Raw genomic sequence first — 144179 nt, forward strand, 5'->3', positions numbered from 1 at the left:
AGCAACTTATGAAATGGGATGTCCATGTTCAGATGGTTAGGTGTCCACTTGTGACCATGTGTACGTATGAAAGCAGACTGGTACAATGGCTAATGTTGCTAAGACATAAAATGTGCTTACTTACTTTGCAGATACTTTGCACACACACACACTTATACTGCAGTCTTGGAGAGGGGACATCAGAATGGGTCGGAAGTGGGTAGGTGAGGTCATGGCTCTGATTGAGCTGAGCTGGTAGGGAAAGCTCCGGCTGCAGGCTCAGATGTTTTCCAATCGATCACGGCGACCTTGTCTGCCCTGTAGGTGTCATTTCAGCTTGGCGGCATAGAGACTTCAGAGTGCTTCAGTAAGTGATGAGCGCCAGTCTGGCACCAGCGCTGCAGTGTCATCACACCCACAGATGAAAAGCAATAGAGGAGCCCTCTGCCATCATCCTGCCAGCATCCTTCTGCATTTCGCTCTTCTTATGGAGGTCAAATGGAGGTGAGCAATGCAATCCGGAAGGCAGACCTCGCTCTGAGAACTGATAAGAGAGCCAGTGAAGCAGATCTACAAGCACAGTCCAAGTTGTTTTGAGATTTTTTCTGTTATCTTACAAGAGATATGGGCAAATCTACACAGGCACAAATATAATTCCATACTACCAATACAAGATAGAGTATGTGTGCAAGCCATGAGTCAGTGACTGAGTCAGAGCCATGAGTCAGTGACAGTTCAAGTACCATTCATACCTACAAGGCCTTTTTCTGCACAGCTTGGGGACTACCATGAGGCACATGTTTTTATCTGGGATAGAGGAAACCCTAACTTACTGAGAAACACATTAAAAAGAATGCTAATAAAGAATAATTATCAAATAAATACAGTAAAGATTAAAGGTATTAAAGACTAAATTTTCCATAAATAATAAAGGTTTGGGAAATGCTCTGCTGATATTTGCAAATTCAGACAGTCTGATATTATTCTTTAGTATTCTGAATTTGCAAACATCAGCAGAACATTTCCATAAATAATAAAGGTTTGGGAAATGCTCTGCTGATATTTGCAAATTCATAATACTAAAGAATAATATCAGACTTTGTTATTGTAAAGGAGTAAAAGGAGTAAAGAGCTCAAATTCTACGTAGATTGGCCTCAGTACTTAGGGACTCTTAAATAAATATACTAACCATTAGACAATATAAAATGATTTACTTTGTGTGAGATGTGTGTAGTAGGCAGGTTCACTTTTAAGACATACTGTAGGAGAAGGTACAAAAGGTGCACATGAGGATGAACCTCAATTTTCTTTTGTGTACAATTAGCGCCCTCTGGTGGATTGTGGAAGAGGTTGTGTTAGATTCTATTAGGGGTTCTTTCTTAGGCTCCTAAAGAGTTTTCTTCTTGTCTTGATTTATCTCTGGGCATATGAGTTAATCATAATGAACATTGTTAAAGAAAAAACACTGCACAAGTTGAAGTCACTGCTGAACAATTCAGCTCAATATTTTATGGATCTCCATGAATAGTGGGTGCATCTCCCACAATCACCCGACAATGTGATGTACCCATCTAGGGAAATATAACCTAGCTAGAGCTACTCAGACTGCATTTTGTCAAATGTATATAAATATACATTTGAGTATACAAATATACTTTAATAACTACAGTATTGGCAAGCTAGTGACTATGTGCTAATCTCATTTAAAATATGTAAGGCTACTTACTTATAAATTCATTTATTAAAAACCCTACAAATGTCTGTTTTTTTTAATCAACCTATGGCATAATGTACTTACAACAGTATTCACTCACTGCAAATAACACTGTTATCTATTAACAATTAATAATAACTAATAATAATAATATTTTTTTGAGGGGAAATTACGTCCACGTTTAACGAGTAAATTACAACAAGACATTTACGTCTATATATATATATAACGGTCAAAACGTACGTAAAACTACAAAAACTACAAAACCTGACACAAAAACTACAATTCCTATCAGGCTCCGCGTCATATCCGCGGCGCCGGAGCCGTGTTTACTTCCGGATTTCCTGTATATGGCAGAGCTCGGTAGCGGCGGCAGCAGCAGCTCTGACTGCAACCTTAAAAAGGACCTTTAAACCAGCAAAAACACGGCGTTCACGACCTTTGCCGCTCCTCGGGGATGATTTCTGAATGACCGAAGAGCAGCTCTGCGCTCGGACGACGGCTCGGGGTCGCTTCTGAAGAGGGAAAGTGGGGCAAAAAAACACAAATCCTCCCGCTTTACCCTGCTGGCGGAAAAACGGCAAAGTCAATGCGGCGGTGGAGGACTCAGCTGCAGCTCCGTCTCCTCTCACTCTCCGCTGGACTCGTTTAACTTTAACAGCGAGGAAAACGGACCCTCGGTAGCCCTCGGTAGCCTTTGGAAGCCCTTGGAGATCACCGGAGACCTTTTCGGCCCGAGACGGAGGCAGACAGCTGGCCTGGGCTGAGATAAGATAAAAGAAGGGGGGGAAGGCCAGCTCTCCGTTGGGTTTCACCCCTTTTTCAGTCTTTCTGCCAGTATGGATTGGCTTATGGGGTGAGTTTGGGCATTGTCGTTTAAGTGACGTCTTCAGAAATGTCAGACCGCGGCTGTTAATACATGCCATGGGCTGGAAGTGCTCTTTTGGTGCCTTATACTCCAGCGCAAGTTCGTAAGAGACCTCCTTCTGCTTATCTGCTGGTGTGGTTGTGCTTAAACTCCAGTAGAAGAGAAGCAGTCTGTGCTGGTTCTTGTTTTTGGCTTTCTGAAAATGTTGGCTGCGATGCAGAACCGAGTTACAGCGTCCCACATTGGCGAGGCTGCCTTTGCTATTTATAGTAGAGATCTCTGGGATCTTTCTCTAGGTGTGTGTGCGCTTGCTTGCTTGCTTGCTTGCTTGCTTGCTTGCTTTCACTCTCCCCACATGGACCTGTGTGTGTGTGTGTGTGTGTGTGTGGGGTGAAGGCTGCTCTGCTGGGTAAAGCTTTTTGTCCTGAATTTGCAAAGTGAGTTGGTTTGAGTGTGTGGTGCAAGCACCTGCTGTCTTCTCCACCTTGCTGTTACAATAGCTGGCAAAGTTGGGACACACACTCACACACACACACACACACACATGCACACAAAAGCCTAATTCTGGCCCATTTAGGCTATGAGAGGAGAACTTTGTTGCTGGACTTGGTGAACGTGATGCAATCTGATAGCATGTGAGCTTGGGAAATCTCTTGAAAGCAGGAATGGTGCAGGCGGAGTGAATGTAATGGAGCTTAGGCCGTGTGTCAACCCCGGTCTCTGACCTCAAAGCTCCTCGCATCTCGCTTCTCAGTCCAGGGAACGTTTTATAGGACGTGTGTCTTTAGATATAGTATGTTTTGACTGGTTATTTACAAGCTGATGAGGCACACAAGGCCTTTCTCTGGTCAGGTAGGAATTGTAAGGGTGTATTATTGGAAAGCAATGGGAATCTATTTTTTTATGGGATCTCTGAGAGACAGTGTATGTATATACGTCACTGTACTGTCCAGGGAAGTGAGGGTTTGATGAGGGCTATGAGGATTTGATTGCACTTGGTGACAAGAACGTTGGTGTGGTCAGGATGTTGGATGGTCAGCAGTCCACCTCATCCCTGGCTCCCAAAAGAATTGGCGAATACAGTTCCACTGCTTTACAGCTCAATGCTGGAGGCTTTATTCCTGGCATTAGGTGCCAATAGGTCCATAGGTTCATTTATCTGCTCCGGAGAGTACTATTCTATTGGGAGTATTTCTCTGCATGACTAGACAAGCTGTGTGTGCATTTGCACGTGTCACCAATCGTAAAAGTGGCTGAATGCATTTATTAGAAGGGACGTCCACAAACATTTGGACATAGTGTGTGTGTGTGTTCATTCTGCACCGTGCACAGTGGTGGAGCCCGGGCTGCTCTGGTCACGTCTAAGAGCCAGCGTCCACTCTGAGTCACCTGCAGACTCACCAGGACTCACCTCTGATGCAAACAAGCTGCCCAGGGGAGCAGCTGTAGGCCTGTTCAGCATGCTCTCTGCTGTTTGTGTTTAGGTGTGTATAGGCAAAGAAGTGCTGATTATATGGTGGCTAGGAAGGGTAGGTTCACCTGATAGACAGAAATTCTGCAGCAGGATCTGCTCTTCTCTTCATCAGACTGCATTCACAACATCATTTAGAAATAATGGGTGGGATGCTCAGAGATCTTTTTGGAACCCATGATGATCTGAAGGAAGGACCCAGGAGGCAGGTGTGGATCAACGCAGAGCTGCTGTTTTCTCAGGCTCTGCGTCGTGGGTTCTCCAGATCTCCAGTCTCTCTGACAACCCACTGAAAGAAAGGCACATACAGGAGTACGCCACAGTTAACCACACGCAGCTGCAGGCCATTATCGATTATCCGCTCGTTCGCCCAGAGCGCTTCTCCGTCCTCTGATGCTCGACCATGCCACCCGCTGCCTTGTCTTGGCCTTTCAAGGTGTCACTCTTTCACACCAATGCTTTCTTATGTCAGAACAGCCATATGTACTCAATCTGTAACCCCTAAACCTTGGGTACAGTAATACTGACGTTTTCTTGGACGCCCCTGACACACACAAGCCCTTTTCAGTCAAAACCCTACCCATTATCCTTTTACTGGTATTGCTCAGCCTTTACGTCGCTCACAAAATCTGACCGTGAGCCATATTTTGTGGGATGCACATGCTCACACTTGCCATGGAAGTCTTGGTAAACAGGACATCCTTCACACTGAGGATGTCAGACACCTCCTTCTTTACTGAATTGAGTGCAAAAATGTACTCCCACACTTTTCTTTTTTTTTTTTTTTTTTTTTCTTTTCTTTTCACTGAAAAAAACTGAAACTAAAAACAAACCGGTCACAAATGTTTTGATAAGCCACCCATGTTGCTTCATGTTTATCCTTATTTTTAGAGAATCACATGTACAATACATGCTCCTGTTGTGTTTTCAGAATAATCATACAAAATGTAGCCAAATCTGTGCAGAAATGTCCCACTTTGCTGGACGTAATCTAGACGTATCCCTGTGTCACAGTGATGTATCTGCTTGTATTCACCTTTTCTTTTTGCCTTTACTAAATGAAATTCATGCTTGATTAGATCAGAACATTTTCCCTTCTTTTCCCTTAAGTCTTGAGTTGATTTGGCCGGTATGCTTCAGGTCTTGGTCCACCTGCACTGTGCCGTGCCGCCCAATGATTTCTGAAGTATTTGGTTGAATTAGAATTTTAATTATGTAGGCCTAATTCACTTCCAGATTCATGCGGCAGGTCACTTAATTCCATCTTGAGCTTTGGGAGGCCTACTTTGAATCAGGGCTATCCAAAAGGACGCTGGAGGTGACTGAAGCTCCTTTCACTCACACACTCTTGAACTGGGTGTTTAAACAAGAAGTGTGAAAACAAACCGGGGTGGAATCCCAATAAAGTCAACCCATTCAACGAAAATGCAAAAGACACAGTACAGTACACGGTACAGTACTTGAAGTACTGGGAGACCGGGGAAATTTCTTTTGAGTTTTGAGATTATGTCCGTGTAAGATCTCTCGCACTGTTTCAGGGGGTGGTCTGAGACGCATTTGAGCCATGTTTTGTAGCAGTGTAAACACATCCGTCTCTCCAAAACCCCTCCTGGTACAACCGAAGCAGTAATAACTGCCTAGCAACAATCAAACATGCATATTCCGTCCTGCACAGCGATCTGATTTTACTCAGACCAACCGGAGACGCATTTGACTAGTGTGCGTAAATGCATGTGGCCAAAATCTTATCAGGATGCTGTCCAGATACTGGCTACCTCCAGTGACTACATTTAGTCATATATGCCATGCTATAACACTACCTTCACCATGTTTGACAGAAATTTCATGGTGTCCCAGTACTTCAAGTACTCTACCGTGTCATTTGTGGTTTCGTTGAATGGGTTGACTTTATTGGGATTCCACCCCGGTTTGTTTTCACACTTATTGTTTAAACACCCAGTTCAAGAGTGTGTGGGTGAAAGGAGCTTCAGTCACCTCCAGTGTTCCTTTGGATAGCCCTGATTCAAAGTAGGCCTCCCAGTCAGTGGTTCCCAGTTTAGGCTATGCTTACATTACAGGTTTAAAGTGGGACCAGTACAGTTTGTATTAATGTAAACACACAAACTTGACTTTTTTAATGTTCACAATTGGACCTCCAAACTGGTGTGTTATTGCAATGACTGGTAGTTTGTTGAAATTCTATTTTATTTTATTTTTATATATAGTTCCATTTCTTTGTTTTCCACCTGGTGCACATGATCATATCACTGTAACTATCATTCAGTGTTATGATATGATGTTCTAGCAGTGGTTCACCTGATGATAAAATGTGCACATGCGGGTCCCTTCAGGGCAAAAGTAAGACTGATGGGGATCACTTGTGTGCAAATATGTGAAACATCAGGGCAGAAAGAGAGAGAGATCAGACCTGAGCTTAAACCAAATTACACACAAGCGTTCTTGTTAAGACTAGAGCTTGAATTGCTGCTATCATGGATGGGGTGTTTGCTATAGTTGAGGGAGATGGAGAGAGACATGGGTCTCTATATGGGGTGTGTGTGTGTGTGTGTGTGTGTGTGTGTGTGTGTGTGTGTGTGTTCATTCAGGGCAAGTCCATGACCTCGTTCTGCTCTGATGAGAGACTGTTTTTACAGTGAGGTCTGCCAGCTTGACAGCTTTGACCAGTAATGCTAAAATAAAGAGCTTTGGCTTGACCATGTGTAACATTAGGAGAGAGATAGAGAGGGGGCGAGAAAGAAGGCCAAAGTAGCCAACTTAATCGCCGGGTCTTGGGGTCTTCCACACACTTGCTTTTTTTTTTTGGTCCTAAACTCACTTATAACATTGTACATATGACTTCAGCTGTGGCTTCAGCTGTTTGGGGCAGTGGTGGCTCAGCGGTTACAGCGCCGGGCTATCGATAACAGGGTTGTGGGTTCGATAAGCTCGGCAAGCTGCCACTGTTGGGCCCTTGAGCAAGGCCCTTTACCCTCTCTGCTCCCTGGGCGCTGGAGTTGGCTGCCCAGCGCTCTGGGTGGGTGTGTGTGTGTGTGTACTCATTGCCCCTAGTTCACGTGTGTGTGTGTGTGTGTGTGTGTGTGTGTATGTCTATGTGTTCACGACCACAGATGGGTTAAATGCGGAGGACATGTTTCGCTGTACAGTGACCAATACGTGCACCTTTACCTTTTATCTTTACCTTTTGCCTTACTGTAATACTTACTGCCCATTTATAGGAGGTGAAGGAACAGGTGGAGTGTTGTCACTGTTCGGTCAGCCTGCTGTGTGTTCAGTGTTGCATCAGCAGTGCAGAGAGCCATTACAAAACTGGCTAAAGGTCATGACTGGATAAAGAGATGCAGCAGGTAATCAGAACTTATAACCTTGGCTTTGTCGGAGGCACAGAAGTATGTTCTAGGACAGTCATTATTGATTTTTATATTAGTTATGGTTTATTGATCAATCTGTTAATTAGAGCTTAATGCAGTTTGACTTAACTGAACCATAACAATCCAAGAAAAGCTTTTCAGCAGTTCCAAAGTACTTTTACAACCTTTTAAAAAGACTTCTTTTTAAATTCAGCCCGTGTCTATATGAGATTCCTGGGACCTCACACTAACATAACTCTGCTCTCCATTCACACACCAGGGTAATGTTGCTGCAGATGTGTGGCCACTGTGTTGCTCTCTGGCTCTCGTGGATTAGTGTTTACAATACGTAAGGGTTTTATCCACACTCTCTATTTACAAGCTGCTCAGTGTGTGTTTTCACTGCGGTTCTGCGTGAGTTTCAATTTATGTAAAATTTATACATCTTTATATCGCAGAAAAACTAAATATTTCAGTGTCCGTTCCACACCCTCCCCTCCCCAATATTGTGCAATATCTTTCAAGGTTAGCGTGATAAATGTGCATGATGTCACCAACTTATCAGCTAATAAATCAGTGGCCAACAATTTTTCAATTTTTCAGCATTTTTTTTTTTTTTTTGTTTAGTCAATTATTGATTGCACCCCTTTGTGTTTAGTTGGGTTGTCTGATCACTTTTGAGCCACCAGAAGGGGGGTGTGGGGTATGTATGTGCGTTAAGCTGAATGTCTGATGTTATTGGATTGTTTTTGGACCTAAATATCAAAGATAAATAAATAAATGTAGAAAAAATGCATATGAATTAGGGCTGCCACTAGCGATCTTTCAGTTAAGCTAACAATTACATAGCTAACAGTCCATCAGTCGACTATTTGGTTATCTAAACAATAGATTTTTTTCTTCACAAACGTTTTACTTATTAGCTGCAAAACTGCAGGTTTAAAGAAGAGCTCATAATAGTTAGCAGTGCAGTGGGGTATTTATACCCCTTATCAAAGTATATATGATCTCTTGTATTTATACCATTACCAAAACAAAGAAATGTGCTTAAAAATGGCTGAATAGAGTAATTACATCTGGCTTGTATCCAGTCAAGCCCAAAGTGCACACACTGGCACCACCACTCAACAGAAAAGCCCAAAGTGTAGCCTTAACAATGTCTCACTGGAAATTCTAAGGTATTGGGCAGATGCTTACTTTAATAACAGGTCCATTTGGCAACAAATTTACAAAGCCTCCCTACCAGTGCTTAATAAAGGCTGGTTCGTACCTACTGCAGATGTGAGGCAAAGCGGTTGTGCACGAGGGCACATTCTCCGCTCAACAAACTGAAACAACGTGGTTCGTCCACCTGTAGATGCCTGCGTGTGCTGTAGTATTCCTCAAAATTAGTCGTAATGGGGAAAAGCATTTGTTATTAGAACTGAAGTCATGAAAAATTCTAATGTTGAAATGATCGCTTCAAATATTGATGTCAGTACATTTTCAGCACCAGCGTCATCAACTACGCCATCTAATGGTGGCAGCCCTAATTTGAATGGGGGTGTCTTTCACGCTGTGGACATTTGGAGAATTTACAATATGCATTCTAATACAGCTCACAGACTAATCACTGATGATTCATTGAAGATGCATTTGAATATTTTTTTTCATTCAGTCATTGGCTGAAAGTGGTCTGGCACAGTTTCAAGATTCCTCTCCCTCGTCTTCTTTACCGCAGTGGTTAAGGCCCAGTTCCCGAAGAGACCTGTCGGAGCGCATCACTGTCTGTTAATCCAGAGCAGTTATCTGGCTGAGCAAGTTCTGTTAAAGATGTAGACGACGTTTGGGATTAGGCATGCCTAACAGGGCAGTTTTGATTTGAACACCAGATAAAACCATCACGCAAGCTGGGTTGGGGCTTGCTTTGTCATTTGAAGCATAATATAAGGGTTAAGACATGTCTTTTTACCTGTCTTTGCTTGTACATGTATCTGATGCACTGGTTAAACGTCAGTGGGCCTCATTTAGCAAGATTTTTAAAAGGGTTTTCTTACATTTGTTCTCAGACTAAAAAGTCTGGGTTAGATTTATGATGTGTGTTAATGCTCTTTTAATAAGGGTGATCTCTATGTTCGGTCATTATTTTTGCTTATAGCCCTCTTTGACCTTAAGCTATGGTGCAGAAGTCTTCAGTATTGCTCTTTGGTGGTTGGTTATCTGGAAAAATAAAGTGGTTCTCTTATGTAGGGATGTAGAGATCCAAAAGATCAGGGCCAATCCAGAAATATGTTCACGGATTGGGTACTGGCTATTTTAATCCCTATCCAGTTCTCAGTCCTTTTCGACTCGTGTTTAGAGCGCCATCTGGAGCAGTGAGGGTGTTCTCAGAAGGTAGATGAGAGTTTATGGAGTCTACAGTGTGGAGCTATTTTGCAGACTCTAATTTCGCATAATATCTGAACCTTTATAAAACTATAGGTGATATGTTCTGTTTTATAGGCGGGAGAACAGTTTGCCTTGTTTTTAAACCAGCACGGAAGAGCACATTCAGAACCGAGTGGAGGCTAATGCTAATGCTAGCACACACACTCGCTATAGAAACCCAAAGCATAGAAGTATAAACCATCAGTATTCGATAAACAACAGCAGAAATCAGTCCAGAGTGTGTATCACTAAACACACACACAGGAAGTGACTTGATTGCAGTGTTTTAAAGAAGCTGGGAGCTGATTGGTCAGGAAGAAGAGTCAGACTGGATCAATAAATCAGTCAGTCCAGAATGTCTCATTATAGAAACTGCTACTGAAAATGCAGGGATTTTACTGAATGTGTTAATTAGCAGCACATCCTATCTTCTCTGTGTGGCTGTGTTATTGGTTATTGGTGGTTGGTGTGGCGCAACAGATAGCACCACGTGGGAGACTGGGGTTCGATTCCCTGTCTGAGTGACTATGCTGTGCTACACTAATAGAGTCCTTGGGCAAGACTCCTAACACTACATTGGCCTGCCTATGTAATACAAGTAATCTTGTAAGTCGCTCTGGATAAGAGCATCAGCTAAATGCCATAAATGTAAATGTTATTCATACAGACACACAGAGGCACTTATGAATTTTTAAATGAACTGCTAACTCATACTGGTTAATACAGTAGTATGGTGTCCAATGTTTGATATGGCAGAGAGTCTCCAGTATGGCCTCACCGATACTACTTTGTCCTGTCCGATAGCAGATTTTCAGGTATCTGCTAATATAGAGTGCTGATACCAGCACTCTGAATACTGGATAGCTGATATTTATAGTGTTTCACTTTATATCGGCTGTACGTTTTTATATTTTTAAGATAAGCTTGATGGAACAGTGTTTACTTGCGGAGTTTCAGAGCTGGAAAATAGAAAAAAACATTGCACAATTCATAAATCTGTGCAAGTAGAGAGGCGTAATCTTGCTAAGCTTGATCGAACAGCTTGTAATTGTACAATAAAAAAGGAGGCAGTTTAAATGTATTTTTAATTGTAATGACTATTTATGACAGTCTTTTACTGGTTGTTTAAACATGAAAAAAAAAAAATAAATAAATAAATGTATGTATGTGTGTTTATATGTATTTTGGATGGATCCAAGTGGGGCGTTTAAAGTCATTTGGCATTCATGTTTTAACAGAAGCTCAAGTGAACTACTTGCTGAAGTGCTCGGCTGCTGTTGAGTCTTTTTGAGAGGTGTGGGGGAAGCTGAGGTGTGTGTGTGTGTGTGTGTGTGTGTGTGTGTGTGTGTGTGTGTGTGTGTGTGTGTGTGTGTGTGTTCTGTTCACACACCACGATGATGTTAGGATGGAAATAAAAAAATGTCGACCTTTTTTCACTTCCTCTCACTTCCGGACTCATATCAGCCAGCATCTCTTTTTAGACCGTGGAGGGAGGAAAGAACAAGGTTGTGGTGAATCCCCTACCCCAGGCGACCACAGCAAGCATTCTGTATCCAGCTCACCCCAGAGCCGTGCTCTGCCTGTTTGACCCGGGATGTGGTGACACATGAACATCCTCTGGTGGGTGTGAATGCTGTCTGTTTTTTTTTGTTTTTTTTTCCTTTACCTAAAATTAACGCTCGTGTGAGAAAGCCTGTGCGTTTGCTAGCGATTGTAGAGAGGACACTCACACTTTTCCAGTGTGAGTGGGTTCGTACTGCAGTCCAGTAGGGCCAGAGTAGGCAACTCCTGTGTGTGGGTGCGGGGGTCGTGATGGCGTCAGCAGTGCACCCTGAGAGTGTAATTATAAAACTGGCTCATAACTATTTGCTACTGTGAGAAGAGTTGAATGTATTTGCTGTGTGAGAGTTCTTTGTAATGAGCTCCCGTGAGGTTATCAGTCACTGTCTGTGTTAGAGGGTTAGCATTGTTGGCTTCAGGTGACCAGTAATACATGTGTTTCTCTGAAGGTGGATTTGCTTAATCAAAGTCAGTATCTACTTAATTTGTACAGATTTACAGTATTTACTCTCCAGTCCAGGAGGTGCTTCGCCAATTCTGTATCTTGCTACACCCCCTTTGTATGGTTAAATAAATAAATAAATAATTACAAAAACGTGACAGAATCTGGTAAGCACCCTGCGTCATCCAGTACTTTTATTGTGTCTTAAAAAAAGAAATTGGGGCGGAGCACCGGGTGTTTTATGGAGAAAAGGGGGTGGAGCACTGGGCCGTTGAGATGGGCGAGTAGAGCACTGGGACGTAGTGGAGCACTGGGGCAAAGAAGAGGGGCATTGTTGAGGAAAGGGGGTGGAACACTTGGGTGTTGAGGAGATGGGAGTGGTGGAGTATTGGGGTGTTGAGGAGATGGGTGAATGGGGTATTGGGGTGTTGAAGAGATGGGCGAGTGGAGTATTGGGGTGTTGGAGATGGGCGTGGTAGAGTATTGGGGTGTTGAGGAGATGGGCGAGTGGGGTATTGGGGTGTTGAGGAGATGGGCGAGTGGGGTATTGGGGCGTTGAAGAGATGGGCGAGTGGAGTATTGGGGTGTTGAGGAGATGGGCGAATGGGGTATTGGGGTGTTGAGGAGATGGGCGAATGGGGTATTGGGGCGTTGAAGAGATGGGCGAGTGGAGTATTGGGGTGTTGGAGATGGGCGTGGTAGAGTATTGGGGTGTTGAGGAGATGGGCGAGTGGGGTATTGGGGCGTTGAAGAGATGGGCGAGTGGAGTATTGGGGTGTTGAGGAGATGGGTGAATGGGGTATTGGGGCGTTGAAGAGATGGGTGTGGTGGAGGAAAGGGAGTGGAGCACTGGGGTGTTAAGGAGATGGCATGGTGGAGTATTGGGGTGTTGAGGAGATGGGTGAATGGGGTATTGGGGCATTGAAGAGATGGGCGAGTGGAGTATTGGGGTGTTGGAGATGGCGTGGTGGAGTATTGGGGTGTTGAGGAGATGGGCGAGTGGAGTATTGGGCTGTTGAGGAGATGGGCGTGGTAGAGTATTGGGGTGTTGAGGAGATGGGCGAGTGGAGTATTGGGCTGTTGAGGAGATGGGCGAGTGGGGTATTGGGGTGTTGGAGATGGGCGTGGTAGAGTATTGGGCTGTTGAGGAGATGGGCGAGTGGGGTATTGGGCTGTTGAGGAGATGGGCGAGTGGAGTATTGGGCTGTTGAGGAGATGGGCGAGTGGGGTATTGGGGCGTTGAAGAGATGGGCGAGTGGAGTATTGGGCTGTTGAGGAGATGGGCGAGTGGAGTATTGGGGTGTTGAGGAGATATAGGAGATGTAATATAATATATAATATAGTAATAGTAATAATATAATATAAACAAACTGCAGTCCGGAGCACTGTCATAGGACGTACTGCTCTTCACATAGCCAGAACTTGAAGTGATGGTGGTGCTCTGATGAGGGAATTCAGATTGGATTGTTAAAGCTGATTAATAGAGAAATAATCTATCGATGATCTAATTAGAAATGGTCATTAGTTGCAGCTCTGTCCATTTCGAAAGTAGCTGGACAACCCAGAGCTTGAGTCAGGCCTTTATCTAGCCTGTTCTCTTGCTTTTTTATCTCTCTCGCTTGCTTTTATTCTCCCCCCCAGCTCCTTGCTCCATGAGCGTGACGTCTGGTTGCTGATCTGAGCCCAGGGCCTTCGTTTGGGAACATGTGTCCACTGTGCCTGGACGAGCCGCTCTCCGCTCTGGGTTTCTCCCTCCCTGCCACTATGACTTTTTATAGAGCATAGCCTCAGCTGAAGGGAGCGTGTGTGTGTGTGTGTGTGTGTGTGTGTGTGTGTGTGTGTGTGTGTGTGTGTGTGTGTGTGTGTGTGTGTGTGTGTGTGTGTGTGTGCGCGTGTGGGGGGGGTGCTGATGAAAAAGGAGCATAATGAGGAAATGTGAACCATCAGGCTTCTGTTTGAGGACTTCTCCTCTCCAGATTTCTACATGCGGAGTCTTTAGGATTTACTATGGCCGAATGCTAACTGCCAGTGCTGCTACACTTGCTCTTAGTTGAGAGATGCAATGAGTTAAAGCCGAGCAGAGAGGGGAAACGTGCATGGATAGGCCTGCATTTGCCCTTGTAAGAGCAGCAATGGGCTTTAATTGGATTATTGTGTGTTATATCAGGCAGGCAGATCACAGGCTTCCCCTAAAGCCCACAGATCAGAAAAGAGCTATATGCGTACATGCATATACGTGTGCATACATTCATGAATACACTGGAGTGGTCACTCGATTTTACTTGACTTGTGTAATAAATAGATTAGGATGTACACTGGTGCCACTGCAACAGCTCTGACCCGACGAGGCAATGACTCCACAAGAGCTCTGAGGGCATCCTGTGGTTCTCTGAGGGCACCTAGACGTTAGCAGCAGATCCTTTAACTTCTCAGGTGGGCCTTCATGTATCGCATCAGTGAGTCTTCGGTGTACCCAGAGCACTTAAGGTTGATACTGCCCACTGCATACCGGGAACACCCCATCTGACCGGCCTGCCTGTTTGTCTTGTCAAAGCGGCTCAGATTCTTATGCTTGCCCACATCCCCTTGAAAAACTGACCGTTCACTTGCTGCCCCATTTATCCCACCTCTTGTTAGATGCCACTGTAGATGAAGATACGTGATGACTTTAATGAGTGGATTCTTCAGGCATGCTCTGCAGCCCACCTCAGCTCTTGAGGCCAGACCCTGCTAGCTGCATTACACAAAAAGAAAGAAGGAGCCTAAAATAGCTCTTCGAGCGAGACCATAGATCACTTTTGGTTCCATAAAGAAACCACGTTTGTAGAGATGTGAGAGTGAAGATCATTTTAAATTGGCCAGGAATCTTTACGCCAACTGAAGGTTCTAGATCATCATCCAGTCTCTTCTGACGACTCTGGCAGGTCAGGTCACCACAGCTGGTCCCTCTGTTTGACCAGACTTTACATTCAGACACTAGATTTACACTTTCAAAAGATCAAAGAGCTCGTTTGGCACCTTCTTCCCGGTCATTAATCCCCTCCATAGTAACACGTGCCCACGGACATGCTGTCCACGTCGCGGGTCAAATGAACTTGCTGTGGCTCTTTGCAGCAGAAGCTGAGGGGAAGTGTCAGCAGCTGTGTTTAACCTCAGGCAGCCTATCTTGAGCAGCAACAGGCCAGAGAAGAAAAAAAAAACCACGAAAGGTGGGGTAGCAGTCACAGTCTGAAGGAGAACCACGTCACCTGCCTTTGTATTTATCATGTTTGACATTTTGAGTGACGCCTCTGTTGGGTAGGAATCTGAAGTATGAGTAGAACTTGTCTCTTCGGTTTAGCTGTGCAGGGAAAGTAGGACATGCTGGCAGACAGTGTGATTTCAGATAAGCTAGTCCTTCTCTCCGTTACTCCGACAAGACAATCGAATTAAGGTTGTTGAAGCGAGTTTTGGAAAAAGGTTCTGTCCTCCTGCCTGAGCGTCTACAGAACTGGGCCGAGGCTGGTTCGGCTGGTTGCAGAATCCATGCACGAGTCAAATAGTTGTCTATCACATTTATAAAGTGTTTACTAATTGATTTCTATGGCTGTTGATGTGTTTAATGGCTATTGCCAGTGTGGTTGCTATGGTACTTACGGTGGTTGGCAAGGTGTCGTTACTCAATTAATATACCATAACCTGTAAAGTGCATTTTATAGGCTGTTGCTACTTGGTCACTAAAGTGAAGATAAATGGTTTCTATCCTATTCCTGATGGTTGCTAGGTTGTTGTCGGTGTCCCGGGTATGAACCAGGGTGTTGGCTCAGTGGGTGCTATGGTATTGCCAAGATGTTTCTAGGTGGTTGCTAATGTGTTTGATGATTGTTGCCAGGGTGGTTGCTATGGTACTTAAGGTGATTGGCAAGATGTTCCAGGGGGTTGCTGTGATGACATTTCAGGTTGTTGCCAAGTGCCCCAGATGGTTGCAAAGGTGTTTCATGGGCCTTGCTAGGGTGGTTGCTGTGGTGCTTGCTATGGTATTTTACATGGCTGCAGAATTGGCCCAGGTGGTTGGAAAGGCTGGCTTTCTGGTGGTTGCTATGGTACTTCAGGTGGTTGGTAAGGTTTTCCAGGTGGTTGCTATGGCAGTTGCTGTGGTTGCAAAAGTGCTTGCTGTGGTATTCCATGTAATCGATTGGATGTAACTAGTGTATTTATATCACCCTGACCTAAAGAAGCAGTACTGGTACCGGCCTTGAGCTGTCACAGATTTGGCTGGTCCTCTTCGAGCTTTATCCAGGTGCACTTCACAGCCCTGTTATGTAACTGCTGACCTCAGAGAGACCTTGGCCAGTGAGCGCGCCCAGAAAAGTAGGTCTCAGAATCCCACTGGCTGGCAGCAGAGTCATCTTATGAACAAGGTCTTCTCATGTAGGGACTCTTCAGCTCCCATCAGTGTGTCAGGAAGCTGCTTTAAAAGCTCAGATCGAGTCCTTGGTAGGCCTCAGACAGGACGGTCCTGTCCAGTGTCTCGCGTCTCTTCACCCTTGCGTTTTACTGCACTGGTCAACGGTGCAACATTCCTCAGTGTGTTTTCCGGCTTATGTAAACCAGTGTGTGCATATTGAACTGTGTGGTGTTGGCTTGTGGAGATGGAGGCCTCTTTTGATTGTGCTTGGTCATCTGTATGTTGCATAAGGCAGGGCCAGCTGTGGAATGCACTTTGCTTAATGTGAGGGTAATCCTGTGGTGTGGCTGCTGTGGACCGGGATAGAGGGATGAGACACTTCCCTTTTCATCTTCAGGGTCTCCCTTTTAAAGTTCATGCTGGGATTTTTAATTATTTATTTATTTATTTATTTTAAATAATAAAATGTTTAGAGCTAGTTTATGCTCATACTTGTCCCTCACACTTTACCCCCCTCCTTTCCTTAGGGATGCATAGTAAGGACAAAATACTGCTATTACAATCTATGCACCAGTGTGGGAATATCTGCCAGTCTGGCAATTTAAAAATTGGGAACAGATTTATCAGCATTGCCTAAACACTTGTCTCATCCAAATCCATCATATGTTTTTTTTGATTAGGGAGGTACACTCTGGCTTTTTCCAACTCTGAAGTTTGAGAATTGAGCAACCATAACGAATGAACGTTATCAGGGTTTCCTCACATCCTGGAGTATTTGAAAAACCTGGAAATTCCAGTGCTGGAAATATTAGTGAGATCCTGGAAAAGCTTAGCTATTGAGCCACAGGGATTGCGTCTTTTAGTCACTGATGCCCTATTTATTGTAGAAGTATGTTAATACTGCACTCATACTGCAGTCATGTGGTTTGATATGCAACTAGATTCCATGTAATTTGCTGGTGTACAATTTACGTCTTACTGGCTGTACATGCATAAAGTACTTGGTGTTGAATAGTACGTCCAGTAAAACCAACTGTTATTGGGCAGTCTGAAATGCACTGTGTGTGTGTGTGTGTGTGTGTGTGTGTGTGTGTGTGTGTGTGTGTGTGTGTGTGTGTGTGTGTGTGTGTGTGTGTGTGTGTGTGTGTGTGTGTGTGTGTGCGCTGTCATATACAGACATCGTGGCAGAGAACTTCTGGAGAGGAGAATTGCCACTTGAGAATGTCTTCCGTGTTTGTCAAACTAGAGGGCGCTCCTGAGCGAGTCCTAAGTTTGCAATGTTTCTAAATGATCATCTTCATACAGAAAATTGCCCTAATTTCCTCAACATAGAACAGCATCAAGTATTTTAACACTGCAGACATATTTTTGTATTGTAATAATGTACATGTTAATCTTGTGAAGGTAGTCTCATTAAACATTAACGCAGGATTAGCTGGCTAGGACGTTGGGAACTGCCGGCCATAGTTGCCACCAAACAAAGCTGCTGTTTAGTTTCTGGCCACAACTCCAGCGGCAGCTTCCCATACCTGTCAGCACTCGGCGTCTGTGATGCCCAAAACCTGGTGCTGAAGAAAATTGGAAACATACAGTAAATAAAAGAAATAAATATAATTTTTTTTTAAAAGCTAATTATTATAATATATATATATTTTACTTAAAGTACTTTTCAAAACTAAAGGAAGGTTCTGGGCACTGAGTTTTTAGACATTTCGCTCTGGTCACCACAATTTATTAAGAACTTGCTCACAAGCTCCCTCTGGTGTTTTACAGTCATTTTTTATAAAACGGGAAATAGGAAGTGGCCAGTCTCTCCATAAACCAGCTCTGGTCCAACCCTACCAACTTAATAAAAATATGTATGTGATTTTGGTGGCCTTTATTAATTTACTTGTTAATTTATTTACATATTTTATGCAATAACTCTTATTTATGATTACTTTTGCTTATTTAAATATCATAGTTTTTCAACCTGATGATGAACAACAAGCTATACACTTTGCAGCCCTGTCCATCACTTTCTTCAAATGTATGTGTCCCATTCAGTTGTCCATCTGAGGTTCTGCAGTGTGGGGATATTTTCATCAGATCATAATAAAACAGAAGTATAACAGGCTTATTGAACTGTAACGCATCTGCACTTTCACATCCTCATTGAACAGATGGTTCCAGGAATCGAAGATGATGTTCAGAAGACCTCGGGTCTGTGATGTACTTGCTGTAGGACTGCCCAGCTTGCTGACCAGTAGCAAGTCCTGCTAGAGAACGCCCAAGGGCTCGGTCTGATCGAACAGCCAAAAGAGGCTGGGTCAATGCAACATGACAATGATCCGAAACAGAACTCCATCAATAAGCCCCACGGGCCAAGTCCAATTTCTGACCTCAGTCACGTTAAAGTGTTGCCAGAGTCCTTTTTTTTAACTGCTGTGTAGGACTGAAACGGCTACCGCAGGGGTGTCGAATTTTAGCCGCAAAGGCTTGGTGTGGCTGCAGGTTTTCGTTCTGAACAACCAGCAGCACACCTGATTCCACCCGCTTAATCAGCTGGTGAGTCCTCCAACAACAGATCACATGTGCTTCTGCTCGGCTGGAGTGAAACCCTGCAGCCACGCAGGCCCTTTGCAGATATGATTGGACGCTCATGAGCTACTAATTTGGTTGGGGCTATTGACCATAATTACTCCTTTTAAGCATAATTCATTACAAAATTATGCTTATGAGGTGTTGTCTAGTAGCCCCTTCGGTGGCCTCCGATCCAATCAGACACACTCAGTAAAGATAAAGCAATAAAAAAAGTTTATTATGACAAAAAATAATGTTATTTAGCGCATTGCCCCGATTGAATTCTTTTTTTTTTTTTTGGTATTTACTTCATTCGTTTACAATGGGAGACTCTAAGCTAACATTGCTAAATGCAGGGTTCATATTCACTTGATTATTTATTTATTTATGTATGTATGTATTTTTTTAAGATGAACTTTTCCTTTAAATTTAGTCTAATCACATTTCCAAGTTCCAACAGTTCCAAACTCGCACATTTTTATTTTTATTTTTTCCTTTCAACACATGCCCTAAAATCCTGTCCAAGCTCGCAGAGGGACACAGCTGCCCTGCTCTTTTCAGGTTTGGCTTGTTTGGGATTACGTGCACCCTGCCTCAGGCTTTTGTTTTCTGCTCTGGTCTTTTTTTTTCCTCTTTGAGTTTGTGCTGAAAGACGATTGGCTGTAATCAGGCAGGACTGTTTTACAACAAGTAAGGCACAGCCACTGCCCCGAGCAGTCGGGGGGCTTTCAGGATGGTGCAGGTTCTCAGTCTGCTGATTGACTTGGACATTCTAATGAACTGTGGAAGGAGGGGCTGTGAGGAGGAGCAGCGCTGATGAAAGTGACATTCGTTTGTCACTTAGTTGAGGGATGGAGGATAGGGTAATTGTACTGGTAGCCGTTATAATCTCATGGCTGATATTGTGATGAGGGTGCAGCATATTAAAACACTGATGAATTAGTAATGTACTTCAATACTTCAGAAAAAAGTAATAAGAATCCAATTGGTGTTCTTAAAAAAAAAACAAAGAAAATAAAATTCTTAGTTTTTCTTAAGAATATGATGATAAATTAGTAGTTTTTAATCATAGATTTTACTTTAAGATTGAAATTATTATTAAAAAGATTTTAAACATTTTTCAGATTTTTTTCAGTTTTTCATATTCTTCCGATTTTTTTTTTCTTCATATAAATTTCCCCTTAAGAGTTCCTAATAATATTCTTATGAGCTATGAATATGTCATAGTCTTAAGATAAAAATGACTGTTTTTAATCATAGTTTTTACTGATGTGGTGTTTTTATCTTAATATAAATTATTCTTCAAAAACAGAATGTAAAGAATGTAATTTTTATTTTAATATATATATATATATATATATATATATATATTTTTTTTTTACATCTTTTTATGATATAATCTTCATTTTATCTAAAGACTGAAATTATTCTTCAAAAATCTTCTAAAAAAATTCTAAGAGCAGTTGTTCTTAAAAAAAAAAAGAAATTCATGGGCCTCATATTTGTTCTCATATATTTTCCAATAACCTTTTTTTTTTGTTTAAATTTGTTTTCCTCAAGAATTCCAAATATCATTCTTATAACCTTCATAGTTTTTATCTTAAGATTCTTCTTCAGTTTGTCCAGTGCTTTGTCCTAGAGTACACCTGCCCTGCACGTTTTGCGTGTTCTTTACTCTTACACATTCAGAACAAATCACCAGTGGCTTGTTAATTAGCCTGCTGTGTTGGGTCACCTGTGCTGGGAATAGGGAGCATAAAAAATCCTCTGTTCCCCAGTAAAAAGGCTTCTGAAGAACAGTACGGTTCTATAGAATAATAATACACTTCTGCTTCACTAAACTAGTGGTTGTCAATCTAGTCCTCAGGGACTTCTAGAAGGTTTTTCCTCCAGCCCAACTTGCAAGTTTGCCACATGTAGGGATGGAGCAGGAATATGGATCTTCTCTGACCAGTCTGAGAACCCCTGTCCTAAGGAACCTATTCTTAAATGGGTGCATTAGAGCAAATATTTATAAATGAAGTACAAGAAAGAACTTCCAACAGTTCTTCAGCAGTAACTTCAGTTTAACACTCACTCTGAACTTCTGGTGCAATGTCGGACACTGATACTGTAGTCCCAGAAGCTTCAGCCTGATCTTCTGTTCCGTCTCCGATGTTCTCCGTCAGAAGTTCTGCCTCCACTCTCTGGAGTGTCAGCATTATATTCATCTTCCCTCTTTCTATCAGAGTACAGGTCAAAGTGAATTGAAGGGCCCGGTTTGACAAACCACTGACTCTGCAGGTGTTGGCTAGGCCATGAAAGTCGTGGGAATGCATTGTGGGAAGTGTAGTCAAATGAGGAGAGCTTGGTTCACCTTAGTTAGAAGTGAGTGAGTGAGTGAGTGATCCACTATAATGTTCAAAAATGCAGTTTTTAGCCTTTGTCACATTTCAAGCACATATAGAACTTCTAGGAAAGTAACATTTGTAGTTAAGCAACTTATGTGAACCTGTGTGAAATTTACCGTTTTCTATGTTTCTCAGGTTAGCCTTGAAAACCCCTAATGAAGACCTTCCATAATATATAGGCATGCTTTTTTCCGTAGTTTGCATGATTTTGCTGATCATGGCACACTCTCTAACCTACAAGTGCCTTTTTCTATGGCAAATATTGAAAATCACATTGTTCATACAACCATGCCGGTGTTATGTGCTGTCGCCATTGGCCAGCAGAGGGAGCTAGAGCTTTAAATGAAGTCCAGCACTTTTTTCGAACCAGTATCTCATGTTTTGCCTTGATCCTTTCATCAGTATTTGCACAGAATTAATTAACGCTGAATTGAAGCTTTGCTACAGGATCAAATTCAGCTTACGTATGGAGCAAAAGCCCTGCAGAAGCAGCCCTTTTATACTCTAACCTACATTCAGAATCCAGTCGCCACAATATTTCGCTGTGAATAATGTAACAGAGCCAACAGTGTGAACTTATCCAGCCCTATCCATCAGCCCCCCAGTCACCCTCTGGCTAATGACCTCACTAATGACCACTTACTCATATCTTCAATCTTAGCTGCCTGGCTGCGCTCTCCCATTCCCTCCCCTCCTGATTTGGGAGTGGGTGCGCCTGCCTCTTTGGGTGGTGTAGGAGACAGGAAGTGGGTGAGACTGGGAGGAAGGCGTGGGCAGAGGCTCACAGGAGGGTTCTGCTCCTTCTGTGCTTATGGATTGAAGGTCAAGAGTTGCTGTAGTAGTTGTAGGCCAGATTTTAATGATGTGTTGAGGGACCAATGAAACTAAATGATTCTAATAGGTAGTCAGTCATTTATTTATATATATGTATATATAAGTTTCATAGAAAGTCTGTCTATGAACATAATTTTAGACCCTGTCAAATGTAGTTAATAATAATTTGATAAAACGTTAAAACACCTCACCCACATTGATCACTAACTAAAATTAGGGATGCACCGATCTGATACCAGGGTCGTATATTGGTCCTATTACTAACAAAATTTAATTCCTGCACCGCCGATATTCTGGGCTTCATAATTAACCTACACACATGATACACATATGTTTACATCAATCTTGCTTCCTTAAGTCTGTCCCAACAGTGGTATCAGATCGGTATCAGGCCATGCACAAAGTTTGCGTATCGGTATCGAAACAGAAAGATTTGGATCGGTGCATCCCTACTTGTGTTCAGTTAGAATCAGGTGCAGCACTTCAGCTGAACATGATTAGAACATCATTAGAGAGGGTTCTGGAGGAGGAGTCGGCCTTATATAAACCTCAGATATTTCATATGATTTGCTCTTGAATGCTGAAGTGAGTGGAATCACCATGCCTAGATCCAGCGAGCTCTGAGGCCTTCAGAAAGAAGGTTGTAGATGCAAATGAGTCTGGGAAGGGGTTTAAGAAGACCTCAGGCTAATTAGAAATCAGTCATTCCACTGTCCGTAAACTGTTCAAAACAACGGCCAGCGTGGCCAGTTCAGGCCGCCCTAGCAAGTTCTAGCAGACTGCAGGCGTCTGTTTCGCATCTCTCCTGGTTCTAATAACTACTCACCACCATAGAAGGAAAGTGTTGAATGCTTAGAATTCCTAATTTCCCAGATAGCAACCAGTGGCTGCTCCACAAACAAACAAGAAAAGCTTCAGATAGCGCCACAGAACGACTCCCTCCTCTCCCTTTGCAGTTGCATCTTGGGAGAATGCTGTAAAAGTGGAATCTGCTAGGCTCTGCTCACCCTGGACGCAGCGAGGCCCTCCCGTGCTCCAGTGGCTGAGCACATCATAACCTAAGCTTAGCTATGCCACGGGCAGTCTCTGTGTGGTGTGCGTGCCCTGTAGCGCGCAATTAGCATGCAGTGATGCACTGACCTTGGCCATGATGTCATCACAAGGGTATATGAGGTTGTGTTCTAGTGTACCATCTGTCAGAGGTGTGTGTGTGTGTGTATGTATTTTTTTTTTTTTTATTAGTATTCTATTTAAATGAACTACCGAGATTTGGAAATTCTCATTTAATAAAATAGGCACTAGGCATGCACCCATATCCCATATGGGGATTGTGGGCTGATGCCAAAATTCCAATATTACCAAGTGGCTGCTCCTTCCTTTGACTGTAACCGGATAAAGGGTTGAAAAGTAGTACCATGTGGTTCCTGTGTAATAGCCTACAGTTGACGTTAGCAGCTGTAGCTGTGTTCACACTGTGGCTATTGTGAAGAAGCCATAGCAGCACTCCATGTTCGCATCCAGCTCCAAACCAGAACTGTAACACACAACAGTTTGGTTGATTTGGTTGCCCATTCATAACTCCTATTACGACTCTTACGGAGGTGGAGGTGTTAATCTGGACTCAGCGTCTAAATTTGAAGACCTGGGTTCTACAGCATTGCTCAAAGATCTCTTTATTGCCTAGAGTATAGTTTCCATTTGTTCCACTTGTTGGGTTCTTCAGCCTCCCAAGTCCCAAGACTACATTATTGATCCTGTAACCTCAGTGAAGCAATCCCTGAAAGGCTCTACATCCTACTCCACCTTTACATTAAAGACTGTTGCTTTTAGGCCTAGGCTGTTCTTCACTCTGTAGGACCTCAAACATGTCAAGCTCTTGGCTCGAGGAAAAAAATAAAAACAACTGTCTGACCATGCTTGGTCTGCATTGACCCGTTGTATATGTGTATATGTAAATGTAGCTTATCTGATTTCCATTATTTATTCCAGTGCGGAACTACAGAAGTCCCAAGTCTGCATTAAGGCTAAGGAAGTCATTGATTGATTGCCTGACAGTTAACTGGAGGCCTGAAGCACAAGACATGATGATTGTTCTTCTTGTTGTACCTCAAACATGTTCATTTCTGCAGTAGTTCTGGGCCCTTGTTGTGCTCTGGGAGCTTTCCTCTCCTCCCCAGTGGGCGTCCGGGTGCTAAAATTTGCTGTATTTGGCTTTATACCACAGCCTGGTTTGGGTGGAGCTGCATGGAAGGCCACCCCTTCTAAACCAAACCTCAGCGTCTCTGTTCATGAACAAAGTCTCCAGTGTGTGAGTGTGTGTTTGTGTGTGTGTGTGTGCTGAGGGATGGTCTTCTCTGGGTTTGGGAACAAAACTCTCAGTATGTACAAATGACCAACACACACACACACACACACAGTTTGAAGTGTCACAAATAAAGTCCTGTAGAGGAGTCTTTTACTGCCTGTGTGTGAAAGCAAAGGCAGGATAATTAGTTTTGCAGTGTAAGCACAGTCAGGGCAGTGAGGGGTTAAGGCACGTCCAGTTCTATTCTTAGCCTCTGCTCTGTCTGCCCGCTTCGATTTGGCTGAGGCCTACAGAGCAGGAGCCTTATAGCTGAGCTGCGGCCCACCGTGAACATAAGAGCAAAACGTACACTGTTTTGGGGGGATTTTTTTGTTTTTGAGAAACCATGAGGAGCAAACAGGGTGAAAATTCTGATTGTTCGAACCTCCAGAGTTTGTCCGTGGGCTTTTTAAGACAGCGCAGTGAAGTGGAGAGGATATTGAGTAATTAGCTTAATTGGATTGTTTTGTTTGGTTGAGTAAGAGTTATGTGAGTGTGTGTGTGTAGCACAGAATTAGAGTGGCATCCAAAGAGAACCATGCTATTGTGCCCTGCGTACTCTCTCTCGACTCTCGTTAATAGTTAGATTATTAATAATTATTGCTATAATAGCACAATGATCTGTCGGACTACTGGCTGGCTGGCCTCTACAGATGACGAGGATGCCTCCTTCTCATTGCTGGCTGCATACTTCTTGCTGTTTTGATGTTTTTAAGACCACTGCCGTCATTTTGCTCGGCTGGCGCGATTTATCCATAATTCTGGATTATTTAATCCAAGCCTTCTCCTCTGGAATGAGGTTTCCAAGGACTGGCTTGTACTCTCTACTTAGGTGAGGTTCTTGAGTTTGTGCTGTGGGGATGTAGATGGATGGGATTCAGCTTTGTCGTTGCTTTAGTGTGAGAGTGTGTGCACTCTTAAAAACAGTTAAGGTGCTTCTGATGGTTCTTTATGATGGTCCTGATGGTGTGTTTAGCTGACGCTCTTATCCAGAGTGATTTACAAGGTTACTCGTATTACAGAGGTGGGCTAAGGTAGTGTTAAAGGTCATACCCGGGACCTCTTATTGGTGTAGCGCAGCATAGTCACCCAGCCCGGCAATCGAACCCCAGTGGTAGCTCACTGGCAGGTAGGGGTGCTATCTGTTGTGCCACACCAACACATTCTTATACACTCCTATAACTGTTGTGTAAGAGTCAATATATTGCCCTAATACTGTGATTTAGTGTCGTACCGATACTGGAACCGACTGGGAGAAAACCAAGACTCACAGGGGGGTGATTGATGATCATCATCACAATAATCATGGTGTAGTAGAACTTAATATAGTCACAGTAGTGATGGTAAGAGTAATGAGTAATGATAGTTAATGGTGGTAATATTAGTAGTGGCCATTTAGATGTTAGGCAGGTAGCAGTGGCAGGAGGGTGTGCAGCTGGTCTGGCACGGGTGGTGGGGGAGCCTGGTGGTCGGGCTGGTGGGTGGAAGCTGGTTTAAAGGCCAGTCATAAATAGTTATTTCAATTAAACAGATATTTAATTATATATATATATATATATATATATATATATATATATATATATATATATATATACATACACAACTTGTTTAAAGTTAAGAACCTTTTTATATACAGACGTGTACCTAAATGTATATTATTGCTACAAAACTTTTTTTTTGTATCTGAACTGGCTTTTTTTTTTTTTTACTTTTATTTTTCCACCCCTCTGAGACAAAAATTTGGTTGAGCTGAGCAAGATTATGCCTCACTACTTGCACATGTTTCTGCGTTGTGGCAATTTTTATTTTTTCAGAGCTCTAAACTTTTCAAATGTGCAGTTACTCAACCAGTAAATGCTGTTCTTTCAAACTTTTTTTTAATTTTATTTGGGAAAACATGTAAAACCTATAAAAAAATGGATCACTATAAAAATCAAGATTAAGCTCCATCCATCGAGTATTTAAGTCATAGTTGGTATCGGTACTCTGTATCGGCGGGTACTTGAAGATCTGGTATTGATATCGGAAAGGAAAAAGTGGTATCGGTGCATCCTTAATTGTGATACTATAATCAAGAGACTATGTTTAATAAATATAATTTTAGGAAATACTAGAAAAACACCTTGTCCTCCAGCGATCTTTACTGTAAACTATTCATTAGAAGTCAATACAGTATCGTAAAAGGTAATATCACGATAATCTCAGCATATGGAAGTTTCTTCCACCCCTATTTTAATACCCTGAAAGCCTGCGGTGTTGGTTGACTCTCGGCCTCCCGTGAAGGTATCGAGCTGCTGCCGGGCTGTTGATAATCCATGCAGGTACCAGACTGTTACGTAACCTGTTGATTAGATCTTTCAGCCTCTCTAATTGAGTGTCAACGGACCGTAGGCACATAAAACTTTATAGGGTCATTGTTTGTGGTGAGTTCCTGCCCAATGTTTGCAGGAGTCATAAAGTTCCTCACTTGACTAGGCCATCAGGTCTGTAGGGCATGGGTGATGAGACGGGTTCCAGTGAGACTGAGTGTTTTGCTATCGGTTACATTAAGTAGACTAAGTAGCGACTGTGGAAGAAGAAACGCTCCTGCAGGAAAGGTGATGTGGTTTTTGCATCCTGTACAGGACGATACGGCGATAAGTGTGCACTGACTTTCCATGAGCTCAACACGCTCCTTTTTTAGGTACTCTTTCAGGTGCACTGGGTGACGTGTGTGCATGGAATGAGGGTTGATTGCTCATTTTTTGCTTTACTGGTAAATTCCTTTGCTGTACTGGTAACTTTTGTTGCTTCTTGTTGCTAAATGGCATTGGTTGTATTGTCTTATTGGTCTTAATTTGTTACATTTTGAGAGATGAGGTTATATAACTACACGCATCTGAAGAAAAATAATTCAAAGTAAAAATGTAATTAATAGAAATGCAGTTTGCAGACACCCCCGCTTAAAAATGCACCCAGTGACTGTAGACTGCAGCCGCCGGGGTTCCGTTCCGTTCCCTTCCGTTCCGTTCTTGTCTGCCATGTTGTCAAATTTGCAACCATAGTCTGCGCTCTAGAGACCCGAGGCGGAGCTAGACACACTTACTCATTTGGTAGGCCCACCCCCTTTCTCCCAAATACAAGCGTCTCAGACCACCTTTGTTGTGTTTACAGTATTTAGTATTTATATTCCACTGGATGCCCAGATTTACAGTTTCCATCAAATTACAGAACCTGACCTCAGCTCTGTTTGCCTCTGAGCTTAACCGAAGCTCCTGTGCTCTTGTTTAACCCTCCAGCTGTGGCAAGAGAGTCTGCACGCAGAAAATTAATGTTGTAAGCGGTATTTGGACATTTGCTAGACCAGCAAATAGTCCCGCACGACTATACTAATCCCAGCTGGCTAACTAACAGCTGATTAAATCACATTGGCCATTTTACACTATCATCATACTTACCATCATACTTACATCATACTTAACTTCTGTCTGATAATTTGACCACATAATACTAATCATTAGTAATATGATTAACTAGCTAGTTGCCTGAGAGCTTGACTATACCTTAGCTATTCCGTGTAACGAGCAAAACGGTCCTGCAGACTGTGGCTGGCAGAGGGTCTGTTGACGCCAAGGCTGTCGATCACCTCATTCCTGAGCTGCACATACTGCACCCAGCCTGCAGAGGCACTAGACCTCGACCTGTTGGCTTCACATTTGATGCACATTACGCTGTCACTGGGTGAAGCGCATCAGCTGCAGATGATCCGAACATGCTTTGAGGGGATTCTGGAGTCTGGTGTCTGTCTTATTTAAACCCTCAGACCTTTCGTTTGGTTTGCTCTTGATTGTTGAAGTGAGTGGTGAAGATCACCATGGCCAGATCCAAAGAGCTCTTTGAGGCTTTCGGAAAGAAGCTCATAGATACAGAAGAGTCTGGGAATTGTGTGGTGGATGCCTTCAGTCTCTACAGAAAGCAGACCAGCATTAGCTAAAAAAACAAGGTTTGTGTTTTGATGGCCAAGAATATAAGGGGGGAGAAAGTGGTAGTAGATCAAGACTCTTCTAGAGTACCACCCACACGCAGCTTTGGTTTGCAGAAGCCGTAAATTAGGCTTGAAGACAATGGAAGTGTCCACGCTTTTGAAAATACTGCTGTATCGTTTAAAGCCTAAAGCTAAAGTCTGTTGTTTTGGTCGTAATAAATATGCGTATGGTGACACAGGTGCAGCACACAGACTCAGTCTCCTTCGCTTCAGCCATTCTTTGCTGTTCTCAGGAAGTCAAAAGCCCTCGCTTAAGCTCTAATATTTGAGGAAGGTGCACTGGCAGCTTCCCATCAAGCGCCTCAGAGCCTCGGCAGGTCCTTATCGACACTGCACATAAACACAGGAAAACTGATTGCGTGTATGAAAACGTCTCGGCGAAGGAAGTGGCTCTGAGTAGCACACAATACAGAGCGAATTCTTTTCCTCGTCTTTTTTTTTTTTTTTAACCCTCCTTGAGGGTCAGGAAATGGTGAAAGTGCTGAACTACAAGGGGCAGAACTTTAACCCATAAAATATAAAATTCCCACCAAAGGGTGGTCATGATGGACGGGGGTTATAAGACGTCTTGGCATTAGTGGTCCGTATTGAATGTTGTTTGAGGGAAATGAGCCTTTTTTGGAGCTTCATGGTCTGTGGTTGATTGTACGGAGATTAACAGCAGTGATTATTTAGTAGAGCTGTAGACAAAGCATGCTTGCAGAGGAAATGCCTGTGAGTTGTTTGGCATGTAAATAATAGGCTTTCTTGAGGAGTGGGAAAGGGGTGCACTGGTCACCCGTGCCTTATTTAATCATTTATTTATTTATTCAACATAGTTTTCTTAGTCTTGACCGGTTCCCACCTGCTAGCCTGGTCCTCCTCTGTTGCACGATGCCATCAAGCTGGGAGGGTGACGACAAACCTTCTGTCTATGAGTCATGTGACGTTCCACCTCATCTTTCTGCAGTGGTTAGCATCACGTGGAGTAATGAGGGGTTAGATAAGGGATGAATGAGGATTAAACGTTCAGTCACCTGAAGGTTCAGCCAGTATTCGAGAGTTCTCCTGCTAAGGGTTGAGTTCACAGGCCCAGAATGTCCTGCTGGGCAGCTTAATGGCTGACAGATGACCAACTGAAAGGCTTTCTGAGCATCTTGTGAGTGTGGTTTGTCTCTACCTCTGGCTTGAACGGTGGTGAAACGTGGTTCGCGTAGACTCCTGCAGTATCCTGTTCATCACATTGCATAGCCTGAGTAGCTACTTGAGGAGAAGGAGAGCTATTGCAGGTATTGCAGCAGGATTAACAGAATTGTAAATGAGCCCGAGTTGAGCCTTGGTGCGAGGAACCCCAGACGTCGCATGGAGGCTTCGCTTGCGGTGTTGCTCACCACAAAGCATGTGATTGGTTGGTAGTACTTTTCAGAGTCCAGTCCTTAATGACCTTTAAAATGTTCTAGCGCCACCTGCTGTCCTGGAGTGCTTGCATATGGGGAAGGTGTAAGCTCATGAACGTGGGATCAGCTTTGCACATCCTTTTAGAGCTTAATTTAATTCAAAGTATACAGAGGCCTTTAGACCGAAGCAGGGAATATATATATTATTTTATATTTATTTATTTTTTACAAGTTTACAAGTTTTGCAAAGAATGGTCACTAACTGTGTGAAGTTTGTAGAACATGTCAATGCGGGTCCATTGTTACTTAAGGAAAGATCTCACTCCCTAACTCGAGGAGTAGAGTAACTTGCACTACTAATCTGTGAGGACCAGGCCTCCTGAAGACCCTCTTATCAGAGAGTTCAGGCAGAAGAGTGACTTATCTGGTCACCCCAGGATGAGTTTAGTGCCCTCTCCCTTGGAACTGTGTGGCATCAAGGAACACTTGGTCATGAATTGTCAGTCTGTGTATGTGTATGTGTGTGTGTGTGTGGGTGAGTGTATGGGTGTGTGGTGCATGAGTGCATTTGTTTGTTTCTATCGAAGCGTTTTGGGAAAAGCACATCTTTGAGACTTGGAGGTATACACTGAGAGTGCAAAGATGGCAGAGGCTGAAGGAGATGCAGCGCTTGAAGAGAGCAGTCTGGAGCCGCCTCGAGGACTACTCAGCACTCTGTTTCACAGGTACTCCGCTGTGCCCCCGACCTAACTGGTGTGAATTACACGGTTTGTGCTCAGTACAAAGCTTGGGGGGACATGGGGTGAAGGTTTTGTGGAAAACAATAGTTTTTATTTGAATTTTTAGTTTTTTTTAAAAGCTTCTCAGTATAACTTTTCTAGCACTTGTTTCCATCAGCGTTCTCAAATGTCTGCCAGAGGTATTTAATGCACTGTTTATCATAGGCCAACACTTTCCTAATAAATATGACTGGAAGTCCTTTGTCACAGAAAGTTTCACAGATTTTTCCAAACATCTGCAGATTTCAATTCTTTAACAAAGAGCAGTTTGGTATGAAATGCTTTGTTCTAGAGAAACTTGCCGAGTCAGGATTTGGTCACAGTGGCTGGGACTGGAACAAGAAAAGCACCTCTAAAAGCACGCAGTTATTACAACAAATCTTCATTTTTATTTATTTATTCATTTATTTCTGTGCTTACTTTCGGTCTTTGATGTGCTAGTAAAAGGCATGCAGGATAGGAATGTACTTGCAGGGAAACTAAGGGCGTTTTCACGCCTACAGTTTTGTGTTTGCTCTGGTCCAAATCAGTTAACTGGCTTTAAAAGTGGAGCGTTTCCCTTGGTTTGGTTTGGTTTGGTTTCACATACAGGGGGAGAACATTCTCTCAGTTTATTGGTCAGACCAGTCCAGTCTGGGGAACCTTCTGGAAGAAGGTTCTGTGTTCTGGAGTAGTGCGTATTTCTTCAGTTTAACATGGAGCAGCGGCAGAGATGGCAGATGTTTTAGCTCTTAAACTTGTGATGTAACCCTGGTAGTTGGATCGGGACGAGGCAAGGCGAGATCACGTTCTCACCACAAACGCACCGCTCCACGGTTGAGCGTGGTTTCAGGCATTCGGGTGTTAAACTTTCTTGCTTCGAAGTTTCAAAGCACAGAAGTGTTGGCGTACTTGTAGCTAGAGCTGGGCGATATGACGATATTTTATCGCATTATCATGATAACAATATGCTTTCCGAAGCCTATCAAGGCTACTGTCAGTGCTTCATACACACTGATCAGCTGCACGTTTCATTACCAACAATGTAGCTAGAATGGTTTAATAGGATGAAGGGCAGCAGTTGTTCATTAAAAATGACTGTACTCTGTATTTTAATAGTACTTTTTAAGAGTATGTTGCTGCTGATGTATTTAGTCTGTGATTTACATGTATAGTGATAAATATTGTGTATCCTGGAAAAAAATGTCTTTGAAAATTGTGATGGTCTTTTTACCATATCGGCCAAGTATGAATTTTCCAGATTAAGTTTAAAAAAAAAAATGTATTTACCACCCTGTTATATTCCTTTTTTGGGGGGAGGGGAGGGTGTGTTATAGGAAACGGCTCAGATTGACTGGTTTACGTCACTGTAGCGGCTCTCTTTAGCCACTTTGCGTAGCCTAGCATGGCTTAGCTTTGTTTTCTGCTCATACTGATGTTGGAACTATTTGTAGTTAGCCCTGAGTAACCGGATAGAGTTGCTGTCCTCTCTGGGTCCTCTCTCTTGGTGTCATCTCAGTCTCCTGTCAGTGTGTGGTAAGGATGCGCCTATGCCACTTTTTTCAATTTGAGACTACCAGATACTACCAGAATTTCAATTATCTTATATTTCAATTATATTAGTTATGGAGTACCCATACCGATACTGTGACTTAAATCTTTGACAGATGCTACCATTAAGTTTCTTGCTTCAAAGTTTTAAAGCACCTGTGTTGGCGTACTTGTAGCTTGAGCTGGGCGATATGGCGATACTTTATTGCATCGTGATATAAATGTTATTTATTATATAAATATATTAAAAAGTGTGTGTGTGTGTGTGTGTGTGTGTGTGTGTGTATATATGTGTCGATACCAACTCTGACTTAAATCCTTGATAGATGGCTATAAATCCTGATCTTTATAGTCTCCTACTCTTTATAGGATGTACTTCTTTCCCCCAATAAGATCTAATAAACTGGAAAGAACAGCATTTACATATTGGCAGCGATACCAATACGACATCAGTGCAATACTATCTGAAGAGATTATAGTAACTACTATAGTAGTTGATCTTGGCCCATAACAGTGCTTTTCATTTCTTCTTTTAAATGTGATGTGGGTTGTCATTTCGAAAGCTTCCCATATCTTCACATATTTCTAGTCTAATGTGAAGATCTCGTCCCGTACCGAAATTTTATTTTTGCTCCCAATCTACATATGTTGTTTCTATTGGTGTGGCTTACACGTAACTCTAATGACTCTTAGTCTGTTTAGGAGTCAGGATATTTCTGGACAGAATGAGGTGCCAGACAGGCTATAACTATTAGGAGACAGAGAAAACATACCCTGCCCTTGGTTCTGTTCCAGTTGTCGTCACTGCTTTCGTGGCTTCGCTCCCTGTTTTCTTCTACCTGTATACTGCAGTGAAAGGGGCTTCTGTTCTGCCTACGTCTGTTCACCTGCCCCTTCTCTTGCCCCCCTGAACAAACATAGGCCTGTAAAGCCTTTCTGACGAGTGCCGGACCCCTTTTCAACACAAGCTCGCGCGCACACACATCCCCTCACACACGCTTTCCTTGTAGAAACATCACATTTTCCAAACTCCAAACTAAGTTTTGTTTCGGGCTGACCTACAGGGACTTATGCAATGTTGGGCAATGGCCTGGCTCCCATGTCGGGTACATGGGACAGACCGGTCAGAGTCTTGATCTGAGGTCACCATGATGATGGCAGTTTTATGGACCAGCTGTGCAGAACATGATGATGATGATGATGATGATGATTCAGACGCCTTTGCCATTGGCTGCTTTTCTGATGATGAATTGAACCAGATGGCTACGGTCAGCCTGATGCTACATCGAGTTCTGTCAGCTGAGATGACTCAAATAGCTGGACTATGCATTTCCTTATTGTGTGACCCCTTGCTTAACCTACAGTTTCTATTTAAAACCTGCAAATATTGAAGCGGCTTAGTCAGCCCCCACACTACTGCATTAGGGGTATTTATAGCAGGTGGGTATTTGCAGCCTATAGTCTGAGGGGGAAAAAATAGCTCTGGTGCGTAGCCACACAGCAGGACCTGAGAGGGCTGTATATTCAGACCACATTCTGGAACGGATTTGGGGTCCTGTTTTCAAATAGAGGACTTTCGTCTGGGCCTGTGGAAGGAGGGTTTAGGGGATAGGGTGTGACTGGCTGAAAGCTATAGTGCTTTGTTTACTTTTTTTAAACTCTAAATCCTTCAACTTTTTGACCTGAGGTTTCAAAATTAGAAATAAATTATTATTAATAAACAGCTTAGGAAAACCAGTTAATTATCTGGTTCCAGTGGGACCTGTTGAGGGGTGGAATATTGGGCAGCAAGTGAACTGTCAGTTCTTGAAGTCGGGGTGTTGAAAGCAAAAAAAAAAAAAAAATGGGCGTATGGAGTGTAAAGCTCTCAACCACTTTGAAGGCCAGATGGTCAGAGCATCTCCAAAATGGGCAGGTTTTGTTTCCAGTGTGCAGTGGTCTGTACCTACCAAACGTGTTCCAAGGAGGGGCATCTACTGATCCAGCGACTCTGTAATGGACACCCAAGGCTTATTGACGTGATTCTGATGAAGTCCCACCTCATAACTCGCAGGACTTAGTAAGGATCTGCTGCTTACATCTTGGTGTCAGACACCACATGGCACCCTTCAGAGATGGCTTGGCTGGTCAGAGCCGTTTTGGTGGTACTAAGGGGACCTACACCATCTCAGGCAGGTGGTTGAAATGTTCTGGCTGATTGTTGTAGCTTTGATTTGGTCGACATTTTGATGAACACGTCTATAAATCCAAAGACCCACTCAAAATCCAACTGTAAATAACCCAACCATCTCCCAACCATCTCCCAAACCCAAATATAGTTTCTAGTCTTGTTACTACATACAGACAGCAAACTGTGCTGCCACCCAAACAGGCCGTCATGTAGGTCAGTGAATGAGGCACATCATTCTTATGTTTATGTGGCGTAACGAATCATCGTCCAGCGTCTCTTAGCATCGCACAGGCAGGCCTTCTAACAAATCTTCCATTGTGAGAATTAATGATTTTAAGAATTTTAATGTTAACGAGTCAGGCAGTCTCTAACAAATGCTCCTCTGTCTGAGTCGGGTCGGAAATTTAGTTCCTCGGGGCAGAAGCCTTCAGCGTCGTGTCTGAACATGCCTCCTTAGCACTGCTGGGGCATTCCTTTCTGTTGTACAGCCTTTATTACATTGTCAAAACATGTCGGCACAGTCAAAACACATCGGGCTGTAGGGCAGCTGGAGGTATGGATTGTGCAGTTAAGGAAATGGGCATTGAACACTTCGCTTATTGGACGATTGACCTCGTGATGGAGAGACAACCGTTTCCTGGAGGACGCGTTCGGCAGTTTCGCTTTAAACATAGGAGTTAATAATCCACCAACATAAACTGTCATAAATAGACATTTTCCAGTAAGTTATAAACGGGAATCGTTCTGGGATGTCCTGAACAGCTGACAGCTTTGTTGTGGAAGGATTTAAGAGGAAGAAAGGAAGGACATTTCACTCTGCTTCTCTTAATTGATTCTCTGTAAATCTACCTGCCTAGTTTTTGTGTTTTTGTTAAATGCTCAAGGAAATTGGGACCTCAGATTTTTACTGTAGTTCTGTAATAATTGATTGATACACGTATGAAAAAACATGGCAATTCATATGACCGCATGGGAATCCTGCACAGAGGTGGCTGGAGTGGCCAACAATCATACTACATTTAAGGTTATGGCCATGTTCACTGAAAAACAGTGAAAATTAGTTTTAGAAAGTAATGTAATTAACTTTAATTTTTTCAGCTGTCATTATCATTGCCGGGTGTCAATGACAGTTAAAAAAAAAAAAAAAAAAAAAAAAAAATCAAGAATTAAGAAAAAAGTTCCCTGTTCATTTTTTGTTTCCAATGGTTACAAAATAACAAATTACCTTTCTTGACTTACTTGATTATTTTTTTTTTTATAATTTTATAGGAGCTGATGTTTTAAAATATGGGTTGTGGACATGGCTAAAATAAGTTTACAATGTTTAAAACATTTTTTTAAAATGGGTGCATTTATTTTTTATTTATTTTTTTATTTTTATTTTTTTTTGGTGGCTGCACTAAATAAGCTTTTTATTTATTTATTTGAAGTATTTCTTAAAAGTGTATAACCTGTGGACATAATTCCTCCAGCTTGATCGATCAGAAATATATGCTACATCAATTTCCTCAAGTACAAACTTGAATAAAAGTGAAGAAATGAACGTTTAAAACTCAGAACAGGTTCCGAAAAGTCCAAAAGCATTAAAGTGTGGTTTAATTAGGTGCGATTGTTGCAGTTTCACCTCATTTTGTCTCTTTTTGTAATATTTTGTAATAAACAATGCCCAGTGCAGCCCGCAGTAAAGCGTGCAGGCACCGTGTGAGGAGCGCGCTGACGCAGAGCCTCCGCGTCTCCCTGCGCCGCTTGTTTTGGCACCCTGCACCTCTTAACCCCGCCCACCTTTTGCTCCGATTGGCTGGAAGTTGAGCAGGCTGACCAATCCGCGCGCGCCTCTGACGAAATGTAACGCGAGTGTGAAAATCAGCGCTGCTTCAGTCCGAGTCGCGCGACACGACCGCAGATCTGAGGAGGTCGCGAGAGTTTTCAGTAAAGAAGCGCAGGAGTGTGAGTGTGTGTGTGTGTGTGAGGGAGAGAGAGAGAGAGAGCCATGGTGGGGGATCACACCATGCCCGGAGACAGCACCCTCAACCAGCGGACTGCCAAAAACGGATTAAGTTGTAAAATGGTTCTTCAAGCAGTTGGCAAAGTGCTCAGGTAAAGACCGCGTGCGTGTGCGCCCCCGGGTGCGTGCGTGCGCGCCCCCGGGTGCGTGCGTGCGCGCTCGCGCCTATTACTATTACTATTCAGGATAGTTGCTGTGCTGTATGTGTGTCTACTCTCTGTCTGTCTGTCAGTCTAGCTGGTGGAGTGTGCACAGGGCTGCCTGTGCAGACCTGGCTGCTGGAGCCTAAGAGCCTGCTGTAAGGCCATGGTGTTCGTTCAGCGCACTGTTCACTCCATTACAAGTAAAACGTGGCAACCAGCCCTAATTGGAGCAGCAAGGGTATCTGATCCATCAGCCATCACCTCGTCCTGTAGAACTGCAGGGGACGTCATCTTTCTTTTGTGTGCATCAATCAGCCTCAGCCCTTTCTGAGATGGTTCATCACAGGCATGTGCTGATTGGGGCTTTTAGTAGTTTTGCAGACTGTGTGGGTTCTGCCACAAGCTTGGGATAGCCTCCTGCTATCGTCTCCACTCCCATAAGGCATGACTGGCTCTTAGCTCAGCGAAGCTGTGGTGTTGTCTAAACCTCAGCTCTGAACTGGGCCAGTGGCCTCCAACTGGGTTGCTATGGCTTTCGGGTTGGACATGTGACTGGTTTCAGGATCAGCAGTCTGCGAGTTAATCAGCACGTTTTATGATGCTGAACTTTCCAAGCGTGCTTTACCGGACGTGATCAACCTCTTCCTTATTGATCTTCGACAGATTAGAGCGCAGGAGCCCAAACCTACGCTCTGAACTTCAACAGCTGTACCATAGAAGAGGCACCTGTGGTCCCTTAAAGAAGCGTGTGTGTAATGGAGATGTTGAATGTGAACTTTTTTACATTAAGTTGAAGGTTCTTAAGACCTTTTTAGAAGAGGTTCATCACACTCGCACATTACAGCCAACAGTGGTTCTTCCATGGCATCACTCAAAGGGTGTAGCGTAGTGTCCGCCCTGAGAGCTCCAGGATCGATTCCATCATGTTATCGTATCGGTGGCCTACTAATTTGAATGAAGGCTGATGGTCGTGTTTACATGCCGTACAGATCTGATCATGGGTCATCTTCGGTCTCTGGACTTGGCCTCAGATCAGATGTGCGGCAGTACCTCCTTGTTTCAGCATATCCCTGCTTACTTGGAATTACCCCTGGGATTTCACTGGAACGTCCCGGCATCAGGACTTGCGCTGTCTTGCATTGTTGCTGCACCTTTGGTGTTTCGCATCTGGTGTCATGTTGTTGTTACGCTGTTGTTACAACTGAGGGAAGATTGCTCATATCTGTGCCAGGTTGCCATCAACAGCTAATGCCTGATTATAATGAGCGGTCAGTTGTTAATGCGGTAGTACAAGTAGGAGTACGTAATTACCGCTGCTGCTGAGGATTAAGGTGATCTATTATTTATACATGGGTGTACTTAAGTGAGTAAGTGTGTGTGGAAGTAGGGTTGCATAGCAGCATGGTTGTAAGGGGGTAATTGCATTGAATGCACACACATATGAATAGACATTTAGGAACTCCACTGAATTCCACTGTACTGGACCAGAAACCTCAGAAGCCCACCCTGTTTGTTCTATAAGCTGAAGCAATGTAAAATATTCAATATCATTTATCGTTCAGAAGTATGCAAGGTGCAAATGAACATATCTTTGCAGTCATGCAAAAAACACTGAAGTGTGAAATTTATTGTTTTTTTTTTCTATCCCCATTCATATAAACTCACCCCGATCACTAGCAGTGCCCCCAACACTCGGTAAAGACTAGCACGTCCCCTCCGATACATGTCAGCCACTGCCTGACCGCTAACAGACGCCTGTGCTGACCGACCTCACACTAGGAGTGATGTGGGGAGAAGGTAGCATCAGCCCACCCCTGAGAGACCAAATTGTGCTCTCTCTGAGTCCGGCTGCGGATGGCAAAGCAGCATGACCCGGGATACAAACCAGCGATCTTCAGATTATAGTGGTAGTGCCTTAGCTCGGTAGCCGGAATTAGTTAATTAAGTAATTAATTACATTTGGAGCATTTTGATTGGACAAATACGTGCACCTTTACCTTTTTACCCTTATCATAAAATTTACACAATGTAATGAACAGTGTGTACAAGTCAGTGTTTAGGCCTATCATTGGTCAATACTGCAGTTTGTCGAGCAATTCTGTACTCTTGCTTTTATTGCTTTCAGTACTTTATTTAAATGCCTACGAAGTTTTATTGTGGAGAAAGTTATTATATGTATATATTATACAGTAAGCATTTGAGTATTTTCAGAGCTAGGTTAAGGTTGAGTCTAGTCTAAAACAAGTTCCAACATTGATTCACCACTGATACTGCCATCAGCGTCCAGGAAATTAGTTTTTTAATTATATGTAATATTAAATTTGATTTATTTATGTATTTATTTGGTTCTTTTTGGGTCATATTATTGTTTAAAATTGTGCGTTAAAATACTGTAATAGTGTTGATATTGAAATCCAGATTCTGGTTTTGTGTCAGCCCTAAAATACGCTGCATGTCTTGTCCCTGTGGAGAAGTGCTGCCAGTACAGTAGGACTCTCTAAAGGAAGAACTGTGTTCTCTGGAATGATGGTGCTCCATGAGTTGGGGGTGAGGTAGAATGGTGGACATCCTGACCTCACTAATGCTCTTGTCACGAAATACCAGGACAGTAGAGACGGTTACTCCAGCAATCTCCTTGAATTTGGAAAAAATTATGTGAATGAGCTGGTGTCCCAATACTTTTGTCCATACAACATCTGAATATAACATGTACACCAATCGGACGTAACTTTAAAAGCCGCTTAATTGTATATAGGCATGGACTCAGTAGCTCTTCAGAGGGTACTGCCCACTGCATACCGGGAACACCCCACAAGACTTAAAAGACCTGATGTTTTGGAGATGTTCTGATTCAGTCGTCTAGCCAACGTAATGTGGCAATCGCTGGCCCGGATTTGTCCTGCTTTCAACACATTAGCTTCAAGAACTGACTGTTCTCTTGCTGGCTAATATGTAGATCCCACCCATTGACCTGTCCCACTGTAACCACATAATCAGTGTTGTTCACCGAAGGTTATTGGTTAGTCTGTGTGAATACAGGATATGGGCTCCTGATTTTAGTATATGATCATGTAATGACTAGTGGATACCATGGTATTGGCTACGGTCATATGGTGCAGTTGTCTTCTTAAAGGCTGCATCTACTGCTGCTTCTTGAGTGTACCATCACACACTGTGTCTTCAGGCTTCAGTGACCTTGGTTGCAAATTGTTTTCAGTAGCCAATGGCCCTTATGCTCTTCTCCTCAGGTGGCAGCAATCCAAATATGTGCCTTTATCAGCTTTTAGTTAGCAAGATCACGGTCATGTGTTTTTTTTTTTTTTCAGTCCTGTGTAGCTTTCTGGGCTTGTGGTAAAATAAAATACCGGGGACAGTTTTACAACTACAGAAAATAGTGAGTAGTGTAGCATGTCTCTGCAATATCCCAGACATTTTGTTAAAAGTATTGTGACTTTTGGGTCATGCTTCTCATTTTTACCGTCCAAATAACGCACTGGCTTTCCTGTAGGCGAAGCCTTCCCACACTCTGTGGCTTTTCAGAGAAAGGACTGATTTGGTGCTTCTATAATGGGATTTTAAATGGTGGTTACAAGGCCCTGAAGCACTGCGAGGCTGGTCATGGCAGCCAGACTGGAGTCTGCCTCACTAAACGACGGCCTTTTTCTGCAACCGTGAAGTTCTTTCTTCTCCAGCATAGGGTTTGGTGACCGAGTTGACTCTTTCGCTCCTTTTCGGTTCATTTCAGTGAGTAATCCAGTTAAATCGTGCTTACGTCGGACCTTTCTCTCATGCTGGTTTTCTGAGGGTGTTCTCTCATAGTTGACATTTTTGTCCGTTGTCTTTGTTTTGAAACGGGAAGGGCAGTCGGTGCGTGGGACGCTCGTCTTTCAGGATTGTTGAAATAGTTAACATTTCTAGCAAGGGTAAAGATTCGCTTTACTGAACTTTTAGCGTTCTTTATGAATACTGCATATGATTCAGCATATGTACCCTTACTGGCTCGTCCACCATCTTGCACATCATCATCTGTGCACGTTTAATTGCTTAAGGTTGTTCTAAGGTTACATGATGCATCAATAAAGTCAGGAATGCGTTTTATCATGCCTCTTGTCTTTTAAAGCAAGAAAATGCGTCAGCAAAGCCAAAGGAATGTTTCTGAGCATGTCTGGCCTAAGCTGCCAGTGGTGTGAGGGGAGTCTTGAGTATTTGCCAAAGAACAAACTCTGAGATGATGGGATTAGACTTTAAAAACATCACTTGGACGGTCGGAGCTGGTTCTGCAAAGGAGTAAAAGGTAAAAGTGCAGCAGTTTAAGAAAAATGTAACGTTTACCAAGGTCTCAAGCTATGGCTTGTACACAGTCATTGTTAGGAAAGACCAGGTGATGGAAATTTCAAAGATGTGTAAATACCCTGATTACTTTCTTATCATTATCCCAACAATCAGCAGCCATGAGCCCCACTAAGCAGCTGCCTAGCATAAAAGTCTGATCATAAAAGTAACTGATGACTACAAAAAAGGAAACGGCTATTAGAAGATGGCGTAAAGTTTTAGCCATTAGCTGGTTCATCAGTTTGTGACGTAATTAAGACATCGCAGTTAACAGGAACGGTGGAGGTCTAGTTGAGCTTCGGAAGCCGAAGAATTCATCTAGAGGGAAATACTTGTAAAGTTGTTAGAGAGGCAAATCAAAAACTCTGACTGTTAAACCAAAGTTACACTACGCAATTTTTACCGCGATTTTAGCCCAGATTGTCAGTCCGGGTGGTTGGCACTAGTGGATAGATTTTTATATATATATATATATTTTTGGTCACTTGGAGTAGACCACTAGAGAGAATTGAGTAGTGTGTGGCGCAGACTGAGTGTGTTTCAGACTCCGACACTGGTCAGCGACGCGATCTGAATGCTTCCCGTCAAATAGCCAATGAAAACTGCACATGGAAAGTGAAGTTTTCAGGCAGTCATTAGGTATCAGTTTTATTTTAACTTCACAGTCCACCTCAAATGATCTACTAGCATCAGAATGTAGCTGCTGCACATCCCAGAAATGTAAATTGTGAAAAGATTCGTATACGTCGCCTTTAGTATGTGCTGTGCTACTCCACTCCATTTCCCTCTGCAGTCAGTGTCATCCCACCCACCACCTCACCAAAAGGCGTTTTCATCTTTCTGTCATTTTGGGTCTGTGCGAATGGTGGTGCGGGTCTACGTCTCTGAGGTGACTCAAGGCACGTGCCTTTTTAGGGTGTTGCGTTTAGTTGAAGGTTGTTGTGTACAATCCCTAGTCAGTTAATGTGTGATTGGCATTTTTTTTGCATTTGCCGTAAAAGAAAATGAGCCAAACGAAGTCGGGAAGTGGGAGTTACTTGGTCTTCTTATGAACTGCTATGGCTTTAAAAGGCGTGTACTGTACCCAAGGTTTTAGCTGAGTCCTGGACTATTAGCTGGCCATCAAAATTGCTTACAGGCTATAATTACTACGGACTGGCCATGCAGGGTACCTAAAAGTTATGGGCCCTTAGGGTCTTAGGGTCCATATGACCCTGAAAAATCATCTAAGAACATGCCATGGCCTCTTTCAGAAGTTGCTCACACTTCTGCATAGATGACCATCGCAACCACCATCCTATCATAGTTTCATAGATCATGTGATCAGGGTGCTCTGTCCGATGTACATACTCATCTCTCGGTTGCAGCTACAGGGCCTCTGCATGGAGACCAGAATAGCTCAATGCATTCCCACCACCTTCTTTCATTCATCTGTCATTTAGCATGTCCTCTTCACTTCTCTCCAAGGCCAGCAGCACAGAGACGTGTTTTTTTTGTTTTTGTTTTTTTTCCTCCGCCTCTCCTGCCGGCTGACGCATGCACAGACAATGGCTCTATGAAGGACTCGAAGGCTGCCTGTGTATCTTGATTGTATTAGACTTTGGTCCAGGAAAGGGAAATGGTACTATTAAGTAGAAACTTCAGAGCCGCGTTTTTACTTTCCCGAAACTCATTCCACTCCTGACTGCGGGTTTATTTTGAGGAAAAGAAAACTTCCCTGGTGCCAGGAGTCATCCTGTTAGCTGCCCTCCACCCACTCTCTGAATGATTAGCCATAAATGGAGCTGAATGTAGCCAGGTCAGGCAGCAAAAGCAGCCCGGCATGAGCTGAGGCCACAGGCATTTGAAGCTGCGGTTAGATGGGCTTGCGAATTGCTTTGCTGGAGCTGCTGATCAGGGTGAATAGAACCATATGAACAGAATAGACACTACGGCCTTTTGCTCTGGTAGTTGAAGAGCTGGATGGGTTGTAGTCCGTCATGGATGGCTTTGGAGAAACTTTTCGGTTAATGCCTGTGAATGGAATTGGTTACGGCATGTCTTTTATCTTAATTGTGGATTTCAGCGTTGTTCCTTTTTCTGAATGGATGTGGAAGTTTCAAAACGTACAGTCCATATATGAAAACTGAGAAGCAGGAACGGCCCATTGTAAAGTCACGGTTTTTGTGATGTCCTGAAAACCAAGTCATTCGTACAGACTACTGCAGATTAGACCCGTCCATTTCCACTAAAATTAAGGAGCGTTTTAGCCTGGACTCCTTTTTTTGAATGAGGCACAATACAGGGAAGTCTATCGGAATGGAGGTCACTATATTTATATATAATATATAATCTAATCTAGCTATCTATCCATCTCAATCAGTCTAGACAGCAGCCTGTTTTAGCCCGTTGACACCTGGAATTAACATCTGGAGGGTATCTGGATCTACTTTGACCAGATTCTTTCTACACTTGTCATTAAAATGCATCCCCAGTGTGATCAGATGACATCCGATTTTACTTTCCCTGTAAAAAAGCACACCACCACGTGCCACCACATCATTCTCGCTTTACTTACTGTAAACAAACACCAGTTTCTCATCACCTGGTCTTTCATGTGGACAAGTGCAATCTGAGCACGATCCGATGACCAGAAACGCATGTTTCCCTTTGATTCTGAGGGATGAAGAGATCTTCCAAGACACTCTAGCTCTTGAGTTATGAACCACGTCACTGGATCTGTACCTAGTTCACATTCACGAGCCTCAATGCTTGACTTGTTATTGGTGTTCCCTTTGACAATTTTAGCATATTGGTACTCACCGTAAAGCATCTCAGGTGGACCTCTGGATTAGGGTTCAATTCTGCTACTGGAGAACCAGGTCCAGCACGTTTCCTGGTCATGGTCATTTTCCAGGTCAAACACACCTGATTCGGCTCTCTTTAAGTAATTACCATATTTGTCAGGGTGTCTTTAAGAAGAGAGTTTCCAATCTGTTTTGGACATTGACCCTCTAGGAGCGGAATTGAGGAACTCCAAATCTGCTCTAGATGTTCAGTTAGGAACCAAGTCAGTATATTGGTGTCTAATATTTGTAGGTCTGAATTACATCAGTTACATTGACTGATTTGATTAGTTGCATTCGAGCTGTGGTAGACACACTACACTTAACCTCCAGGAGTAGACCTGAGGAACTCTAGATCTGCTCTACATGTTGAGTAATGAACCAGGTGACTGGACGCCACTGAGGGCCTAATTGTTACTACTTCTGAATTAGAGCTGGGCAATATGACCATATTTTATCATATCGTGGATATAATAATGTTATCATAATATGCTTTTCTAAGCATATCAAGGATATCGTTAGTGCTTAATAAACACTCATCAACTGCATGATTTGTTACCGACAGTGTAATTAGACTGGTTTAATTAGATGATGAGCAGCAGATGTTGAGTAAAAATCACTGTACTCAGTACGGGAGAGTATCTGAATAGTAGTTTTTAACAGTCTGTTGCTACTGATGTATGTAGTCTATGATTACGTGCATCGTAAAAAATGTCTTCGTGATGTAGTATTTTTACCAGATCGCCCAGCCCTATTCTGAATCACACTGGTTACATCAGACCTTCATGTCACAATACGTCTCAGTTCTTAACCCTTAATGTAACTCTTCCCTCGAGACCTGTAGGTTGCCATGATCCAACCTGCAGGCTGTACAAGACCGTTCCTGAGTACTGATTATTCCTTCTTCTGAATCACATCCTTTACCTCAGGCCTGCTGAATTCCCTGCTGTTCACATCGGCATTGGGTATTTCTGAACTTGTCTTCCTTTTTGTCTGCTTTTTTAGCTTGTGTATGAAAGGCAACACACAGGACTGAACGTGCCTGAGAAAGCTTTCCTTAATCGCAGAGGAATGCAAGCGACTTTGCGCAGTGGTGTATGTGAATGCCAGTAAGGGCGAGGCCCCATAGGAGTACATTTTAAAAGACTACATTTCATGTTTTCCTAGTTTGGACATAATTCATATCAAGTGCAGTAGATGGGCACACAAGCAAAGCTACGCTATATGGACAAAAGTACTGGGACACCTGCTCGTTCATTGCTTTGTCGGAAATCAAGGGTATCAGCAGTTTATCCTGCTTTTGTTGAAGTAGCTGTCTCTGCTGTTCGGGGAAGGCTACCTGCTAGATTTTGGAGCACTGCTGTGAGGATTTGATTGTGTTCAGCAACTAATGAGAACTTTAGTGAGGTCAGGAGGTTGGATAATCACCACCACCCTATCTCATCCTTAACTGCTGAACTCAACCTAATATTATCTGATGAAGCAGAAACAGCTCAATGCTGGGGGGGGGGGGCTTTATACCCCTCTAGACCATGCCTGGCATTAAACATGGTGCCAATGGGTTCATGTTTTATTTGTTCCCAGATGGTCCACAAACATTTGGACATATCATATGTATCAGACCTGGGATCACTTTGTTGCTTGATGGCTTCATTGAGCAGTACAGTAGTAATATGCCTGGTATTGTTGTTGCTGTGTTAAGTAACCGGTATTGTGGAGAACGTCTGTCTCAGCATCTTCAACATGAGTTGGGAGCTAGAACAAGGTGTTCTTGCTTCTTGGTATCTGCAGTGCTACGGTTTGTGCAATGGTGTTCCAGTTTTCTGGATCAGGTTGTGCAATTTGTTTTTCTCCAAGTTGCAGCACCCAGCCGAGGAGGTCCTCTCTCTTTTAGAATTCTTTCGATGGTTTCCTAGCAGGCTTGTGCTTGGCATCATGCTGCATTCTTCCCTTCGGGTGTCCTACCAGCTGCACCCACAGCTGTCACCTGCCTCTTCCGCACGAACACCAGGAATTTCTAGCACGTTTTGTTTTCTTCAGAACCGGCATCCCCTTCAAGACCTGATATCATCAGTGTACAGTTTGCTTTTGTTATGCATTGTTCAGAATTGTTCAGAACAATGGATCAAAGGCCTGGCCTTCAGCATTCCTTCAGAAGTCCAGCCAGCTTCTGGTTCTGATTGTTGCGCTGTTAAAGGAGACAACGCTAAGCCTGGAAAAACATGCTAGTAGCCTATGGGCTATCTCTTTAAGGCAGGGATCAGTGGCCTCCTCTTGGCTGGAGTAACCACTGTTTTCCAGGAATCGGGAGTCGTTTGTCTGAATGAGAAGAAAAAGGGGAGAAACAAGCCAAAGAACCACTGGGGGGGGGGGGCTTTGTAGGCCGGCTTTCTGGCCTAGCTTCCTCTGTTCAAATACAAAGACACATGTCCAGTAAATTAAAGCCAGCTTCTGCTGCTCCTCACTGCTGCCCTTAAACAACCTAATATTCCTTTTTCCTTTTTTTCTATCTTTATTAACTGAATTGAAAGGAGGCTGAGATAACAAAATTGCAGCCAAGTTGTAGCCTAGCCAGCAGGTATTGATTCATAACAGGGTGGTAAATTCCACTGTAATTACAAACCATCCATTTATAGTGATATAGGTTGAGCGTGGTCGAGTCTAATGACATGCTAAAAGCTTGTAGGTAGAGTTATAATAAATAACCCATGGAATTTTTGTGATTATTACATTATAGGCTAGATTACACAACGATCAGTAATAACATTAATACTGCCTGCCTAATATTGAGTAGGCCCCCTTAAGCCACCACCATTCGAGCCATTCTGGCCATTCGAGGCACAGACTCCAAGTCTTCTGAAGGTGTCCTGTGGTATCTGACACTAAGACAATAAGCAGCAGAGCCTTTGAGTCCTGCAAGTTGTGAGGTGGGGCCTTTAGGGTGCCTATGGCCCTGTCGCTGGTTCACAGGTTGTCCTTTCGTTGAGCACCTTTGATAGGTACTGACCACTGCAGACCAGTAAAACACTACAAGACCTGCCTGATGTTTTGGAGATGGTCCGACCTGCTGTTGTGTTGCCTTACCACCACAATGTGGTCCTTCCGTACAAGGTGCTTCAGATGGTTCTCAGAACGATGCCATAGAAGAGCCACTTTTGGGTCCTTAAAGAACCATGTAAGAACCATTTAAAGATCTAAATAACCTACCCTCGATGTAAAGAAAGTTCTTCAAGATTCTTCACACTCTCGCTTACAAACATGGTGCTTCATGGACCTAAATGTGGTTCTTCTGTGGCATATCTAGGACATATCTAAATCACCTTTATTTTTTAAAGAGTGTGGTAGTATTAGGTTCTGCAGATGGTGTTTGGGTTACTTGTTGATGGCAGTCTTCAGGTAGTGGTCAGGGGGGTGGGAAAGAGACTCCGGGCTGCTGTGTATTTAGCCCTCCTGGCCCCCTGGCAGAGCATACTCCTCAGCTTCAGTGCAACAAGGCCAGGCTCTGTGTGCAGAGCACCAGCAGCCCAGGGCCTCTGTTGAGAGACAACATGGGAACAGCTGTTTAAGGAGCGGGGCCAGACTGCCTACACACACACACACACACACACACACACACACACACACACACACATATGCGCTTTCAAAGCTTTATACAGTAGTGCTGCTGTTATAGGCTGGGCAATAGCAAAATAAGAAGCCAACAACTTGGGCAATGTGGCATGAAATCAAGTTTTTCTCTTTTCAGTGAAAAGGGCAATTGACTCCGAAGTGGTCTTTAGTGCGAAGGATGCAGAGAAGTGCTTCTCAACAGATGCAGAACTGATATCCCATCAGACACATGTGTTTCTCATGTTTCCCTCTTCAGAAATTGGTTTTATTGGTCTTCTGCTATCCTGCTTCGTTACAGTCAAGCCGCAGTAATGAGGAAACGACGTGGCCACGTGCAGCGATTTGAGGAAATGTAGTGGTGTCAAAACAACAAATTGACTGGAAATGACAACAAACCATAAGGGCTTTGTGAGGGCCTCAGTTGGAGGTACTCGACAACGTCACCTGCACTGGTGGTAAACAATATTGAATGGTTTAGGCTCATATTTATATAAGCCAGCATCACAAAACCCTCATAAATCAAATTTGAGTTTTTATCATTTTACTTATCCACTTGTCACGACTGACCCTGCCAAATGTATAATTGTGTCACAGGGTTGTGGGTTTGACACTCAATTCTGCTAAGCTTCTACTGTTGAGACCTTGAGCAAGGCCCTTAACCTCTCTGCTCATAAAGTCAGCGTTGGCTCAGGGGGCGGTTAATGTCACAAGGTTGTGGGTTCAGTGCCCATTCTACTAAGCAGTCACTGTTGAGACATTGAACAAGGCCTTCTCTACTCCAGGGGTGCTGTAGCATGACTGACCCTGTACCCTGATCCTGCACTCTGACTCATCGCTGGTATATGCAATAAGAAAAAATGTACTGTATAAGTAGAAAGGACTGATATTATTATTATTATTATTATTATTATTATTTATATAGCTTAGAAATCCTTGGTCATAGCACAGTGTCAGACTTGCAAAAAACCCTAGAGTGAAGAGGGCTAAATGTCTTGCTCAAGACCCCCCAACAGTGGCAGCTTATCAGACAGGGGTATTAAACCCACAACCTTGCGATCAGTAGCCTAGTGCTTTAACCAGTGAACCTAACAGTAATCAGAGTGCAGGGTCAGCAGACCAGAGCAGGGTTAATTGCATTGCTCAAGTGCCCAACAGTGGCAGCTTAGCAGACATGGGTATCAAACTCACAACCCTGTGTACAAAAATCCAGCTCTCCAACCACCAAGCCACTACATCCCCCTAAATGTATGTAATCCATGCCATTTATGCTCTCTAACACCATTACGTTTATCATACACATTTGTGCTACTGCTTACATTTCAGCAGCTGTTACTGTCTTTGCTATATATCACAAAATATACCTTGACAGATGCGCAGTTAAATACTCCTCAGGCAGACTGTATAGCGCACCCCTGAATGAGCACCATATGTCTGGAATGAGGGAATGAGGTCAGTGTTGAATGTACCTTTCTTCTCCCCAATTAGCCACAGTCTGCTTGGCAATGTCTGTGTGCAATTTCACTGTGACGCACAGAAGCCCTCCCTTCCCTCCACCCAGGGCTAAAGTAGAGTGTTTGATGTTTGACCCTGGGTGTGGTGGTGGTGGGGAGTGAAAGTTGGGATGGGGGTCTGCTGGTAACATAAACTCTTCAGCACTAAAAATAGCTGAGGCAGGAAGAACCTGCATGTCTGTGGCCCCACTGTCTAATTACAGGCCAAGGTTAAGTGTGGAAGCGGGGGAGGATTCAAAAAATGGCTTCTGCATACTGCTGGGGATGACAGTTGGCTAGGGCAGCCTCGGTTCTGCGCTTCGGCACATGGCACTAGGTTCTTACTCTAGACGTTACTCAAATGTTTAACATTTAGCACTGAATGAAAGTTACCTTATATGAATGGTACTTCATATTACCGAACCTTTGTACATACAGTAATGTGAAAAAATGAGTACACCCCTTAAAAACTCATAGTTAAACATATGGGTATATTTAACAATATTAAGAGAAAAATCAAACTTATCCGGTCTCTTTCTGGTGGTAGATGTTGTACTTTGACACAAGCCGTGGCAAGAGCTACCTATAGGTCCTGTGATGACATGACATTTTATGGCTACTGGAGCCTTTTCTTTTTATGCATCCTGTGGTCTGCTCTTGGCTGAACTTGCTAGGACAGCCTGTCCCGGCCATGTCCCTTTCCAGACTCCAATGCATGTACAACCTTCTTTCTGAAGGCCGTTGGAGAGCTCTTTAGATCTGGCCATGGTGATCCCACTCTAATAGCTATAGTATTTATTATATTATAGAATACTTTCCTAGATCTCTCAGTACTGTTCAAATGAAGATCGGCTGTTTATACAAGTTTAAAATATATATATATATATATATGTAGCACCACTCTGGGCTTTCCGATTTTAACGTATCCAACCTCAGAAAAGCTAAATGTCATGCCACGTGTTGCGTATCGAGAAAGTAAGTTGCTGTATTTCCAGGTTATCTGTTGGCTTCTATTCAATTTCCAGGGAATTTCCTGTGCTGGTAAATTGTCATGTTAACAGGATTTACTCACATTCACACTTAAGCCTTCCACATTGATTTACTGTAAAGTTCCCAAGCAAGTTCCCTGAGGGTCATTATTCACTACCTGGTTATTGTCCATGCAGAGGTTTTCATTATGAGCCACAGGACTGGGGGCCCTCCAGTACTGTACTGTTTTTCCTGCTGTAACAAACACTAGGCAGTTAGTTGGAGCAAAGAGAACACCAAAATATGGAAAGAGGTTCTCAAGGACTAGGCTTGGAAGTCAGTGTGCTTGTGGGCTTGGTATGTGGGATGCGTAAACTTGGAACAGTCACCCTCTCCATACCAATCCATGTTACAGATTTAGGATCAACCTTGATTAGGTTGAAGAAAACTTGCTGTTGAAACAATTGCTGACCCATATATCCCTGTTGTGCCCTTTATAGGAAGTCCAAGGGGAAGCCAAATGGAAAAAAGCCGCCCACAGAGGAGAAGAAGCAGTACCTGGAGGCAGACTACACCAAAGTGAGGGTCGTCGACTTTGACCTTAAGGAGCTGGTCGTGTTGCCACCAGAAATCGACCTGAACGAATGGCTCGCCAGCAACAGTACGTCATTTTCATTCAGCATCAATGGCTTACAGCATGGGCTTGGAAATCACTTGAACATGATGCCACTTTTAGGACGTACAGTACCTTTCTGATGCCTGTTGGGTCAGTTAAGCTTTTAGACCCTATAGGTATCTTTTTCTTTTTTTTTTTTCTTTTTTCTTACTCCAATCACTACATTATCAAAACGAACATCATCTTCATAGGCTAAAATAGAACCCTGTGGGACTCCGCAAGAAATTCTAAAGCAAATGGTTACCAAATAATTCACAGTACATTATACAGAGTGATAAACCTAGGGTTCAAAGGGATTTATGAGCCATGTTTTCAGACCTGCAGCCATGGGAAAGCTTCCTGGCCTCCTCATGTTATGTCTAGCATTAGCAGATCTTTCGAAAATACTCTGCAGTTGTTTGACTTCTGTCCATCACAGGAAGCACGCTGCACGTTCCTTTATAGTTACATAACTGCAAGATCGTCTGAAGTTCGATTAACATTCCACAACCCAAAGATCATAGACCATTGTTTGCATTTCCCTCAGTTTTTAATCTTTGGGTAGAGCTCTCAGAAAAGAAGCCATAGAACAACATAAAACTTGGGCTCAATTTAGTGTTTTTCCAAGATGAAATCGATGGTTACGCAAACACTTTACAGTGGGCCTCTGTATCAAAGCCTTTTACGGTTAATGGAGGCTGTTCCTCCATGCTTATTAAGTGTAACTGCGGTTTAGAGGGCTTTTTTCTGCCCACGACTGGTGGTTATTTGGACATTTAATCAGACTGTAGCTTAATGAGAAGTGATGTGGCTGAGGTACTTTTCAGTCCTTTATTTGGATAATCACAGTAAGATATTAGTATAACGGTACTTATCTGATTATGGTGTTAAGTTACTCTTCATTGATCAGCTTGCAGGGAAAATTGACCAATTTGCTGCTTGACTTGCTGCCCAATCTGGGAGCAGCACAGCATTCCCATCATAGCAGCCTCAAGCAAGGGTACAACCAGTAGTGACCAGTCTGCATAGGGATTTGAACCCATGACCTTCTGGGAGAAACCCAGTACAATAGTTGTGTCCATGTTCCTCAGCCTTGCCCACCAGCCTCAGTCCATTAAGCCCCCTTAGGCTGAAGAACCGCAAGGAAGCAGCTGCACCCACTATACTAGGAAAATACTAGGACCTTACATTCGTCTTCTCTTTGTCCCCACAGCCACGACATTCTTCAATCTCATCAACCTGCAGTACAGCACGGTGTCAGAGTTCTGCACGGGCGATACGTGTCCCCTCATGTCGGCCTGCAACACGTAAGTCCTGCTCCTGCTCTTTTATGGATTATTAATGCTTTGCTTTGCCTTTCATTATTCATCCTGCAGCCTGGGGTAGAGATGTGGCCCAGGCAACTCAACACCCCCTTCCTCTGACAGGTGACCCTTAGGAGTCATTACCTGGGCCTGAGGTCAAGGCCTAGCAGCATGCCTTGCTTCAGGGAGATGGAGTGAGAAGTGTCGTGTTTTGGCCTTGCTGACGGGAGATGAGACAGGGGAGATTAAAGTGCCCCAGGCACAAAGGGCACCCGTGTGTGGATGTCCTTGCATTTAGCACTTTGTGGGGACCTAATGTATTTGAGATTGTAGTTTTGTACAAATTGGGACTAGACCTGTGCAGACATTCAGTAGTAAGGTTGAACTGTAATATTCAACAACATAAAATATTATCAGGTGTGTTATGGGGTTCACAGCTCATGGTCATAATACGGTCTTGTAATACGGTCTCTTCACATTTGGATGTGTTTGCAGTTTGAGTACCAAGGGTGATGCTCTCTTACAAATGACATGCATGCATATATAGGGGTGTAACGGAACATGCAAGTCACGATTTGGCTCGCACCATGATTTGTACCTCATGTTTAGGTATGAGTTCAGTACAATGGGGGGATAAAAGCGACCAAACCACCAAAGGCGGAAGACCTTGTCTGATCCAACTGGGTTTAAGGAGTTAATGAGTTTAACTGCAACCAGAACCGAGAGATAAAGAATAGAGAAAGGAATGAAAAATGAATGAGATGTTCTCTTGAAGCAAAAAAACAACCATTACCATAGCAACACTCCTAAATCTAGTACTGTTCCCACAACACCATGCAAATCCTTGCATCCTTTACTTACTAACAGCTGTTGGAAACATGTGTTCTTGCATCCAGAGCGGAGAAACCAGGAGAACTTCTTTATTCGTCTGAGCTTAGTCAGTCAGCACTCCGCTCACGTTCAGTTCTGCAGGCGGTCTTTCCCAAGTCCTTAGCATTGTGTTAATGTACTGTTAATGTACGTTTTCCTCTCAGGGAGGGGAGGCCAGGTGTGTAGTCATTAAAAAGATGCTTAACCTTCTGACACTATAAGGATCTGAGCAGTTGTGACAGGCTGGGCCTAAAGCTTAGAGTTCGATCGGAACTCGCGCTTCTAAAATGCGGTTCTGCATTACGTTCATCAAACTTCGTTCGCGGCTTCCCGCAAACTGTTTATTTAGTGCTTGTAAAAAAATTAGATACAGGTAAACACGAATACAGTGAAAAGAGACGAGTTTCTCATTTTGAAGAAAGTAGTTGAGAACTTGGGAGCGAGCTTGAAGAGCAAAGCTCGGTTCCAGGTTTCTCCTGGACGCCCCCAGCCGGTGCGTGGATGTTTGTTTGTTTGATACCTGATTAAACATCATTAAGCACTGATTTATCAAACCAGGTTTTTAATAAATCATACTAGATTCACATGAGGAGAGCTCTGTAGATGTCCTAATGAGCACAGTGATGTAAAATCACTACTTTCAGTATGAATGTTATTAGTATTTATCCTAATATTAGTGATTTACTATGCTGGCACATAGCTATTATGGTCTCTTGGCTCGTCTTCACAAGACATTTCTGGTTCGTTTGTGAAATGCAGCCAAAGATTACTTTTTGTTGCCAAGATGAAGGTTAAAGTTTTAGGTTTTAGGGCTTGATTTAGCGTTATTCCACTATAATATTACGTAAATGGGTGGAATGATAGACTAATGTGAGTTTGTATTAAAGATGAATTTTTAACATTCAACATCTTGAATATCTTCTCATTTAAAAAAAAAAAGGCCGGAAGACCATATAGTCTGCAATGGAAGATAACTAGGGTGGAAACTTCCACATGTACTTATTCAACACCCAATGCACTCTGTGTCCTCGGTCCACTTTAAGTTTTCATTCTCAGTTTCAATATTAGCGAAATCAGGATGTGTGCATAGAAGACCGTTTGTTTGTAAAGGCAACGCCCAAAGTCCTGCAGCTGCCGCCAGTGCTGCAAGTGGGTCACCTGCCAGGAGATCAAGCGACGGCGAGAAGGCAGAAAGACAGTGGCCAAGTTTTTGGGTTCTCTGGTCCATGAAGGCCCTAGCCAAACAGATCATAAATCTACTGATCTCTATAAGCAGATGGTCACCTTCTCGTTTTAGTTAATGATACACCAGCATGTGTTGAGGGGCTATTATGGGGATTATATGCTTATCAGATGATCATGGGTTCTAATATCTGCTGATAAACGTTAAGGAAATGAATCCGTATTCAGTGGAACGGGATTTTGTTTCTTGGAATACTAATCCCATCCCCGCCTTCTTTTGTTTCTCAGAACGTACTACTGGTATGATGAGAAGGGAAAGAAGACTAAATGCACAGCGCCGCAGTACATAGACTTCGTCATGAGTTCAGTCCAGAAACTCGTCACTGATGAGGACATCTTCCCCACTAAATATGGTGAGTAATGAACCTCTCCTGACACCTAGTGGTGCAACAGAGGCACTGTCATATTTCTGATTGAGTAAACGTGCCTTCAGTACCTAACTTCACCCTACAAAGAGGGTTCTTTGAGCAATGCCATAGAAGAACCACTTTTGGTTCCCTAAAGAATCATCTCTGTTAATAGAGATGAGTAAACCTTTAAATAGCAAAAGTATCTTTACATCAAATGAAGGTTCTTTAAGAACCTTGTACAGGTTTTTTTTTTTTTTTTGAGTGTAAAATTATGTGTACTTTGCTGAATTTAAAAACCTAATATATGTCTAGATTTATTACATATAAATCTAATATTAAATATATTTATTTTATATTAGTAATTGAAACTCGTAGGCCTTTCCACCTCCCTTTTTTTTTGTCCCAATACTTTTGTCCATTTAGTGTGTCAATATTCTCGCACACCTTGTTTTTCTCTTTTGGACATAATTTGAATCTTATATTGTGTCAGCATTTTATGATGAATGGATTTATATATATATTAACATCTGAGCTTGTCGACAACAACTTTCTTTATATCCCACTCTCCCCCTGCAGGGAAAGTGTTCCCCAATGCTTGGTTCTTCTATGGCACCACTCAAAGAACCTTGTACAGGTTTCTTTTTTTGAGAGTGTTAAATTTTGTGTACTTTGCTGAATTTAAAAAACTAATTTAGATTTAAATTAGATTAGATTTGTACCACTCATATGGGGCAGGGGATCTGTACCACTCATATGGGACATAGACTATTATACAAATATTTGTGAACACCCTTTCTAATAAATGCGTTACGCCATTTTAAGTTGCACCCATTACTGACACAGCTGTGCGAATGCACACACAGATGCATCTTGTATAGACCCTGTAAAGAAATACTGCTAATAGAATAGGACTCTCTGGAGCAGATAAACATGAGCCTGTTGTTTTGTATAAGCCTGTAGGCGTAGACTGTAGGGTTTTAAAGCCCCCCACAGCGTTGAGTTGTAAAGCAGCAGAACTGTGTTCTCTGGAATGGTAGATGGTGCTCCATCCGATACTTTTGGGATGAGCTGGGGAATTAGGGATGAGATGGAGTGTTGATCATCCAACATACTGACCTCACTAATGCTCTTGTCGCAGAAAGCAATCAGATCCTCACAGCAGTGTTCAAGAAACTAGTAGAAAGCCTTTCTTGAACAGTACAACAAAAGCAGGATGAGCAAAAAGCCCAATGAATGACCAGGTGTCCCAATACTTTTGCCCATTTAGTGTGTCAATATACTTGCACATCTTGTTTTTCTCTTTATATATATATATATATATATATATATATATATATATATATATATATATATAATATACAAAACCAGCCTGTTTAAATCAGAAGAATAAATACAAATTTAAAAAGCTTTTAAAATGTGTATATCATCTGAGCTTGTCGACAACAACTTTCTTCATATCCCACTCTCTCCCCCTGCAGGGAAAGAGTTCCCCAATGCCTTCGATTCACTGGTGAAGAAGATCTGCAGATACCTATTCCACGTGCTGGCCCACATCTACTGGTCTCACTACAAGGAGACGGTGGCGATGGACCTGCACGGACACTTAAACACCCTCTACACACATTTCATCGTTTTTATAAGGGAATTCAATCTGATGGACCCCAAGGAGACTTCCATAATGGATGACCTGACGGAAGCTCTGTGCACCCCCCTGCCCCCAACTCCACAGAACCACGTCACAGAGAGATGAGGCACACACCCCTCTCTGGTCCTGCCTAGCTGGGGTCCCACGCCCTCCTCAACCCCAGGGAGGAGAAAAGGACTACAGCAGCCCCCGCCCCCCCCTGCTGGCGCTGGAACTCGCAGGCCCTTCCACCTCCTGCTTTCTCTGTTTTTGGTTTTTGTTTTGTTTTGTTTTTTAGGACCCAGTCAGTCAGGAGTGGTCAGCCAGGCCTGCAGGGGGCAGCACATGCTGAAATATCCCCCTGAGGCTGTCCTGTCTGTGAGCCTAGCCTCCCTTTAACCAGGAAAAGAAAACTGTTTCTTGTTTTTTTTTTTTTTTTAAGTTTCTTTAGTTTCTTTTAGTTTGGTTTCCTCAGCCCCTGTCCCGTCCCGCCCCGCACTAATGAGTTTGGGTTCTGAGTATGGGACACTTGCTGGTTTACTTGGTCTCTCCTTTCGTCCATAGTGACATTAGCTCTTCCCCTTTTGGTGTGTTAAGATAGCAGCACTATTGTTACTTTTCTGTCGTGGTTTAATACAGGTGGACTGTAGGGCCAAGTCGTCGACCCAGTGTCTCTTTTAGTCTCCTTAATACGGGGGGGTCTTTTTTGTTTAGTTTGCTTTTTTTTTTTTGTTTTGTTTTTGGTCGTCGTCCCCATTTGTACACCCCTCACCCTGACCCCTCTCCACCAACTGCTCTCATATCCAGAATCTCTGTATCTGACAAAATTACCATAACCCCCCCCCCCCTTTAAGCGCAACCATATTAGGTAATCTAGAAATCCGGAGAGACTTTACCGCTCTTCAGTGGTCATATGGTCAGATTTGACCCCATCCTGCACTGGAGCCTCCCGAAGGCACTCATGTTGGATCTGTCTAGGGAACCATGTTGGGAAAAAAAACGAAAGGCCGCACTTCATGGCGTGTTTCCTTTCACACGCAGCACGACGACAAAGACAACACTTATTTTGTCTGCTTTACGTTTGAATGCTGTTCTTTTGGGCAGGAAAAGAATAAGCCCAGGCTACTAGAATAAGCCCCTTTTTTTTTTTTTTTTGTATAGTATAGGTCCAGTCAAGGTACATCCCAGGTTTAGTGGGAATAAACAAAAATAAATGAATAAAATAAATAAATAAATAAATAAAAGAAGGCTAAGGGAATAATGATAATAATAATAATCGGTCTGGGATCAGAGGCACAGACATGCAATCATGTCCAAATCGATGTGTCGTCTTGGCTCGCTTCGCAAGGACACTTTCTAAATTTGAGCAGTGGAAAAGAATGTAAATCTAGTCTTTATGTATTTAACTGTTTAAGGCTATTATCCAGAGCGAGTGAGTGTGAGAGAGAAAGCGAGAAAAAAAAGAGAGAGAGCGCGACAGAGACAGACAGAGAGAGAGAGAGAGAGAGCGCGAGAGAGGAAAAAAGTGTAAGTAAGCATGAAAGAGAAAGAAAGATATATTTTAAAGTCCTCCCTTCATCACTGTTCAGAGAGTTCTCTTCGGCTAAGGGTTCTCTCGTTAGAGGGTTGGATGTTTTTTCATTTTAATTTATTTATCTTTTTGTTCCATTTGGTTTAGTTTTGGCATATTTTGTTTGGGTTTTTTTTTTCAGGGCTCCTCAGTTCTGGCTTTCATTTTATGTATTTTAATAATACTTAAGTTAAAAGCGATTTAATATTTTAAGCTCTGCAAATTATAACCTAATAAAATATTTTAAATGTCACTGAGTCCTGGGCTTTTTGCATTATTGGATATTTATATAGAGTAACTTGCCGTTGAGAGAGTCGCTGTGGGTTTAATCACTGGCTTTATTACAAGAAGCTGCTGGAAGCTGGATTGTAGTTTGTGGAGTAACTGTTCTGGCACTGACATGGAACTCCAGTTTACCCAGATCCTCCTTTCAGTTCTTTTTAACCCCCTATTATAAACTTCTATTACCACAGAATAGCTCCACCAGTTTGTACAGAAGTCCCTGTAGTTACTGGGTAATACACCTAATAAGCGTTAAGGGGCTTAATCTCTGTTTTAGAGAAGGCCTGAAAGAATTAAAGTTCAAGTAAGCAATAAATATTTGTGTTTTTATATTATTTTATCTAAAAAAAAAAAAAAAAAAAATATATATATATATTTATAAGGTAGGACAACTCGACAGGACACTGGCAAAACACCGGTCAACTGCATCTAGACCTTTATCAGTTTTGTACATGGTGTTATTTATTTATGTGTATTTTGTTGCCATTGTTTGTGTGTGTGTGTGTGTGTGTGTGTGTGTGTGTGTGTGTTCAGGTGTTATTTTAATTTTCTTAGCAACATTAGCCAGTCCTGCTAGCTGACTAGGCAAGTTTGCAACAGGAAACATTAAAGAAAGGCACAGGAGACTTCCTGAGGAAGGGAAACTAACCCAACAGCAGTTTGGCTGAGTGTTGTTCCACACCCCTTTGCTCATCATCAGCCAAGTTCTTCACCATGATGCTGAGCTCAGAGCAAAGTGGACAATTAATGTTTGCAGGGAGAAATTCACCATCACTGAGCGCTGCGATGTGTGTAGCAGACCTTTCTCTCCGGAACTCATCATAAAACACCAAGCAGACGACGTCTAAGATTGTAATTGGTTCATCTCTAATTAACAACCACCCGATAATAATCCACTCATACTAAATCCAAAAAGTACAAGAACTGATTAACTCAAAGCTTAGTTTACAATTTATTAATGGTTCTAAATCTTCTCTGTTGTGGTTTATTATAATATTAAGTATAAACAGTTTCTTTACAAGCAATTTACAGACCATAGAAAACCCTGCCCCTCCCCCTTCTTCACATCCTGCTCACTTGTCTGCTCGGACAAACGAGGAGAAGACACTGTCCTTCTGCTCCAGCAGGACGTCCGGCCCAGCATACTCCAGAATGGCTCCGTGTTTCATCACGATGACCACGTCCGAGGCTAGGATTGTATGAACACGGTGCTGGAAGAGAAGTCAGAGTTCAGTCAGTGAGGGATCTCCAGAAAGCATTATTATGGCCTTTTTTTTTAAGTCCTAATGAAGCTCTAATTACAAGCTCACTACATATCTTGCAGTGAAGTACTTAGAGTGGACCCTCAGGATTTCAGGTTTCGGGTTAAATAATGTTAAATGAAATTCATGGCCCAGTATCATGAACCATGTATCCTGCAGATGAGCACAACGGGTCATGCATAAAGGGGCCAAGTAAGTCATGGAAACATCACATTAAATGCCACCTAAAATGTACTTTGCTCTTTGAAAGTTTACAATTACTGACCATAGCTGCAGTTTTTCAGCCCCATCCATGAACAGAACTTCCTTTGACCAGATATTGAATTCATGTCTTGAATGAATGATCATTAGGTTAAAGAAAACAAAAACATAATCTTATTAATTTGTACTTTTAAATAATAGTAATCTTTGACTTTCTTTAAATAATAATGATTCTTTTCTTAATGAGTTACAGGCAACAAGTAAACAATTAATTTTAACATTTGGACTTTGGACACTTTGTACCTTTTAAATGATTATTTTCTCAAAATCATTATTTACTGATTGGAACAGTTTTTTTTGTTTGTTTGTGGTTTTTTTTTTTTTTTTTTTTTTTACATATGACCTTTTAAATAATGTATTTTTTATATTGACATTACATTCAGTTTTTCTAGAACTTACACTTTTTAATTTTACCTTTGAAAACAGTTGTTTCCTTAACATTCTGTCTTGGTAATTTTTTAAATAATGATTACTTTCTCAGAGACTTTGCACCTATAAAATAACCTATAAATAATTAAATGTATTATAAATTATAATAAATAAATAAATAAATGTACAAAAAAATTCTACCACTGATCTGGTAACTTTAAAGTTTATTTTCTCCAGAAACTTTTACAAGTATTTTAATTATTAAAAAAATAATTTAAAAATGTATCAAAATATTACAAACCTAAAACGCAAACAAAAAATGCCAGAAACTCTGTAAACACTGTAAAGAAAAGCTGATACAATGTTTTTGCGTGATTATATGAAATACATTTGTTAGTTCACTTTTGCTGGTGTACAGTTCAAGACTGTATCTCTTGCTATTGGTGGATAAATGTAATGTAATGGATAGGGAAAGGGGCACTGAAAACAGATGGGCTACAGTCAGTAACTGTAAACCGAATAGAAATGGCCACTGTATAAGCTCAAAAGTCCTCACTACTGAGGAACACAATGTGCCATGAGCCTCAGACAAGCCGAGAGGCCGTAAACACATTAATGCTCTCATCCTCTGACATCACTATAACGGTTCAAGAGGGCGCATAAGGGCACGGCAGCCTCAATCATGCCTTCTCTTCATACTGCTACATCACATTAAGGGCAGGGATTTGGCAGGTACTTACAGCTATATTCACCACCGTCCGATCCGCAAAAGCAGTCATAACCACTTTCTGTAGAATGCTCTCCTGTTCAGATGAAGACAGATAGAAAGAGTTGGGACCTGTAAACGTACCCCCTCTGTATTTTATCTGCACCCAAGTAACATTAACCGTCCAGAATAGGGATGAAAGTCTCTCACAGTCGCCATGTCGATAGAGGCGGTGGCTTCATCCATTATGAGTATGCTGCTCTTCCTCACAAACGCTCGAGCCAGGCAGAACAGCTGCCGTTGCCCTTGGCTGAAGTTTTCTCCTCCCTCTGTCACCATGGCATCTACAGAGAAGATTTATATTAAAATAAAATCTAAGAGAATCGCCTGTTTAAAATTTGACTTGGAACATTTTAATGATTTTCTTTTTAAAAATGTACCTAAAATAATTCTGTTAGTACATTAACTTGTTATCCTTAAATTACTTTTATAAAATATCAGCATTGTATATGAAAATAATAATTATTTCCATTAAAATGTTTGGCATGGTATTTTGAATAAAGTTTATGATGTTATTATTTAACATCTTGTAGTAATTATTTAATTGCAGTTCTATTATTTTAAGCTATCAGGCCAAAGAAAATATATTAGAAAATTATAATATATTAAAATAATACAGTATTTTCTTTTCAATTTGTACTTTTAAATAATAAATATTCTATATTTATTATTTCTAAATATTCTATGATATTTGACTTAGTACCTTAACATCTAATGAATAAAATATTTTTTCCAGATTAATTACAGGCACCAAGTAAATATTTTATTTAAACATTTTGACTTGGTACCTTTTAAATATTAAATCAATAATTATTTATTGATTGCAACAGCTATTTTGTGTTTTTTACTTTCACAAAAAAAAATTCTGAAAATGCTGTACCTTTAATGCAGATTTTCTCAAAATGCTGACTTTTAGATAATGATCAGTTTCACAAACATTTTGCTTAGTATATCACAATATTAAAACATTTCATATTTTAAATAATTATTTGTCTTGAAATGTTAACTCTGTATCTTTGAGTGATTATTGTCTTGAATGGCTGCTTGGTAGTGTTTAGTAATGATTGTCACAGAATTCTGACTTGGTAGCTTTAGTTTCTTACCTATTTTGACTTAATATCTCAAATATTCAGCAAAACTTATATTTACTAGATAAAAATACTATAAGTGGTAATTCTGGGAAAATAATTAATATTTGGAAATACCCAAAGGTACCTCAAAAATATCTCTAAAATATTGTAATAATTATCATAATGGTACATGGTGCCTAATGTGCCTAACATTCGAACAGATGGCTTGTATTCATAAAATAAATGTATTCTGTTTCATCATTATATATTCCCTACCATTTAATACTATTGAGATTTGCAATGCTCACATTTCCAGTAACTTTTATTAAAATACTGATTCACAAGAGACTTTTTTTTTTTTTTTTTTTTCTTTTTTTTTTCTTCCATTTCCTTTCATATTTAGAAAGTCTCTCTTACCTAGTCCTCCAGGTAAGGCTTTGACCACAGGCATTAGCTGAGCAATCTCCAGAGCTTCCCACAGCATCCTGTCTGTGGCTCTTTTCTCCGGATCCAAATTAAAGCTGAAGGAGAAAAGGAAAAAATGCCTTTAGTGATTCTATTGATTTGAGTGTTGTGATATTTTATTGTATTAGCTGATGTTGTGGAGGTCATACTGCACCAATATAACTGCCAGTCTAAAAGTAAACGTCACTTATTCATGGAAACTGCACTGCAAATGCTCTGAATTCTTTGCTCAGTCTATGTCCATTGATGTTGAACTGATTTGTGAATGAAACTGATTGGAATGCAGCCAATCAGACCATAAACAATTTACATATCCACATTTACAACAGTCATAAAAGCACAGTAACCGAAGCAGCCTGGTTAATTCTAAGGAACAGTTTGGATGGGTTGAGAAGTGGTCATATAGGAACCTTTTTGGGCCTTAAAGACAGAAATCTTACCGAATTGTCCCACGGAACAAAAAGGGGTCTTGTGGAATGATGGAAAATCTGGAACGCAGTGTCTGCAACGGTAGTCTAGCAATATCAATGCCATCAATAATAATTCGACCTAAGAGGAGAGAACAACAGAATGTGAGCTGCTGACTAAGAAACCATAAGCGTACTGTACTGAATATGCTATGATATTCAGAATCAGAAGCAGACCCTCAAATGTGTCCACCATTCGGAAAAGAGCCAAGGAGAAGGATGACTTCCCACTTCCTGTTCTTCCACATATCCCCACCTGCAGAAATACAGCACATTGCTGATGATGAGAATGCCTCTCTGTGGAAGAAAGCAAGCAATGCAGTGAATGAGGCTGTTTAGTCGCTGTGTTGCCTTTTGTCCAGGTTTAATGTGGGCGTTGACGCGCTTTAGCACGGGCTTTAGGCTGCTGCCGTAACGCACACTCAGGTTTTCAATCTGGATCTCGCCGTACTTGGGCCACAATGCTGGAACCTGGGCTGGAGCTGCAAAACAGGACCAGAAAACACAGTTGATAAAAGCTAAATACCAGGATGACCATACAGACTAATAAGCATCTTTATCTAAATGCTGTGAACATGTCACACAATGCAATATTGAGTATTTCAGGTTGTTCTTTGGTGTATGAATAGTAAGTATGCGACACATTCCCCAGATGTGGTTTTACATTATTATGTCTAAACTAATCATCATTAAACATCATTATTTTCGAGTCTCTCTGGATAGTGTTGTCCTCTCTGGGTCCTCTCAGTGCAGTTTGCAGTTAGCTAGCTGAACAAAGTGTAGCCGGTTCGCTGGGTTATCAGGCTTAAAGCTAATGTTAGGCTGACAGGAAAAAGGCCAACCAAATATTACTGCTGTTTTTGTTGGCCTAGCATTTCCTTTTAGCTTAATTAGCTTCGCTTCCATGTTCTATCCCTAAGTAGCCGTTTAGCCACGAAAAGCTGTCACTTATGTGTTGGGTATATGTAAATATGTACATTCAATGAAGTCAATTATGTTATTTAACAGTTTTAAGGTTTTAAACTATACCAAGGGAAGTAAATGTCTTTTTATATGCTCCGATCCTGAAATACTCAGACAAGTGTTTTATGGGCATATTCAGATTTGACTATTTAAAATAGTAAAAAAATAAAAGTGGTTTTCAAAAGTGGTCAAATCATTCTTTAGGCATGTTTTTAAAGGTATTTTGTCTTGCAGTGAAAATCCAAAATTCCAAGAAACCTTAATGTGTTCCATATGTTCTTAAGCACTCACTCAGTTCTCCACTGTAGCTCTCCGGCTCAGTGTGCAGCAGACTGCTGATTCTCTTCACACACCCCAGCTGCACCTCCATGTCTGCCAGGTTGCGCACCATCCAGTTCAGATAGTTGGACACCTGCACCAACACCACATGTGCGAGACATTCAACCGTAACCGCTAAATATAGAGGGATCGGGCATTTTTATAATCCGCAAGGGGAGGTTTGATGTAAATACACTGGAGCAATCTGCGTAATGTGTGTACGTAGGCCTGGCAGGAGGCCTTACCATGAGAGCATATGTGAGGCCCAGGCCCACTAATCCGGCTGAGAGCTCGCTGTATAGAGCGCTGGTGATGGAAGCCACAGCTGCTATCAGCACCACAAAAGCTCCAATATACTCCTGCAGATCAAGTGTTTAATCAGATAATACGATAGCATTAAACAAACAGAGATATTTTTGGGTTCTACTAAGAAGACAATGGTGAACTTCACATAAGAAGGTTCTAGCCACCTAGGGGACATTGAGACGCATTTCAAGATAAAAATTTGTTGAGGTCGAAAAGGTCTTTTTAGATACCTAATGTTTAGAAAGAACAAGAACTGCCTATTAAATAAATAATAATAAATATCGAGTTATCTACCACTTCCCAACATTTTTCAAATGCACTATATGGACAAAAGTATTGGGACACCTGCTCATTCATTGTTTCTTCCAAAATCAAGGGTATTAAAAAAAGGTTTATCCTGCTTTTGTTGGAGGAACTGTCTCTACTGTCCAGAGAGACAGTTTCTTTCTTTCTACTAGATTCTGGAGGAGCATTGCTGTGAGGATCTGATTGCACTGATCAGCAACAAGAATCACCACCCCCCATAATCCACAATTCCACAACTCATGCCAAAATTGCTGTAAGTCCAGAATTGGACACTTGTGTCAGCAATGGGTTGACCTTAAAGTGGCATAGCATGGCAATAGCACTAATTGGAACAGGTGTCTGGATACTTTTGTATGTTTAGGCCTGGTTTCATGGACATATTTAAGACCTAGTCTTGGACTAAATTGCATCATCAATTGTGATCTGGCAAACCAGCTAAACTTACTGTGTATCTGACATTTCGTCTAAAGTCTAAACTGTGATGTGTCGTGTTTGTTTACCATGCGAACTTCAAGCCAGCGATTGGCTGCCGTCAGAAAAAGGGAGGCGATGTTGTTAGCATCTGTGTACTCCAGAAGTTTCTTCCTGAATCTCTGTTCATACCTGTAAGCCAAATATGGACCAAGCAAGTTACTATCAACCATGGAGGAATATTGCAAATGAAATAGAAAGTACTGGTGTCTTAATTCTTCTGTTCACCCTTTAGGTCTACTGTACCTATAGGCTCTGATGGTGATGAGGCCCTCTATAGTCTGAGAGAAGTGTGACAGGAGGGGGATCTGGGTGCTGTCCTCTAACTGTTGCAGATCCCTATACACACATACACGTATAGCATTACCACCAATGAATATTAATACATAAACATAGAAAATATGTGATTAAATATGAATATGCCATTTCATGGGTCAGTGGTATTTAAAGTTGCACTGATGAAAGTTTGCCAGGATTTCATCCCTGGACCCACCTAGATGCCACACGGAAGTATTTCTGAATGAAGTAGTAAGCCACGGCCAAAGGAAGCAGAGCAATGAGGAAGACCGGTGTGACGAAGGAAATGACCCCTACCGCAGACACACACAGCAGAGTGGAGCGGCTCAAACACTCCATGGTCACTGGGATGTGCTATGAATACAAGGGTACATTTTAATTAACTACACTAATAACATACAAACAGCTGTCTAAATGTCTTTTATCAAGCTCATTAAGTAAACATACACAGTGCAGATTAGAAAAAGTAAGTGAACCCTTGAATTCTATAATCTGTTGATTTCCCTTTAACAGCACCACCTCCGCCATGCTTCCTGAAGCTATAAATACTGTAAGATCTGCATACCGTTGAGAAGGAATTTTGGATAATACCTCCCTTCAAGTGTGTTTCAGTTCATCAGTAGTTCTGAGATGCCTTTCGTGCACAGCCCTCTACAGTTCATGCCACAGCATTTCGATAGGGTTAAGGTCAGGACCCTGACTTGGCCATTCCAAAACACCACTCTTGTTCTGCAACCATTCTTTAATTGATTTGCTTGTATGTTCGGGTCATTGCCCAAGATCTCGTCAGCTTGAGGTCAAGGACTAATACATTGATCCCTCAAAGGTTACAAGGTGTCCAGGCCCTTTGGCAGCAAAGGAGCCCCAAACCATGATACTCCCTCCACCATGCTTCACAGTTGGGATGAGGTTTTTCTTTTCCCTCCAAATTGTTCATTTGTGCCAAAAAAACTACCATTAGAGCGTTTAGAGCCTTTTTTTTAGAAGCAATTTGTGGAGTGCTGTTACCTTTGGGTTCTTTCTTTGGGTTGTGCACTTGAAGTGATCTAATCAGGGTACAACAGCACATGTTTATTAAATGTAACTGAATTTTAACCTTGACCTAAAACTTTAACATAATGCGAACACTGCTGAAAATCAGCTGATGAGTTTGTAAATATAAGCTTGTTGATAATCTATAGGGGACTCAATGTTGACTTTGGTGGTAAGATATGCTTTTAGCATATAGCAAGCAGCAGTTTGTCGTCTGGTAGCAGGTGTATGAAAACATAAAATTCCGGTTCTACACCACAACGGTTGATGATTCAGAATATAATTACCTGATCAATAGTGTTTGTGTCACCAGAGAACCGGTTGAGAATATTCCCGAGAGGAGTCGTCTCAAACAACCTGTAAAATTACACAAACGTTTGTCAGTTATATATTGGCATATAATAGCATGTTATTATCAGTCTTTTAATGGTCGGCAGACATGCTGTGGTCCTAATCCATCCATTCATCCATCCTTCCATCTTTCTTCCTGGTCAGGTTGCAGTGGGTCCAGAGATTAGACCTTACCTGCAGTCATTGGGCGCAAGGCAGGGTACCCTATCGCAGGGTACCACACACACAACCATTCACACAGCTATGGTCAATTTAGCGTGGCCAATTCACATACCATGTGTGTTTTTTAGGAGGTGGGAGGAAACCGGGGTACCACACAGATAGCAACTGGAGCAAGGATCTAAATACTGCACCTGTGCAACATACGCAGTACCTGCAGAGCCACAGTGCCACCCCATGGTCATAATTCATTAATAATTCATTTATTTATTTATTTAGTTAGTTAGTTATTTTCCTTGGTCAACTGTCTTAAGCACTCACCTCATAGGAGCGAGAACGATGATGCGGAGGAGATTGCAGTGAAGCTCCCTAGCCACTCGTAGACCTGTCCACTCTACTGCCAGGGAGGTGACCAGACACAGTACTATACCCAAACAACACAGCACACAGAACACCTTCAGGTACGGAGCATGACTGAACACACAGTCCTGAGAGAGGGAGAGACAAAGAGAGAGAGAGAGAGAGAGAGAGAGAGAGAGAGAGAGAGAGAGAGAGAGAGAGAGAGAGAGAGAGAGAGAGAGAGAGAGAGAGAGAGAGAGAGAGAGAGAGAGAGAGAGAGAGAGAGATGGAGGGGAGGTTAAAATACCATCTCACAGACACAATGCAAAGTTTGTTTATAAGTCAAATTTACAAAATTAGCATCTTCTATACTACAAACTCCAAGCCCACATCATCACACATGTGCCATGATGAGTTGTTAAAGGACATTCTGGCCTAAAACTAGCTTATATTATTAGAATGGTGATTTGTTCCATTAATACTCACATAAATGTCATTGAATCATTGGGAACCAATGGGAAGCTGATATCAGAGGTTTGTGCCGATATGCTGTGTTTGGTTTTTGCCAAATGTGGCCAAAGATCTCCGAATGACATTGTTCCAGAAGTCTTGTGGTTTGTTCAGCTGCAACTTTGCAAACTTAGGCCGTGTTGCCATGTTCTCTTTAGAAAAAAGAGGCTTTCACCTGGCAACCTTTGCAAACGAGCCACACTTGTTCAGTCTTTTTCTAATTGTACTGTCATTAGCTTTAACATGCTAACTGGTGATGAATGCTGGCCTTAAATTGTCTAGGGTTAGGGTTAGGGCCATATAACTAAAGCAGAAACAACTGTTTTCTCACTAAGAGTATATTAAATTTTATATAAAAAATATGAGTCTGTATCTGTAAAATATGCCATGGGTAGTTCTATTAATGAAATTATGCCAATACACACATGGACAAAATTGTTGGTACCCCTCAGTTAATGAAAGAAAAACACACAATAACAGAAATAACTTGAATCTTACAAAAGTAATAATAAATAAAAATCTATAAAAAATGAACAAATGAAAATCCGACACTGATTTTGAACCATGCTTCAACAAAAGTATTTAAAAAAATAAACTCATAAAACAGGCCTGGACAAAAATGATGGTGCCCCTGAAAATAATGTGACCAAAGGGACATGGTAAATCAAGGTGTGTCCACTAATTAGCATCATAGGTGTCTACAATCTTGTAATCAGTCAGTGGGCCGATATATAGGGCTACAGGTGGTCACTGTGCTGTTTGGTAACATGGTGTGTACCACACTCAACATGGACCAGAGGAAGCAAAGGAAAGAGTTGTCTCAACCCACCATTGTGGGTTTTTCTTTCATTAACCGAGGGGTACCAGCAATTGGGGCAGTGGTGGGGCAGTGGTGGCTCAGCGGTTAGAGCGCCGGGATATCGATAACAGGGTTGTGGGTTCGATTCCCGGGCTCGGCAAGCTGCCACTGTTGGGCCCTTGAGCAAGGCCCTTTACCCTCTCTGCTCCCCGGGCGCTGGAGTTGGCTGCCCACCGCTCTGGGTGTGTGTGTGTACTCACTGCCCCTAACACGTGTGTGTGTGTGAGTGTGTGTTCACTACCAGATGGGTTAAATGCGGAGGACACATTTCGCTGTACAGTCCACACTGTACAGTGACGAATACGTGCACCTTTACCTTTACCTTTTACCAATTGAATTTATTCATTTGGATGTACAGTATCTATACGTATCTACACACCATATTGTTCTGCATAATAATAATGAGGAGAAGAAGAAGAATACTAGTATATTTGGGATGAAATGCCATGTGCTGTCTCTCACCTGTGTAGCTGTGCAGTTGCTATCAAAGCCATCTATTCGAGCAGCGATGGCCTGAGAGGTCCAGTGAGCCAGCCAGTAGTCTATAGCCAGCATAAGCGAGTGTTTGGTGAGCTGGGAGAGGATGAGCAGAGGAAGCAGCAGGAGGCCGGCTGCCTGCAGGTACGTCCCGAACGAGCTCCACGGGATTGTGGCCCTCTGGTCCAGCTCTGCAGCCAGGCTATCCTCATCTGTAGTCATGGAGCCATCTGTGGGCCAAGCAATGCAACTTTATTATTTATTATTATTATATTTATTTATTGACAGAGTTCATGTAAGGTGCAGTTCGGTTTGCAAGGATGACAGAAACAAATAACTAATAGAACTGAAAAATCTGAAGCATAGCCTTACTGATGACTGCAGGGTTGAACCTTGTGAGGGTTTTAAGGCATGCACAGTTACTGTTATTGGGAGCTAAATGATGAGGTGCTGTATTGAAGAGCCTGTATCATGGGACATTTGTTTGATGTAGTATGTAAACACTGATAAAGATAACAAATATGGTCATTAGTCCTAGTTGACGTGCAGTAAATGAGCCATGCAGAAGGTATAGAGGTATAATGTGTACACTATAGTAACTAGTTTTTTTTCAGAAATGCTGATATATCTTCCCTGTCATGCAAAAACCTTGTATCTCCAGTCTTGCCTTTTTATTTATTTATTTATAATTTATTTGTCATTTTAACCCAATTGTCTACCAAATTTGGATTTTCCTAATCTCTGTTCATGTAAACTCCCCCTATCACTACCAATGCCCCCAACACTAGGTGGGTGAAGACTAGCTCAAGTCTCAGCTTCCCAGCTCCGATATCACAGATAACAGATGCATTTACTGACCAATATCACACTAGGAATGATGTGGGAAGGAAGTGCCATCAACCCACCCCTGAGAAAGCAAGGCCAATTGTGCTCTCTCGCACTCCAACTGCTGGGGGCAAGGAGCATGACCCAGAATTCGGACCAGCGATCCTCAGATCATAGTGGCAGCACCACCATTTTTTCACTTTTTGATATAAATTGAATCTGGAAGTTTCATGACCAATAGAAATGACTTGGAATAAGTATTTTTGACTGTAAAGGTATGCTGCTAGATATATAAGGTGTGCACAATGTTATTCATTCCATTAGATAAGAGCAGAAAAGCATGCCATTTAATCCAGACCTTTAGGCTGATTGACAGTAATGTGAGAGGCTGATGATAAGTCCACATAGGGGAGGCCACCATAGATGTAGAGAACAACAACAGACAACAGAGAGAACAGTACACACAGGTCAAAAGATGACCCTCCCTAAAACACTGTGTTTCACTTGGAATTATTGTATGTCACGGTATGTCATGATTTCTGATTCTCACAAAAGTGTTTAAGTGCAGGGGCACATAAGGAGATGCAGATGAGAGTAACTTACATTTTGATACTTACCTTTATATATTTATTCATCAAATCTCACAGTTCTCATTTGAAAAGAACAGATTTTGAATTAGCGTTCTCTAAAGAATTATGTTTGACCACCAAGAACCTCAATATATTGTTTGCATTATGCATAGATTCTTTATACTTTATATTATTTTTTATGACACAATCAAAAATTGGTCTTCAGACTTTTTGGTTAGTTTTCTTTTGCCAGGCATAACCCAAAGAACCCATTGTGGTACCTGTATTTTTTTAATAGTGCAATTCATAAAATTCAAGTTTGTTATAATGAATTAAGAGCAAAACTTTCTAAACAATAATTCAATTCCTTTAGAATGTATTAGGAAACTATTATGTGCACCATCAGACCTCAAAATTAACCACAATTTCATTCAATTGTTTGATAGAAGGAATATGAACAATAAAAACAGTACAATCCATTTGTAATTTTCTTAGATTTGAAGATAGTTTAATGATTATACGGACTGTATAATAGGATTGGGCATAATGGTAATATGTAAACCAAAGTATTTAAAAAATGAAACGTTGTTTTGGTACTTTGAAATTACGACATGTCTGATGTGTCAAATCTCTGTTCTGTGTCTAACTAGTACATGGTCAAATAAGATAATTCCCCTGTGTGCATTGGAGAGAGCCACAGGGTGGAAGGACTATGTATGTAAGTGTAGTGTTAGGCTTAGTTTGATTAAAAAGGAGAGCAAGCAAACCTGGACGAACCAGTCTAATGACTGTGCCTTAAAACAGTGGAAAACACGCCACAGACCATTCACTCGACTTTGTGTTTCTGAGATATGAGGCTTTATCCTCTAACTGTGTGTGATTTGAGCCTCAGTTAGCTGGAACATGATCTATGCTGGGCCATTTAGCCTGCTAGCTAACTTATCAAAGCCTAGGTAGTCAGCTATGAGTCCAAACGGTCTCTCATTTAGCCCTTCTGTTACTCCCAACACCATCACTCAACTTCGCTCTCTCAAACACCAGTTGGAAGGCCAATTACCCACTCCCCATTTTTTTGAGTTTAGACCAGCAATCCTTAGATCTTAGTGGCAGTCAACCATAGTGATTTTTATCAATTATAATTGACTACACCATTTCAAATGACTTTCAGATTGAAGAACAGAAATCAGGCATCACCACTGCCACTTTAATCTCTTTTTAACGACTACACAGATATCAGAATAGCAGCAGCAGAGACAGATGCACAGGGGATCAAGGCTTAGACTGTAGCACAAAGTCCCTTGCTTAATAGATAAACAAAATTAAGCTCTGACAACAAGAATGGGCTGATAACCACCAATCCTTCCAAACATGGTCTCAGATTTTCACTTAAAAAAGAGTTGCACTGAATTTACTTTCTTCTTTTGACATTTGCAGCATGAATAAGCACCTAAAAGGTCTGCAGAAAGTGTGTGATGCAGTCATGTCAGCATGGACCAGAATCTCAATTAATTGCAGAATCCATGGCATCAAAAATTGAGGCTGTTTTGAGAGCAAAGTGAGTTTCTACACAGTATTAGTATAGTGCTCCTATGCTGTAAAGGTCTTAGCAAGTATCTTAAATATAATCTGAATATTAATAATCTAATATTTCTCTGTTTGATGTTATTGTAATTATATTTAACATATTTAAATTAACATATCAAGTGATTTTATCCAGTAAAAAAATCCTATTCTATTGGCAGATACTTTTGCTAATTCAAGAAATAACAGATACATAAAATGACATTAAATTACCTAAACATTTGTAAAAAATATGTATATTTTGCAAAACGTTATTTAAAACATAATAAATAAATAATGTTTGTACAACTATGCAAAAATGACAAAGACAGTTTTTATTACAGTGTAATAAAGTGTTCCTAATTCATGTGTTATGATATACACACTTCTTATAAAGAATGTATTTGGCTACATTCAGTTGCACCCATTGCTGCACAGACAGCTTGTATTGCCAGTTCAATAGCACTCTTTTGATCAGATAAACATGAACCTATTGATACCATGCCTAATGCTAATAAGCCCAACATTGAGCTGTGGAACAGAGGAAATGTGTGTTCCCTGGAATGATAGATGGTGCTCCATCCAATACGTTTTTGGATGAGTTGGGGAGTTGGAAATAAGGTGGAGTGATAGACATCCAAAATCCTGACCTCACTAATGGTCTTGTTACTGAATGCAATCAGATCCTCAGATCAATGCTTCGAAATCTAGTAGAAAGCCCTTCCCTGGACAGTAGAGACAGTTACTCCAACATAAAGCAGGATAAACTCTTTGTAATACCCTTGGTTTCGTAAGAAACAATAAATGAGCAGGTGTCCCAATACTTTTGACCATATAATGCACTTTAGAATCAAGTCATGTGAATGCATCATTCTTTTGAAGCAAAGATAGAAAGAAACAAATGCATTATGGACTGATAGTTTACCTTCATCCTCATCTTCTGTGGCGAGGGTGTCTGTAGAGTACATGGGCCTTCTAAAACTTTTCCTCTTCAGCTCTACGCTGTTCTCCTGAAGGAAAGTTCAGTAGGAGCATGCAGTTAACGTCTCATTATCCAGGCCATCTGTTTACTTAGGACTTTGTTTAGTCAGAATAATTCACAGGGCCGGAGAAACCAGTCCAAAGCATGTTTCTCTACAATGCACCATTTCGCTCACAAGTCCCTATCAATTAGACAGAAATCTGGAACTCTTGGTGGAATTCCCCTTCAACTGTAATGAAAGGAAATTAAGCCTTAAATGAAAGGTCTTGATATGGTAATTAAACAGAAGAAATCATTTCATCATTAGGAGTCTCATGGCTATGTGCAATTACCAGATGATTCATGGTCCACTGCAGAGGCCAGTGGCAATCATTAAGTTGATTCGGATGGAAATTTCATCATGACTGACTTGTTTACTGGTTCATTTGCTCAGAGTACTCTTGTCTCAGAGACTGTAGCAAACATATCATGTATTGAAACTGAAGAGATACTGTAGTGTGGTCTAAATTTGATGCAAACTTAACGAAAGACAAATTCAGATGTACAAATCAGTTGATACATAATATAACTGTAACTGTGATTTTAAGGAATAAGAGGTCTCAACTTGTTAATGAATACTGTTCTTGTAGTGTAACTGTAATTTTAAGGTACAAAAGGTGTGAACCCATTGATACTGTAAATGTACTGTAACTACTTATTAGATATTAAAGATATGACTCTATTGATACATACTGTAAATGTGCTGTAACTGCAATCATAAGGTATGTAAGGTATGAACCCATTATACATACTGTAAATGCACTGAAATTGTAAGGTATGAAAGGTATGAATCTAGTGATACATATGGTAAATGTACTGTAACTGTAAATTTAAGGTAAATAAGGTGTGAACCCACTGATACATACTGTAAATGTACTGTAACTGCAATCATAAGATATGTAAGGTATGAAACCACTACTACATACTGTAAATGCACTGTAATTGTAAGGTATGAAAGATATGAATCTAGTGATACATATGGTAAATGTACTGTAACTGTATTTATAAGGTATATAAGGTGTGAACCTATTGATATATAATGTAAATGCATTATAACTAATTATAAATAAAGGAAGGTGTGGCCCTGTTGATACATTTTTTGTAAGTATGATATCAGTATGAAATATATGAACCTATTGATATATACTGCAAATTTATTACAACTAATAGGAGGACCTATCAAAGGTATAAACCTATTAATATATACTGTAACTGTAATTGTAAGGTATGAAAGATATAAACCTATTGATATATACTGTAAATGTATAATAACTAATAGGAGGACCTATCAAAGGTATAAACCTATTAATATATACTGTAACTGTAATTGTAAGGTATGAAAGATATAAACCTATTGATATATACTGTAAATGTATAATAACTAATAGGAGGACCTATCAAAGGTATAAACCTATTAATATATACTGTAACTGTAATTGTAAGGTATTAAAGATATGAACCTATTGATACATACTGTAAATGTACTGTAAATGTAATTGTAAGGAATTTAATACTGATACATTTCCCTATCCCAGCATTAGAATTTAGACATTCCTCAGACTAGTATAACAGATAGGGTTCTAGTGCCCTTATTAACCTTGTCTTGTCTGTTCATCAAGGTCCTCCAATGTTCATACAGTTCAGGCTCTTCATACTGGATGTCCTTTAAGGTCCCTTGGGCCTGGACTGTCCCGTCCTTCATGGCTATGATCTGGAGGGATTAGAAAATAAAGCACATGTAATATAGGTGACTGTACTGTAATGTCATTCCATGTGGTTTTCCAGCGTATAGGAGCTGTGATATGCAGTTGTATACACCCTGCTCTGTTGATCCTGGGCTTCGGTGTGCTAATAAGATGTGCTAGTAAGAGTGTGTGAAGGACATGTGGTTCTCACCCAGTCTGCATGTGGTAAATACTGCAGTTTGTGGGTCACCAGTACCACAGTCCTCTTCTCTTGTCTGAGCAGCTTTAGAATGCCCTCCAGCATCAAGTGGTCACTTAAATGTATGTCCAGGGCTGAGAACGGGTCATCCTGAGAGTGAGTGATGGAGACATATTCACTTGTTACTATAAGATGGTACTGCATAGCCTTGAATTGTATAATAATAATAATAATAATACAGTTATTAAAATATAACTCCAATTGACCAAACAAATTCTAAGGAAGCATAGAGGCCTTCCATATTGGATAAAGGCCCATAGGTCAGAGCACTAGTTAAGCAGCCTGTCTGCGTCCGACATGCTTTCCAATCCACACAGCTCTGTCAGTGCAGCCTGAGGAGAAGCATGGCGTTCTGTAGAGGCAGTGACTTACTCTCTTGCTGGACTCACCAGGAATACTACACTGGTTTCCTGATAAAGTGCCCGGGCCACACTTATGCGCTGGCGCTGACCTCCAGACAGAATAATTCCCTAGTAGAAAGAAACAGAAGCGCGTGAGCATACACTCCCGCACACCCATACACAATCTATTAAGCCTGAGTAAACAGACCTACCCTCTCTCCAACCACGGTTTGGTCTCCTTGAGGAAGTGTGTCAATATCAGGCTGAAGCTGGCAGGCTTCGATCACCTCCTTATATCTGAAGATAGATAGAGGAGATGAAAAGCAGTCCAGCATAATTAATGTCTTTTTTCATTATTTTAAATATTTTAAATTTATATGTTTTATATAATTTGTATATTGAATTACAATTTTACAGCAGAAGAATCACAACAAATGTAACATTTGCATTTTAAATACAGTAAAAAAAAGAGAGACCATTTGTTCATTGTCCATTCTGTCTTTTTACCCCCCCCCCTCTCATTTAAAATGAGATTAAACAAGTAAAGAAAAAGTATATATCATATTTCTAATATAATATTTATAAGCAATCAACAATAAACAGGCAACCCCAGTACATCATTATAAAAAGAACTGAAAGACATTTTAACAAACCCTTTTATGCACTTTTCTTTTACTAATGTTGCTGTTCATTATTATACATTATACTGTTATGTTTTTATTGTAGCAATCACCTAGCAACACCACAGTAACTACCTGGAATACCATACCAACCACTTAGCAACCCCAAAGCAACAATCTGGAATATCACAGAAACAAACCAGTAAAAACAGGATCAGCCCTGGGACCACCTAGCAATACTGTACCAGCCCCTTAGCAACACCACAGCAATCACCTGGGATACCACAGCAACCACCTAGCAACAGCAGAGCAATCAACTGCAATACCATAGCAATCATACAGTAAAACAAGTTCAACTCAGGGACCACATAGTAGTATCCTAGCAAGTGCCTGCGAGTGAAAACCACAAAACTGTGTAGCCATTCTGCATTTCTTCGCTCAGCTAATATAATAATCTGTGTTGTTGCATATTGTAAAAACAAACAAATAATAATAATCATCATCATCATCATCATAACAATAATAATTATTATTAGTAGTAGTGATGTTAGTAGTAGTAGTATTGTCTATTGCACATGGTGCTGCATTATGTATAGTAAAGGTGCTGTACAAAAAAAATGATAATAAAACATAATAATAATAATAATAATAATAATAATAATAATAATAATGTGTAAAATTGCATTCTTCACATCTCCAAAGACATTAAAAGCTTACTTTACTTTTCCCTTCCTTCAAATAACAGTGGCTCATTAAAGCAACGTGACTCGCCAATGGCAAAACCTGTGAGCCTTAGTGGCCTTCTGAAACCTAGTAGGAGATTTCGCTGGGCATGTAGGTCCCTTAATGAGGAAATCTCATGGACTTCCATGAGACTGCGCAGAGAAAGTACAGTGTGCCCTACCCAACTGTCATTGCATAACAACCCTGAGACTGTGTGCTATACACCCGCTCTAATCTCTCTCCTCACAGCTTCTCCAAAACATCCATTAAAAACAAGCGCAGGAGGGTTTGACAAAAGCCCTTTTTCCGATTTCCAGGAAGCGGTTTGTTAGGTAGATAAAGACATTTCAATTTGGCCTCTGGGTGGAGATTAAAATAAGCAGGGTGAGTTATTATGTTTGTGCAGAGTGGTGTGATTACTCTGCCGAAACAGAGTGTGCCTATCAACAGAGCTCACTTTTCACATGACTAACCAGCAAGAGGAGAAGAACAGAAAGAGTGGCGGTTTACTGTTCTGTCCGAGGCTGTGCTAGGCTGTACCTTTTCTCGTTGGGGGCCGTGTCGAACAGGATGTTCTCCTCCACAGTGGCATTGAGGAGCCAGGCTCTCTGGGAGGCATAAGCCACTGGATTTCGCTTACTGCAAATCAGATTTGTATGGTCATACTAACAGACAAAGACTAGATTCTTGAATTCTTGAACCTAAAGTTTTTTACAGCGAGGGTGATCCAATATTAACCTTTTTTTTAGTTTACCCAATATTACCCTATTGCCCAACCTGTATTCTCCCCCAGTCACATGTAATGTTCTTGACACTGGGAGGGTGAGGACTGACACATGCAATGGTCAACCAAAACACCAGGCAACTAACACACCCAGAGGACAGAGCAGGGTACTCAGCTCTGATGCATCGGCTAGTCCCGGCCAGCATGTGACACAGAGACGTGGGAAAATAGAGAGCCATCTGCCCACTCGGGTTCCAGCTGCTGATTTCAGGCAGCATGACCCAGGAATCGGTCCAGCGATCCTCAGGGCATACTGGCAGTGCTTTAGTCCACTGGAACACTCGGAGCTCCACACCTCTCATCAGAATCAAACTTCTGCAGTCTCTTTCTGACAAACATCAGGAGCTACCTGCAGGTCCCGTAATGACATTTTCTTTACACATCTTGAAATCTCCTGTTGGACTGAGCTTTCTGGGACTGCCTGATCTCACCACATTGGCAGTTGTTTCATTTGTGAATCAGTTTGCAGACAGTAGAGCAGCTGATTTCTAATTGTTCTTTGGATTTTGAATAGAACTATTTAAAACCTCATCCCAGGCTCATCTGCATCTACAACCTTCTTACTGAAGGCCTCAGAGAGCTCTTTGGATCTGACCATGGTGATCCCACTCACTACAAGGAGTGAAACTAGATATCTGAGGTTTAAATAAGACAGGCTCCTCCTAAACCCTCTCTAATGATGTATATTCTGCACCTAATTCAAATGTTGGACCTTTTTTAAGTAGTAGTACATGGGGGGTGTCCTAACTTGTCCCTCACAAGAAAATTGCATTTCTATTAATTATATTCTACACATGATCTTTAAAAGACATTTCTTCAGTTTCGTGGGTTTAGTTATATAGCCTCCATCTCCCAATATTGTTCAAATCACCATCAAATGTTCATAAGATTAAATAGGTTAAAGACACATGGATTCACATGATACTACACAGAAATAGGATGAGTAATTTGCAAAGTACATTACATACTTAGGTGCTTTTGCCTGTGCGACATGATTACCCGTCCCTCTGAGAAAGGAAGAAAGGAGCTCAATAAAGTGAACATGCTTTTGAAATGCTTTAGGCCACTTTGAGTCAATCTAAAGCAATAAATAAATAAATAAATAAATAAATAAATAAATAAGAAAATACAAATGATCTACATAATGCAAACTCTACCTGTCATTTTCTTCCTCATTTTGATCTGGCAGTCTGCAAGGGAAAGGTACATCATTTATTCACCCTAAATGTCCACTTTATTAGAAACACCCAGCTTCTATGTGTTCAGTGAGAAATCACACAGCACACACAGTGTCACTCTAGAGCTCATAGCAGCTCAATAAAGCAAAACACTGCTACCTAAATGAGAGGCCCAATTTATGAGCTCCACCTGCCTTGCGTTCAATTACAGACTGTAGCCCATTTGTAATCATTCACCCTCTCATTCCCCCTGTCATTCACTCAACCTCATTAATGGTTGTTTTCTTACCACAAGACAGCTGTTGACCAGATGTTAAAAATGTAAAAAAAAAACACTTAAAAATAAAGATGCTACAAAAGACTGTGCTATAGATGAACCACTTTTGGCTCCATTAAGAACCCGATTCACGGGCTTACTGACTCTACACTTAATGTAAAGGTTCTTTACCAACTTGCAGGTTCTTCACATTCACACATCTTGCCTTCATGGAACCAAAAGTTGTTCTTCTATAGCTTTATTAATCTTTATTTTTAAAACTGTACCTTGTAGCTCAATTATATAAATGTAAAAAATACAGACTGTAGCCCATTTGTTATCATGCACCCTCCTCTCATACATTTTTGTCCTTTTCTGGCCACAGATATTATTTGGGCGGTGGTTTGGGCGATTCTCAACGCAGCAGTCAGACACTGACGTGGAGGTGGCATGGCAGAAGGTGTGGTGCTGGTACGAGTGCTTCAAGCACAGCAGTTTTGCTGGTGTTATAACATACATCAGTAATCACTGCAAAGTTGAGAATGTTCCACCAAGTGCACCCAAATAAATCTCCAGTCAAGAGCAACTTTGCGGTCAGAAACTGCCCATTGATGGCAGGCTGGAGGGTAAATGGCTAAAACAAGGTGGACCTACAAGATTAGGCTTCTAAAAAAGTGAGCAGTGATAAAAATAAATGTGCCTACTTGTACTGTTGCTCAATACTGAAAGCACTGAACAGATAATGCCACTGCTGTTGGGGGATGTGTTACCTGTTCCATATGACACGTCCTGAGATTTTCTGCATCTCACCCAGAGCAGCCAGCAGTAGGGATGACTTGCCACAACCCACCTGACCCACAATCATTGTCAGCTGACCTGATAAACACACACACATACAAATCATACTGGGAAATCACAGAACAAAAGCTGTCAGAGCATTTGACCTATCCTGCTCACCCCGCAAATTCATTCATTACTAAGTCATTACTCGCAGTGCATTGATTGGCAGCAGCTGTTGTGAGATTTGACAGGCAGACCTTTTTTTTAGTCACTACATACAGTAACAATGAGTTTACAGTAGCTTAATACAACACTACTGGGCTGGACTATCTGTTTTTAGCCAACAATGCTAATGCTAACATTATTTTGATGGCACAAATAACGACACCTGAACTATATAGTCTTAAATACAAAATTAAAATATGAAAATGAATTTTGTCCTAAAGAATAATAGGTTTAATGGGATCTATCATTTATATGTTTACATATGTGCGCCAGAGAGCACTCCTCCGACTTGGCAACCTCCAGGAACTAGGCTGAAAAATACTGATAATTTAGAAAAGCTAGACTTCTTGCCGGGGTGTAGTGTGGTATCCCAGATGTCAAATAGCTGGAAATGTTTTAACAGCTCTTACAAAATCGTGTCAAAATCATCCTGGCATAATATGTAACTTATGTCGATTGAAGGCGAGGAATGGAAGCGTGGCCCCTCAAACAGGCTTTTATGGTTTAAAGTAAACCATTCACAACTTACCAAAAGGAACCTGAATGTCAATGTTGCTCAATGTTGGGGATGCAGCGGTCCAGGTAAAATAGCCATTCACAATCTGTAAAGTCCATCAACATAGTGAATCAGACTGACATCAGTTTTTTAATTTGACTTGGCTATAATCTCCACTACCTCTTAAACTCTTACCTTAATACAAACATTCTCCTCCTTAGCCGAAGTGCTCAGTTCTTGGTCTTGCTGAGGTAAGTTGCTATTCTCATCTTGTTTGGCTTTGTTCTTACGGTTGACCAGCTTTGAGGCCTGGAGCTGCAACATGTACTGGGAAATGACAGTCAGTCCGCTTAGTCCTAATCTAAAGACTGATACTCCAAACAGGTTTTCCAATTCAGCAGTGCAAACGAGTCTCCTCTGAGATGGTGATGTCAAATGTGAAGAAGATTATAGTCTATACTTACCACTGACTTGATTTGACTGTGGTTGCCTGTATTAGTTGGAGAAGGTGTTTTGGCTTCGTGATCGATTTCAATCTCACCACTGGCAAGGAATTCACTAAGCTTTTGCACACTGGAATTAATAGAGAAGAGGTTAAATAATATACATGCTTCATCATATGAGCACTTGCTGCAGCATTGCTTATTCTTTGAAAAATGTGTCCTTATGGTACAAATACACCAAAAATATCCTTGCTGTTATTAGTTGGGCAATCCATTTCTCGTAAGATTTGTAGATAACAGTATGCCATATGTAAGTCAGACACTTAGAGCTTGTTTAGCCTGCAGGGAAGACCTGATTGCTCTGAATCTGCTTGATTTGTAGACTCTAAAAAGTCTCTATATATCAAGTTACAACTTTGCAAAAATGCTGAAAAAGCACTTTAGCTTGGCTCCTGACCAGCATAAGGTGTACATGACCTACATGACCAATCTGACAAAGCAAGTCATCCAGTCAGACTAACCTTAATGATCAGCATCACCAGTATGATGAAGGCGGTTGCCCAGCATGGCCAACCACAATGACCACAATGGCTGAGCAGCAAACCATGGCCAAAACGAAGACCACGCAGGTCTAGCAGTATGACTAGCTGGACCAAACCAGTCAACCAGCTTTACCAAACTAGTCAACCAGTATGGCCAACTTGTTGACCAGCTTGGTCAATTTGGTCAGTCTGATAGATCAGCTAGTCCATTAAACTCATATCAAATGCTGGTGAGGAGCTATGGTGTGTTTTCACCTGGATTACCAGCTTTTCAACCACCTTGGCCATCAAGGAGCAGCTTAGACCATCTGAAACCAGCGACAGCTAAAGCTGTTCATAATCTGAATTTTTTGGAAGGGAAGTGACCACTTTGACAAGTCTGTATGTTCAGACTGCAGCGGCATTTGTTCATATATCCATGTTAGCTGCTAGCCATCAGAACGATCACTCCATCCAGCTAAAACGTGAAACGAACAGGAAATGAATGTAAAATTAATTAATAAGATTAGTACTGATACTATTGTTTCCATATCTAGGTTAAACAGCTCCGGGATTAGTATATTTATATATTTATTTTTCCTGGGTATCATCAGACAGCACAGATGCATGCTGTATGCTGGAACATTAACATCTGTTAAAAGCTTCTTTCGTTGCAGTACTTAAACTGACTTGCCCCTGGCATTGAATTCTCATTGGTCCATTCCTGGCTTCCATACAGAGCTGTTATATAACTGCATATATAGAAGCTCTGATTGGTTCTTAAGAGTCCAGAGACTGTCAATCACCTCATAAGGGCTTTCACTGTTGAGTGCAGGACGCTGGAAAGCAGGAAGAGGGGCGTGACCAAGATGTGGAAGAGTGAGAGGGAAGCAAAGGCCACAGCAGGGGACAGATCGGGGTCAGATGACCTGTGCACATGTACATGCACCACAAATGTCTGTGGAAACACAGCGAAAAGCAAACTGTCTTTATTCATACACAGTAAAGCCTTATAGTAGCTAGGTTAGTTTTATGTGGGAACATACCATAATGCAACTGATTGTTGACTGTAGCCCGATCATAGTCAGATTATAGTTTTTATAATCTGACAGTAATAAATGCTGTAAGTTAACTTGTAACCATATGCAATACAAAACTGGCCTAGATATTCTAAATATATGAAATGCTTTAGGTATTAAATAACAATATTTATTGCTATTTTTTTATAGTTTACCTCCTCAGCCCTCAGAAAAAAATGCATTCAAATCTACAGTATCACAATTTTTACCACAAAATCTTTGGTAAAACTAATCCAGCTTCAGTAGGGTTTAACATAACAGTAGATATTTCAGATGACAATGCAGATAAAGCAAGAGCAGCACACTCACAGTCAGAACTGCTGCAATTGGAATGGCTGCATTCATGAAAACTGGAAAGGGAAAAAAGGCACATTCAATTATTAACCTCCTCATAGTGATTACTGAATAGGTCGTCTAAACTGAATAACTACATAAGTCTATAGTTTAAGAACTTCATTCCTTATGCTGCAGGCGTATTATTCAGTTACAGCTTAAGAAAAACTAGGCCTAACTGGATTTCTCCATTATTTATTAATCATCACTATTTAAGTCACAATTATAATAACTAATGTAATAGCACATAACAGTTGTGCTGTTCATGTCTATTATTAAGCACAATAAACATCAACAGTGCAGGCTAGAAAAAGTAAGTTAACCCCTTTGGAAGTAACTGGATTTCTGCATTGATTCCTAACCCAATGTGGCCTGATCATTATGTAAGTCACATTTATACCCAAGCACAATCTACCCAACTAATAGCAGACAACAGTTGTACTGTTCATGTCTATTATTGAGCACAATAAACATCCACAGTGCAGGCTAGAAAAAGTAAGTGAATCATTAAATAAATAACAGGAACTGCAGATCTGTGCAAGGTTAATGAGGAATGTCAGAGCATTCCTCCCTGCAAATGTGTTTCAGTTCATCAATATTTCTGGAATTCCTTGCCTGCACAGCCCTCGTCAGGTCATGCCATTGATTCTCAAAAGGGTTAAGGTCAGGACTCTCACTTGACCACTCCAAATCATCACTTCAGCTTGTGCCTTTGAATTCATTGTTCCCTCAATGATGGTAAGGTGTCCAGACCTTGAAGCGGCAAAGCCGCTCCAATCCATGATGCTCCCTCTACCATGCTTCACAGTTGGATGAGGTTTTAGTGTTGGTGTTCTTTTTGCCCCATATATGGCAATTTGCATTTGTGCTTAACAGTTCTCATTTGTCTATAAAACAAGTATCACGGAATAGTCAGGTGATCTTGGGCAAACTTGTGACCGGCCACAATTTTTTTCTTAGACAGCTTCCTTCCTGTTGTCTTTCCATGAATACCATATTTGTGATAGTGTTTTTCTTATAGTGGACGTGTGAACAAAGGTTTTTGCCATAGGGTTCACTTACTTTATCTTGCAACTATATTAAACTGTAGACATATTACTCAGTAATTACTGTTAAACAAGGTAAATGTTCTGAAGCTTTGATAGTAAGATGCTGAGGTGTGGTCCTTTATATAGACTCAACGAATTGAATTAGTTAAATAGGTCTTCATAGTCATAAGAGCTTCATAGCCTTCATGATATTGCATTGGTGTTATGAAAATTGTATATTTCTATTGCTTGTAAATGAATGGAGAGTCTCACTGGAGAGAGATGTGTACAGAGTAAAGGCTCGGAGGCTGTCTAGCTCTTTCTGGCGTGTCTGTTCCACACTGGACCTGAAGATGTGCTCCCAGGCATACAGTTTTAGCAGCTTGATGCCCCTCAGCAACTCGTTAGTCTTCTTCAGCCTCTCACTAGAGTGCTCCTATAACACAGACACACACACACAAATACACTTTCATATACAATACTGGAGTCTGGGGTCCGATCTGTATTATATGTAGGAACTTATATGTAATAGAAAAGTCTATTAAAAGCCCTAAACCGAACCCATAACCTTATTAACAAAAAGAATGACAATTTTCATTAAACCCTTTTCTGTTATACTAAAGCTTAGTGTTTCTTCCATACAGTTCAGCCTACCAGTGTGCTTTTCTGTGCTCGAGAGAGCTGAGTGGCCACAAAGTACTGCATGGGGGCCAGAACAGTGATCACTGCTGCTCCAATTAGGGCACTGATCCCCAACAGGTAATACAGAAGGATTACACCAACAGTGATCTGTGAAAATAAGAGATTAAAATGACTCAAAAAAGCTTGTGAATACTCTCAGAGATGATGCTGTTTGCCACTTTATTAGAAACTTTGCAGTAAGGGAGGCTGTAGGCCATCTGTTGATGGTGCCATTGCCCTGTTGCTAGTTGGGTGTCACTATTAATCAATGGTAAAAATGTAATGAACGGTGATCAGTTTACATGAATCTGTACATGTTGGAATTGCAAGACATCAGCACTGCACCAGAGGGGGTGCAATGGACCTATATGAACAATGGTCATATAAAATACAGCTATTCTATACTATACTATACTATACTATGCCCTATAAGTCTGAGGGCAAAATGGAAAGGGAACAAGACCCTTTCTTGGGTGTATCTGTGAACATGCCTGCATGTCGCTATCATGTCAGTGTCACTGCTGTGTTCCACCACTTATATTATACCTGATAAACAGTGGTTCAATGGTTACAGACAGACTAATCATGAATGACAAAGACATTGATTGAGAAACTAATCAACAGGTGGCCTACAGTCTGTAACTGTACACCTACACAGGGGAGTGAATTAAGTGGTCAGTGAATGGAGGTACTGTACATATATATATAAGATAAGAGCATGCCGGTGATCTGACCTGTACTGGCATGGCCCACAGGTTGGGACACAGAAAGAAGAACCACATGAGCTGGTTGGTGTCTCTGGCAACCAGGTTACAGATTTGAGAGACGGTCATGTCCCCCATGGACATGTTGGAGGTGCATAGACGCATGATCTTATTATAGATCTTACACTGAAAATACAGAACATAGGGTGCATATAGGGTCACTAGGTCAAGGAGAAAGGCAATTCAGATAAAAAATAATAATAAGCTGTGAGTAAAGACATGAAAAAATTACAACAGTTAATTAATAATCAACATTAAAACCTGAATGGCTCCTCTGAGTTTAATGCCGGTCTCTATGGCTACATAGTAGGAGGCCTGCAGGAGGGTCCTTTGGAGGAGCAGAGCCAAGAAGAGCAGCACTGCCAACACGTAGGCGTTCGCTAGGAAAGCCTGAGAGGATATGAAGTGGACCCCAAGCAGCTTGACCTGCAGAAAACAGAACGTGACAAATTGCTCATGCAGTTCACACTTCAACACACATATATTGGCAGTATTGATGTCTACTGCTTAGTGAAAAAGGGTGTAAATTAGAGGTTTGTTGGTTCTTTAACCTCTTGATCAGGTTGATCTTACTCAGTTATTAAAGATACGGCTTTTTCATACAGATATGAGACTACAATGTATGGGCACAAGATAGGAAAGAATTCAACTTTAATTGCTTAAAGAGATGAGTTGTTTATTGTAAGTATATCTCTGGTTGGGGAGCATGTTTACCACCCTGTTATTTTGTCTCAGAATTAAACACTCTGTTTTTCCTTTTACAGTCTGCACACCCTTTTCACCTTCTCCACTTTTTTTATTTCAGTTAATTTTTTGCCATGAATACCTATACACACTTACCAATAATTATGGAGTGAAAACAAGTTTAAATAAAATAAGCTGAGACAGTTATGTAACAGTTTTGGGTTTTATGGAATTGGACAATTATACAGGCCTGTTTTATTTACTAGGTTACTTACAGAGCTCGAGGTTCATGGTTTGTCACCTCCATGGGCCAAACTCTCAATATTCAACTATATTCAGCTATTTAAATTCAGCTATGAAAAATTAAGGAAAAAAAGCATAGCATACCAACCTGTATGCATGTAATACTGGCAGAACAATTCTCCCTACTCTGTTGCAGCAACAAATTACATTACTTTATGTTCATGATGTGGGCATGCTATGTACAACTTTACCATAACCAGAGTATGATATATTGATTATTTTCTGTTTTCCAGCATGAGTATGAAAGCTTGATGGGTCATTTCTGACAATACAGCCATTTATTGCAGCTGCACAGGCCCTCATTCAGTTCTTAATCAAAGGACAGGTCTGGGCCATGCGATTCTTGACCTCTATACTCTATATGTTCCTACTCACAGATTGCAGATACTTTCTACAATGTTACAAATAGTAGGGAATTAAATATTATTAAAAAATCCACATCAGATAAAAAAAATATCCAGAATGGCTTCTATTTGTATAATGGTGATCAAACATCAAGGCAAATAACTTGCATAACATACAAAAGCCGTTTATCTAAATTGTTGCCATTTTTTCCATAATGCCACCCTGGTAGTTGTCCTTTATATTGTGTCAAATTATGTCATGATGAACAGACCAATAGAAATGCTCCAAAATAACTTTTTACAATGACTTCTATTGAAAGTAAAGATTTTGTCCTTCTCCTGTAAAGCTGTCATTTTTGCATAAGTGATGAGATACAGTATTTACTATGCATACAGTGTGTAACTGCTATTGAGTGAAAAAGCACAAAACACATATTTTTACTCGATAATTATCAGCAGCTGTTAATATGATAATTGATTCCAAATGAAGATTGAACTGTACTGTAAATAGCAAAAATGTATAATACAAATGTATAGCTTTAATGGTCTCTTATCTGCTCTATATGTGTTAGTAGAAGTAGGTTTACCGGGGGTTTGATGGTGTGGTTGTCGCGGCTGATGTGATGGACGATGCCGGAGATGCAGAGGGGTCCAGCAAAGCCCAGCAGGTCTGCCAGGATGCGAAAGGTGATGCTGAGGAGCAGAGGCCTGCCGAACGCCTGCCGCAGAGCATGCCATATCCACCTTGAACCATGCGCTGGGATAACTCCTCTCTCCTACACAACAGCACACAGACCGACACAAACACACACAAACAGATATATATATATTGTATATACAGTCTTATGCAAAAGTTTGGGCACCCCTTTCATCTTTGGGGACACATTATGTTGACTATCTTGATTTTCCAAAAACATTAAAGCTGGAACAAATCTTCTACAGGGAACATTTTAGATGCAACACATGAACCCCCAGATTATATTGTAAACTCCAGAATGTCATGTTGTTACTGCTGGTTGTGATTTCGGAGTGGACAGTGTTGCATAATAATTCAAGGTTTTGTAATACCGAGATTTCATTGACATAAAATTGATTGCATTACAAAAATATTGTCCCTCTTATCCCTTATCCTTTGGCAAAAAGTTGTCTGCCTCACATACGCACACGAACACAGAATTGGACTGGATTGACACAACATAATGTTTTTTCCTGCAAGTTTGGTTTAATTGTATTCTGCCAGTCGTCTATCAGTGGATATACTGTACCTTTAACTGTAACATTGACTGTATTCATATATTATAAAAAAAATAAGTATAACTTTACTTGGATGTCTGACAACTAACATTCAACTAAGTGGAGTTATGACATAACTAAATTTTGGGAGAAGAACCATGTCTCAAACTCCTCCTCCTGGCCCTCAAGCCTCTTATATAACCTGCTTCTCAGCCCAAGTCCCTGTCAAATAAACGTTGCACCCACCTCCACCACTGTATTTACACCATCACTGCATTCATATACTATAAAATAGTTAAATAACACTTTACTTAGATGGTCTATTGTAGATGCCTCATAAATGCTCACCTGACATTCCGACAACTAACATTCAACTAACGCCCCAAACTCCTCCTCCTGGCCCTCAAGCATCTTATATAACCTCGCTTCTCAGTCCAAGTCCCTGTCGAACAAACGTCACACCCACCTCCACCCTGTCTAATCCCACCAAAGTAAAGCCAACCTGAACTCCAAGCCTCTCATAGCGTGGTCTGTACTAGCAAAATGTTTATTAAATGCAACTTAACTGTAAGTTGAAGAGAAATGATTGTCTATTGAAGAATACCAACACATAACCCTAACCCTAACCTTAAACTTACCCTTCTAGGGCTAGGTTTAGGGTTAGATTTTAGGTTAAGGTTAGGGTTACAGTTAGGTTGATTTAGGGTTGATATTCGAGTTAGGGTTAGGGTTAGATGTAGGTTGACAGTAATTTACATTCAACTTACAGTTCAGTTGCATTTAATAGATATTTAGTTGAATGTTAGTTGATTTTTTTTGTTTTGACCATCCAAGTAAAGTAATTTATAAAGTTCTATTCAGACATTAGCGTGTCCCAGTCTTTCAGCATTTATGTAACGTTCCAAACATTTCCAAAAACATGTCCAGACCTTAATGTGACATCTTACATCAAGCAATTTCACTTCATCCATGCCATAAAAGATGACGAATGAAAGAAAGTTCTTTACTTTCTGGGACACTATACCCTCACAGAGAAAAGGCGACAACAAAGCAAACAAGCAGACACAAACATACTGTCCTGTGCTTTTTTTGATATTAGTTTTTTTGTTTTTCTTCTGAGAGTCTTCTCAGCTCTGCTACTCTGCACATACGTCATAGATTTGGCTACAGCTTAATCCTGTGTAACATTTTGCTGAGTGCAATACAACTCTCCCCTTGATTATCCTCCTACAGTCCTCAGCACCATGGGAAAACACAGTTGCAGCAGTTTCATGAAATAGTTGTGGCAGTTTGTATATACATTATATATCTTTTTTTTTTTAATCAAAATTGGACAATCTACATACCTCAGCTGGGAATGACATCACACCCAAGTAAAACCAGTCAAGCACTCTAATAATTATACACTATTTAAAACATTTCCAAAATCAGTTAGCTAAAGACTTTGGAATTTACTACAACTGATTTGACAATCCTTTACTGGTGTTTTATGGCAAATCCAATTAAAATATGTCCCACTTATTTTATCTAAGGTTAGCATTGTTAGCATTGTCCTAGTTATCATTGTTAGCAATACCAATGGATAACAAAGCATTATACGGTATTTTGTGCATCCAAAAACCATGGAAACATGTCCACAGATAGACGTTAGACTCTAACTGATATAAGCACTAATAAACTGTATAATACTACTGCTTCTATTACTGTTACTGTTGATGTGTGGTGAAGCCATCTTGATTTTAAACTCATACAGTTCAAAAGAAACTCAACGCTAGGAAGACTAGTAAAAGTCTCCTAATGCATTTTGGTCCACACTTTTTTTATTTGAACCCTCAAATCTTCATATTGTTGTTGTATTTTGCCTACAGATTAACCTAACTGCACATAATTTGATGAAGAGCTTTATTTGATTAAGAGCTATATTCACAAAGATCGTCACTGTCACGCAAAAACCTCATATCTCAAAAATGACACGTTTAGGAGAATAAGAAAACTGTACTTCCAGCCATTATGGAGCATTTCTATTAATTTATCCATTGTGGAATTTGGATACAATGTAAAGAACAGCTCCCAAATTCACATTATATGGAGATACAATGTTTTTTCGCATGACACTGTCAATATGTAACACTATCCCCAACACCAAACCCCAAAACAATGGACATAAGTTCTAACCAATTTTTATTTTAGAGCCCTTACACATACCTTTTGTGCATCAAAGGCCTTACGTAGCTTCTGGTAGTTGGTGATGGCTCTCACAGATATGGGCAGCTTGCCAATGGTTTTCAGGTCGATGGGCCTCCTGTGGGCCGACGTGATGAAGGTGTTCATCCACCAGTAGGTGCTCTTTGACAGCAGGTTGACAAAGGGCTGGAGGAAGCGGACTCCCAGGTCCTGCAGGTCTTTGGGGGGCTTCAGCTCGGTGGGATGGGGGAAGAACACGTAGCGCTGGAACACATGAGCACCAGAAGGAGGACAGTGAAGAATTTCTCTCACACCATCACCATAACAGCTAAAGAGGTCATTGATTTGCACAGAAGGACTGACAGAACTTTGGTAACCCAATGGTTATAAAAAAGACACACCATCTAAATATATGTCTTGGGAATTAGCTCAGTTAACTAAACTATGGGCTGAAGATATGATAAGACAACACTTTATTCATCCCTAAGGAAACTGTATATACTAGAAGTATGTATATATATTTATCGGGGGGATGGGCGGGGAGAGGGGGGTTAAAGAGAAGCTATACAAATCATTTACTAGGAGCCACAGTAACAGGAGAGTGAAACTAGAGTGGCAGCAGCAGATCAGGTAGAAATAACAATGCAGAGTGCATTAAGTAATAATAATAATAATAATAATAATAATAATAATATAAACTTTTATAAATGCAGATGCAACAATGCAAAATCGCAAAAATTATTATTTATGGAAATTAAAAATGACTCTTCTGCATCATCACTTAAAGAACTATTTGTAACACTTTTTTTATATAAAGTCTATATAGTCTAAAGGCATCAATTCAACTGAATCAATTTGCAATGATTAAAAGACATTAGAACAATATTCAATCTCACATGCAGTCCTTTTTTTGTCCAAAATAAACATTAAAATCCTGTGTGGTTGTGCAACTGCAACAATACATTGTATTGGGTTTATAAACTGCGCAATCAGATGTCTAAAAATTTGGATAGAGACTCTCTGGACGGTTATCCAACAATCCAAAAAACCCCAACCTCCCGTCACCTCTCCCTCCTGGTAAACAGCTTAAACGATAGGGTGAAAGCGAGGGATTTACACATCACCCCCAGCTCTGGTGGGGAGGACAGATGCAGACCTAACAAAACAGACAGATGACAGCTAGCTCAATGCTTCTGTTCTCTTAATCCTGCATAGATGGAGAAGGCTGGCTGAAAACGTGATTATGTAACAGAGACAGAGAGAGAGAGAAAGACGATCCTGGTTGACATCATAGGTAAGTGTCTTTGTGTCCATTTAATTTGGTAGCTTATTTATTTATGAAAAGGTTTCCCTCAGAGCCTATTTTGTACCAGTGTAACCTTTAACCCACAATATATTATACTATTTACATGTTATTATGTTCGATGTTATTATTCTTTATTGGATGTTTTCTGTGAGCAACTGAGAATTGGACGTGCCTCAGAAAGGGGATCAGAAAATGCGTCTTTAAAGATCAGCTGAAACTTTAGCTTTTCTGATATGATCTAGAACAGGGTTGCATGATACTGGAAAAAATGGACATTACAATTTTTTTTCTGTGATATGCAAATACAATCCAGTGAATTTCCCTTTTCTGTCAAACTGTAAAAACGTTTGCCTGTAATATGACTGCTGTGCATGTGCACATTGTGATGGCACTGCTGAAACTATATATTGTGCAGCCCTAATCAAAGTCAGTGTGACAATTTGTGGATAAATTTAGGATAATTACTAATAATTGGCACATTAATCATAATACACACGTTTACATAACGTTCAATGTGAAGGGCAACCGCTGCTATCAAATAATGTAAAAAAAATTACATTCTCTTTTTGCTGACACACATAATTTGGAGTGGTCACATCAGTGATGTAGCAGCATCCGAACACTATTAGATTAGATTATCAAGAGACATTTACTAAAGACGTCTACTGAATTCAGCTGTTCTTCACTTTATTTAGAGTCCAAGTTCAAATCTGTTCAACTGAGAAATCAATGATCATCTAGCAGGTCTAATATATCCTCTGTTACATGTTAAATGTCTACAATGGACCACTCAAATGAAACCTTTTTTTCTTTTTGGTCTTACCCTGCACAGTATAACGTTGACCTCCACAGCAAGCAGCAGGCCATAGAGCAAAGCCAGCAGGCCTGTGATGCAGAAGCGTAGCTGCCCAACACCGATGTCATGCTCATTGTACTTGGCAAACTTGATGGTTTTAGTCACAAAAGCCAAAATCCAATAGATGAGCAAAGCTTCAAGACAAAAAACACAGCAAAGTGTTACCTTCAAAAAAAGGAGATAAAATCGTAACATTGTTGACTTTACACTTTTTTTCGCACATTTCTTTTGCACAATTTCTCTTTTGGTTAAGAATTGGATTATCTGATTTATGTGATACGCTATATAATGTAGAAATATTAAGGCTGGGGAAAATGTTGATTTTTAGATGCATCTCAATGCACACGACCAATTCTTAGAAAACGATTTTGATAATGCAACATTGACAGAGCGCAAAAGGTGGAACTCAAAAGTGCTGAAGTGTAGCACCTGAACAGTCTGTGGTGTGCACATAACAAAGACGCACAATAAATAAGCAAGAAATCCAACCAGCACCCTCTGCGTTAAAAGCTAGTATATGGAAGCACTTTGGCTCTGGTTGGCAACAACTACAACTGGGTGTTTTTGTTGCTGCCAACTAAAGGGACCTTCGAGCATGCAATGTCAAAGCTTCCACTCAACTTGGAAATGGCAAACTTTTTCACCAATTTTATTGCCAAGAATTTGTGTCTGTATTCAGCCACTGAGATCCAGGGCCTTCACGCTATGTTGCCCACCTTGGAGCTGAGATACAGAAGTGTCCTATCCTGAAGCTATTTTAATGACACAGCAATCCCCACTCTCTACAACCAGACCAAAACTGAAGTCATGGGATCACTGAAGAAAACAGCTAGCAGCTAGCATCTTCATGTGCTCCAAACTAAAGCAGTGAAAGAGAGAGAGCCACACAGGTGCAGATATGGATGATAGTAACGGAGGAATGGCTGATTGTTGCTGCTGGACTGTGTAAATTCCTTCATGTAAAATGTTATGCCCACATGCGCATCAAACCGTGCTGTGCCTAGAGATTCCCACCCCTGAGAAACATGGTCATATTTTCTAATAATGTTATGCCAACTGATTCCTCCATGCTCCACCCACACATTTGTTCAGTCCTAGAAACTGTTCTTTCTCTTCATGTTAGCAAACACCCCAATTTAACTAATACAATATTGTAGTATTAATCTCAGTATTAATCATTAATCAAAATATCTCAAATGATTCAAATTGGGTGACTGGAGGGTTTGTTTAGAGTCACTACAGAACGCTGCTTCTTCTCTCGTTGTAGGAACTTGTAGTGGTGCATGGATGGGTGTACTGAGAGACAACGTAGGACACCATTCAACACACTGATACCATGTCCCTATAACTACACTCAGTCCCACAGTCATCAAATAAAAGTGTTTTCACTGTGCATACCTAGCAGTAAATTGGGGAAGTTGGAAGTTTCTATGTTGTGATAATAGACGATAGAGGTAATAGCAGCCAGTATGCCCAGCCCAGCAGGCATGTAGAGGTGAACATGGCGAGACTGGTTAAACCTGAAGAAAGACAAATGATCGTGTAAGAAATCAACACTTTGGTTAGATTTCAACACAAGCAGTTCAAGGGTTTGATAAATTGATGATTCAACAGTGTGATTAGTTGAGTCACTGATTCAGTCATGGCCACTTTCCACCAGCTAGGTAGGTCTTACTCTGGTTATTTCACTACATGGTTTTATTACATGGTGCCATGATACCTGATAAGCTGGAAGAATGGAAGTTATTATGCATTTCCTGCAAGATAATGAAGCCGCACTACATACTTTCTAACCAGGGTGGACAAAGGTGGTAATACTTCTGTAGTTAAGTAAAAGTAGCAAGGCAAATTGTACTTTGTCTGTACATCACTGGGCAGCTAAACACGCTTGGTGGAGAACACTAGTGGGCAGTTTCCAAAGACACTGAAGCCAATCATACTCTCTTGAAACATTGCCAAGGATCAAACTTTAAAAAGGACCAAGGAAAGGCCCAAAACACAATATACTACTACAACATTCAATAGAACAAAGCAATGGACTTCCATTTTTTGTTGTTTTTACAAATAAGGGTAGATAAATATTAATATCATCACAATGAGCTCTTACCCGTCTGAGACGATCCCCTCGGCTATATCACACACCAGCACGAACAGCAAGGTGGCCGTGAGCAGCCAGCGGACATTATGGCCAGGGAAGTGAAGCCAGGTGCTGTGGTGAATGTGGACCTTAGAGCTCTGGCTGCCCCAACCTACAGAAACCACATCACTCAGACCTTATACACAGAATAAGCACTGAAAATAATAATGCATTTAAGTTACTTCAGTCATCATTTGTTATCATTAACACACTTTTGTCTTTAACTTTGTTCACCATAACTGTAATATTTACAAGCAAATCACTCAGTACATTCATTTTTTGCTGTACCACACAAGCTAATGACAGAATACTCTTAAATGACCAGGCAAAGGATGTGACAGAGTAATCCCCAATCTTCTAAATTGAAATTGCTGTTAATGGTTGAGCTTATATTAACTCTTAAATCCATCAGCTCACTAATGACCCATGACATTACCTGCCCCCTCCACCCCCAAAGCATTTCCCCCGACAAGAGACAAAATGTCACAGTAAAAACAATTTGTTATTATTCGTAACATGTTTGGCCCTTTTAATAGTTAATATTTCTGTTAAATCATAAAATTTTTAGTGAGTTTAGGGCCACCACTGGGATGTCATTACATAACCTTGCCTTTTTGAAATGGTAACCTCATACTTTTGAATGGAGCCAATTGTATAAGATATAGTTCTATATAAGCCTTGTCCCGATGCAGCATTACTGGACAGCTCAACTCGCTTGGAGGAGAACAGTCCAAACTGCTGAACAGTTCATTCTGTTTGCTTTCATGTAAACAGAAGACTCTAACCAATGAAGAGGATGGGGAAGGTGCTGAAGAGGAGGAAGACATGCGGGACAACTCCCAGAGCGTCCAGGAAACAGCCATTATTCAACAGCCCATTGTCCACCTTATAGGCAGAGGAGTTATCAGTCCCACAGAAAGAGAGAGTGCTGTTGGAGATAGGAGCCTGAAAAAGAGAGAGAGTGTGTTCAAAATATGAGATGTACACTAAGAGAATATTGCACTAGATTTATGTGATTTAACTAAAATTTCATAATGCGAAAACACACAAAAAAACTAATTCAATTACATGCAGTGTAAATATCACATGTGACACTAATCAGCCAATCAGATCTTTACATTTCGATGAGCACTGTGACTTATGTACAGCGAAGAGATGAAAGAGTTTTGAGAAGAAAGTGTTAATAAAGCGAAACGTTAAAAGCAGTAATGTCTAATGCCACTCGTTATTAAGTTATTAAGCACTTTATTTTAAGATTGTTTTTTTTTACATTTGTGAGAAAAAAATGAGAAAAGGATATTTATTTAAAAGATACTATAAAAAAATATATAAATAAATAAAAGAAAACACTTTCCAGAAAAAAAGAAAATGCGCTGTCAGTTTTAATACCTGGACAATTTCTGTCATTTTACAATTCTGCTTAAAAAAAAAAATGAAATAAATAAATAAATAAATAAATAAATAAATAAATAAGAAAAAACATCATGTATAATTTCAAGAAAAATTAAGTTACTTTACAATCAGGCCTGTTGTTTTAAATACAATTCTGTATTTTGTATGTACTTGTTGTAAATTATCTAGTGGGAAAACTAACAATGAATCTTGCTGAAATATATTGAATTGTAATTTGATTTGATATTCAGCTGTTGACTACCAAAGATGCTCATTTAAATACTAGGCAGCTTCATTGTACAGGATTGGCTTGAGGAACTCTTCTCTAACTGAACCTTCACTGAATTTGAATGAATGTTTTAGATTTTTCAGTTTTAGCTGTTCAGACCAACAAGGAACCATTAAATGATCAACAAATAAATTATCTGGATTGTAAATGTAATAAAACTTTTATTCTCAGAGTTACACAGAATCATCTACAGTTCTGTTGTACAACTCATTCTGGGCTCTATGTCAAATAACTTGAGACATAGACAGTTATATGTGCCATCCTGAAACTAGGATGATTTTACTCATGTGCAACAACATTGTTTATTTATGTATTTATTTATTTACTAAAGACCCCTTACAGTTTTACCACTCTAAGCAAAATGGTCTCTAAATAACTGCTGTCCAATGAAAACATGTATCTCCATTTTTGTTCGTTTTTAGTTTTCTCCATGTTTTGAACCCTGTAGCTGCTCTCTCCACATTGTGTAAGTAATTCTGGATGAATGGACCAATAGAAATGCTCAAATTACTCTAAATAAACTCTTATTTTATATTAACGTCCATCCAAAGTTAAGAAAATTTTTGCCTTCTCCTGTAAAGTCCCGGTATGAGATACATGTTTTTCATTGGAGAGTGACGATATGCAGACTTTCTCTTAAAAGTAGTGGAATTCTTTTTGAAACTTACTATTTTGAAGTTTGAAGAATCATATGCAACAACGTCTTCATCTCAGAGAAGAACCTTTTAGCTATAATAACTTTAGATTCATAAATTTAACCCATTAACACTTGTTACACACTTAGGTGTATTACTCAGTAACTACAGGGGCTTTTGGGCAAACTGGTGTGGCTATTCCTCAGTGACAGAGGTTTTTGCCAGGCTTTTTAAAGGGTTAAACATTTAAATACTAATATATATATAATATATAATATAATATAAATCCCTGAAGACCCTCCCTCATTTTTAAGGGCACAGACTTTCACTTTAAAACATCTATAGGTTATGATCCATTCCCAGCAGCTCTGCTAACTGGTACTGAACATTTTTTGTAGCTACAAAAATATTTTGTGAAGGAGTTCTTAAAGTGCCATCTGCAACAGTTTCTCCACCACAGAGAAGAACCATGAAACTTCCAGTGCTTACCAGAGTTGTCATGGTTCTACACAGAACCCTCACTTTTACTGAAGAACCCTACAAGAACCTTCTTTTTTAGTGTACTAAAGGCAACATCAGCAATGAACAGCAGAGAACTATCTGCTGTGTGAAGTCCACTTTCAACACCTCATCAATTTAAAATGATTATATAGAAAATGATGAAATTATGAAAGCATATACGGTTTCATGCTGATCTACAGGTCATCATTCCACTGCCTCGCTGCTGAACCAGCCTCAGTGGAGAGGTTCCCAACTTTCAGAACTTCCCCATTGCCCCCCTAAATGACTTCAAACAGCAAGACCCACACTCACCGGTCTGTATCCGCGCAGCATCCTGACAGATAGACTTACTTCATTCCTCCCCTCGCGCCCAAACACACACACACACACAGCGTGAGAGAGAGTGTAATGTCCAGGTGGTCCATGCCAGGCTCTGGGGCTGCGCTGCCCAAACTGCGCTCAGCCAAAAAACACTAAAGCTGAGCTCTAATCCCGCGGATTACACAACACACACACACACACACACACACACACAGCCTCGATGCTGAACCGCTGTGTGGACCGAGAGTGAGTGAACGTGCCTGCGCGTGTGCCCGCGTGCGCGCGCACATGACTCCACCTGCTGTTCCAGATCTGAGTAGTCTGAGGGAGTTCACAGTCAGCGTGTAGACTGATCTGATGATCTGTCCGTGAATATGGTCTGATTTGTCAGTGGACAATACCCTGCCAACACACAGGTTAATATTAATATTAATAATAGTGATAATCATTATATTTACAAATGTGTAAGCAGTGGTGCCGATGATCACATGGCCAAAGTTCATTTTAAGTTCAAATGTAATGAAACTATGATGAGAATCAGAGTTTGTGTTCAGGCTTAATGATTTGAGGAAGACACACTGTCCTCTAGAGGTCATATTGTATATTACTGGTTAATTGCAAAGGGCCTTTATCCCTATCATTCATTCATCCAGCCTTCCATCTGTCTGTCTGTCTGTCTATCTATCTGTCTGTCTGTCTGTCTGTCTGTCTGTCTATCTATCTATCTATCTATCTATCTATCTATCTATCTGCCTGCCTGCCTGCCTGCCTGCCTGCCTGCCTGTCTGTCTATCTATCTATCTATCTGTCTGTCTGTCTGTCTGTCTGTCTGTCTGTCTGTCTGTCTATCTATTTATCTATCTATCTATCTATCTATCTATCTATCTATCTATCTATCTATCTGCCTGTCTGTCTGTCTATCTATATGTCTGCCTGTCTGTCTGCCTGTTACATTGTATATTACTAGTCAATTGCAATGGGCCTGTCTCTGTCTGTATGCCCATATGTCCATCTATTCACCCATCCATCCATCCTTTTGTGTCAGTCTGTCTGTCTGCCTACTCATCCATCCATTAACTCTTTCTACCTGTCTCTGTCTAACCATTCATCCATCCTTCCATCTATCTACTCTGTCTGCCTGTCTATCTACCTATTTATCTATCTTTCTGTGTATCCACCTGTCTATGTCTGTCTGTCCATCCATCTACTCATCCATCCAGCCACTCTGTCTGCCTATCTGTCCATCTGTTTAGCTATCCATCCATCCATCCATCCATCCATCCATCCATCCATCCATCCATCAATCTATCCAGCCATCCATCTATCTGTCTCTGTCTGTCCATCTGTCCACCCGTCTATCCGTCCAGCTAGCTAGCTGTCGGTGTGTCTGTCAATCCATCCATCCACTTTGCCTTTCATCTAAACACTTAATAATAATTGAATCCATTGCTAGCGGTTTTGTTCCAGTATGGTTGAGGTGTCTTGCCCCATTAAGGATGATATTTTGACCCTCTGCAGTGCATAATTCACGCTGCTCTGGAATTTAAGCTGGTTTATGCTGGTCTAATGCTGGTGTGGTATTGCTCAAATGGAGCAATGGACCAAAATATAATTTGCTAATGGCAGAATTCCCTTCCCTTAATGCAAAACCCCCCTTCTTATGAGGTAAATGCCCACCCTAATGGGGTAAATAGGTATTTCCTATGGGTAAAACACCCCACTTCTAAATAGGGACAACAAAAGCACTGGGATATTATAGACATCGACATAAACGCTGGTTTACACTGACCCAGCATATCTGGGTCTCAAAAACTCAACACAATGGATCATAAGAGTTAACCTGTAAGTCTTTTCGCACATTGGAGAAGTGAGGTGAAGTTTTTCTCATCAACTGAGAGCCTCTCTGTCTCAAACTCCTGGTGTACAGAGGCCTTCTCATGCTGAGCCATTCTCAACAGAACATCATTTAGTTGTGAGTTTCGGAGTCGGGCAGTGTTTAAAGCTTTGCTGGGTGTTTCAGATGAGCTCAGTGTGGGTTTAGGGTGTGATCTGATACAATGAGAGGATTCAGGTCTGTTGTGATCCTGGAAAATCTCCTGCCTAAAGCCAGACCCAATGCCAGTATGTCTGGTTAACAAAGCAAGCGCCTCTTTCCTGTACTGCTGAGAGTTGAGAGCATTGTACAGGAGCCTGTATATGGCCCATGCTTCAGTTCCTTACCCTCAAAGCACATTCAGTTGCTGATGCTGATGTTATGTATATCAGTTATTGAATTGTTATTGTTTTTTTTGTTTTTTTTGCAGATATTGAATTATTTATTTGTATTAGATATAGAATTATTTATATTAGTGGCTCATTCATTTGTAAAAACTACTGAATTATTATTTATTATAGATACTAAATCCTTTATTATAGTGGTTACAACCATTAATGGAGAAATGTGTTTTCCCATAATAAGGAGTTTTGACCCACTGGAGGGAATGTCTTGTCCCTACATTGGCTCACATTATCTCCATGCTCTGCGAGACTTATTTCATTGCTTAACTTTCTGTCATATTTAGCTTTTTTCCCCCATGTTCCCCATCCTGCGCTGGGATTGGCCAGTGCTTCGTATTCCTGAGCAGGCTGCCTGCCGGCGTCCAGTAGGTCGGAAGGCGGAGCTTGTCAGAATACAGGCGGAAAGAAAACCGCACCCTGTCCAGCGACTGTGGGGATGAATTGATGGCTCCTTCAGCACCGCGGACAGCGATCACAAGGTCAACGTGTGATTGGCTCAGCGAGCGGAAATAGGGCGTGAGCATACAGCAAAGGCGCCCATCTATTGGCTGGCGCACCGAGAACGGAAAAGCTCGCTCTTGTGGAAGGGAGGAGCCTCATAACAGGCAGGACTTTAGACGATCTAACTGCAAAAATAAACCAGAGATATAATAAACCTGATATTTCCCCACAAGCTGCTTAAAGCAGACTCAGTTAAACTGTAACTGCTAGTCGAATGAAAGGCATGGCATGCATTACGAGACTCAGGAGGTGTTAAACAGCCGAGCAGCGTGTACGAGAAGGTAAGAAGATTATTCTCACGACTCAACTGAGAGCCTCTCTGTCTCAAACTCCTGGTGTACAGAGGCCTTCTCATGCTGAGCCATTCTCAACAGAACATCATTTAGTTGTGAGTTTCGGAGTCGGGCAGTGTTTAAAGCTTTGCTGGGTGTTTCAGATGAGCTCAGTGTGGGTTTAGGGTGTGATCTGATACAATGAGAGGATTCAGGTCTGTTGTGATCCTGGAAAATCTGCCTAAAGCCAGACCTAATGCCAGTATGTCTGGTTAACAAAGCAAGTGCCTCTTTCCTGTACTGCTGAGAGTTGGTAGTTTGCTGTTTGGTGGATTAAGAAATGTCACTACTGCTTAAAACTTCAAACCATAAATGCCTGCATATAGCCCATACTTCAGTTCCTCACCCTCACAGCACATATGGTGCATGTCAGTTTCACAGCAGTTGCTGTGGTTATGTATAGCAGTTACTGATTTTTTTTCTTTTTGCAGTTATTGAATAATTTATAGTAGATAGTGAACCATTTGTAATAGTTACAGGATCATTTGTATTAGATATAGAATTATTTATATTAGTGACTCATTCATTTGTAAAAGCTGAATCATTTATTATAGATACTAAATCTTTTATTATGGTGGTTACAACCATTTATAAAAATGCTGAATCATTTTATAGTGGATACTGAATCATTTATTTTTAAGGCACTGAATCATTTATAGCAGATAATGAAAGATTTACAGTAGATACTGAACCATTCACGAGAGAATCAGAATCAGACTTTATTGGCCAAGTATGCTTACACATACAAGGAATTTGTTTTTGGTTACAGTAGCTCACAGTGCACAATAACTGACATTACAGAAGTAACAAACACACCCAACCTACACACACACACACACACACACACTGTAGTACAGATTTTTTATCTGATAGAGACACTATCAGACAAATAAAAGTGCAGTACAGAGAAAGAAGAGTGAGAGAACATCTGGATAGGATGTATGTATGTAATAGACTGTATTCAGAACGCAGTGTTGTAATGTAATGTATAGCTGTTCATGACTGTGATGGCGTGTGGGAAGAAGAAGCTTCTCTGTAGTATACCTGTATTGTTTATATCTGACAGTTGTTTCACTTGTAATTTTTTTAGTAGACAGTGGAATGACTGAGTTGTAATTGACTAGACTTCTATGCATCTACAGCCTTCTTTCTGTAGGCCTCAGAAAGCTCTTTGGATCTGGCCATGATGATACCACTCACTTCAACAATACACAATCAAGCTAAACTAAATCTCTGAGACACCAAACTAAATATCTGAGGTTTAAATAAGACAGGTTCCTCTGAAATCCTCTCTAACCATGTTCTAAACATCTGCAGCTGAGGTTCTGCACCTGATTGAAATGTGGGGTGTCCTTACTTTCTTCTCACAGGAAAGGGTTCATTTATATTCATTACTAAGGCTGTGTATTACCAAGAACCTGGCGATAAATATCACAATACAGGGGTTATGATTCAATAGAGTCAATATATTGTAATATATTTCGATACTGTCAGCAGGGTGATTTTTTATTCCAATTTTAGAAAAAGGACAACGTGAACTTCTTATGCAATCAGACCAGTGGGATCTGAAGAATCGAGAATCACTACAGTATTGCAAAACATGCCATGATACTTCTATATATCAATATTTTCTTACCACTCTGATCATTACATTTTACAAATAATTTTTTATTAAAATGTATGTTTAGTTTTATTACCTCCATTGTTCAGTATTTTTCAAATTGAGATGAAACACCCATATAAAAAAGACAAAGGTTTTCATGGGTCATAATGTTTTTGCACATGACTGTAGTTAAGTTGACAATAAAGGTTTAATTGATCTTGTTTTAGGTATTTTTTATTCTCGTGTTTAAATAATGTATAAGATATATCAAAGGAGCAAACTCACTAAGGTCACCAGGCATCTCAACATCTCAAGAGATTAAAAGGTGTCAAGTCTAAACTGCTCCTCCATTAGTTCTTGCCCATGTCCAGTGCTATGTCTGGGGTGCTTTATATACTGAAAATTGTAAGCGTCTTTGTGTTCTTGAAAAGTGCTATAGAAGCATAAAGTATTATTATTATTGTTATTATTCTTATTATTATTGTTATTATTATTATTGGTTGTGTGATACCTTATTTATGTAAAATGTTTGATGTATTTGACTCTATATATCCTATATTCATTTCACTTCAGGCTTGTGATATGTGCCAACTGTTCTGTTTCATCTCCTTTCAAAGCATATTCTTCACTTCAACACTACTGAAGAGCAAGTTTCCATAAGCTACATCAAATATCCCAATGGCTGGTATGTAAATCTATCCCATTTCAAACTACAAGAAAGCAATGCATGAAACTGAGCTTCCAGATGTGCGCTCCTCACTCTTATGATTTAGGAATAACACATCCAGATATTAGAATATAAGATGGATTTTACAGTTTAAGAGGTTAATATAATTATTTCATTATCTTTAAGCGTTCTAATAACCCACCGGTTCTTTTTCTGTGCCACAGAAAATAATTTCCCCCCTCTGCCTGGGTTTATCCCACTGAAGCCCTGCTTCTACCAGGACTTTGAGGAGATCCCAGACCAGCACAGGACATTGTGCAAAAGGATTTACTACCTGTGGATCTGTGAGTGTCAGAGTCTTCCTCATAAATGCTGCACAGCTCAGGAGGGTTTTGTAAATATAGCTTTTTAAAGGGCAGATTTGGAATTTTATGGAATGCCATGGAAGAGCCACTTTTGGTTTTGCTAGAAAACCAATGTTATCATGACAGCCCTGTTCATATGTGTGAAAATAGTTTAGGAGGACCCTTTAGCGTGTCATTGATTGTTCCCATCAATGTTTATCTCATCAATGAAAAGACTCATGAAATCACTCATTGATGAAGGGATGGTTTTTCATTTTGTCTGCAGTAACAACAAGATGAAAAATCTGCTACATAGCAATATTAGTATAACAATGACAATACATTTTAATGATGTGCTCTTTTCAGTATGTTTATCAGACATCTGTAGACTACTAGTGACTTACTGCCATCTCTTACTGTAGATATCCCCTGTACCTGAAACCCCTGCAGGTATTCCTGATCTCCGTGGTGATTTGAGTGTGGTGGCATGCTCTTGGTTTGAGTCACATATTGTCTCTGCTTTGTTTGTAAGTGCTTCAAAGCTAATGGGCCCTATCTTACACCCTGCACAAGGCGCATTGTGATGCTTATTGCTATCTTACACCCCGCCAACAGTCTATTTTCACACCCTCGGTCTGCTTCATTTAAATAGCAACGGTGCTTGCGAATATATCAACGCTGATAGACGTGGTGGTCTCGAAATGAGGTGTATTCAGGTAAATATCTGGCGTGGTGCTATCTTGGCAAGGGAAAACACGGGTGCACCACTGACTGAAAACAACTTAGGCGGATGTTAACAGCCAGACGATCATTTCTATCTTGTCAGTGAATTGCGTGCCCAACCCGCGTACACCTCCGCTTGTCACGCACACATGGACGCACAGCAGTGCACAAACCCATAGCTATGCAAACTTTTACATCATCAATAAACAGAAATACAAAATAAAATGACTTTATTGTATAGGCGACACACTCCACCGCTTCAGCAAGCCTTCCCAGGCCGTGAGCAACCTGTAAAAGAACCTTAAAGAGCAACATGGCAGGCGACATGCTGATTGGTTTATTGCACGTAACGCCCAAAACACACCCATGATTAATTAAAAGACTAAGTACATGCCTTTTGTGCGTTTCAAGCTGCGCAAGGCATTCTTCTCCCGTTGTTATGATAGCAAAGACACACTTGACAACCCTAAATCAAGCTGTGCGCTGTGTGGTTCACGGCTCGCTTAAAGATCGCTAAAATAGGGCCCAGTGAGTCACACTCTATGCAGTATGTTAGCTAGCCTTATGCTAATAACCTCCTTTAGTTTCTATATGTTTGGTTTGTGGCATGTTACTGTTGTTGTCGACGTGGTTGTAGCATGTGAGTGTGTGTTTGCCTTATGTTAACACTGTTAAATTAATGTTTGTGTGTGTTGGCTTTGTTTCGGGTGTCTATATTTACAACTTCTCACACTTCTTTCTAGTTTCTGTCTGCAGCAGAAACTTTAGGACAAAATTCATTTTGCAGTTTGTTTCTTTCTTTCCACACTATGCGGTAAACATCACACACTAATGCAACTGTGTTGTTTTTAGTATACAGTGCTACTCTGGCAGTGAACTTCATCGGCTGCATGGCGTGGATGTTTGGTGGTGGGGGAGTAACTAACTTTGGTATGTCCATCATCTGGCTGATCCTCTTCACACCCTGTTCCTACGTGTGCTGGTTCCGACCGATCTACAAGGCCTTCAAGTAAGTCCTGTTAAGCTTGTGATTCCCAGCCCTGTCCTGTCACTTGTAGTTCCCATGTAGTTCACAGTTTAGTGCTTTCCTGATTGTAATGCCCAAGCATACAGCCATGCAACCTTCATAGACAAACTTTGGCAGTTGAAAGGGTCATAGTGAACCTCATGACCTCACAACCTTTCCAACAAGTCAGTTACTTAAATTACTTCTAGTAGTGAATCAGTAGGCCAAACTAGCTTACCGTGGTCTCTAATAGCAGCAGAAATGTTTGGTGGGTGCAGGAAAATGCTACCTTTCCTAATATAGGTTGCCAGTTGTAAAGTTTGGTGGAGGAGGAATAATGCTCAGGAAATGTTTCCTTAAGGCGTGGCCTCCATTGTTCTAGTGAAAGTAAATCTAAATGTGATGGCATACAATCACAGTCTAGATAATTGTGTACTTCTGTATGAGTTTGGGTAGGACCCTTTTGTGTTTCGGGAGGAAAGTGCCCACAATGACAATTTCAACAATAAAATCTGCTTCATATCAACATTACAACAACTTTAATTTTAACATATTAATGACAAAAATGTAACAATGTCAAAGTAGCAATACATACCATCATGTAAAACAATTAGGACACCCCATAAAGGCCTTTTTTGTACAAATGTTTTATTTTTTTATTGAGTAGTTTAGAAATAAAAAAAAAAAAAAATATATATATATATATATATATATATATATATATGACAATCCATTTTTAACCACCACCCACTACCTTCCATCTTTGCAGTAGGAAAAGTAGAATTGTCAGAACTGTCCAGAATTACCCTTTTGAAAAAAACTAAATTCCAGAATGTATGCATGAAATCCCTTGAAAACCATTCTGCATAGACAAGTGGGAGAAACTTTCTCCTGACTTTTTAGACCCCTTTAGGTATAGTAGGCACAAATCTAGCGTCATTTTGTACAAACCATACCTACTTCCTATTAAAAAGAATAGCCAAACTGCTCATGAGCAAGAGGAACTCTCTCTTACTGTATCTCCTTTACTCCTAGAGGTGAATGCACATATGCAAACAGTACTGCAGATCACAAAGCTGTTGATTGCTTCTCCTTTAAGTTTAGTTCTTCTCAAATCTGTAAACGTAGTTAATTTGGTTTATCCTGTACAGAGAGTAAGAAAGAAGCAATATGGTGTAAAGGACTGATACCATGTGACACTATGCAGCATGTAAATACAATGTGATGATGTCACAAATATGCAGATTAGCACTTTGCATTTTGCATCATTTCGAGCAGGCTTTAGCTAACACTTTTGGCCTGTCAGCGGTTCATAGGCTGTTTAGGGGGTAAATCATGTTCTACAAATTAAACATTTCTTCACTTGAATTTGTTTAGTTGTTTTACCTCCATCTCTCAATATTGTCCAAGTGAAGATCAAATATATAAAAAAAAGGCATAGGGTTTCATGGGATGTATAGTGTATATATAGAGACCAAAATGCTATAGACAAGACAAGATGGGGGGCACAACAAAGTGGTGGGCCAGACAAAAGTGACAAAAGAAGGTAAGAAAGACCAGGTGATTTGCTAAACAAGACAGGTTGTTGGAGCTGGTAAGCTAACATTAGTAGCATGCACTAACTACACAAGGGTAACTATAAACAAGCTAAACTCTCACTAAATCAAAAACCCCCCAAAAAATGAGCAAAAATGAAAGAAAGGGTTTGTTGAGTTTGGTGTCAAAGAACCTGACTGAACTACACACAACCCTGACCTCAACCCCGTCTGACATTTTTTAAAGAGGAATTGGAATATTGACTGTCAGCCAGACCTTGTGGCTGACCTGAAGCGAATCTCTGCAGCCACGTTCCAAAATCTAATGGAAAGTCTTACTGGAAGAGTCCAAGAAATCCATATTAATGCTCATTGTTGTAAAACGACACATTCAGCAAGTACATATAGATAGGATGTTTGGTCGTCCATATGTCATGAAGTGCATATTGATTAATCTCTGGCTAATACTGGTGTATTATTCTGGGTCGTGGAGTTTAAGGGTATTAGCATTCCATAAAGGTGTTAGTATAGGTGTCAGTAGCATACTTCATAAATATCTCCTTTTCTAAGCAATAAAAAGCAGTCTGGGACTTGTTTATGCTGGAAGTATAGTTTTATATGAAGACAGTGCAGAAGATATTGAGGTATTCTGGGTTTCAACAGTTTGACACCAATTGTCATGGGAGCTTCTACATTGTCCACTACTTGACAGTTTTGAGAGCTCTTATTTATAGGCCAGCAAACAAGGCCTGTGGGTTTGACAGTTTGGGACAAAATAGAGTTTCCACCACCTATCTGCCATCATCTCACCCTGTCCATCGTTTTGTCTTCAGGACAGATAGCTCCTTCAACTTCATGGCTTTCTTCTTCGTCTTCATGGCCCAAGTTGTTATCTCTATTATCCAAGCCATTGGCATTCCGGGGTGGGGCGTCTGGTAAGAGGCTGCTGTATTTCTGCTTTGTTTATGGACACATTTCTGGAATCATGGAATCATTTGACTGGATAGAGCTGTCATTATGATTGGAGCTTTGTCTCTGCTTTATAAAACACAGCTATTCTTATACTGCATAAATAATATAATATGATATAATCTCCTTTTCTCTGCTCCTTCAGCGGCTGGTTAGGGACCATTACCTTCTTTGGCACCAGCATCTTTGCCTCTATCATTATGTTGATTCCCACCATCATGTTTACGGCTGTCGCTGTTTTGTCCTTCATGGCCTTCACTAAGGTAAGCTGCCGCACAGAAACTTCTCTTCATAACTCAAAACATTATCTTCATTTGTTATAGCTCATAACGTTCTTGCCATTAGAACTCATAACTTCATTCCCAAAAGTAGAGTGAGTCAGCACCAGCACATTTTAGTTGGACTATTTAACTTATGACTGGTTGAATTATTAACAACTATATGAATGTTTTGTACTTTTTGTATATTTATATTTATAATAATGGCATAATAATATAAATATTATATGCATATATTTACAACAGCATGCCACAATCGGACTGCTTATCTGCTCCTCCAGACATGAACAAATGTTGTGCATAATAAACTAGTGAAAAACTGCAAGAAACTAACAAATCCTGCCCCTAATACTTGGTGTTGCACATAGGGCCTAGCCCATTCCCTTCACCGATATTCTAATCACCCACTACATTACAGTCTCTTCACAGGGGTGATCAGCTAGGCACTTCTCTTCATCAGTGCTTCGCTAAATGAACCCCCTAACGCAGAAAGGCTTATTACACACTAAGCCGTATTACTCAGTAACTGCAGGGACTTCTGTTCACACTGGTGGGGTTATTCCTTGGTAATAGAGTTTAAGTTTGTAAGTAATTACACTTTTGGCCCAACGGTAGGCCCTAGGCTGTTTAAGGAGTTAAGCCCACCTCAACCACCAAGTTGTCTCAACCCACCAACGTTGTGGGTTCGATACCCAGGCTCGGCAAGCTGCCACTGTTGGGCCATTGAGCAAGGCCCTTAACTCTTTCTACTCCGCTGGAGTTGGCTGCCCACCGCTCTGGATGTGTGTGTGCTCACTGCTCTCCACTCAAATGGAGGAAGGTTCTCAAATGAGGAACCTTCAAAGAACCTTTTTCTTGAAGGTTCCTCAAAGCACCTTAAGAGGTTCCTCCACAGTTTCAAATCCAGAAGTTCTGCAAAGATCTTACACTTTCAAAAGTGTGTGCTGTTGCCATATGCCAGTGTTTATATTATATTACTTTATTTGAAATCTATAAAATGTAATAGCTTATAATTATGAATTATGACTGGAAAGCTGCTGAATTCCTTATGAAATCTTTATGAATGTTGTGTACTTCAGTGATACAGTTCATTAAAATGTCCTACAAAGAAGTTGAGTACATTTACATTTATGGTATTTAGCAGATGCTCTTATCCAGGGCGACTTACAAAAGTCCTTAATCATTCCCTCAGAATATCCAAAGCTAGTGTCACTAGACCCCAAATTCAAGATCATTTTGAGCCATGTCCCTGCCAGAAATGATTACCCAATAACCCTAATGCCTTTTGCAAGTCCTATAACCTGAGTGTGGAGATTACAAACCAACATAAGTGCAAATGCAATAAAATTTTTTATAGATATTTGTGATTTATTAAGTGCTTTTGAAAGAGTGATCCTTTAAACTCAACCTACTTTCTATACCTGCTTCTTTGGTCCATCCACCAGGTTCATAACTTCTACCGTGGCAGTGGAGGCAGCATGAGCAAGGCTCAGGAGGAGTGGACCACAGGCGCCTGGAAAAACCCCCACGTACAGGAGGCCGCACAGCAAGCAGCTCTAGGAGCTGCTCAGGGGGCCATGCAGCAGCAGCAGCAGCAGCAGCAGCAGCAGCAGTACTCCACGCCCAACTACGACAATCAGATGTGAAGAAGTTCTCAAATGTAAAGCAGGGAAAAGTGGAGGGGCCGACAAAACCAGGGCATTGTCCAGGAGCATTTGTGTCTTTCTTCTAAGGTAGGAGGGAGAGACTCAGGGATCTACTGGAATAAAGGTTGGAGTTGGAGTTTGATTGGAAAAGCATGCTTGCTGATTTCCTGACTGCTCATAGTCTGACATGTGAACCAAGTTCTAATGTTTTGGTTAGTTATATTTATAATTCATGCACATTTTGCAGGGAAAACCATACATGTAATCAAAAACGGAGAATCATTAATGAACCTCAAAAGGTAATTTCTTACTTCTCACTTGAGTTCTTCATCAGAAGAAATCTGCCATTGTGAAATCAGTATTGTACATGAGCGCTAGTGAGCATTACATTGATTTAGCAGCACATTCTTTTCTTCACTTATTCAGTAGTACTTCTAATGTGTAGCAGCAGTAGTAGCTGTGTACTGAGTGTCTGTGCAGTGAACGTTCATGCTTGTTATTTGAGTGAAAAAAGGGATTTTCTATAAAGTTTTGGTATACAGGTGTGGTTAAAAGTTTACATACACTCATTAATGATACACTGGAAAATTGACCATTCAATAATTTTCTTAAGCTGTTCTTTTTTGGGGAGCAGAATGTGAGCAGAGTGACAACATCCATCTTAAAAAAAAAAGAATTTGGTCAAAAGGTTGGATTTTTTAAATCAACACAGGGTCAAAAATATACACACAGCACACCTAATATTTGGTTACATTTATTTTAGTAATCCAGATGCTAGTCCAGATGGTACCACCACCATTCTTAACAGCTGGGACAGTGTTCTGTATAATAATAATAACAATAATAATATGAATAATATTTTAAATGTAACATTATCGATAACAGGGTTGTGGGTTCGATTCCCGGGCTTGGCAAGCTGCCACTGTTGGGCCCTTGAGCAAGGCCCTTTACCCTCTCTGCTCCCCGGGCGCTGGAGTTGGCTGCCCACCGCTCTTGTTCACCACAGTCTTGTTTGTTGTATTCAGCATGCTGTCCGTCATTCTGCCTCTGAAAATAATTGAAAAAAAGCAGTTCAATAAATCATTAAAATCCCAATATAATAATAAGTGTATGTAAACCTCCAAATGTAAGTAAACTTCCAAACTGTATCAACTGGTAGAGGTGTGCATGTAGTCTAGCGTAAACATGTTGTAACCTAAAAATGAGTCTCTGTTATTAGTAAATTATTGTTATTGAAACTTTATATTATTATAGTACAGTATAAAGTGTTTATATTTATTATAGTATACAGTATATATATATATATATATATATATATATATATATATATATATATATATATATAATATTTCTCTTATTACAAAGATAAATAAATCCATATGTTAACATGGACAAGTATACTCTGTTATATGTTCTGATATGGGAGGTACAAACTTTGTAATTAAGTAGAATGTTTTATTTTTTTATATATATATATATATATATATATATATATATATATATATATATATATATAAACAGTATATTTTGACTTCATGATTTCAAAGATTCACAATATGAAATGACAGCTTAGTGAAAATATATGTTAAATCATTAGGATTTGAATCTGTGCATTGATACTTATAGATCAAATTTTGAATGTCAGTATTTTTGTTACTGTATCATATTAAATGATGTCATATATCTAGTAAATTTAACTAAAATGAAAATAAAATGACATTTAAATAAAAATCCTATATATGTATCTATCTATCTATCCAGCTATCTATCAGTTTGTTTGTTTTTTTTTGCATAGGGTACCTCTACACTAAAGACATCCTCTACCTCCAAATTCTAAATTCCACCAAAAGGGGGCAGTATTGTTCCAAAAGTCAAATGCTACAGTTCCATAATCCCACCACAGAGGGCAGTATTTTTATTTTTATTTATTAGTATTTTTTTTGCAAATCCCTGATTTCCCTTGATGCTCCTCCGAGAGAACGTGCAGTCCAGATTTCCTGTTAGCTTAGCGGCAGTGTCGCCACTGTGTCCTCTATCAGCTTTTCAGACCAATAAATTCGCTCCCAGTAAAACACAGATTTAACCAGGTGCGCTTTCACCTCGGACGTCCTTTGAGAGTGGCCTGCTTAGATTGGAAATCCCTTTAAATAGATTTCTCTCTCTCTCTGGCTGGACATGCCTTAGCCATGTGTTTGTCCTGCCTGAGGCCTGACATCAGACCTCCCTTTCCTTGCCTCAGATGAAAATATACAGCAGCTTTGCATGATGGAGAAATTACAGCTATTGTGTAAAAGCCTCCCACCAGGGTTCTGCTCTTGCAGCTCTGTTCAACAATGGCAATAACTGATATACAATCTAAGAGTGTGTTAGTATAATAATATGCTAAAATATACAATATTGATTTAAATGTTATGGATTTAAGAGGACTGTATATGTGGCCTGAGGGCCATGTACAGGGTTTATCCAGGTCCATTTGAGCCTTTAACGATACCGGAATGAAGTTATTGAGTATTTTAAGTTGTCCTTTGATGTATAAAAAGAATTCTGAAAAATGATTTTAAAGGTCCATAACCCAGTTATTTTGCCTCAGAATAAAATTGATTTATAAAATGATTCATAGAGGACTCTGTAACAAGCCAGCATTCTCATTTTTTCTTGTGTCTTACCACATTTACTAATGTCTTTTCTATGTCCACTCAGCACAGTGTGCAGTCATCTAGCTGAAGCAATTTTAGCTGGCTTAGCCTTTTGCCTAGCACCCACTCACTTTCCAGGGTTTGGCTTTCTTGTGCCAGGTGGAATCTTCCCTTTTGATGTGGGTGTATCTCCAATTCAGTTCAGCTGAGATAGGTCCTGTTTGTTTACTATAAAGTGGACTTTGGAGAGTGGAGATTGTGAAAGCTAGGGTTGCCTAGCGCCAATCCCAGTTTGCTCTCACCAGCTTTCACTTTGTCGCGTGCCGAGTTCAAGCTACCCTTCTGTGGACACTGGCAAAGGAAAGGCTGTGGTATTCCCGTAACTAGCAGAATCTGGAGGTTATGCACTGCTCTTCGGTATCAACACCACCATATTCTCCAAAAATTACTGTTGCGTTTGACCACGTCACAGCTTTAGTTGTCAAAAGACTTTTGTTAGTGGCCTAGGTTTATTTAAAATGTGGGGTTGTAAATATAAGTCGCTTTTGGGTTTTGGAATTGGATTGCTTTCCAGCTTTGTTTTGGTCAAGGAATTCCTTCTGAAGGAGGAACAACAGTGTTTGAGATTCATGGGTTGTCTATTCCATGTACCTAATTCTCACTATTCAACTATGCCAGGTTTTCATTATATACAGGTTTTCATTGTAGGGCACCTTGAAGAGTATGTATGCAGGTTCATATTCCATCTCATAATCTAATGTAATAATAAGACATTTTATTTATGTTAGCATAACAAATAATTCATAATGGATTTTTCTATGTAAACTTGGGTTTCAAGGTATCAAGCACAGTAAAGTATATAAATACAGTAATAGTATTATATCATTACTATGATATATAAAGGGAAGGCAATCTACTAGATTTTGGAGCATTGCTGGGAGGATTAAGAGTGTTAGTGATGTCACTAGGTTGAATGATCACCACCCCTGCACACCCTCAGCTCCCAAACTCCCCACCATTCCAGAGAACACAGTTGCACTGCTCCACAGCTCAACACCTCTAGGCAATACCTGGCATTAGGCATGATGCCATTAGGTTCTTGCTCATCTACTTCAGCGATATTATATCATTCTATTGGCAGTACTTTCCAGCAGGGACTAGACAAGCTGTGTGTGTGTGTGCATTTGCACATCTGTGTCGGCAATGGGTACAACTTAAAGTAGCTAAATGTATATATACATCTATATATATGGCACAAACAATCTATACAACAATATGGGAGAAGAATGGGTGGTACACTGAACAAGTGTTTTCAGCAATTGTCAGACTGTAGCATAAGCTTAGCATTCAAGAGGTTAAGTAGCAGCAGTCCTAGAGCCGACATGGAGTTTTGATAAAGTAATGGTCATTTAGCCGTGATCTCATTTCTCTGCAGTGGTATTTGGGTCAGCAGTGGAGGCTGAAAGCTCAGAGAAAACAGTCCACACTATTAGTCCCAAGACTAATAACCACCTTTCAGACCACTCAGCTGTCATCCTGGGGCCTTCTCCCCTTATCAATATAATGAATAAGGTCTGTACAGAGAGCTGACAGGGGTTTCTGCTACAGTAAACATGTTGCCGGGTCTTGGTGTGGTTCTGGGCTGGGCGAGGATCAGAAGAGTGGAGGAGATTTTCTCACTGTTGAAGAAGGGTGGGTGGGGGACTCAGCACACACAGAAAGCCACTGTCTGCAACCACACTGACCACCATACACACAGGGAGCTTTATGCAGGTCCTCTCCGGGGAGAGAGAGGCACAACGTCATGCTGCTGCAACACAAATATACTGTATATACACCCAACCGAGCAATTTATTAGGAAGGCCTGTACACCCACTCATTCATGAAATTATATAAGCAAGCAGTCGTGTGGCAGCAGTGCAATGCATGTACAGTCTTGTAGATACAGGCCAGCAGCTTCAGGTAATCTTCTCACCAACCATCAAAATGAGTGTCAAAATGAATGAGTGATCTTACTGATTCTGAGCGTGGCATGGCTGTCGGCTCCACTGGCGGTTCTGCAGACGGAAACACCTTGTTGATGGGAGAGGTCAATGGAGAACAGCCAGACCACACATCCACACAACCTTGAGTGGGGTTTACAACAGCAGAAGACCACATCAGGTTCCTCATCTGTCAGCCAAGAACAGAAAGCCGAGGCTGCAGTGGACACAGACTCACTAAAGCTGGACAGTTCAAGGCAGGAGAAACATGGCCTGGTCTGATGAACCTGGATTTCTGCTGAGGCAAACAGACGGTAGAGTCAGAATTTGGCATCAACAACATGAATTCATGGATCCAACCTGTCCTGTGTTGACAGTCCAGACTGGTTTAGCTGGTGTAATGGTGTGGGGGATGTTTTCTTGGCACACTTTTGGCTCGTTAATACCAATCAACCATCACTTGAATGCCACAAAATCTGAACACTTTTGGGATGTGGTAGATCAGGAAGTTCACAGCATAAAAGTTCTCCTGAAAGATCTGCAGGGATTTGGGATACAATCAACAAGTCAACATGGACCAGAACCTCTAAACCATTTTTCTAACATCTTTTCAAACCCTTGGTTCTCAGTGAGTGCATTTACCTCTTTCTACTGTATACTGTTTGTTATCTTTATCTCACCAACTGTCTCTCTCTCTCTTTCTCTCTCTGTATTCCTACCTTAACACAGCTTGTCTCTCTGTCATCTTAACACTGGTCTTGTCTCTCCCTTAATTTTTTTTCTGTCCTTCTTTACGCTTCTTTTTTACTTTTCTCTCTCTCTTTCTCTCTCTCTTTCTCTCTCTCTCTCTTTCTCTCTCTCTCTCTCTCTCTCTCTCTCTCTCTCTCCCTCTCTCTCTCTCTCTCACACACACACATACCAGGAATTTCTAGACTAATGCTATTAGCCTTTAAGTCTAGTAGGATAAATGTGGCCAAAGTGCATTGTGTAATTTCACCAGAGCACACTGTCTTTTAGTCCATATTACTTTCTCTCTCTCTCTCTCTCTCTCTCTCTCTCTCTCTCTCTCTCTCTCTCTCTCTCTTTTCTCTCCTCATCTTTCTTTCTTTCTCACTCTCTGTCTTTCTCTCTTTGCCTCTGTCTTGTTGTCTCTCTTTTTTCTCTCTTACTCTGTCTTTCTTCCTCCCCTCTCTCTTCCCTTGTCTCTCTCTCTCTCTCTCTCTCTCTCTCTCTCTCTCTCTCTCTCTCTCCCTCATTCTCTGTATGGTGCTGTTTACATATATTTTGTATCTGGGCAGTATTTGGATCTGCTCTGGTTCTAGATATTGTTTACACTTGTCACAAAAATTTGTCCCTAGTTTGACCAGATGAGATTTTACTTTCCCACATACAAAGCTCACCAACATGTTCTGATCATGGTGTTGATGGCAGGTGTAAACAGACCCTATTTGTCTTTCCCCTGGCCCAGATTTGTCTATCTCTTTGTCTTTTATTTCTCTCTATCTATCTTCCTCTCTCTCTCCCTGTGATTTCCCCCTATCGCACAGCTCATCTTTATGTTGCGATGTAAAATGTATCATGGTACTAACAGTGTACTTTGTGATCTTGCAGAAGCAGATTGCAGGACTGAATCAACACAGTATGCCATGATGAGCAATACCATACACACAGAAACTCTGTGTAGACCACGTTCCACAGTGTTATTTCAGAAGGCCCTGCAGCCACAGCTATGTTGGGTCAATGATCCATATAGTTTTCGCTTTCTCTTGTTTACAGCTAGACGAGTGCACACATCTGGTAAAGCTACACTTGCCCAATAAACAGCTCTGTTTATTCTCTCACAATGCTTCATGATGTTTATCAGCTGTTGGCCAAAACATTTGCCTGTTGTATGCAACGTTACTCAGACACAAACTAGACACAAACTCAGACATTAAGAGCGGTTCTGATGTCATTCACGCCAGCCAATTATCATCTTACATGTCGGAAATCTTCATTAATGCCTCTCTGAAGTACATTTGTTCTGAGTTGTGTAAGAAAGCCCAGATGTGGTTGATTCATGTACTGTATGTGGAATAAACATTTACATAGATGTTTTCACCTCTTTTCCTCAACTCTGAAAATCATTCTGTCCACATGAGAACACAGAAAACAACACTGATATGCTTGCTTGAGCATGCCAGGCCAGCAGTGGGCGCTGATACATCAAAGTTTAAGTTTAGGTTTAACCCCTTGGATCCTAGGTTTATTGTTCAGTAATGAATGCTTATCTACAAGGTTCTATTTTAAGGCCTATGAAACTGATGTTAGTTTTGACAGTCACATAGTTATGAAAGTGAAGACTTCAGGGCTACAGGGTCTTAGTTAATGTAAAATTTCTCAAGAAGCAAGCATAATGGCCAAAACAGACCTAAATACAGTATGTAGGTGAAGCACATTTTCTACCAAAATGTTCTCACTGTGTTGAAACTATAATCCACCTTAATCAGAGCTTTCCCACAGACTCAGTTGATAGTTGGCAACAGTCATGCAAAACTGGTCTCACGCTCCCTGGGTGGGTAGGATGGCCCTCCTTCTGCCCACATTACTCAGTTAGTGGGGCAGTGGTGACTCAGCGGTTAGAGCACTGTGCTATTGGGCTATCCCTGCACCCTGATGGCAGCACACTGCTCCGGGCATGTCTGCCCACTGTCACGGTGTGTGTTTGATTACTAGGCCAAAATCCATCTTTGTCCAACACAAAGGAAGAGAATATGGTTGTCTTGTCTTGTACTAGTCACTGACTAGTGTTTGTCTGTTAGCTGATGTAACAGAATTAGCAGTTAGTGTTATCCTGTCAGTTGATGCTGTGTTGGACTCCATAAGACCTCTGAAGGGGTTCTTAGCAGCAGATCTTTAAATTCTGTAAGTTGTGAGGTGGGGCCCTTCATGGATCGCACCATGACCCAGTCACCAGTTCACCAGTTGTCTTTTCCTGGACCATTTTTGGTAGCTACTGACCACTGCATACTGGGAACACCCAGGAAAACCTGCCTGATGTTTTGGAGATGCTCTGACACAGTCGTCTAGGTATCACAATTTGGCCCTTGTCAAAGTGTTACAGATCCTTATGCTTGCCCATTTTCTAACACTTTTAACACACAAGCTTCAAGAACTGACTGTTCACTTGCTACCTGATACAGTATATCTCACCCCTTGATAGAAGCCACCGTAGATAAAGATAATCAACATTTTCACTTCAATTGTCAAAGTTCACTTGGGTTCACATCTAATGTTATGGCTTGTTGTACCAGCCAGAGTTGTCATTAGCACTTAGCAATTTAATTCAATCACATTTAGTAAAGCACCCCTGAAGAACCCCCGAAAAAGCCCTTTGAGCCATGTTGGGCAACAAAACCCAGTAGACTCTCTAGTAACAGGCAGACATCTGGCCTCCAAGACTATGATAACACAGAAATCTCAGCCATGTTCAGCCTTCCTGACCTGGTCATCAACTAATCATAGTCATCAGTCTCCAGTCATTTCCAGTTGAATAGAGTACAGTCTACCAGCCCACAACAGGGAAGGTCCAGGTCAGCTCTCTGAGAATGAGGCTCTTCGCTATTGCAGAGTAATGGATGATGCTGCTGGATCTGCAGCATTTGAGTGAGAAACTGAGCATTAAGCAAGAAAGCGAGCTTCACTCTCGCACGCCCGCCACCCCAGTCATTTGTTCCAATTGTCTTGGTCTATAAACACGCATATCCCTGCCTCACTTCCATCCTCTGTGAGCAGACTGGACATAATGAGAATTTATCGCTCTGTCGTTTCCTGCTGTACGGACTCCCGTGGCGCCAAAGGAAAAAGGCATTTGCATATGAGTCACAATTGATGGGCGGCACGAAGAAGACTGTGGAAGGATGAGGCTTTGTTCAGGATGCCTCACAAAGGACAGGTATTGCAGAGAACAAACTCAAGGCATTTCCACAATTCTGGTTGGATATTTGATCAGTCTACTTGGCAGAATTGGAGGAGTTCAAACTAATTTGTTGGTTTCCTGACATGGACATGACTTTTTAGGGTTGAGGTCAGGACTTTGGGAAGACCATTCCAAAAGCCTAATGTTTGCCTGCTGTATCCATTCAACAACCCCCTTTTATATGTGTTTGGGGTCATTGTCTTGTTGGAACACACAATTATGTCTCTAAGTTTCAACCATCTAGCTGATGGTTCGATGTTATGCTGATGAATTCTGAGGCAGTTCTCATTCTTCATTATTCCATCCACTCCATCCATCCTCAGAGCAGGCTACCACCACCAGGCACCACTTTTCTCCTCCAAATATACCTCTGATCACTACTTAATCTTTGTCTCATCTGACTTTGAACAGCTGCAAACATTAGCCTGAAGGTGTCAGTTCATGGCAGGCCTGAGCTTTGGTGGTTCTTCAGCTGTTCCTTACCATACAAACCAATTTCTTCTTAGCTGAGGGACACAGTTTGGGACTTCATCCAGGCCTTAGCCTGAAAGTGGCTACACATCCCTATAACTTACTTACATACAGTTGTTTGAACTGCTGATCTTGGAATGTACAGTTGTTTAGAAATGGCTCCAATAGACATTCTTGGCTTGTGTAAGTCTACTATTATCCTTCTCAGATGTCCACAGAGCTCCTTGGATTTTCCCATTGCGCTGTGTGTTAATCCAATGAGTGCTGTCAAACAAATCTTTCTCTTTTATGTGGGCACAGAGAAGCATGAGCATGATCACTAACATGATCATTAACAGGAAGTTGAGAGAGTTTGGCCTTGGCAAGTTAAAAGACATTAGACAATTTGAGCTTGTGTTGATTTCAGAAAAATAAAAACTCAAAAATGCAAACTTTTCTATTATTAAAGATGTTATAATTCATTCTGCCCCTGAAAAAGGACAGCTCAGAGCAACCATTCAAATCCCAATGTTGCCATACCATTCATGTCCATGATGAGTGTATGCAAACTTCCCACAACTACAGTGATGTATTATGTAAACGACTAAATAATTAATTATGTAATTATGTAATTACATGTAAATAGTGGAGCAAATTGACTGCAATAAATCTAGACTTCTAAGAGTTAAACCGTCAGGTGGAACAGCCGTATGGGACGTGCACTGAATCAGTCCAATTGCTCACCTTCCTTCAGTAGCTTTCAGTTTTAATGGCGCCGCAAAACGAGCAAGACGAAATGGTTATTAACTTGACTATGTCAGGCGGTGCTCGGCAAGCAGGTGCTGTGTGGAGCAATCCATCATTAAAGCAGGCAGGGCCCTGTCCGACCGTGGCTGAATGTAAAATAGCTCTCTGTGTTTGTTTCTCTATTTCTTCTTATTTCTTAAGTGATGTTGAAATCATTTACCCATCATTTCCCTAGTCTGCCTGTCTATCTCTCTGTCTATCTCTATCTCTCTCTCTTTCTCTCTTTGTCTGTCTGTCTGTCTGTCTGTCTCGCTCCCTGTCCTCTGCGCTGTTAAAGATAATCTCCCATTGAGTGTGTCTTGTGGAGTGAGTCGTTAGTCATTTGATTAAATGGTGAAGCTGAGGTCTGCTCTGTAGATAAATCACCTCTTGTCTTGAGATTGTGCTGTGGAGTGGCACCGGAGCACAGAGGAACTGCTGTGTTCTCTCAGAGTGGCCTGCACCTCAGAACCGCCGCCTAGAGATTTCTGCTTATTTTGGGGGTGGGGTTCATAACAACTCCTAGGTAAGTCAAAGGTTACAGAAACATCACACAGCCTAAATAAATAGCACTGTATGTGTGGACATACAGTCAGGACTAGAGTTTACCAGAGAGCACCTAGATAAAGACCAGGTCTTCTGGAAGAGTGTTCTTTGCGCTTTGCTTTGGTCTCTTTCTAATGGTAGATGCTGTAGTTTCACATCAACTGTAGCGAATATCTGTGGCAGGCCTCATGATGACATTAGGATTTAGGATTGTGGAGACTTTTTTTTATCCAATTTTCTCCTCAATTTAGCTGAGCCACTTACACACCAGTTGCAATGCTCCTGACACTAGAACACTAGGACAAGAACATGCCTCCTCCGATGCATGTGAGCACCCAGCACCTCTTTTCAAACTGCCGCCAATGCAGCATCACTAAGCAGCTAAAAGGCTTGGATGAAAGTGCCAGATCCCCAGTTCTAATACATCAGCCAACAGATGCCTGTACTGGCCAGCATCACGATGGGACAGACGAGGGAGGGAGGGTGCCATCCACCCACCCAGAGAGAGCATGGCTAATTGTGCTTTCTCAGGCTCCGGCTGCTGATGGTGAAGCAGCATGACCCGGGATTCGAACTAGTGATTTTTAGTCTGCTGAGCCACTTGGAGCCCGTTGGAGACTTATTGTGGTCTGCTCATGGACTGAACTTGCTAGGGCAGCCTGACCTGACCATTTTGGCAGTTGTTTTAAATGCTCTTGTGAATTAGTTTGCGGACAGTAGTTTGTGATTCTGAGATATTTTAAAATCTCTTCCTAGATCTGCAGCCCAGCCTTCTTTTTAAAGACCTCAGAGAGCTCTTTGGATCTTACCATGGTGGTCCCACTTACCTCAACAATCAAGAGCAAACCAAATATTTGCATATTTAAATAAGTATTCTTAGACAGACAGTTGGAGCTCTTTCTTTTTGACCTCCCTTTCCCCCACTCAGAATAAAGTGCTGTTAGCTCCGATACTGTCGCTGTGCAATGTGAGAAATGTAAAATATGTGACGGTTGCTTCAAATTTTCCTCATTTTCAGTCCATCTCTCTCTCTCACACACACACACACACACTCCCTTATTGCTCTCTCTCACATCGTCTGTTCCTGCTGTCTTGGCACTGAAAGGTTGCAGACCTCATCCACTCCATCACTGGTCTGTCTAATGTGAGTGAAATCTCAGGAGTGAGGCCTTGGGTGTGTTTACTCTAAAACTGAATCACACTGAAAGCACTTGAAGCTTTCTCAGAGCCCTCTGCTGAAAATAGCCTCCCACCCTGTTTTAAAACTGATTTCATGCGAGTGGAATTCACCAATCGGGCAGTGCCTCTTGGCCCTTGAGCTTGGGGACATCGGCAGCTCAGTATGTGTTAGCATGCAGTGGAGTGCAGAAAGTGGTACACTGCAGCCTCGAATGCTTAAAGGAATAATCCAGAGAAAACAACTAATGTTAAGACAAATGAAGGAAAGTAAATGGACACCAGTTCGCTTTACGTAAATGCTAATTGATAGCTACTAGAATTGCATTCACTGTTGTTCTCACTACGCGAGCATGTTTTGGTAAACTTAATGCACTTAATATACTGTAGCTTCATTCAGAAATCTATTATTACAAAGTAACTCATTCATCATTTTTATCTAAATAATAATAATAATAATAATAATAATAGAATACTAATAATACTAATACTAATTAGAACACCCCAAGAAAATATTTTTCTTTTTTAAACATATTAAAACATGGAGAACTCTCTCAATATTATTCAAGACTGAATATCCATATGTTTAAATATGTTATGGAAAAGATTGAAGGTATCCTCAACTTTTCATATCACTGTAGATTTCTATGTGACAAAAAAGAACATCCTCTAATATCTTTACCTTAAGCCAAAAACCTAAGCCAACTCTGTGTGATTTTCTAATGTTTGATTCATTTGAGATACAAATATGAACATAATTAATATTTTTATTAATTTAGAAATATTTTAGAGGGTTTTTGGTCAGTCATTTGGAAGCAGTGTGTAATTTAATGTAGCTTAAAAAATAATTCTGAATTTACTAATAGTTCTGAAAAGGTAGCCAACATGCTTGAAGGAAAGCGCTAGATCCCCAGCACTGAAACATCGGCCAACAGACGCCTGTCCTGGCCAGCATCACAGTAGGAGTGAAGAGTGCCATCTTCCCATCCAGATACAGTATGGCCAATTGTGCTCTCTCAGGCACTGGCTGCTAATGGTGAAGCAGCATGACCCGGGATTCTGACTGTAATATGCTGAGCCACTTGGAGCCCACTGGAGACTTTTTTACACATCTTGTGGTCTGCTCTTGGCCTGAGCTTGCTAGGACAATCTGACCTGGTCATGTTGGAAGTTGCTTTAAATGCTCTGCATTTGAGAATTAGTTTGCATCTATAACTTTCTTCATGAAGTTTCTATCAAACATGTCTTTATTTGAGATGTAAATATAAATAGAATTAAGATATTTATATTAATTTAACCATGTTTTGATTAAAATGTACACTGTAAAATGACACTGTTGTGGAACCAGTTATAATTTTTTTTTTAATAATATATCATTTTAGTGTTGTATTAATCAGTTATGTTCAAAGTGCAGCAGGCATCATTTTTAGAGTTCCATTACCTCAACATTACTTTACTTCCACTTGAGGTATGAACATGTTGATATCCCTGACTTCAGTTTAGTAGAAACACATGTACATGGTGTATTCATGGTGTACCAGAATTCCTGACTATGCATTTCCAGGAAATTGTATTACCTGGACCAAATAGTCATTGCTAATATCAAAGCTGTCTCATACTGAAAGGAAATCAAAATAGTGACTCATGTTCTTCTAGTAAACCAAATAACCACAGAGATGTGGCAAGGCAGGCTATTTGGTTGTGAGTGACACTTTCACCTTCTTAACTGGTTGCACATGGTGGCCACATCAAATTAGACTCCCTCAGTATAACTCTACAGGGAAATCATGACTAATCCAGATGTTGTAAAAGTAGTGACAGCGAAAATCGAAACTTTTCTGTAATAGCCTCCTGTTTTTACTGTGCCACTATTAACCCTCCGAACCCCGCTGGGACCCCACTGTGCAGGTTTTTGATTGTTTGTCTTTGAGAGATTGGGTTTGATTGCATTTGCATTCTTGAGGTTTTACTGAAAAAGTGTTGAATACTGAATGGGTTGTTTGCCACTCAGGCTATATTGGCTTATTACAATTAGTATATACAGTATAATTCCATTTATTTTACCTTTATAGAGTCTTTTTTTTGTCACTTTGATAACAGAACAGCTAACAGAATCTTGTGAGTCCAGTAGCCAATAGGAAATAATAATAATTTGTATCACAAAAAAGTACAGTAATGCATCTCAGAAATGAAACATTTGTGAAAGCCCAGCTTCACAATCAACACCTTCACAACTTTGACTAAAGTTTGTAGCTAACAAGGTGGACAAAAAGTAAGAATAAAATGTGTGGTCAGATGAGACGATTGAGTTGCTGAGTTGTTGAGGTACGCTCTACAGACAAAAGTATTGGGACACCTGCTCATTCATTAAATACTTCATGGACAGCAGAACACTAGAGGTAATTAACACCACTTTGAACTAGTTGTCATACACTTTCGGCTTTATTTGAAGATCCAGTATACAGTCTAAGACAAACGTTCTGAACAGAGCACAGGAAACAACAACTGCAAACTCAAACAGCAATATGTTCTGAGATACATGATTGGCAAATCACCATGTTGTCAGGCTTCTACGTTCAGACCGCGCACCTGTCTTGGAACACCTACAGACGAGTAACGGGATAACAAAGAAAGGCTGATCCGTCTTTGCATAAACTATGAGGAATGCAGTACAATAATTCTTCTGTATATATGATGAATCTGAATACAATAAACAAGCTCTGCATTAGGTTGCACCCCCAAAACATTTGGCCACTAGGTGAAATACACTACACAGCTTACTTGGAAAAGGAAAGTGGGTCAACTTTGGTTAAAATAAGCAGACTGAACAATTTCCTAAGGCTTTAGATACTGTATGCTGTTGTAATATTTACAAATGCTCATGAGAAAACAACATTTTATGTAAACGTATAAAGTTGTACAGTTGTCCCAATTAGCACTTCTGAATGGTTATGGATTGCGTATTAAAAAATGTATTTCAAGGACTGCTTGGGTCCCTTCAAGTGTTGTCATAAAGGGAAGCACTCTCCACTGCATGCTCTCGAATAACTGGAAACAACAGCTAACTCTCTCAGAGGTAGGTCGAGATGGCATTGAGCTTGTCAGCAACATCAAGCTTTTGCAATGTTAGCTTTGCAACAGTAGTATTGTCGTAGTTACATACAACAAGGTAGGAAAGTAAATTGACAAATACAGCAATATGTCTTTAAAAACAGTACTTGAAACCCTTTCAATAAAAGAACAGAGACAACATATTCCTGTTTTTTTCTAGCTGAAGTCATACAATAGTGGGGTTATTGTTACATACAGGAGTTGACGATGACCTGCGGCATCTGACCAGTGTTGGTAGCTTCAGAAAACTGATACATGTCTATGATAGATGTCTATATATCCATATATATATGTGGAATCTAAAAAGGACCTAGCTATTCACTTGGTGCATGTCTAGCTCAATGGTACAGACACAAAAGTTAAGTAAAGTAGAACCTAAGTTGGGCTTCCCAGCCAGAAAATAAAGAAGCTGCCAATTTCCAGACGCTTACAAGCTGTTATCCTTTTCCAACTGCACCTTACGAGATGACATTCCAACTGCAAAAGTAGCCATTAGCTGTAATGCAGATAATCAAGACTGTGAACATGGAGTCAAAGCCAACGCGTTGGGCAAATATAAGCCACGTCTAAAAGAGTTCTGTTGCCAGCTCTCGGATGTATGGCTTTCTTTGGAATTGTCTAATTCCCCAAAAAATAAATTCTTGTCTAGAATATGTTCAAGGTTCCCTCAGTCAAGCTGAACTGGTTTCCCTGAACAAGCGGGCTAAGTTAGCAGATGATTCATCCAGTCTAAAATTCTCAGACGTCCCTTTCAACCGCATTTCATTATTTCACCTTCTCAGAGTCTGTATAATGGAGAGGAAAGAGGAGCTACAACAGAATGATTGTTTCCAGTTGTCGGGACTCTTTGTCCTTCTCTCTAGACAGTACAGATGAGTGCTTGAGGGGGAAGGCGGGGAGGGGTATGATTCTCCTGATTTGTAGTGGTGATTTACAGTGCCATTTTTGGGCTCAATTGTTTACATTTAAGCACCAGTCTCTATTTAATCTCATTGTTATTACATTTTATGTTCAGTACTTATTAATGCTACCATTCTGAGACAAAAGAATGGGGCAAATAAGCCAGTGTTTTAGAATGACTAGAACGTTTTGGGGATAATGCTTGTGTGTGTGTGTGTGTGTTTATTTGTCCTAGATACATGTAACTTCCTGTGCAAATGTTTTAGGCACCCAGTCATTCTTTAAAACTATTTATATATAAATTCATATATTGCCTATTAAAAAAAACATATTCCTTTATAATAAATACAAATGAACATTACTGCACTAAAGTACGTTATGTCATAGTTTCAGTAATTATACAGTAAATGTAAGGTTTAAATAATAGTCAATATCTTTTGAGTTAGTTGTAAAAATACAGGTTTGTATCCAGGTTTCTCCTGGATGCCATAAGCCATCACACAGATTTGTTCAGTTTCAACAGAATCACCTAACTGAACTGATTACTTGGCTTCATATGGACAAGTACAAATCACAATTTTTATAGTAATTGATTTTTTTCTAGTATAACTTTTAGCCAAGATAAATAATCTGGGACCATCTTGTTTGGATGGGAGATGTTAGTCGTTTGTAGATCCTTACATTCAATTTCCTAACGCAAATCTTTAACTCTAAACCTAATCCTAATCATAACCTAAACCTCTCTCTGGTCCAAATCATAACCCCAACCGTAGCCCAAAGACTAAACCTAACCCTTTTCATGGCCCTAAACCTAATCCTGATACTAATCCTTACCCTAACCCTAACCTTAACTTCAACCTCAACCCAAACCCTAAATTTAACCCTCACTCTGATCTTAAACCTAAACCTTTAGGCTAAAATTCCTTGTCCTAACCCAGATAGCATGCCCATGCTGGGCCTGTATGGTCAGCTCAACTGGGAACCAGTTTTATCCATGGGTTCCATGTTGGCCCCATATATGGATGCCCACTGGAGTCCCACCAGGGTCAGTGATGGGACCAGGAGAGATTAAACATGGACCCCATCTGGGTTGTACACTGTAAATGGGGCCTAGATGGGATCCATGTAAGATTAGGGTGGGCTGTAACAATGGGTCCCATTTGGGAAACCCAACTGGGTCCCAGTAACAACACATTTGCCCACCTGGAACCCACATAGCCACTGTACAATGCATGTGAGCCCCACATGAGCACATTGACTGGGAATCCTAACCATAACCTGTACCTTAACCTTAACCCAAAACCTAAACCCAGCCCATACTTTGATCTTAAACCAAATTCGGGTCCTAATCCTAACCACAACCTTAACACTGTTGACAATTTGAACATCTGTAGATAATCTATAGGGAATAAAGTGTCCTATCCAAATACAGTAAGACCAATATTTTATGTAATACCCTGAGGTGCCTAAACCTTTTCCACAGTACTGTAAATTGTATATCATCACTTTCTAGGTAAAACCTTGTATCTCCTAAACGACAGCTTTACAGAAAAAGGGAAATACTTTCAATTGAAGTTAGTGTAAAAGATGGTCATTTTAGTCATTTTGTGGCATTTCTATTGACCCATTTATCAGGAAATTTTAACATGATGTGAAGAACAACTGTCGGATTTTCAAAATGTTAAAAAGTGAAAAACAGCTATATTGGAGATACACGGTTTTTGCATGAAAGTGACGATATGAATGTATTTATATGTATATGGATATGTATGAGTATACCTACGCTGAAAAGAATTGGTGTTTTGAATTTACGTGATTCAAATGAGTTGCACATGAATAAATATATTACATCAACACAACTTTGTCTTTCAGTTTACTTTTTCTGACACGTTTTCTGCCGATGTAACATATCCTGTTGAAGCGCAACTGACTGGATTGAATCATGTAAATTCAATGCATTTCATTTTTCCAGCATATGTAATGTATATTTTGAATAGAGTATGGCAAGAAAAGATGCCGCTGAAATGTTGGACCCCACAGTGTGAATGGGATCCCTCTGCATGCCTGAGCGCATGTTCTCACTCTCTGAGCCCAAGCTTGCTATTGGCTTATAGGACCAGAACAACACATGAAGAAAAACTATAACAACAACAACAACATGGGCAAAAAAAACTAGTATTCCATTCACATTTCAATGGAACAGCGCATCGCGGGACATGAGCTTCCGCCTCACTGAGTCTGCCTGAGCAGGCGATCAGGACCTGCACAAACAAGCACAAACAAAAGCAACACCTGGGGTAAGAATCATGTAATGAAAGACCACTGAATCATACAGTCACTTTTAGCAAAGGCAAAATATCTTCTAACTTAAATGACATTACAAGTCTTTTCCTGTGGATTGTACATTCTGGAACATTTACTAGACATTAATCTTCAGACGTTATCATTAGAGATAGAACATGTGGTTTTTATACTAATAATCTTGCTTAAGGTGGAAAAGATCTGCTGAAAGTATGGAATCTAAATTTCAACTGACGCTGGAATTGACCAGCTTGCCAATGATGTCTATAGACAGTGTGATCTGGTTGAATGTAGGTTGTGATGATAGGTGATCAAAATTCAATGTAAGGACAATGTCTAAAGTCAACATCAATTTGACATAGAAGACTGGCGATAGTTGGGGTTGATGTTGCTGTGTTGTTGGTTGTGATGTGAAGTAATTGTTGTGGTTGTTGTGATGTTAAGTAACCAAATTCCAACATCTTCAAAACGTTCAAAATGTTAATGCCCCAAACAACAAGAAATTCTAACATTGCTAGATGCTGATATGATGTTGTTTTTCAATCATGGTGTTCAGTAACCATGAAGCTTGATGTCACCCGGTGTTGGTTTTTGACAGTTATGTGACTTTGATTGTCAACTAGAATTCAACGTCTGCATAAAGTTGGGTTTTGACATTAACTTGATTTTCATTTTCAACTAATATTTGAGTCTAGCATGTTTCTGACATCAAATTGATGCCCATGGGGTTTTGCTTGCTGTCATGCTTGGGATCACTGTCCTTTTGCATGACCCAATTTCGCCCAAGCTTTAGCTGTTGGATAGATGGCCACACATTACACTCTGAATAGTATATAGAGGATTTCAAGGTCGACTCAATGCCCGCAAGATGCCCAGGTCCTGTGGCTGCAAATCAAGCCCTCATGACCTCTCCACCACTGTGCTTGACAGTTGGTATGGTGTGTTTGTGCTGATTTGCTGTGTTTTTTGTCAAATGTGGTGCTTTGTAGTATAGCCAAGCATCATCACTTTTTTCTGGTCTGTCCAAAGGAAGTCCAGAAGTCTTGTGGTTTGTTCAGATGCAGCTTTGCAAACTAAGCTGTGCATCATTCATCTAAAGTTGTTTTTAACTAATTATAAAACCAGCTGTCATGACACATAAAACCATTCAAAGAGAATGGTCTTTGTTTTTCACATAACTTAATGTGAATTTGTGGTCTAACCAAGTTTCAGTCAGTATTCAGTTATTCACTAAAAAACAAACATAACTTAATGCCTGTCTCAAGCTTCAAAAAAATACTTAAAAGCTTCAATTGTCCACATTTTCTTGAGAGGTCAAAGAAGTTAATGTGCACCAGCATTAGCTTACCGCTAACATACTATTAGAATTCCTTATTCTGTAGTTTGCACATTTGTAGTCCGAACTAAAGGCCTAGCTATCATAGCCGTGTTTCAAATTACACTAAGCAATTGATTATGCAGTAATTACATTTGGATAGAGAAGCAACTTGTCGACTGAAGCACAGTGAAGAGCATTTACTCACTGAGAGATCTTGCAGTTTGTTGTTGTGACAAAGCGGCCCGTGTAGTGAATGTTACACCTGACGATGTTGTTGGTGAAGTCCGATTCAAGCACTAAGTATTTGGGGTTAACTTGGAGCTGGAGGCGAGAATAAGAGAGAAAAACAAAATATATTATAGTTATAATAGCATTAATTACTCTTACAGACATCTGCTAGCTGGTGCGATGGAGCTGGGGACCTGGGGCTTTCCTCAGAGTGGCTTGAAAGCCTGAAGATGCTGCACTAGCAATGCTAGATTTGTGTGTAAGTCCTTACCCTGCTAGTGCCGGGGAAGCTATGAATGAGTGGGTTAAATGGGAGCACCAAAAAAAAGGGGGGAAATTTTTGATGAAAAAAACAAAAAACAAAACAAAGCTCTTGGATCAGAAACTAAAGTCGGCCTCTATCTATTAAAAGCACACCATTTCTGGCATCTTCCTCTAAAGGGTCAGAAGTAACAAGCCACTTTTTTCCCAGACATTAGGCATGCCTGTATTCGCCTCGTTACTTAGCACAGACAGTACCATGAGGAACACGAGCATACCAAACACATTGCAGCAGCATCAGTCACATAACACTGTTGGAAGAGACTGTCCTCTAGCAGCTGCACTTGTATTGGTACAAATATCCAGCATGTTATAACACGTTCTCTCTTCATCTGTCTTACATACAGGATAGGCCTATTCGAGTCTCACACCTCTCTATGAGTTTAATCAAAAAGGATATTTGGTTTAGTAGTGCTGTTCCTCTTGTAGCATTTGTGAGACTTTCACAATCCAACAACTGCTGGTTATATATATATATATATATATATATATATATATATAATTCTACACTGTTAAAAGTGTAAGATCCTTAAGGAACTTTAGGATGTTCTTCAGTTTGAAACTGTGAAGGTGATTTGGAGAACCTTCAAGAAAAGGTTTATAGAAGTAAAAGGTTTCTTGAAGGTTCCTCAAAGCTCCATAAGAGGTTCCTCCACAGTTTCAAATTGAAGAACCTCCAAAGGTTCCTCAAGAATCTTATACTTTCTTTAGCAGTGTGGTTCTGTGAGATTCTTGGCTCAACTTGCATGCACTGCACTTTTGAGGGTCATGGTAGAATCTTCAGTTTGCGCCTCATGAGGTAGTCAATTGTGGAATTTGAGATGAGTTCAGTATCATTAGTGTGTGGTAGGAGCCATCAGCATCTTCAGAATTTTACAGGCGGTGTGATGTTTATCTGCCAGAATTTGCTAAATTTCCTCTACCACTGAAATGTTTCCTGCTTCCCAAAGCATGATTGTGCTAAAAGGTTGACGTGGTGTTCTTTTCGTGCAATTCATCTGTTAATTGCAGCCAAGTTCTATTTGTTTGAGGAATTTTGGATCGGTCTGAGGAGTGTAGTTGGAATAATTATAGTTCTGGTCCCAGGATCCATCACTCTGATCTTGGATCTACACCTTCAGCATTCACTAAAACATTTATCTGGGCAATAGCACATTTTTCAGCAGGTCAGTTTTCAAAACAACTACAAGTAATGAACCAAAGCAGGGTTATTACCTTCAGTATGTAGTTTCCTGGCTTGATATCTGTGATATCAATCCACTGGCAGTCAATGTCTGCATTGTATGTATCATAGCAACCAGGACTGAGTCCCTGGAGGAGCAAAAAGAAACATCCATTTGAAAAGGGAAACAAATACAAGGCTGTAGTCTTCTCGGTTCATCCTGCAGAACCCACGCACCATGCACGGTTTATTCAGCAGTGGTCAGACCGCTCAGTTTTCAAACACAGTCTAGGTGTTAGCTTATTACTGTGATGCCATGCTTTAACACTGCAAGTGAGGTTATGGTACCTGTGTGTGAGAGGTGCAGGCATAGCGTTTGAGATGGCCGAAGTCACACGTGGTGTCCTCCAGACAGAAACTGGCCTTGTGTCCTTCTGCTACTTTCCTGCCGGTGCTGACCTCCAGCAGGTCATAGTGGCTAAATTCATCCATACTGTGGTAATGTCTGGAGAGAGAGCGAGCGATAAAAAGAGACGAACAGAGGGAGAGAGAGAGAGAAAGAGAGCGAAAGAGAGATGAAGACTGGATATAATATCAACCTCAATAGCATAAAGGACCTTGGTATTCATGTGTGAATTAGCATGAACTGGTCCATTCACTGAGCCAGCATAATCTAATAAAACCAACAACGCAAGACATTCTCTACCATTCGCACTTGTTCATTTCACTTGTCAGTTCAGAACACTTTGAGGACACAGTGTTTGTTGATAATGTCAGGTTAGTGTGCCAGGGGGGAGCAATTCAATCAGTCACAGACTACTGCGAGTGCCGTTGAACAAGCAGTGACTGGCACTAAGAACATCAATTTAGACTCGCCTCACACCTTTTATTGCGCACTCTCAAAACTGTGTTTGGTAGCAATGTGGCATTCGGTACTCAAGAGAATTCATGGGAAGACAGTTCAGCAGAGTGTAACAAACACCAGTGTTTTCTCATTAATATTTCTGGTTATTTCACAGTATATACGGCAACTTTTACAGTGCAGATTTTAATACGCTAAACTGGACAGCAAAAGGTATTCCTAGATATTGTGTACATTTTTTATTTATTTTACCTATTTATGGAATCTATTTATAGAAGTAACCCGCTATTGAGATGTGATTACCACTTCTAAAATATATACATTTGAATACATCAGCTTTACAAGACAAACATTAAAACCTAAAAACCCCCGGTGAGCAAACCAATGGCGACAGTGGCAAGGAAAAACCTTAACCTTGGGAGGAACCAAGACTCACAAAGGGGGACCCATCCTCATCTGGTTAAGACTATTTATAATTATTGATAAAAAGAAAGTCACTGTGCCACCACATAAGACTGTTCTACTGCTCAGGTGTGCTGATATAATCATAATAATACTAATATAATCATAATCAATATGGTAAGAATAATGAAAGTAATGATGGTTAATGATGGTCATAATAATAATATAGTGGCAGATAGTTACATAACATTACAGATATTAAATCTGGAATGGGTGATTTAATAAGTTTTAAGTTTTAAGTTTTTTTAAGTTTTAAGTTAATTTAAGTTTAGTCTCTAACCAATAACATACCACCCCCTACTAAAACCTTCCATCAAAACACTACCTCCAAACTTTTGAACGCTAGTGTATTTTGATACAGCTTGGTCTCCAGCTTTGACTCCAGAAATGTGACATATCAATGAAGTCAATGGATTTTCCCTGCTGGAACTTACTGGAACTCATAGAAGGCCCTTGCCCGGAACTGCAATTAAGAGATTTGGAAAGCCTTGTTTTTTGTAGGCGTCTGGCAGGTGATGTAAATGTTGGAGCATGTTGAATCAAAATGAATCAAACTCAATATGTCACGCTGCCCTTCTTTACCTCATGTTTCGTGTTGCGGCATAAGAGCCTTTTGGAACGCTGCTAAAATAGCTGAGAGCTTGCTACAGGAGGAACACACACTACTTTCCGCTAGACGAGGGACTGACAGGGAATGAGACTCAGAGTTTCCACTGGGATATAAAGTTTCCCATAACTGGTATGGACTCCCGAGCCAACAGCATTAAATCTTTCAGGACGAGGAGGTGACACACAGCACAGGTGCTCGAGTTTAAAGCTCAATTTAAACAAGCGCCATGATCGACAGCTTTTAAATGTGTTTAGAAAAAAGATTAAAGTAAATTATGCAAATGGTGCAAAAATGCTGCCCAGACAGAGAACATTCATTTGAAAACTCCTGACAGACATTGAGGCCTTAGGAATCTCAGACACCGCACCTGCACAAACAGCAATGGGCTGTTAACAGATTGTTCGGTATTACAGGTTAACACGCTTCAACTCAAACATGCACCAAAAACTTAACCAATAAAGTGGAATTCATTCATTACTCAAGCTAGAAAAATACTATTTTTATTTTAATATAAATAAAACTTTTATTGTAAGTACAACTATATAATAACAAATAGATAATAACTAACTACTCCATAATATAATAATAGTCAATAACTGTTACAACATGCTTTAGCAGTAAACAAATGCCATATCTTACATTTTGCAACAACATGAAAAATAGTTATTAAAGCTATTATTATTATAGCTATTATTTTGCTAACATTAATTTGTATTAGCGGGTTATATAAATCAGCTATCTAGCCAGTTCATTCAGCATTGTTTTTAGCTAAACTAGCATTAGTTGGCTAACTAGCATTTAATAATTTGCGCTAAGGTTGAGATATTCCTAACAAATATTATTTAATAACTTTATCATTTAAAGCTTACTGTCAGAAGTTAGCAAGAGTGTAGCTCAATGTAGCAAAATAAGCATGCACTGTGTTAGCTTAACTCTCTCTTGACTCTCATGCATGTGTTGCATATCCCTTTTTTGCAGAAAACAAATGGTTGGCTCCTGAGTGGTGCTGCCAGCTATGCATTAGAGCATTGGAGATTACTTGTAGTGGTGATGCCATCTGTGGCATTAGTGATCACCAATGGCCTTTTCTCTTCCCCATCACACAGTGCGAAGTTAGCCAGTGTGGATGTTTGATAGCTAATGTAGCTTTGCAGTTAATGGTCTCCTCCAAGCATGTTGAGCTGTCCAGTGCTGATGAGCAGATGTGGTTGGATGGCTTCATATGTCTTGGAAGAAGCACATGCTAGCCTTCACCCTCAAAGCAGTGGTAGCATTGCGTGAAAGGGTTGGCTCTGGAATTTAAAAAAATAATTCCAAAAACGTACTAATATCCACAACTGGAAAATTATGAAACACTTCTCAATGGCTTATTTAGCTATAATGACTCAAATACAGCCAGTGCTTCAGAAAAGATGTATTTTTGGCCAAAATTGATGATCAAAATTGAAATCATCGACCCCATCTACACTACTTATTACTTAGGGAAACATCTCATGTTATTATTACTTGCTAGATTAAAATATGAATTATTACTTGCTAGATTAAAATATAGATTAAAATGACAACTCTTACAGCTTTAAAGGTACTAATGTTATGCTTCCTTTTCAGTCCACAAAAATGGGCTGAATTTAAAATGTAAAACTAATTGCAAACAGATGTGCATCATCAGGGGAGTAAAGAGCACCTCTAAACTGATAATACTGACAGCCGGTGACAACACTTTGGATGTTTGCTGAGTTAAATGCTACCAAAAATGAGAAAGAAATGACATCATACTTAGGGGGAGGAGTTTTATGCCCATTATTCCTATTATTTTTATTATAAATACCTAACTTGCATCAGAATTAGTACCAATTTAGGAGTCTGCGTTTTCCATTTGTAGATCCTGTCAAGCGGTTTAATCCAAACCTGTCTGCAACTCTTGGAACTGATGGCAAATAGAGACAGTAAGTTGGACTCACTGGTGACAGCTGTGCCACTCCCAGGTATGACGGGGTCGATTGGGCATGAAATCAGCCGTCCCCTGGTTCTTAACTCTCTGGGGAAACCGTAGCAGCACTCTGACATCGTAGTCTGTGGTTTCGGAGCTGTAGGCTGTACTGTGAAAAGGAAACATTGTGCAGGTTGTAACATGCAAAAGGGGTATGAACAGTAAGCAGCTACAACATTTAAATAGGACATAATAAAGCCTACAGTCACGTGAAAACGTTAGGACGCTACATGAAAACTTTTGAAAACCTTTTTAATATGTTTAAACATACGGAAATTTGACATTTAAACAATATTAGATGAAATGTCAATTAAATGTAATTAATACAAATGATAATAATAAATAATAATAAATAAAAAGTTAGGACACCCTATGGGTAAAATAGCTGGTATTTCCCTCCTTGGCTGAAATAACTTTAGTTAGATGTTGTCTATAATGATCTACCAGTCTCTGACATCAACTGGAAGAAAGATTTTCCCACTCCTCCAATCAGAATTCTTTCAGCTGTGTGAAGTTTCAGCTTTAGTTTTTAGACAGATGGTCTCACATTTTCCTCAAGCACCTCTGATACAAGAATTCCTAGTGGATTATATGTTGGAGAGCTCTCCTGACCCTACTGCAGTAAAGCAGCCCCAAACCATGACATTTCCACCTCCATGCTTCATAGTTGATATGGATTGCTGTGTCTGGTTTACGCCAAACATGTCCTTTGTTACTGTGTCCAAATACTATAATTCATTTGGATTCATTCGTCCAAAGCAAATTGTTCCAAATGTCCTGGTCTTGGTCTAGGTGTTCTCTGGAAAACTGTAGGGATGCTATGTTTTTTGTTCACAGCAAGGGTTTCCTACTTGTACAGCTTCCAAGGTGTCTATTTTGACTTCAGCTGTGGAAAGAGCTAACTGTAAACTTAACTTAATGTCTTTAATTAAATTAATCTTAAGAAGCAAATATCAGGTTCAAAGGATTGAACATTATTTGGCCTCATAATGTTACTGAAAGCTTAAAAAAAAGTACTCACCTGGAGAGACATTTTTCCTCAGCTGCACAGCGCAAGGAGTACATGTGAGATCGTTGGATGTACGTTGAGGCCTGGACATAGTTGGGGTCAGGAACTAGATCAGGAAGGCCTAATGACAAAAGATAATTCAGTACAGGCAATGGACAGCCACCACTAGACGGTCACGCAACTCATCTAAGCTTGCATTGTATTCAGTATTCTGCCACCACCTTGAAGCCTGATGAATATGTTATCCTGCTAAATATTTAACTGGCCTTTGTACCGAAGAGTCTGTAGTTGTTCCTCTTCTTGTCAGAACATAAATCTTGGAAGAATCAGATAGCAACATTTGAATTGCAAGTACCTACCAAGAGACAATAGCGAAGCATTCAGAAATGTGCTTTTATATCAATATTTAACTGAGCCTGGTTTCAAGGTCGAGAAAAAAGGTAGTTCAAGAGATAGAAAAGCAGAGTGTGATAGGGAAGAAAACAGAGGGGGAGTTGTGCAGAACAACAGTGATCTCACATCCCTGCTGCTTCCAAACTGGGCTTGAAACCAATGCTGTTAGAAAAAAAACCCAGATAAATAAATATAAAGAAGGAAAAAAGGCCATGGTTGCTGTCACAGCTAATATCTGTAACACTTCAAAGGAAAAAGATGTTATAAAGAAGAAATGTATTAGATTTTTCTGTAGGAAATCACTCAACCACTTTATAATAGCTTTTTATCAGTAAACTTATGCTGTTAAATCATCTATGGAATAAGATCTACCTTTTCAGACATGAGTGATGTTCTATACAAGTTTAGAAAACAGACAAAAAGTTGTCTGTTTCATTGTGTCACTGGTGTCTCTTGATAAAGTTTACTCCAAGTAGTTTAGAGCATTTCTACTGGTCCATTCGTCCAGAAGTATTTACACAGTGTACAGAGCTACAGGGTTTAAACCATGGAGAAAAATAAAAATTGAGTTTTGACTGATTTATATATATATATATATATATATATATATATATATATATATATATATATCAAAGTTTATATCAAAGTGATTTTATTAATTTATTAACGTCACATTTGAGTAGACTATTAAAAGTACAAATTACTTTAATTGTCCTTTTTAGTTTATTAGGATCAAAATAAATACTCTTCACAAAACATGTTACTTTTTATTATTATTTTACTTATTATGTATATTCTTTATAAATATTGCAGCATTTTCACTGTCATTTCATTCATAAAAATTAAGGTTTCATTTTGAGGAAGTGACATCATTAAAGTTTGTTTGACTGCATGGTTCGAATAGAAGTAAGATTATATATTGATACATCATTACTTTCAGATCAAGCTTGTTCAGCTTAATGTTTCAACACTGTTCCTACTTAAAATCCTAGTTAACCAACTGTCGCATCAAATGCTATCATAGAAAGACATTAGCCATTTTAGCACAAACTCTTCAACCCCGTCAAATTCAATCATGTAACATGTATGAATGTGATGGGGTTGTATGGTTGTTACAGAGTTGAATGACTGTTACTTGTGTGCCTTCACAACGGGCACTCATTTTAAAGATTAAAGGATTTGGAAGGTAACTTACTGAAGGTTTACTGGTAGTAATGTACACCAGCTTATATGCTGTATCTTCTTGCCAAATGATTTTTGTCTTAAAACACAGATAAACAAATCTACAGTATTTTGTCTGTACTGTCTTTTTAAATTCGAATAGTGTTCGACACACTGACCAGGTCAAAGGAGAGCTTTAGCTTTTTCTCAGATCTGAGTACACATCCGATTTGTCATCCCTCTCTGAAGCAGACTTCTAGGCCTCAGGAAGCTTCCTGGGTCAGGTCTAGTAAACAGTGTAATGGCAGTGTGAAAAGCAGTGGCCGTCCAATGGAAGTCTTTTCCCACTGATCAAACTTTACAACCCCCACACCACACACACGTCATTCTTCATGCTCTTTTTGTTGTGCTACTGCTTGCACTAAATGCATTTAAAAACACCTTCCCTTTTGTGTATATGTGGTGAGAGGTCTTGTCAGTAAATGTTGTAATGCAAATAAACTTTGCGGTTGAGGGTTAGGTTTTGGGACAAGGTTAGAGCCAGGATTGGGTTCCGAGTATTTGCATTAGGTTTGAGGTTAAGGCTTAGGAATTATGGCCAGGATAAGGGTTAGGATTAAGTTAGGGTTAGGATTAGTACCTGTCATATCCTGTTATTAGGGCCAGGGTTACTATTAGTGAGAATTAAGGTGAATCTGCTTAATAGAAATGACTTCACCCAACATCCCATGAATTGAAATGCTTCATTGCTGCTAATTCACTGATGTTGTTAATTTGTTACTGATACTTTGTTAAGTGGTCCAAGGTAGATAACGTTTTACCATAAATTCACAAGAATTGGATTCATGCTCCAATGTCTTCCAGTCTAACAGTTACCGGAAGTGCATGCCTGTTTCACAGACATGTCATTTCCAGTTTTAACGTAGTGCAATGTGACTACTGGAGCAGCTAGTATTTCTGAGGACAACACTGGAAGTCATTACTCAGACAAACAACTTTAAAACAAACAAAGGGGTTTGGTAGGTGTGGAATTTGTCACAGTGTTGCTATATGAAGGCCCATGGAGCTTAAGATGCAGGTTGTCCCCTATTGTGACGATATGGCCAGGAGCCAGGAGACCAATATGTAACAGGCAAGAATACATGGGGGTTCCCATATGTTTGCAATCAACATGTCAAGTATAAACCTATGTACATTTGTCTCCACTTGTAGAGAGAAAGCACAATGTGAGTTTGACATTATAAAATAGGCCTACACACTTCAGCTACAAATGTCTCCAATGAGTCACCTCATTTCCAATCAACACCCCCCCATCTAACACACACACACATATATATATATATATATATATATATATACACTCTTGTACACTACATTTGGATCTAGAAAAAATATTTCTATTTCCTGAGGCAAAGGACCCCATGTGTGCTAGCGACTTTCCATTGCCATACATATGTTACAGCAACAACACCCCCCCCCCTCTTCTCAACCCCCAAAACACACATACGCACTCCAACCCCCACCCCCAACTGCCTAAATCCCAAAGTACTTCACCCCACCCTTCGTTGCACATACTGGGATCATTCACCCTGTAAACTAGCGCCCCCCCACCACCCACCACCCCTCCGTCCCCACCACCCACCCTCTGACTTGATGAAGTCATTGCCATAACCACGACCAAGCCCTCAAACAATGAGAGCATTTCATGAAGAATGCCTATCCATATGCTACACATACCCTCACAGGCTTCCCAACACCTGGTTTCAATAACACGGCCAATAGCAAGGAGATGCAGTTCCTTCAGTTCCTTTGTTTGTAAATTGAAATACAGTGCAAGGGGGATGGGGAAGGCATGATGTCAGAGCTGAATTGTAGCATTCGGAGGAACAAACAGGGAGATCTACTAGAAAATAATGTCAGTTCCCAGCTGCACAAGCAAATAACTTTTGAATCAGGCAGTGTGGTTAGTGTCCCCTGGGCTTTAAGCTTGTCCGACCCAGAAGGGTCATGCTTGCCAGGAATCACATAGAGATGGCAGGAGAACTACATTTTTTAGATCTTGCTCTTTTTTTCTCACTTCCTTTCTCTCAAAGCGAGAGAGAGAGCGAGAGTTTGAAGCTAGCTCCACACGTGCATCCATTTCACATTACTACCAGCTGTGCAACTATATTAGAATTCAGTTCCTCTATGGTGTGCTAAACACAAAATCCTGCCATAGCTCATAGTGAATGAGTTACAGCTCTGTAAACCTTCATACAGCTATACAGAAGAGATATTTATCCTCATGCCCATACAAAATACAGAAATAATCTAAACTTGCAGAACAGTAACAACAGCTGGGAAGCAGGGAGATGAGCAAAAAGTATGACTTGGACAACTCTGTCATGCTATTTTAATTTGCTCATAAAACAAAAACTTACTGTGAGGCAGTTTCAATTCTACAAGCTATGGAATACATAAGGGTTCTGTGAGGACTTGTAAGGACCATACCTCTTTGTTGAGTTCGGTAGACACTTCCTACATTGACACTGGGATTCTCCGCAGCATTAGAGGTCAGAGGGTTTCGTGCAGGTTGCTGAACGAACGGGGGAAGAGGCTGGGGCCTTCCAAAGGGTGGAAACTGCTCATACTGAGGACTTTGCAGAGCTGGCTGGCCTGCTGTCCCAACGCCAGTTGTGGCTCTATTAGAGACTGATCCTGCTGCATTAGCTGTATCAGGAAAGCCTGCAGTTTCATCGTTATACAAGCTGTGGGTGTAGCGGCGGTCCAGACCATCTGAGAACGGAGGTTGTGCAGGCTGTGCGGGTTGAGCAGGTTGTGCAGGAACAGGAACAGGTGGATATGGCTGAGCATATGGTGGATAGAAGCGGTAACTGTCATCTGTAAAGTCTGACCTTGGAGGCACAGGGGCCAGACCTCCACCTCCAGTGAATCCACCACCTCCGTAGCTTCCCACAGAATACCCACCACCAGCATACCCTCCTCCTGTGAATCCTCCACCAGTGCCTGCAGAATACCCTGTTCCTCGGAACGGCGGTTCATAAGGGTCATATGGAACAGGGTAGGAAGGCTGTTGTTGGACTGGGTATTGTGGGTAAGATGGCACATTAAGGGAAGATGAGGACGATGAAGAAGATGAAGAAGAACCAGAGGAAGTTCTGTAACGAGTGCTGCTGCCAGATGACTGAAACCTACTCGATTGACTTAATTCACCTGTCCCGGCTGTCCCCTGACGCCAGTTTTCCGGCACTTGTCCGAATCCAAAGGGGTGCCTGGCCTGGCCCCTGACCGTTTCCGAGCCACCTCTAGAAGGTGCCTGTCTGCGCACATTTCCACCTTGTGTTCTGGATCTGCGGTTAGGGGTATCGGCTAAAAGGACTCTGTGGTTTCTGTCATGTTCCTGTCCCCGAGCAGGGACATACTCTGCCCCACTGTTGAGCAGGCTAAACACCCGGCCATTGTTCTCCCATTGGATCATCTGCCTCCAGGGGTTTGAGGAGGAATCTTGGCCCTGAGCTTCAGCTTGAGCTTGAGCCTGGGGCACGGCTTGCGACTGTACCCTGACGGTGCCCAGCAACATCCACACCCACCATGTCATGAGAAGGACCAGCAGCATCTTCACAAGACTTACATGGGAAGTGCAACTTCAACAAATCCTTGTAGCAACAAGTTCAAATTGCACACTCGACTTAGAAGAAACCTCCTAAACCAATCCACTGATCCAGATTGTGTAAGATGGCCATACAGCAGGGGATTTCGGTGTCCATGCGCAGCCCTTTAATGCTTGAAAGTAGTGCTAAAACTTAGTCCTTTGAGTTGTCTGTGGTGCAGGCATACCCGTGAGGACTCCAGGGTACTTCTGTGGCCCCAAAGCAGGCAGCGGTGTGAAAATCCTCCCTTTTCCTGTCTGTCTGGATGTGGAGTTCTTGTCAGTGGACTGAGCATTGCTCTCAAAGTCTCTCTGGAGAGGACTGCCTATTGCTCCCAACTCTTGCTCTCTATTTGCCTCTCTGATTGCTTACAATGGGCTGTGAAAAAAAATCTCTCCCAAACTATCCCCCCTCTCCTGCACTCAGTCTCTCTCTCTCTCTCTCTTTTTTCTTTAAGTGCAGATCCCACATGGCCCTAGTGCTAGAGCTGTTTCCATGTAAGTGTAGCAAAGCCAGATCTCTGAACCACTTTCCAGAGTCAACACCACCATCTGTGGACACACTTAGATTGCTACCGTGCCTTGTTCTGTCCTGAGCCCAGATTCCTTTAATCAAGAGGGACAGGCAGAGATATCTGTTGTCTGCCCTGGGTTCGACTCCTGTCTCATAAGCATTGCTTTTTGCCCTTTATCATTATAATGGCTTGCAGATGAGAGGTCACTAATTTAACACACAAATGTAATTTGTCCAAATGTAATTTGGCCAAATGAGCTTATTAAAACATAAGCATGATGTAATGATAATCAGACACAATATTTGAGTATTCCATAGAAAAGAATTGGCTTAAAAAAATTCTACAGAAGCAGGACAAACAGAAGCCCTTTGTATTCGGGTGAATTAACTACAAGTGGTCTCCTCAATTAGGTACCAAGTCTGCAGAAGGAGGGCAGTGCATTAACCGTGCCATGGAGCCCCATTAAGTCCCTGTTGACTGTTTCTATTTAGTAATGAATTGAGCTTTATCAAAGCTATAGTGTTCTGTAGCCCCCTGAGACTACTACACACACTAAGTAGCCTCACCCCCTTTTTGGCTCATTTCTTAAAGTCCTTACCTTGTTTTTATATGTGGGTATGGGTGTAGAGCTACCTACATCCTTAAAGTGATCAAGTGAAATTCTGATATTCTTTTTCAATCAAAGTAAACAAACCAAATATATTACAAATATTACATTTTTATATTATTTAGTCTTGCAGCATTATAAATACCACGTTCGTGCTTTGGTTTAGAACATTCTTTCTTGTTGAACTGGAGATCAGGACCTCAGAATTATGCCAAAACTGGCCAGGAGGGAGGGAGAAAGACCGAAGACTTTAGGACCACATTGCACAAGCGTTTCTTTTCTTAATACAAAAAGATTGGAACTCATGAGAGGCATTTCAGGGGGTTTCACTGGTTGCTGGTTGGATTTATACACCAGCCGCTGTCTGAGGAAAGGACTCCACCCAAACAAGCCACTATCTGTTCTCTGAGTGGCAGGAGGTACAGAAGCATGAAGACCAGAACCAGCTGGTTCCGAGACAGGTTCTTCCCCAAAGCCATCAGGCTGCTGAGCAGCCAAAAATGGTCTCGGTCCTGTTCCTGTCCCTGAGCAGCCCCACTGTTGAGCAGAGGGTGCTAAACACCCATCCTCTGTTCTCCCATTAGATGATCTGCCTCCAGGGGCTTCAGGAGAAATCTTGGCCCTGAGATTCAGCTTGGGCTTGCAACTATAACCTGACAGAGCCCAGCAACATCCACACCCATCATGTCATTAGAAACACCAGCAGCATCTTCACAAGACTTCAACAAATCCTTGACCAGAACCAGTAGGTTCAGAGACAGCTTCTTCCCCTAAGCCATCAGGATGCTGAGCAGTTAACCACTGTGCATCACTTTACACACAAAGCACACCACACCTTTACCCATATCAACACACCCTGCACTTTACAACTGGGTCTAACAGCCCAGTCTTACTGCACACCAAAGACTCTGACCCTTTCATGATAAGTGGCTATATGTAAATAGCTATGTGTAATCTGTATATTTGTACATCTATAAATGATTTAATTTGATTCAACAGTTTTAAAGCCACCCTGGAAAAGTGGCATGGATAGCTATGTTTCCCCCACTACAAGAAACTTGACCAGTGTTAGGTTTCATGGAGTTGGTTGAGCCACTATGTGCGTTTACAGAAAACGATTTATGCTAAATGACTATTCCACACAAGTCCATACTTGTCCATCCTTCTCACTGCATATAAAGATTTCATAAGAAGTGGATTCCTCAAAAGGTGTAAAGACATGTCCTTTGTAAATGCTCTCCAAATGAAGGAAAAGAAAATATCTAGTTACAGCAAGTCTTCGGAGTGGGTCATGCACAAATACTGAAGGGATTACATTTCTCTGTTTTGTTATCAAAGTCAGCAGCCCTCTAGGTGTTTGAGTTGGCTCCATTCTGAATCGTTAATGTTCAGAGTGTACTAGCAAGCAATGCATGACAGCATTCCTCCTGAGATTAGCTGTTTAAACTAACCAGCTGTGAACAACCGTTTCAGTCAGCTCATTTGAAACTGGACCCTCTGAAACATGTGGATGGATGAAAGTAACCGGTTTTCACAGCACATTCTTGGCGGAAACAGGGCAACGTGCTTCAAAGCAGAGCTTTCTATTGATGTTCCTGGGCTTAAGGAAAGAGACGGAGGGTGGAGGAGCTGCCTCTGGGACTGGGCTGAGCATGCTCGAACATCAAGTCGGGCATCAATATGTATGTGATAATGTTTATTGTTGTAGCCAGTGATTCTCAGGTCTCCTGAGGCCTAAGAAAAGGTGTTCCAAGAGAAATCGGGTCTACACCCTGCTTTCCTGAAAGCATTCTGGTGTTAGGACCTCGACTCTCTCAACTGCTGGAACGATTGGTCAAAGTGATGCTTGCTTTAACATCTCACAATGGGCTTTGCATGACAACGCTCTTGGCAAAGTCACCTCTAGCAGTTTCAAGGCTTTTACTGGATGCAATCATGCAAGCGATGAGGTGGGAGATGGAGAGGATGTGTAAGTAACTCCTGACACCACGCTAGGGAATTGTAAAACATCTCTTACATTCTGCTGAAGCCCCCTGAAAAGCACGATAACAGAAGATGAAAAACAACAGAAATGAGAGAGAAAGCAAGAAATGGAGGACCTGGTATACTTGTACCCTGGTGTTCCAGTGCTGTCCCGATGTCCTGACATCCTGTGGTCTGCTGTGTGCCCTTTGCAGAAATATCCATCAGCGAGGCATTGTAAAATATTTCCCAGGTCAGAAAAACAAGTACTGGGCCAGCGCTGTTGCACAGCAAGGACCCACAACAGGGCCCGAATGAGAGGAAGGTTTTCGCAACCAAAAGAGATGTGTTCTAACCTTCACAGCATGATTTCCACATTCCTGTATCCTGAATTTCCTGTCCCAATAACATGTTTGATTTAAAGCTCACAAGCTGGATTCTTCCTCGCCAGCTTCAGTGGTTCATCTTCCATCGCTTGCCAATGTGTAGCTCATTATTTTTCAAGTAGGCCTGGTATGCTGTTAAAATGTCAGCTGCCTTTCACTCACCCAGGGATCCAACAACAGGTCGGATGCAATTACCCTCACATTTGCCTTTGTTAGTTAGCTGGAGGCTGCTGAAGGGCTCTTCTATTGCAGAGAGGCTTAAAGGGCCTTGTGTGTTTTCTCTTAAAATGGCAATGCTTTTTCTTGCCTTAGCGCTTTGCAACATTGAACAGGTTAAAAAAAAAAGGCAGCCATGAACATGAGCGCACACATAAATGAGGCAGTACTCGAAGGTCTTAGCGACTTTGTGTCAGGGACCACACATGCCCTACAGCTGCCCCGTGAACATGACAGACATGTGAAGAAGTTAGCCTCAGTGCACAATCAACCCAGGGGAGGTTTCTCTGCTCAAGCTTTTCTGGCCTTGAGGCCTGGGGCAGTTTGAGCTCCACCTTCACACGTTTTTAACCCAAGTGAAGGGCAGCAATTCTATATAAAAGAGAAGCACATTTTGTGGGGGATCCAGACCCTACATTGACTCTGGCCTGTAATGCCATTAAATAGAGCGTACGAATACTAATAACCTGATTAGTATGCTAATACGTGACTAGCATGCTAAGTGCCTTTTTCTATTACCATATTGTGGATGGCATGGGTTTACAAGTAAATGAAGGTAGATTGAGAGGAAAGTGATTGACATGAACGGAAGTGGTGCCTACTCTTGTTCCAATAAAATGTCTTTATTATTTCTATCCACCTCAGTTTGATCTGGGTGCTCTGGTTTGCTTCCACCTCCCAAATTTGCTTCCTAAATTGCCCATAATGGCACCTTGTCCATC

The 144179-nt window shown here is 40.8% G+C and overlaps 4 protein-coding genes across 6 annotated transcripts; 2 read left to right on the forward strand and 2 right to left on the reverse strand.

The window, feature by feature from the left end:
* The first annotated feature begins 2057 nt into the window (after positions 1-2057).
* Positions 2058-57446, forward strand: mob2b (MOB kinase activator 2b). 3 transcript variants are annotated; one of them, XM_072695614.1, is made up of 5 exons: positions 2058-2550; positions 50079-50239; positions 51447-51540; positions 53878-54002; positions 55478-57446. In XM_072695614.1, the coding sequence occupies exons 1-5, from the start codon at positions 2534-2536 to the stop codon at positions 55747-55749; spliced, it is 669 nt and encodes a 222-aa protein (XP_072551715.1). In that variant the 5' UTR covers positions 2058-2533; the 3' UTR covers positions 55750-57446. The 3 variants fall into 3 exon arrangements, with proteins under 3 accessions (XP_072551715.1, XP_072551713.1, XP_072551712.1); XM_072695612.1 differs by lacking the exon at positions 2058-2550 and adding an exon at positions 30136-30451; XM_072695611.1 differs by lacking the exon at positions 2058-2550 and adding an exon at positions 36098-36302.
* Positions 57447-58548: 1102 nt separating this feature from the next.
* abcc8b (ATP-binding cassette, sub-family C (CFTR/MRP), member 8b) lies at positions 58549-96891 on the reverse strand. Its single transcript, XM_072694632.1, has 41 exons — positions 96871-96891; positions 94527-94686; positions 93712-93853; positions 93003-93124; positions 91572-91738; positions 89464-89706; positions 86613-86801; positions 84956-85120; positions 84665-84820; positions 83904-84038; positions 83523-83685; positions 82198-82238; positions 81616-81767; positions 80310-80418; positions 80041-80172; positions 79879-79951; positions 79115-79220; positions 78068-78100; positions 77879-77917; positions 76667-76765; positions 74978-75080; positions 74832-74912; positions 74395-74532; positions 74096-74209; positions 72403-72487; positions 69707-69736; positions 68509-68753; positions 66660-66826; positions 66116-66185; positions 64993-65150; positions 64746-64838; positions 64529-64631; positions 63662-63775; positions 63390-63510; positions 62487-62617; positions 62313-62391; positions 62109-62217; positions 61621-61724; positions 60284-60417; positions 60108-60170; positions 58549-58686 (listed from the first exon to the last, which is right to left on the reverse strand). Exons 1-41 carry the CDS (start codon positions 96889-96891, stop codon positions 58549-58551), a joined length of 4827 nt encoding a protein of 1608 aa, XP_072550733.1.
* A 2851-nt stretch (positions 96892-99742) lies between these two features.
* scamp5b (secretory carrier membrane protein 5b) lies at positions 99743-110067 on the forward strand. The gene is made up of 7 exons (XM_072695074.1): positions 99743-99938; positions 102210-102277; positions 102484-102603; positions 104179-104335; positions 106701-106802; positions 106982-107099; positions 108560-110067. Exons 2-7 carry the CDS (start codon positions 102271-102273, stop codon positions 108758-108760), a joined length of 705 nt encoding a protein of 234 aa, XP_072551175.1. The 5' UTR covers positions 99743-99938; positions 102210-102270; the 3' UTR covers positions 108761-110067.
* A 12650-nt stretch (positions 110068-122717) lies between these two features.
* Positions 122718-140128, reverse strand: loxl1 (lysyl oxidase-like 1). Its single transcript, XM_072695484.1, has 7 exons — positions 138613-140128; positions 134581-134689; positions 133531-133668; positions 129984-130140; positions 129689-129784; positions 128130-128245; positions 122718-126566 (listed from the first exon to the last, which is right to left on the reverse strand). The coding sequence occupies exons 1-7, from the start codon at positions 139736-139738 to the stop codon at positions 126560-126562; spliced, it is 1749 nt and encodes a 582-aa protein (XP_072551585.1). The 5' UTR covers positions 139739-140128; the 3' UTR covers positions 122718-126559.
* Positions 140129-144179: the final 4051 nt, after the last annotated feature.

The sequence above is a fragment of the Salminus brasiliensis genome, chromosome 13 (assembly GCF_030463535.1).
Source record: "Salminus brasiliensis chromosome 13, fSalBra1.hap2, whole genome shotgun sequence".
Lineage (NCBI taxonomy): Eukaryota > Metazoa > Chordata > Actinopteri > Characiformes > Bryconidae > Salminus > Salminus brasiliensis.

What these genes read in the sequence shown, in the direction of transcription:
- mob2b (XM_072695611.1), top strand. Translation starts at nt 36,196, where the DNA reads ATGGTGGGGGATCACACCATGCCCGGAGACAGCACCCTCAACCAGCGG. An exon ending in CGAATGGCTCGCCAGCAACA is followed by an intron (nt 50,240 to 51,446) that starts GTACGTCATTTT and finishes TTGTCCCCACAG; the next exon opens with CCACGACATTCTTCAATCTC. An exon ending in CTCATGTCGGCCTGCAACAC is followed by an intron (nt 51,541 to 53,877) that starts GTAAGTCCTGCT and finishes TTTGTTTCTCAG; the next exon opens with AACGTACTACTGGTATGATG.
- abcc8b (XM_072694632.1), bottom strand. Translation starts at nt 96,891, where the DNA reads ATGCTGCGCGGATACAGACCG. An exon ending in CTTCCCCATCCTCTTCATTG is followed by an intron (nt 93,854 to 94,526) that starts GTTAGAGTCTTC and finishes TGGTTTCTGTAG; the next exon opens with GTTGGGGCAGCCAGAGCTCT. An exon ending in GCAACTGCACAGCTACACAG is followed by an intron (nt 66,827 to 68,508) that starts GTGAGAGACAGC and finishes TCCCTCTCTCAG; the next exon opens with GACTGTGTGTTCAGTCATGC.
- scamp5b (XM_072695074.1), top strand. An exon ending in CCGATCTACAAGGCCTTCAA is followed by an intron (nt 104,336 to 106,700) that starts GTAAGTCCTGTT and finishes TTTTGTCTTCAG; the next exon opens with GACAGATAGCTCCTTCAACT. An exon ending in ATTCCGGGGTGGGGCGTCTG is followed by an intron (nt 106,803 to 106,981) that starts GTAAGAGGCTGC and finishes CTGCTCCTTCAG; the next exon opens with CGGCTGGTTAGGGACCATTA.
- loxl1 (XM_072695484.1), bottom strand. Translation starts at nt 139,738, where the DNA reads ATGCTGCTGGTCCTTCTCATGACATGGTGGGTGTGGATGTTGCTGGGC. An exon ending in GAGGAAAAATGTCTCTCCAG is followed by an intron (nt 133,669 to 134,580) that starts GTGAGTACTTTT and finishes TCCTTTTCACAG; the next exon opens with TACAGCCTACAGCTCCGAAA. An exon ending in CCTGCACCTCTCACACACAG is followed by an intron (nt 129,785 to 129,983) that starts GTACCATAACCT and finishes TTGCTCCTCCAG; the next exon opens with GGACTCAGTCCTGGTTGCTA.